General features: G+C 36.3%; 5 protein-coding genes across 9 annotated transcripts in view; 4 read left to right on the forward strand and 1 right to left on the reverse strand.

Annotated features, from left to right (window-relative positions):
* Positions 1-4,069: 4,069 nt before the first annotated feature.
* LOC149831037 (Molybdenum cofactor sulfurase family protein) lies at positions 4,070-26,524 on the forward strand. Its single transcript, XM_090013626.1, has 8 exons — positions 4,070-4,366; positions 9,688-9,837; positions 10,570-10,746; positions 13,906-13,994; positions 14,085-14,149; positions 16,115-16,217; positions 25,936-26,046; positions 26,127-26,524. Exons 1-8 carry the CDS (start codon positions 4,198-4,200, stop codon positions 26,250-26,252), a joined length of 990 nt encoding a protein of 329 aa, XP_089869752.1. The 5' UTR covers positions 4,070-4,197; the 3' UTR covers positions 26,253-26,524.
* Positions 26,525-46,587: 20,063 nt separating this feature from the next.
* LOC149831038 (uncharacterized) lies at positions 46,588-61,398 on the forward strand. The gene is made up of 5 exons (XM_090013632.1): positions 46,588-47,293; positions 51,202-52,324; positions 57,187-57,465; positions 57,792-59,534; positions 60,070-61,398. Exons 1-5 carry the CDS (start codon positions 46,704-46,706, stop codon positions 60,502-60,504), a joined length of 4,170 nt encoding a protein of 1,389 aa, XP_089869758.1. The 5' UTR covers positions 46,588-46,703; the 3' UTR covers positions 60,505-61,398.
* A 4,051-nt stretch (positions 61,399-65,449) lies between these two features.
* Positions 65,450-69,823, forward strand: LOC149831039 (uncharacterized). The gene is made up of 4 exons (XM_090013624.1): positions 65,450-68,807; positions 68,914-69,032; positions 69,118-69,442; positions 69,535-69,823. The coding sequence occupies exons 1-4, from the start codon at positions 67,484-67,486 to the stop codon at positions 69,702-69,704; spliced, it is 1,938 nt and encodes a 645-aa protein (XP_089869750.1). The 5' UTR covers positions 65,450-67,483; the 3' UTR covers positions 69,705-69,823.
* Positions 69,824-74,280: 4,457 nt separating this feature from the next.
* On the reverse strand, positions 74,281-74,676 carry LOC149831040 (uncharacterized). Its single transcript, XM_090012919.1, has one exon. It carries the CDS (start codon positions 74,674-74,676, stop codon positions 74,281-74,283), a length of 396 nt encoding a protein of 131 aa, XP_089869045.1.
* Positions 74,677-137,803: 63,127 nt separating this feature from the next.
* Positions 137,804-144,179, forward strand: part of LOC149831041 (uncharacterized) — a 16,717-nt gene continuing 10,341 nt past the window's right edge. For all 5 annotated transcript variants that reach the window (XM_090013628.1, XM_090013627.1, XM_090013630.1 and 2 more), the window contains exons 1-3: positions 137,804-138,616; positions 140,214-141,339; positions 143,934-144,179. The exon at positions 143,934-144,179 is cut by the window's right edge and continues 24 nt beyond it. In XM_090013628.1, the coding sequence (XP_089869754.1) occupies positions 138,144-138,616; positions 140,214-141,339; positions 143,934-144,179 (1,845 nt within the window). In that variant the 5' untranslated portion in view covers positions 137,804-138,143. The remainder of the gene's footprint in view (positions 138,617-140,213; positions 141,340-143,933) is intronic.

A 144,179-nucleotide genomic window follows, 5' to 3' on the forward strand; every position in this document is an offset into this window, starting at 1 on the left:
GTCAACAATCGGGGTTTGAGGCCGATGATGATGGAGGTGTTGATCAGAGAAGGGGTCTGGCAGAAGGGCTACCATGCAGAGGTGGTCGCCGACGGAAGCAGAGAAAGGGAAAGGAGATCAGGGGTGGTCGATGACAACCAAAATAACCAGAAAAAGGGGCAAGGTGAGCGACAACAATCGCCAAAAAACACAATAGAGAGAGAGAGAGAGACGAGGTGGCTGGCAAGGACGTCGGGGGTTGCTCAGGGAACCGATCGTCAGGTGGCCTCTGGCAACCAGCGGGTGACCGAGACAAGGGGTTTGGCTGAGGCCATCGACGCATGAGGTCGGACGGGAGGTCTCGTCGCCAAGATCGCAACCACGTCGGCATTAGGCGGCCGAAGAAGGGGGTGTTTGTTGAGGACACCGGACTGGGGGTGGTTGTCAGCGAACATCGAGCACGGGCGACGATGACAGGGATGCACCGCAGAGAGGGAGGAGAGCAGTGGTGGTGGCATCGACCAGACACAGGGAGGAAGACAGTGCCGGGGACAGGGGGTCGCCGATGCTCAAAGGCCGTTGGTGACTCCGATCGCTGCCATCTGTAAGGAAAGGGCCAGAAATAGGAGGCAAAGCAGAGGAGAGAGAAGGTGCGAGGGTTTTTGCCCCTCATCTGTCGAGCCTACGTATTTTAAAGATGCAGGCTCTCAAACATTTGAGAGCCCAGGTCTGGGTTGAGCTCGGGTCTGAGTCGGGCCCGACACAATGAACCAAACCTTGACACATGTTCGACATGTGCCCTGCACGTGTCCGACATGAATATTTTTTTTTAACAAGCTTTACAATTTATACCTGCCCAAATCAAAGCCTAGGTCTAGGATGACACTAGTCATTATAACTAGCACTATACTTAGCTAGTGCACCTAGGCTAGCACCAATTGTTTGAACTAACTCCATATTAAGATGGCACCAATCCCAGGGATTGAAAACCTCTTAGGTTGGTGCCAATTCCAAGAACTCTCGCCATCCTTAGAATGACTTATTTGTTTTTTATCTTTTGCAATGTTACCTATTTGAGCAAATGTTTGACACGGGTTTTGGTTTGTCGGAAAGTTTTCATCTTCTACTTTAATTTGTTTTTTAAGTGTCACAATTTTGTCATTTTAGTGGTAAAAATGAAAACTCAAAATGAATCGTACTTTCAAAAAAGGGTTTTCAATGGAACAAATCATGTAGTTTCACTTAGTTTTTGGTAAGATCTTGAGGATGTCAATTTATGAGACAAAATGTGGTTGAAGTTAAATTTTATTTTAAAAAACCCAAAAGCACCTTCGTTTGAAAAGATTTATCTAGAAAATCTTTTAGCCAAAACAAAATCTCAAATAAGATCCTCTCATTTATGAAGATATTTTGTTTCAGCTCCTCCCTCATTTGAAATGAATCAAACATGATCTCAGTGCTAAAAAATGTGCCAAAATGAGAACCTTCCTTCCATCCTAAAATATTTAAAACACACTAATAAGTGCTCGAAATATGTCAAATTCTACACCTGAATTGTCTAGTTTGTGAACAAGCTTCCTAATTTCTGTCAAGTCATGCAAATAACATTATGTCGAGGCCAAAATTTTGTTTTTTTAAGAATAAAAAAAGAACATTTGGGTGTCTATAAGTACAAACAAAGAAGTGTAGGCTCCTTAAGAAATATATGAGAATGAGTGACAGTCAATTGAATTTTAAGATTCATGCTCAGTTTGAAAAGGGATCATGAAAATTGTAGAACTAATGCGATCCCCCTTTAACTGTAATAGTAGAGCTCTGCATGTCTCAAAGTACGGGATTCACAATATTACTATGCCTTTCCTATTCATTGCAGGTTGGTCATTTCAAAACTTTATTCATAAATTGGAAGTCTGGGCATCAATAATGAAGATGGCAAAGTAGCAACTCCAATGGAGAAATGACAAGGAATAGATGGAATCAATCAACAAACTTTTTTTAATCATTGGGGTTCAAAGCTTTCCAAAAGGACTTCCTCTTCTCTATGGTAAAGGATTGGGATTGACGGAAAGTTTTTAGTCTTATATGTTTAAGAGAGAGAAAAAGTAATTAGAAATTGAAGAGTTTGGACCAAACAAAAAGGTAATGTAAAACTAAAGTTCTATTTTCCTAGTAAGAAGTGGACACATCTGGCAAAGTTTGATGTTAGAATAAACTCTTTAGAAAGAACTCTGGCAGAAAACCTACCCACTGCTGCTCTTTAAGCTCTCTTCAATCACACTAGTTCAAGCCTACAAACCACAAGGCCAGCCAGTCAGTTTGACCAAGAATGCATTTCAAATGTATAATCATGAATGCAGTAAGTGCTACTAGTGCATAGATTTATCGATGAGAAAGATATGCAGATGCACTAAGTTTTTCACTAAAATCTTTACTTTTTATTTTTAAATTCTGAGCACATAGATGTGTCCAACATACTTGAATTAGTAGAGTTTGACTTTTGATTCATTTGATTTTGATACATAATTAGGTTTTTAATGTTGAAAAGTCGACTGTCTACATATTTTGAACGCTATCAAATCATTTTTTAACAAACATAGTGAACATATTTGTATGCTTTAAATCATCGAAAAACAATGACTAACACCAGTGAACTTGGGGGCATACACCCACTCATTTTCTCTCTAGCTCTCTCTCTCTCTCTCTCTCTCTCTATATATATATATATTATAAAATTCAAAAATCAATGGTCTACAATTTTTATAAAATTTTGAAACTTCAAATGCCATTTTTTTATCCAAAATGCATGACACAAGTGTCAATTTCTAGTAAATCAATCATGCTGTATGGTCAAAATTTTGAAAAAACACCAAAAAATTCTTAGTGGGTAGGGTTAGTACTATTTTATATGGTAGGTTTTCATTTCTCTCTCTCTATTTAGTGGAAATAAACTCTTGGATCATTTTCTTAGAGGAAAAAACATATTTTTATCAGCAAAAAAAAAACTGGTACCTTCATAGCCATTGATTTTGGATTAGTGAAAAAACCTGTATGCAGGTTAGATTCTGGCAATACAAAAGACGGTTTCCACTAGACATGAGAAGAAAACCCAAAACTATGATTTTTGAAGGGGCCTAATGAGACCTAACGAAAAAGGGGGCCTAGAGAACGAATTCCTCTATATGTATATATAAATAAAAAACTACCCACTGAAAAACATACCAAACTTACTCACCACACGTCTTATTGGGTTTTTCTTGTATTTTTTCAAAATTTTGATCGCACAGATGTGATCTATTGTTTTTATAAGAATCAGCATTTATTTCCGATGCATGAATAGGTTTTTATAAGTTTCAAAAATCAACAGCGTACAATTTTCACATTTTTTTAAGGCTTCAAATACCATTTTTTTCTATCCAAAATTCATGATCCAAGTGTCAAATTCTAGTAAATCATGCTGAATATATATATATATATATATATATATATATATATATATATATATATATATATATATATATATATATATATATATATTTATATATATGGGATATCATTTATTACCTTGTATGTAAGAAACCTTCTAGTTGGGATTTGACCTCATGAGTGTGTTAAAAATGACCAAAATAATATGAATAAATCCTTGGATCAAGGTTCGTTGGTGTAAAATTATGATTTTTGGGGTATTAAAATTTGATACATAGTAGGCGATTGATTTTTCATAAGGATGAAAACGGACAGAATCCGGTATGGATCCAAATTTTCTATGTTTGTAGTTGATTCGGATCTAATTCATTTGCATTCCTAATTTTTTATCCTAATAAAATCTGACATATCCATCAGAAAAACATGATCCAAAAGTAATATGCAATGGTCAGATGTGCAAAAAGTCTGATTTTTTTTTTTTTACAATTTTCACTGAGGGGGTTTCTTACCCACGAGGGTAGCAAACATTATCCCCTTGCAAAATGCTCACTTATAAGCGTTCTCGAAGATTTAGGCACAACTATTGTATGGCAGGCTGAGCCGCGATCAGGTCTTGGTGCCTAGAGCGGTTTGTTCGAGTTATAAATATTAAAAAAAATAATCCGGTGAGAGACTTTTTTTGTTTTTTAAAGACAGGCTGGGATTACGCGAACTCCAACCAGAACAACAGCCGCCCTATGCGAGGGAGGGATTCGATACTGGGCCTTCAGCTTGACACATGACCCCGCTTACGACATGGCAGAGAGAGAGAGAGAGAGAGAGAGAGAGAGGAGTGTGAGTGTGGAGTCTGTTGAGGAGAGGATGGAGTCACAGACGTCTTGTGCAACCGTCTCCTCCATCTTCATCTACCCAATCAAGTCATGCCGTGGCATTTCCGTCCCTTCAGCCACCATCTCTTCCACAGGTAACACCTTCTCCCAATTCCCCTCTTGTGAAGTACCCAATTCGATTCAGATCCTGTATTGAAGTAGTTGAAGCTTGATGTGTTAAAGAACCACAAGTATTGTTTCTTCTGCATCTGGGGTAATAAGATAAGGAACCCAGTTCAATTCAATAGAAACCTGAGCTGTTACTCCAATTTGATTTGGAAGTATAATCATATAAAGAAAATGATTTGGTTCATAGTTCCCAAGGTAGAAGGGATGATGTTGGTGCTATGACTCTTAAGAAAATTTATAAGGAGAAAAGTTTCCAGAACACTGTAGATGCATTTTTCTTACTTACGTGGTGGGAGTGGTTTCTTATCATCTGTACAACGCTTTTTTTTAACATGACTGGAAAAAGGAAAAGATCAAACCAAACTTAGAGCAGAAATGATCATTTTCTTGGTCATTTAGAATGTTGGGAACAGTTAATTGCACAACTTTAAATGTGCTTTTACTTTGTTATACTATTTTAAATTTGGAAAAGGAGACTTTGTATGATCTTCATCAGTTATGGAGTAAAAGCACATAAGCTACTGTGGGTGGGAAATGAGATAAGCCGCTCATGTCTCTGCTCGTGTTTGTCTCATAAAGAATTTGTTTGAACTCGTGAAATATGCTTGGCAAGCCAAATATTAAAACTAGTGTTAGGCTCAGTTTGGTTTGTGTAGGCTCCATAACTGTTGATAATTTATTTTACATATATTTTATGTCATAGAGTGTAGATAGTTGAAGTATTTGTGATGCAGGGGTCGAGTAGAAGAATAAGGTTCATAAGGGTCCATTTGGATCCAATATAGTTTATTTTTATTTTATTTTATTTTATTTGGGTTTATTTAAATTTGAATTTTTGTTATGCAATGGATCCATCTTTGATCTAATTTAGAATTAGGGTTTCTTGTATTCTCTATAAATACTTATTGGGATTTTTTGAGGGAAGCTGATTGATTGAGACTATGATGTTTTTTCTTAATTTTATGCATTAGTTAATTGTCAATTTCCATTATTTTTGTTCTTTGGTAGTGTAATTCGTAGGAGTAGTGTAATTTGTTCCTTCATGATCTCAGGCTCCAGGGTTGCATCAAAGTGCGCTATCAGAGCAAGACCTCGATTTTGCTCACGATACTGTAAAGTTCACAAAATGAATCAAAGGAAGCTCAGAAAGCAAACATGAGTTTTGTTAGAACTACCTTGCATGAAATAAACAAGGACATAGCTTGAGAGATCGATTCAATAACGATGATACTCGTACAAACTGTCCAGCAAAGTAAAGAGTAGCAAAAAGAGGTTGATAATGATGGAGGTCTAAGTCAAGGGTTCGCGTCAACGGTGTTGGCTGTTGGTAGCTCCCAACCGCCACCACCTAGCAACGACACAGGAGTATCCAACCGCCCTCCACCGGCAGAGCATGTTCAAATGGAGATACTTCTGCCACAAACTGCATTGTTGCCGATGATTCAGGCTGGCAATGGCAAACAACACCTCGCCATCCATCCTCCTCCACCCCTTCACAAGACTCAATCATAGTAGGGGTTTCCAACCAACCATGTTTGGACCTGCAACCCCATGCTGCTCAACTTGTGTCAGATGTGTCCACCACTACCTTCTTCTCCTCCTCATTCTCTTCTTCCACCTTCCTTTTTCCCTTCCGATTTACTCCCCAAAAAATACGGCTGCACAAGGCACCGTTGCCGGCCAAGGATGACCAGCAGGATTAGTCATTGACCCTCTCCTCTCCTTCCTTCTCTTCTTCTTCCCCATATGAACCTAACCTCTCTCCCTCTTCCCACTTTTCCCCTCACTCGACCAGCCAATGGGGATCTCACCAGATGGTGTCTGTCACTGCCAGTAGGGATGGCAGTGGACTGGGGCGGGGGACAAGGTCTCTACCCCCGCCCCATCTCAAAATTTTGCCCTACATTTGCCTTCATCCTCGCACGGGTTTTGATTTTAACCTTCATCCCCATTTCATTCCCTGTTTCATGTCCTCCATTCCAGCTCCAAACGGGGCGAGGCAGGGCTGAGTTCGTCAATACTGAAAGACAGTACATCACAGTCGTGTTAAGCACATTGAGATTGACCAACACTTTGTGAGACAGAAAGTTGAAGAAAAAGAGATTGAGCCTGAGTTCGTCAATACTGAAAGACAAGTTGCGAACCTATTTACGAAAGGGTTAACAAAGGATCGTTTTTGGATGCTTAAAGGCAAGTTGTGCATGGTCCATAACCATGATCAACTTGAGGGGGGGTGAAAAAGGTGCACAGTGTTTCGGGTCTGGATCCTGTACCAGACCCGAGTTCATTCATGTATAAACTTGTATTCTTATTTGTATCCGGGTTCGGATATTACACCAGACCTGACCCGACCCACAATGTAAACTTAAGTGTATTAATATATCCATTAGGTCACGATTTCTAAAATAAGAAATCGTGACAGCCGCAGCCCCCCTCTTGTAATCTTTTCTTCATCTCTCTCTCTTGTTTTCTCAATACAGGTACCAAGGTGGAATTCTAACAAAGATATGTAATTCATTGTATCATATGTAGTTGTACAATGTTCATCTATATACTTTCTGATATCTATAGAGGCAGTTTTTAACTTTAGTTTATAGTAGCGTAGCAGTTAAAGTAAGAAGTCAAGATTTGTCCAAAGTGTATTTGGTTGTTAGTGAGTGGGGGTCTACCTCTATTTGTTGTAACCTCTCTCATCCTTTAAGTAATGAAGTTTCCTTTTGCTCTTCTCCTTGTTGCTTTCTCTTCTTGAGCATTCATCCTTCTTTCTTGATATTTTAAACCATAAATTGATCTATTCATGCTTCTTGAGCCATTAGAGGAAGGAGAAAGGAGAGATTCGAGAAAGGGTTTTACGTTAGGGTTATATATATAGGATTTTATAATATGTATAAGGGTATAATAGTAATTTCCTAAACGGGGATCGGGGACAGGGCAACGCAAGGTAGGGCGGCAACAAGAGTAAGTCTGTCTCCGCACGGGTTTTGATTTTAACCTCCATTCCTGATCTATTCCCCGTTTCATGTCCTCCATCCCCAGTCCATTCCTCTTTTTATGTCTTCCATCCCTAGTGCATTCTCCGTTTCATGGCCTCCATCCCCGATCCAAATGGGGTGAGGCAGGGCGGGGCTCCATTTCCCCCTGGTCGATTGCTATCCCTAGCTGCCAGGCACCCCAAAGTGATAGGACACCTGGCCACCAGTTGATGGCCCCGCTAGTGGCTTGGCCAACAATGTGGAGGTGGGAGGATGCTCAAACACTAATCCGTTCCTACCTCTCCTACCTCCTACCTTGGGAATGGGATGGATGGTGCAAACCAGTTTAGTTTTGAACCATGTTCGCCCCATCCCATTGTTGTTTCTACTCAATAAAAACCATATTTAAAACCAGTTCACTGTAAGAAACCCATTTTCAACCCTCACTTAATCCATATGAGCCTATTTACGATCCAACCTTACTCCAATACCCACTTTAACCGATTCGTTTAAACCCTAATGCTTTATTAATTTTGTTTGGATCGAGCCACCTAGACTAATCTTAGAACCAACTCAAATCCAAGTGTTATCCTACCCATTTGACCCAGTACCTACCTGAGTCTACTTTGATCCAATTATGGTGTACTTGAATCCAAATGATTCTAATTGGACCCAAGTGTCTCTTAAGTTGGACCTTCCTAGTTTGGTCCATGTCCCATATGAAGACCCATCTGCCACCTTATTGAGCTACCCACTTAGATTCACATACTCCTGATGTTTAGAGTGTTTATGGATCCAATCACACCTTTATCAAAACTCCATCAATCCTGTCAACATCAACACTTGACAATTACAATGGATCAGTGGTTCATGGTGGTAGAGTGTGATTGGAAGAAATGTATGTGATTCAGCCTTGAGGGCGAGCCTTCTCCAACCCGAGCATGTAGGAGTGGAGCAGAAGAACTGGGTTCATAAAGGCCCAGTTGGATCCAATTTAGTTTAGTATTTCTCTATTTGGGTTTTTTATTAAAATTTGGATCTTTGTTATGCGGTGGATCCATCTTATATCCAATTTAGAATTAGGGTTTCTTGTATTCCCTATAAATACTCATTATAAGGATTTTTCCAAGGAGGCTGATTGATTGAGACTTGTTATTTTTTTCTTAATTTTATGCATTAGTTAATTGCCATTTTTCATTATTCTTGATTTTTGGTAGCGTAATTTGTAGTAGTAGTGTAACTTGGTTGTTCTTTCACTATCTCGGGCTCTGGGTTGCATCAATTTGAATTGCAAGAAGTAAGTTTAGAGTTCAAACATGTTGCTTAGAGCTTTCAAACAATGTATTTATTTGTAAAATGAGCTTGGTCAGCTTGTCACAGTAGGTTTAGAGACCATTTCTGTTATTTTTAACCTTAAATGTATTTTTTTGTTAATGATCCAGCTCGAGCTCGGCTCATCTAACTTAGGCTCACCATGAGTTTGAGCTCATCCTGGATTGACATGAGAATAAGCCGAGCTTGAACACCCTCTATGTTCATTTGGCTCATTTACCAGCCCTATAGACTACAAATGTCTGGTGGCCATAGCGATTTCCTTTTTCATAATTTACTAATGACTTCTATTTGACATATATGTACCTTATTATTTGTTTCAGTGGCTCATGATTGAGATATCCATTTTATGTACTAAAGTTACTTCCTAAATTTAGACATTTTAGGTTTCTAATTTCTTTTTGGATATTTATGGGGGATTTGGTTTGTTTATTATTTATTTTAAAAGTTTTTCAACATAGGATTCATTGATGAACATAGTAAAGGTGCCACACATTCTTGTTAGATGTACAGTACTTTTTGCATAATGTATCAGGGAGGAATCATCAGTGAGCAACCTGTTTTTCTTTTGGTTTGAGTGCCCCACCTCCTCACCAACTCCTCCCCCTCCCAAAACACATGCACACACACATAAACTATGATATTGCGGAAAAGTTTTTCTGCTTTTTGTGTTTAAACAGAAAAACAACTTTTCGTAATGCCTTGTTTGGTACATGAAAGCATGAAATGAATAATTTTTGTTTTGGTGAATTACTTAGAATATCACATGTCCAGAAAAAATGATGAGTAGGTACACTCTGGTATTACTTATGGCATCTTTTCCTCATTTTTCATGAACATGGAAGTTATAGTGATAACAAAAATTCAGTTCCATGGAATTTGCTTTTGATCCAACAGAGAAAACAAACCATCCTTGTCATTCTTGTTAGAGTATCAACGTATTAAGTCCTTTCTTTCCCCTTTGCCTCCCTTTCTTTCTACAGGATTTCGGTGGGACAGGCAGTGGCTGGTTGTCAATTCCAAGGGACGGGCATATACACAAAGAGTTGAACCAAAGCTTGCATTGGTTGAAGTAGAGTTGCCAAGAGAAGCATTTAATGAAGCGTGGGAGCCTTCATCTGGGTCATATTTAGGTAAGTGCTTTATTCTTTAAATTGGAATTTCACATTCTGATGTTTGTGAAATTTTGGTTGCATATCTTTAATTCTGGACATGATTTCCATGTTCAAAATTCAAAGCCTCTGTTATTGTGTCTGAAGATAATGAAGTTAGTAGAGCCTTGACAATAGTACAGTTCCTCATGTAATACGCATCATTCTCTATCTACAACAGTTTTAGAGTCTTAGACCATGACTTTAGATGCTTATTATACATATGAAATGTGAAGAATAAATTAGAAGTGAAAAGGTCATACACTTGTCATGAGTAAGGCTAGGTTGGTTGATATCCTTGCAGTTGTTACCCCTGAATTTTTTTCTTAGTTAGGGGTGCTATTAAGTTTTTATTTACATAGTTTCCATCCATAATGGCATTGCAAATAAAGAACAAACTTCAATGATGACTATGAAACCACTCCATGTTGCCAAGTTTAGTGAAAATTATGATATTTCCCTTAGTGAAGGTGCTTAACAGATATTGATTTCTTTGCCCATCACATTAACTAGCAAGCTGATCTACAAATGTATAGTTATCAAACAATTTGAAAAATGCGACATTCGTGTGATTAGTTGCAATATATAGTAGAGGTAACGATGCAAAACAATAATATGCACAAAGATGGAAGTATCATAGTTCATCTTTAAATTAGTGAGCATATTGTCCATGGAATATCATATATGATGTACTTTTTATAATTATTTTTGCAGTTCTGAAGGCTCCTGGAATGGATACGCTGAAGGTTCCATTAAGTAAAAGACATGACATAATTAATGGTGTGTCTGTGTGGGAGTGGTCTGGTTCTGCATTCGATGAAGGAGATCAAGCATCAAATTGGTTTTCAAATTACCTTGGGAAGCCAAGTCGTTTAGTGCGATTCAACACTGGCAAGATTCTTTCGTTATAAAGTTGGAACATGCTCCTGTTCTGTTTGTTTCCCATAATATTCTCCATTACATGCATCGATAAATCGTCATAGTGTTAGATATCTGAGCATTGAACATAATGTTAGACTTAGAAGTCACTAAATTTGATTCAGCTATGTCATTCAGGTAGAAAGTTCTCCCTTTTCGAACTCGACTTGGCTTAATTCATGCGTGTGCATTTGCTATCATAACATGTTATTTAATACAACAACAACAACTACACTTTCATCCCAAAACAATTGGGGTCAGCGATATGAACCAAAAAAGAAATTCATTTTGGGTCTTCCACATGAATCCTTTTCCTCCAATCATTTCTATCCAATGCCATGTCCTCGGTGAGGTTCAAAGCATTCATATCCTTTCCTATCATCTCCATCCAAGTCTTCCTAGGCCTACCCCGACCTCTTTTAACTAATATATTTAAAATTAATTTAAAATGTTATTTAATATTTAATTTAAAATTAATGTATATTTTTCATATGCATTAATATATTTGATGATGATAACCTATAAATAAACCAACCTATAAATATATCTATCTAACTATTCATAATGAGTAATGCGTTCCTTAGGCCCCCTTTTTCGTTAAGTCTCGTTAGGCCCCTTCAAAAATCGTAGTTTTAGGTATTTTTTCTCACGTCTAACACTGTAGATGTGATCTATAGGTTTTGTTTAGTGGGAACTGGCTTCTGGATTGCTGGAATCTGACCTGTATACATGTTTTTCTGGTGATAAAAAATCAATGGGTATAAAGGTACTAGTTTTTTCAGGCTCAGAAAAATATGTTTTTTCATCAAAAAAACATGATCCAAAAGTCGATTCCCACTAAATCAAGCATGCTAAATACATCTAACAGTTCAGATCTATCATAAAACACTTAAAACCTATGGGACAGAATAAGAAATGGGGCCTAATATGTTATGTTCTCATTCATAATTTATCTAAATAATGAAATCATATATGTAGGTGGAGACTTGAATGGACATGTAGGAAGACTAAAAAATAGATTTGAGAGTGGATAGAAGATATGGATTTGGATATAGAAATGACATGGGACACATGTTTTTTTGACTTTTCAATTACATTCAATCTTGCGGTAGCAAATATTTATTTTCAAAATAGAGATGAACACTTGATAACATAGAAGAGTGGATCTAAATTGGCATAGCGATGAAAGAAACTGAAAATTGGGTAAAAATTGTAAGGTTATACTACGAAAGTATATTTCTACTCAAAATATATTGTTAGTTTTAGATGTATGCACAAAGAGCAAAATGATAAGAAGAGGTGTCCAAAGAAACCTAAGAATTAGGTGGTGGGACCTTAAAGGTGAAGATGTAGAAAAAGTTAAAAAATATGTTCTTCAAACAAAAAGAGTAGTTTGAATGGCACATCCAAATCAATTTTGCAAGCAATTGATGTAAAATTAAGCAAGTCATCAGATAAGCACTTGGAAAATAAAAAATCAAGGTTCATATGCATGGTTCTGGAATAAGAAAGTTCAAAAACCAAACCAGGACAAAAAGGTCTATTTTGAAGAATGACAAAATACAAAAAGCATGACAGAGTTAGACAAAAGCAGTGAAAAAGAAGCAAAATGTTAATAAATAAGGCCAAGCATGAAACATGATGAAATTTATGCCTATAACGCAGAAAAGTTGTAAAAGATATTGGGTGTGGGGGGGGGGGGGGTGTGCATGCATGTGTGACTCCGCGTGTGCCACGTGTGTATGCGTGTGTGCAAAGGGAGAAAAAAACTGGAGATAGGAACTAGGTGAGGTGTATTAAAGATAAAGCTAAAATGGTTTCAGTTAAAAATGTTCAAAATAAAAATAGATGAAGAATATACTTTTGTAATTTGCTAAATGAAAAATGACCATTTAACCTAGAGAAAAGGGGCATAGTGTAATGAGATATGCAGAAATATAAAGAGTGCTATAAGCACTTACAATGTCCACAAATGGACAACAAAAAGAGATAATACCCAAGTCCACAAAGGGACAACACAACACAAAATATAAATATCTCTTTATTGAAAGAGAGGAAGCTTACAAGAATGAAGAATACAAGGGGGGTTCACTCCTATATATACAAAAAGAAAGAGAGAGGGGGGTGGCCTTATGGCCTCAAAAGGAGAGCCACAAAGGGGGCTCCCATGGAGTCGTTGGGGGGCCCCAACGACTCAATGGTGGGGCCCCTTATGTGGGTAAAAAAAGGAAAAATAAAATTAAAAAGAAAATGCAAAAAATAAATACAAAAAAAGAGGAAAATAACAAGTACCCCTGTCGGGTACTTGTGAAATGACTAAAATACCCCTATCGGGTATGATAGACTATATATATATTGATTACATGTATTTTAACACAGATATATAATCAAGATATGATTGATAGAATTATTTATGAGGAAGTAGAAATAGCAATAAAGAAAATGGAGGAAAAATTAGATCTGAATGGTATTCTCATTGAAGTAAGATTGAAATAAATTTGTTAACAAAATTATTTATTAAACTTTTTGTTAAAAAAAGCCTCCTCTATACAAGAATAAAGTTGATCTTCAAATGTTATGGAGATGTGTATATTAAAATGGATGTATGGGTTACATAAAAGTATAAGATTAGAAATAAATTTGTCAAAAAACATTTAGGAATATTACCAATAAATGCAAAAATTAGATAATGCCATTTAAGATGGCTTGGACTTGTTGAGAGTAGGCCTATCACAACACCAATAAAAGAGGTTGATACAGCACAAACAGAAGGAATTAGGAAGAGAAGAAAACTATTGAAGACTTGGAGAAAACTGTTGAAGACTTGGAGAGAGGTAGCCAGAGGTGATATGAGAAGATATAGGATGACTGAGGTTGTAGCTTGTAAATATGGCCCATGTAATTGGGATAAGGCTTCATGATGATGATGATGATTCTTCATCAAAAGATGATAGTTATTAATTCTTCTTTGAATTTAATGCCAAACTTGCATTTAGTTAAACAATTGTTAGTCTTGTAAACATTTTAAACAAGTCTAAAAAAATACAAACTGCTATAATAAAGCTGCTGCGTTATTATTTAAACATGAATATCTTTGGCACTTGACATTTTTGTAGTTGATCACTGCTGCAGTGACTGAAGCCCGACCGGTGGATTCCAATTACGCCAATGGTCACAAAACAATGTTTTCTGATGGTTATCCATTCTTACTAATATCCCAGGTTGATATACTTGTTTTGGTAACATTACTATGTTACTTGGTAGATTCTTAACTTTAAAAATTTAATTTTTAGTTATTTTGTTGCTTGCAGGATTCCTTAGATTCATTAAACAAGCTTCTCAAAGAGCCCCTGCCTATCAACCGCTTCAGGCCAAAGTCTCTCTCTCTCTCTCTCTCTATGGAAAAAGAAGTTATATGCATAGCGAGATCAACACTCTTTTTTTTTTGAATTTTTGAATTGGAATATCGCAGATTGCGTAAATGAAAAATCTATACTATAGATTGGTGTAAGCTTAATACGTTGCAACTCATAAAGGATGAAATTTGTGAGATATTATGGTACTCTGAGATTAATGTCATAATCTGGAAGTTTTTGATTGGCAATTTCTGTTTTGTTTTTGTCATTATAATTATGCAATTTTATAATTCTTTAGTTAAGTGATACAAAATCAGGGGACCATCATTAAGAAATGTGCCTTGCCAAATTTGATAATTTTTTTAAATTTCAGCATATTATTTATCATTTTCTTGAGTTCTTCAATATGTTGGCAATTTGTCAATGTGTGATTTCTTGTTGGGGGACTACTAAAGGTAAATGAACTGTCAAAGTTACTCTATTTGCCTGTTCTTAAATGCTCTTGCTTATCATCAATGTTGGAAAAAGAAGATAATGACATACTGGAGTACTTATATCATTGTCACAAATATGTGTGAAAATTTATTCTTACAATATCATAAAAATGATGTTAAATTATTATTATATTTTTGAAATATCACTATTTTGAAAACACTGATAACATTTACAAAAATATTGAAATGTTATTGGGTTCCTATTAGAATTTTTATTTTTATTTATTTTGTAATTAATATATTTTTTCTTATTTCCTACTTTGTTTGGATCAATGTTAATTTTCTACCTGTTTACATTGTGAAAGAAAACATACTAATATAGTTTCTTCTTTCCTTATTACCTTTTAGAAAATTGCGAGGTACTCGTGTTTATAAAATAACCAGAATGGAATCTTTTTTTGTCAGACATTTTCAAGACTTACATTGGTTATTATGATTTACAGTAGCTGAGAAGGAAATCATGCAAATATTGCATTTAGTTATCATTTGGGAAGTCATATCGGCCAAATTATCTTTTCTGTTTGAGTTTCTAAACAATGATGATAGTGTACCATAGTTACAGGGTTCTCTAGTTTGGTTCACAACTTCACAGTCAGCAAACCATGACTCACGTCCTAGATCATGTTCAATAGATTCCACATGAGACATGCAACCCACATCCATGATTTGGAAAATTGGAACAATGATCCATAGCCCAATGATAGTGGATAATAAGATCGTGGAGGCTGCATTGTCTTATAAGATTCAAATATTTTTATATATTTCATTTCTTTGGTAATTTATTGCCTTGATGAGTCCTTGAACAAAGCAGAAATCAATTTTCTAGCTGATCAAAGATGACAGAGTATTTAATATGAGCATTTAGTATATAATTTAAACCTCTTTGATAAAAACATTCATTAATTTCCTTTCAAACATAATGAAGGCCCTTGTAATTTTCTTTCTGTTTTATTTTAAAACTCGTGAACTAACTAAGTGCCTTTTGTCTACTGTGTTTCATTGCCAAAATCACCAGAATGTTTGTTCAAGTAAAAAATGGATCTAGTTTTAGCAGTTCCCTTAATATTGTAGAATCGATACTTGGTCATTTGCTAGAGCTTAACTGTTACAGATTGACAAAATGTATGACTCTTTCTCTAAACAAGATTAGGATTAATTTCAGCAATTTTCCCATTATACTACCTCTATTGTTTTTCTACTTTTTTGGTAGGCCATGCTTTTTTTATCATCTTTTGCAGTTCATTTGCTCTATGTGATGCAGATTTTTTCCATGGGATCATGCATATTGTATTCATAGAGATATTTATATATGGTTGGATATTTAAGCAGAGACTGCACTGTTATCTTTCATTCATTTGTTTCTTTACCTCTACTGTCTTCAAAATGAACTCAGAATTGTTCTCAACTTAGGCCTCCTCCCCAGTTCTGAAACCGTTGAACTTTGTGGTAGTCACAATCTTGTTTCTGATACTGAATTGATGATTGTTGCAGTATTCTTGTTGAAGGATGTGAGCCGTTTGCAGAGGACCTATGGGCAGAAGTGAAAATAAATGGGGCAAAATTTTGCGGTGTTAAGCTATGCTCTCGATGTAAGGTAAGAAATTTGATTTTTGCTCTAGTTTCAGCATGTTCTAATAGAACAAATTGAAATGCATCGTTGTCAGTGTTTTAACAATTTGATGCTTTGAAAATCAACAAAAGAAGACACTAATATCATTATTTGATCAAAATGACACTTTTTTTACAAAATTCACAGCCACACCCATGGCTAAGTCACAAGGACACGACTATTTTAGTGGAGTACATGGTCCAAAGGGATGCAGTTTGTATATGGGCCCCGATTGGTGGGATACGGTCAAATTCACTTCCAATATGGTTTTGACCATAGCTCACTCATTTTGTCTACCCCAAAAGCCAACTTTGTTAGAATCAAGACATTTGTAGACATCACCTTTTCTGGCCTACAATTTGGACTAGTTTGACCTTCAACTTCTGCTCAAACACATTGCCAGAAAAATGCCATGAATCCGTAATTAAAAGCCTTTTTCTTTAAACTACAAGTCAATCCCATGACTGTAGCATGCTTTATGAATGGGAAGTTTATTGCAAAGTGTCTTTTTTTGTAGGGGAAAGACTCCTTTTTCTCTCATATCATCGATATGGGATTAAAAGGAATTGGCATCCAAACAAAAGAGAATTGTACTTGAATGTTCAAATCTTTAGCATATAATAATAGATTGATAACTTTAGCAATTCATCATTATTATAAACAATAACAACCATCATTAGTTTTCATTCATCAAATGGAATACCAATAGACAGTATAGGTTGGATCCAATTTGGACTGTGGTTGTTGCTGAGTTTCATCCAGTTCAGATCTGGTATATATATATATATAGGATTGAGAGTATGTAAGAAGAACCAGATAATGAGGACTGGGTATGGACCACCCTTAACTGTAGAACAAAAAAAAAAGAGAAAAAAATGTCAAAAGACAGGTGCTTAGCGGCAGTTGCTCATGCTGCTAAAGACCACCCTAAAGGCCATTTTTTTTTCATGTGTCTGCACCTAAGCTGTTTATGCCTACACCCTACTCTCTCTCTCTCTCCACATACACATACACATACACATACACATACACATACACATACACATACACATGTGCCAATATCCTAGAATCTTATTTTCCAGAAATTAGCATTCGTACGGCTTGTACTCTTGCAGTATCTAGTTTTTGTACCTTTATCCATGTTGCTTAGGACCATAGCATCACAATATTCATGCATATATGCATTGTGCAATGTGTGTATGTGCACATGCACATGCACGTGGGAGTGCTCATGCGAGTGGTGTGTGTGACACCACAAATTACTCATTGATGAAAAATTTAGTTTTAAAAGCTATATCACATGGGTGAGGGTGCGGGGGTGCGACACTTTAAAAAAAAACCTGGGTGCGGGGGTGCGACACTTTAAAAAAAAACCTAGGTGCGGGGGTACGACAAATATATATATATATATATGTATATATATATATAATTTTTAAGTTTTAACAGTTAACAACAGTAACACTAATGAAATAAAAAACAATTATGATAATATCATTCGTCATGCATGCAATAAATCAAATTAACAATCTATAATTCTATTATACATCATAAAAACTAACACCATAATTAAATCCACCTAAATATATTATAGAAACAATCAAATAAATGAAGCAAAAAAGCAAGGTTTTAAAACCCGTGACTCGGGACTCGACTTGTTCTTTATTGACTCATGACTCGGCTGGTCAACTCGGTGACTCGAACCGTTTTTTGTTAACTTTTGATTTGACCTAATTACTAGTGACTAGTAAAAATATATAAAGGTTTGTCATTTAAATTGTCATTACTAGTGACAAACAACAAAAAATATGACCTAGATCATCTTAACCACTTAGCATCTATCTAAAAAAATGCCTTCCCAGACATTGGAAATTATAGGAATATGCCCCTAATAAATCGCCTCAACATGTTTCCTATGGAGGATTTCCAAAAGTATAAGTACATTAAAGCATGTAATACAAGTAGGAATATAGATTATTTTGCAATTTGCAAGTCAATTGAATGAATAGCACTAGTTAATACAGAACACGGACCATGAATTGAATTTGGCCTTTTATGGATCATAAATCCTGAATCTGTGGTCTTTATCATCGTCACAAACACCACAAAACAACATCGCCAAGTCTTATTGCATCTATATGAATTAGCCTTTAGAACATTCTCTTAACATAGATACCAGGCTGATGAAATTTGAAATCATGAATATAATTGATAGATTTTAAGAACATAACTTTGGGTAAAAAACTAAAAAAAAAAGAATTTCAATCTTATATGTTTCCAATGAAGTTTTTTATTCATTCTAATGTTGTGTGCTTCTTAGCAAATATAATAAACACATCTGATAATTTTCATATGCACTAAATGTGAGATAATTTTCATATGCACTAATAAACACATCTGAAAAAAGAAAAAAGTGCCCAAAACTCGCCCGAGTCAGGCCGAGTCAAGGCCGAGTTTTTGCCTTGTCGGGTTGACGCGTTGGAGGGCCGAGCCAAGTCATCGAGTTGACTCGGCGAGTTTTAAAACCTTGCAAAAAAGAACTAAATTACATACCAAAAGTATATCCTACAATGTATATGACGATAAAATAATGGATCTTAATAATTTTCTGTTTCATCATCAAATGCATCATAAGAAGGAACATTGAGCTCAGATAAATCCATATTTGCAATGTTGAAATCATGCTCTCCCTCTAAGTTACACTCTTATGGGTTTGCATCTCAAAATTTGGATGTTTCTTGTCTGCATTACAAACCCAATTTGAAAATGTTAAATACAATACAAGTATATTTAAATGAAAAACTAAGAAATAGTGAAATAACTAAGAGAACAAATTAGTACCTGTATTTATAATTGGTTCGCGAAAGTAGTCGAAAATTTGAATGAACATATACTAAATCCTCTGCACGCTTGTTGGTGAGTTTGTTTCTCTTCATGTTGTAAATTTGAGAATATGTGATCCAATTTCTTTCACAACAAGATGAACTAGCAGGCTGAGATAGCAATCTCAATGCATGACGTTGGAGAAGTGGTGTTTCTAATCCAAATGTTGACCACCATGTGACAAGATCTATATTATCCTCCTCTCTCGCGAGTAATTTCTGTCCATATAATCTCGAAGATGCAAATTTTTCAAACTCTTGTGTGACTTGATTTAGAATATGTGCTTCTGGATAAAGTCTTGTTATACACATATTTCTATGTCTTGATAGATCTGGGTCTAAATTTGGAGGGACACGACCAATATCACATTTCCGCCACTTTTTTGTATAATATTTTGGATTAAGAGAATATGCCATGCAATGCAAATGAGTGATGCTCTTATCCCATCTTCTGACTAAAATTGAATGAATTTGGTTAAAAAATTCTGAATCATCCAATGTAGGATTTTTTCCTTCATGATTGAAAACTACAACTTGTATTTTTTCAATCATATTATCCCACATCTCATAAACGTTATGAAGCATTGACTCATCCTTATTAACTTCTCACAACATTTCTCAAATAGGTTGCGTAAATTGAAGGAAGTATACGACTCTGTCTCAAAACTCATCAACAATGAATTTCTTAATTTCTTGAGCCTTGACATCATCATAAACATGATAGAATGTCCAATTCTCATCAGTTACCATACTAACTAAAGCATTCTTTACTTCCTTAATCCTCTTCACTATCTTAATGATGGACGCAAAACATGTTTCAGCAATCTTCTACAATTTCATGTCAGAATGCCTATTAAATATAACATTAGCATGATGGTGGTTAACAACAAAATTCTTAATGCTTTTGGCATTTCTTTTTAAATCTTCAATCTATGAACATAAAACATATGCTGGTGAATTTTCTTTTTCTTTGAGGTTGTAGATGCTCTTGAGGATCAGATTCAAGCTGTGTGCTACACAGGGAGTCCAAAAAATATGAGGGTACTCACTCTCCAAACTCAATGTTGCACTTTTACAAACTGGAGTGTTGTCTGTAATGATTTGTACTGCTTTTTGATCACTCACTTCTTTTATGACTTATATAAATAACCCCTTCAAATACTCTACATTTTTATATTCCCCAGATGTATCAACTGCTTTCAAGAATACTAGGCTACTAAGCGAAGAAACAATGAAATTGATTAGTGGACGCTTTTGAATATCTGTCCGCCTATCAGAAACAATAGAAACTCTATTTTGCTCCCATGAATATTTTTTGATTTCTAGCAACCTCCACATTTTCCCTCTCTTCTGCAAGAAGTGTAGTTCGTAGTTTTTCTGAGCTTAGAGGTATATAACCACTCAAATTACAATTTGCCAAAGAAGTGACTAAATCATTCTAATAAGAATTTCTAGCTGCATTAAATGAGAGTGAACTAGAATAAAAATATCTCTCTACTTTTTTATCTAGCTCCTTTCTTCCATATGTATTGAATAATGCTGCTATCGTTCTTCTTCCTCTACCTCGTACATTCACTTTTCTTTTCTTTTTTAATATCTTCTTGATGACTTCCAAATGACACACTAATTGCACAAGAATCACTCATTGTCTTTCTCTTTTCATATTCTTCTTGTATTATCTTCGCATTGCCTCATCAATTTTTTTGCATCCTGAAATGCCATGTCTTAGTATCTTCAACAAATGATCCTTAACTCTTGTGTAAGACCCAACAAAATCTCTTTCACAGAGCTTGTATCGAAATCTCTTGTTTTCACCACATCCTCCAGTTTTTGCAAGCTTATCTACATGTACCCATAATGGCCCCGCATCATCACTCTCACTACAACTATCAACAACACTAGCAGCAAAACTCACATGTGGGGATGATGATGACACAAGTTCTTTTCCTTTATCTGTCATTTTTGTCCTGAAAACATAAAAAAATTATAACTTATATTAAAATCAATCAATTATGCAGTATACACACAATCAAGATTTATAATATTGAGTGCAAAGTAAGAATCAGAATACGACAACTAAAAACAAAGATATTTGAGAAATAGAAAAGAGTAAAAACCGCATTGAGTGCAAAGCAATAAAAGTCAGCAAATAGAGACCATGCACAATAAAAAAATGATATTTTTTTTTCGAAAAAGTTTGTTGAGAGAGAGAGAGAGAGAGAGAGAGAGAGAGAGAGAGAGAGAGAGAGAGAGAGAGAGAGCAACCACGAAAGATCAATAACAGAAACAAAATCTACAAAAAGGTACAAAATCAGAAAAATCACACCTCTAAATTCCATTATGAAAAAAAATTCTAAGTCTCCATTCATTGAGAAAAAAATTCTAAGTCCATAAAATAGAAAGAATATTAATCCAGCAAAGCCATTCCTCACGAACACAAGACAAGTAGATCACAATAACTCTAGTCACAAAATCAGACAAAAATCCATAGTTGGTCCCATCTAACTTCACTGGAGTGAGTTGAATCGGGTCTCCCTTCTCCATACTACCACAACCCCCAAACTACAATAACAAGGAAGCTGCACAAAACAACTATACCAACAAAGAAAGTACACCAAATATGAAGAGAACACTAACAATTTAATCAACAACACAACAAGTACGATATAAAATAAACCTTCAACAAAAATTAGACCAGCCAAAAATACCACTCAATGCTGAGAAAAACAACCAGCCAATCATACCAATCTCAATGCTGTAAAAAAAAGCACTACCGAAGCACCAAATATACTTGAAAACAACCCAACAACAACACTACCAGTACCCGGAATCAAACTAAGGCAGAAAACTCACAAAATCAGTCTATCCGATAAATAAATACCCAAAAACTTTACCAAAAACAGAGGTCGAGTGAGAGAGACAGAGAGAAGAGGGAGTGAGAGAGACAGAGAGCGAGTGAGAGTGTGAGACAGAGGTCGAGTGAGAGTGAGAGACAAAGAGAAGAGACAGTGAGAGACGGAGAGCGAGCGAGAGCGAGTGAGAGAGACAGAGAGAAGAGAGGAAATGAGAGTGACAGAGAGCGAGTGAGAGAGAAGAGAGAGAGAGAGTGAGTACCTGAGGAGTGAGGAGGAGAGGTCGGAAGGCATCGGCGTCAGCGTCGGGAGAAAAACTCGGGCAGGAGGAAAATTAGGGCAAAAAAAATTTGCCCTAATCCTCCTCCCCTAAGCCCTTTTCATCGGGCTTTTTTTTTTGTTCAAAAATTGGACACATGACTCTTGGTGCATTGACCGCACCGGGTTCTGCACCCGCATCGCGTCGACGTGGGTGCGGCACCCGGTTGGCCGAGTCCATGTGACATAGTTTAAAAGACATATTCTTGTCTAAGATTCATTCATTTACAAAAATATTTCCTATACAAAATGGTAAAATTCAAAAGATGCATGTATTGGAGTTTCATATAACACCACATACCAATTTGATGATTCCAGACCAATTTCCAATTTCTTGTCAAGAGAAGATACAAGTCTAAGTACAATAAGGACACAATGCTCTTGCTATCATGTTTATTGGGTACAACTATGCCATTGTTTAACTGCCTCAAAAGCAAACATGCACAGCTGATCCTACTGTGTAGAATAGCTTGTGATTTCTTGACAAAAGTATGTGTGAAAAAGTCAATTTTGTCTACAGTGTCTCACTGTCTCCCAAGACCAGCTTGGATAAAAGCCCTGATTGTTGAACGCCAAGGTTGTCTCAACCCAATTCTTAAAATGATTTTTCTTCCTACATTGGAAGTCTCATTACAAAGGCATGATAGATACTAGATCATGTGACATTAGCTCACAAAAGTTTGGATGAAACCAGGTTCTCATCAAGCTTTTCTCAGATGAAACCAGAATTAAGGAAAACTTTGAGTGAGACTGGTTGGCTTGTCTGCCCTATTTATCTTAGGGTATCATCATTACCATTAAGAGGGTTTCTTCCATGTTTCTGGTGGGTATCATGCAGCAGCATCAATTTATTAGGTCTTTTACTTTTTATCTAATTATATCAAATATATGTACCTGTATTTATGTGCCTACCTATTTATGAGGTCCTCAAGTATGTTTTCTATAGGTGCATACTGCATAGTATATGATGCCCTATTTAGAAAATATGCAAAGAACAAAATAGAAATATGGATGAAAACTTTTATAACAAAAGTCTTAGTAGTTTTTGGAACAACAGTAGAATATTTGGAGCACACTTGCAAGGGGAAGACAAGCAAAGCAGATGTTATGGTTAAGGTACATAAATCTTTGTACTGCAGAAGTGAAATCAATATCGATAGATTGACTTTATTATGCAATAAAGTTAACAATGCGTTATTATGATAAATGATGTCTTTCCAAATGAAAGGATCTTTAATTAAACCATTTTAATGGTTCTATTCATTGGTTACTCAAGACACACACACAGTAAACAGTGAGTGTGCTTGTAGCAAAGGTTCGTGATTTATTTTAATAATGTGCACAGTGAAACTATGAAGTGCATGAAGATTGGGATGCTACCAATAGAAAGAAGATAACTTAGAATTTATCACTTGGTCACATGTTATGCATGGACATGAATCATCAAGAATACAAAAAGTTGACATGGTAATAGTTGAATGAATCAGTAGGAGAGATAGACCAATATAAACTGGATTAATATAGCAAATAAGGGCATGAAGGTTTTTGGTGCTAATTGTGGGAGTTAGGTTAGCTTTGAATAGGAATGAATGGTGATATATCACTGATGAAGCCAAAGCCAAGTACATGGGACAAGGCATGATCATGAGAATGATGATATAAAACGAGCGTGTGTTTGTATAACCTTGTAACAACACAGATGCATGAATTTAGGGGGTTTGGGGGATATTTAGATTCAAGGATCCATGATCTTTTGTTTGCAAGGACTACTGATCTGGAATAGGCCCTACACCAGATGAGCTTCGAGGTACTCAAACAACCCATACGTAGTGACTTGTATAGGTTGACATAATTAAGGAAATTCAGTATTTTGTAATGCAGTGAGCTTTGAACATCCCTAGATGATTACAAACCAAGCAGTTTTTTATGACCAAGTGGAGCTTCAGTTCACTGCTTTTATTCTTGCCCCCAGAATTGTGGCTGAGAAGAAAAAAAATGTTAGGGAGAGGGAGGTAATCTTATTGATTGTCATTTTAGTAAGTAGGAACATAAAAGCAAGAACATTAATAGTCAATCATTAAATAATGGCAGGAAAAAAATGTCATACATAGACTCATACAATGTCATATGTATATGTATGTATTAGTGAAATCTCATCAATCTAAAAGCAATACGGTCATGCAATTATTTTATTATTTTTGAAAGTTAGTAGCAGGGAAATAAAGACTCAAACATATGCAGAGGCGCACACAAGCATAAACATATACACACTCATCAATGTGCAATGCCGTATTATGTACCAACCTTTTCTGAATGTGATTAAGATGGACTAATTGTCATTTAGCAACTTTAAGATTGAATGAAGTAGCTCCTAGGAGCTACTTTGTAAGCAGGAGCATATAAATGCAATTTAGACTTGATTTTTACACCCTACTAAATTTAAACCCATGACATGTCGGTTTTGAGCAAAGTGCAAACCTACCAAGCAGTAAGTAGTCTATCTTGATCACTTTCCAAAGGCTAGATTTAAAATTTGATGTTAAAATCTACCCAAATTCAAACACAGTGCACAATAAAGTATCATATGCACACGCTCTCACACACACATATACATATATCTAACTATATTTTGTAAATTTATATAATTATCTATATTGTGTTTCTGGTTCCCAAAATGAAGGAATTGATTTTAAAAGGGTAGTTGTACACATTATAAATGTACAGTTGTGTGTGTTATTCACTGCAAAGTATTAGCATGGAACTTTGAAATTTGTTAGGGTAAAAGAAGTTGGTAAATTCATGGGTGCCCACCGTATCCTGTTGCATATATCCAATCAAGAATTCATGGGTGTCCACCGTTCAAAAAAGAGTTTTATGGTCCTAACATGCTAGTGATGTGTTAAATGAAGTTTCATGGATTAATATTATCTATGACCTTAAGTGGATCACTGAGCACAATTGATAATAGCATGTCATTTTTAGAAGAGTTTTTTTTCTTTTCCTTTCTATTTTTTTTTAGTAACTTAAACAACCTTGGGACTATTCTTGATTGGCAAACCCAGCAATAAATAATACTGAGCTACTAAAAAACCTAAGGTCAGTCCAACCATCATTCATGCTCAGGTCAAGAATTCATGCATCATCCTCCATACTTGGATCTGTCTTCTTAGGGATTGAGGATATAGTTTTCCCAACCTATTGGCCACATCCTGTTCACAGAAGATTACAAAATGGAACTGTTTATGCCACAGGCCACGACCACACTTGCCATTCGTGACCAAGTTTTATAAGTTTTTGTAAATTTGGTCAGAATTATAAATTCACTAAAATATGTGCACAATAACAACAAAACACAAAAGTTACCCGGTTCTCGGCAAAGGGCTCCTCGTCATAAAAACACACACACAAATCTCTTGCTCTTTCTCATGCACAAATTGTCTCATCACCAAGATCCTTGACTAGGAAACACCTCGTAAAAAAGGACATGGTCCTTGATTTTGGTATCCAGTTTTCATGTTTTTGTAACCTAATCTTGAGTTTTTTGTAAAAGGTTCTGGGTTCTTTTATTGGATGAACATTTCTTAATTAATTCTTTTTTTTTCTTGTTACCGTAGTATTTTCTGAGTTTTGCTTAGTGCATGTGCACTTTATCAGGTGCCAACAATCAACCAGGAGAATGCGATTGCAGGTGAAGAGCCCACCAAGACACTCGTAGAATTTCGATCTGACAAAGTTTTGTGGCCAACCAAGAAATCACAGGGCAAGGTTGGGAGCTGCATGTTGTATTGTGCAAATATCTAGAGGCAGTTGATTAATCCTGTCTATTAATATTTTTTCTTTCTCAGGTTTACTTTGGGCAGAACCTAGTTTGTGAGGAGTCACTTTCTTCATTGAGGGGAACTTCCATTAAAGTTGGTGATCCTGTTATTGTTCTTGAAAAGTTTGCTTCTCATCTCGATGCAGCTGCTTAGTTGGTTACTTTCTTTCATGCACTAGTTACAGTAAAGTAGCATAAGCATGTACAATTATTGGATGTGTTGGCATTCCTTAAACAGTCTGGCTTCTGCTAATGACAGCCAATATAATAATGCTAATCATCTGCCTGTCATGGTAAAATGGATTCAAATGTGAAACTAGATTACAATTACTTGTATTCACCATTAAAGTTGTAATGTAGCATCGTGCAACATTTGGAATGGTCAACAGAATACCATGTCTTAATTTTCAGCATAAGCTTTTCCAACAAGCATGGCGGATCCTTGTTTCAATTGGGAAGTAGGAGCAAAGTTGTTTTGGTAGGTGGGAGTACCGAGTAGTACAGAGGGGCCAAAGAAAAGTACAAAAACCATATAATTTCTGTAGCTTGAATGTTTGTGGTAGCATCAATTTGGAGATCTTGATTATTTCTCTTCTCCAACATTTACAATCTGGATTTTACTAGCAGATTACTCAGCCTAGTCAGCCCATAACTCGGTGGAGTTTTGTCGATTCCCAGTTCACTAATTTGACCCAGTGAATGGCCAAGTTGAGCCAAGTCAACCGACTCACCAAGTTGACTTGGCGAACACTCCTTTCATATAGTTAGCCCTTTTCTCTTTCCTTTCAGCTTGAATGCCTCTGTACCTCTCTTATGAAGGTTTTCTTCTATAGTGATAATTATCGCGTCATAATTATACTGAAACCTAATACTACTGAAACCAATTTACACTTCCATTTTTTAATATTTCTTGCGAAAACGATGCCATTATCTTCCAAGTCATTTCTATCAAATTTCAAAGAATGCTTCTACTTCTCTTTTGGGGGATCTTTTATTTGGATGAGGATGATTTGGTTCTCCTCAGAGGCATGTCTATTTTCTGTTTGAATTTTATCTTCCAACAGTGTTGAGAAATTTGGTGGGAAGGAAACCCGGTGATTGTGATTAATCTAAAGCTGCAAATATACTGTGTGCGGGGCCCTTATTTAACCGAGGTTCTTATGGAGATAATAGCATCGGATGTTTAAGATGGATTTGATAAAGTTATTTGGTTGATTTGTGGGACATGGGTCTTGGTCTAACATGGCTCAGCTTGTGTGACTTGAATCTGAACCTCTTTCCAACTTACAGTCTGAATGAGCTTTTTATGTGTAAGATTGCTACAACAGCTTGGGAGAATATGATTTGGTGTGACATTGTTGAATCCTTGTCCCAGAAAGGGTCCAGGCTGGTTCAGTGTTGATCTGGATCAACATAGATCCACACTAGTTCTGAGCTGCGTTGGGAGGAGAGACCACATTAAAAGAAGAGCGGATTTCAACAACGTCCTTGCAAGTAAGTTGTTGGCAAATCCACCGATTTGGTCACCCCTGTCATGTCCCCTCCCAACAACGACTCCTTGACAGAGCAAAAAATCAGTCCAAACTGAATCCAATGGGATCGTTTTTTTTTAATCAGTCTTTTTTAAAGTTGATTTTTTTATTTCATTTAATTTTTAATATTTTCAAATATTCAGTGAATTGATTCAGATGGATTCTGTTGATTTGAGTGAAAATCTGATGATCTTTTAAGCAGGCCGAATTGAACCCCATATCATTCTGTTGGCTTGAGTTCAATCTCTGGTGCAAAGAGGGCGACTCTGTTGTGCAGATTCTACTCATAACATATAACATTCAGGTCAATATGTGAAGTTGCATTTGGATTTTGGATCACTAGCTAGAGTGGACACTACGATAAAGTTTGCTGTTTGGATTTTTTCTTTTTTTGTGCACTTTGCCTTGGGTATCGCCTGTCCCATCTGCTTTTAAAGCATGAACATGCAAAGTTTCATGTTTATACGGATATTGGTATGATTCAAAAAGTTTTTTTTTAATAATAAGATCACTCATCCACCATGTGCAACACATTTATGGGGTCGGAACAGCTAAAAAATACCCAGATGTATTACCCTATATATATATATATATAGGGTCTGATATAATGGTAAAGAGGAAGCAAGAGAAACCAAGTGCAAGAAAGACAAAAGAAGCTTCCTTGTGTTTTGATTTTCAAGAATGAAATTGTCCACCCAAAGCTCAAAGCCTTTACATGCCATGCTACCAGTCATACAACTAATTCCAAAGAGTGAATGAGATTAGGGATGTCAACGGGTTGAATTAACCCAATGTCTGACCCGAATTTGAATCCGATAAGTCAAATTTGGTAGACTAATCCAGATCTGATTAAAAATCAGATTTGAGTTTGCATTGAAAGTCAAATCTAAATCCTAGTAAAATCAGAAACCGATTAAGTGTAAATATCGTGTTTTAGGCTAGTCAGATCCAGATTCAGTTTTATCTTTTTTTCATCTGATTCCGAATCCAATTAGGTCAGATTCTGAAATACCTAAATCCAGATCCGATTAAAAATCAGATTTGGATTCAGTATAGATTTTTGCATTGAAATCCAAATCTAAATCCTACTAAAATCTGAATCTGATTAAATGTAAGTATCGTGTTTTAAGCTAGTAGGATCCAGATTCAGTTTTATCTTTTTCCATCTGATTCCGAATCCAATTTGGTCAAATCCAATTAGGTCAGATTCGGTAATGCCTAAATCTGATCCGTTGACATCCCTAAATGAGATTTTTAGATGGGACAGAATATACACATGGCAGCAAGCAACTATGACGACTTGTTTTTTGCAAACTTTTGGTAGCCCATCTAAGTTCGGACCAAGTAAAACCAGACTCAAACCTGATTTGCCATGATGATACTGGTTTCTGATCCGGGTCTAATCTGACCCATCATAAAAAAAACCATACTTGAATCAATGAATCCTATAAGCAGCGGTGGGACCAGGCTCGTTGTCTGTTCATGTCTGCATTAAAAATGGATAAGAACCAAACCGTGTGGGGGTCTGGAAAGACGTTTTCTTCTGCTCTGACGTGACAAAAAAGCCGAGGGAAACTTCCTTGCGCTTTCCTTTCAATAATGAAAGATAAAAAAAAATAAATTTGTATAAGTTGAGGTGGTCCAATAAAAAAAACAGCAGCAAAGAGAAAAAATAAAAGCGTGTAGGTTGGTGAAGATATCATGGTGAGAGGCTTTCTCCTCTCAACTACAAGGAATGGTAGATGTTGGACAGGTTGACAACAAAAAAGACCCATAGAGCAATTGTTACTCCCGTTTATTAGCTTTTCTGTCCTGAAGAAGGAAGACAATCGCTCTGCTTGTGTGAGCAGAAGAAGTAGAAAATGGCGAAGAGGAACCATCAATGATGCCATCAAAGCAAGGTAGATTTGAGTTTGAGAGGTGTTTTGAAGTTTTAGAGGGAAGGACACCCGCAAGAGCTTCACGAGCCACCTCTACAAAGAACTGGATCGGCCTTCATAGACAGTGAGGACTTGCAAAAGGCCCAAACAATCAATGAACTGTTTTTTTATGATATAGGCGATAAAAATATAAATACAGCATTTAAAACACGATATTTATGTTTATAATGGAAAAAATAATGAGAAATTGAAAAAAAATATCGCGAGAAATTTCTGTATTTAACTTTTAGATAATTTTTCGCAATATTTTTGCGAGATTTGTCACACCATCACCACTGGGTTGTGCGGGTCCTTTCAGTGGTGACTGGTGGGTTCCCTAGAGGCTTGAGTATTGGTGACCCCACCTGGAGATTACCCACTTGGACGGGGTACTTCATCATCAAAAATTTAGTGCTCTGTATTCTGCCTAAAATGGGTATCAACAATGCTACAGTGGTTTGACCATCATCAAAAAAATATAATCCAAGAGTCTATTCTGACTAAATTGAGAATGTTAAACACATCCAACGGTTTTGATCGATCATAAAACACCTCAAACTATGGGGCCCAATAGGGGTGGCAATCGGGTCGGGTTGGCGGCTCACTTTGACAAATCTAGTTTAAGAATTAAGATAGAGATGGACAGCTCACATAGGTATTTTTGTATGAAGGAACCAGCTAAATTGATAAGCCAGACTCACCTCCAGTTATAACCATGTCAAATCTGGAATCACCTATCATTGCTATACCAATTGGTCAACTTGAGCTGACCGCTGTAATAAGATCACTCTACTTTCATAAATGAGTCCAACGACTCAATGTCTCCAAAAAAAGAAAGAATCTCAATTCTGATATCAAACGAGATCGTTGAAAGAAAGGCAAAGCACTCACACGTCTTTGGATTTATATCAACATCCTCAAGGAAATAAATTAATTTTGCAGAAAAGTCTTCCCAAAAGTCTTTAACATCACACGTCTTCTTTCAAACAAGAAAAAATCAATAAAAAACTCACTCAAGAGAAATTAACTCAAAGTAAAGGACAAACTCAAGACAATATCGAGTCTCATAAGATTCTTGTCATTCAAAACAACCACAGACATATCTGTCTCAGAAAGCAAGAATCATTCATTCAAGAAAATTAAAGAGACTATTAATGTTGCCAATGCATGGACATCAAGGAAATGAAAAACACGCTCAAGGCAATCATGCGAGTTTCTCTTCTCCCCTTGTAAATCTTTTGCAATAAAAAGTAGTTAACTGTTTGCTTGAATACAAAGTATTTTTTCTTTCCCTCAGATCGACCAGACTCCACCACTTGTGCGAGCTAGTTTTTATATATTTTGGTGTTTGACTTTTACATTTGTTTCTACTTAAAATATCTTTTAAAAAAAATTAATTTCCAAAACTCACAACAATAGCCGCATTTTTTAGTGCGGATCAACCGCTCACCTCTCTTTCCTCTTGCATTTTTTTTGGCATGACCTCTTCTTTATCTATCACATGTGACCATCTAAATGTGTCAAACTTTGTGACACTCAAGCTAAACCACAACTTATTGTGAAAAACTCAGATTCTTGCACTTGTCAAAAGCCAAGATCATCATGGTTTTCTTAAGGGAGACCTACCCCTACTAGAGGTCGTCATCAAGCATGTCATTCAGGAAGGTGCTAAAGTTTCTAAAGTGGCAAATCGAGCCTATCTTGTATAGCACAAATCTGATCGCCTCTTTAAAAGTTGGATCACAGGAGACCTTATCTGAGAGTGTTGTAGGTCTCAAAACTTCAAGAGAGATCTGGATCGCTCTCGTTGATGCTTTTGAGTAAGGCTCCCACGAACATGAGTTTCACTTGATGCAACAAATAACCTCTCTAAAAAAAGGTAACGATTCTCTCACTGAATACATAAGCAACTTCAAAGGTTTGTGTGATGATCTTGCTATCATTGAAAAGCTTTTCAAAGACAACTTCAAAGTTTTTTTGCTTCTTCAAATGCTCAAGAAAGTATATGAATCCTTCATCATATCCATGCTTAAGCCTCCTGTACCTTCATATACAAAAGTAATACCCCGGCTTCAAAGTCATGAGGCTAAAAATAAAATTCGAGAGTCATTTAGCTCCTAGCAAGTTGTTTTTTATGCCTAGCTAAATGTCCCTAAAAAAGGGAGAAATCAAAAATACAATGCGAACAAGGGACGTGAAAATTGTCCTAAAGAAAATGATAAGAAGGGTCATGATACTCAAGACCAAGGAAGCGCGAGTGGTTTCAAAGGAGAAAAACATGAGAATGTGATTTGTCAAATATGCAATAAATGGAATCATTCAGTAAAAACTGTTACAATCACTTCAACCATGCTTTTTAATTTGAGTAAGATACCTTACTCAGAGTGGTTTCTCGACATCAGTGTCAGCGCGCATATGACCGGCAACATTAGTAAGTTGTTTAATCTTAAAGGATATAATGGACATAAATGTGTTACGGTGGAAAACGGAGAAAATCTTAACATTTCTCATATTGGTGACACCCAAATCAATTCAAATCCGTCACCTATTATTTTGAGAAATGTTTTATATATCCCCAAAATTAAAAAAACATCTTATATTTGTCAGCTAGCTTACTATAAAATTAATATATATATTGGAGTTCTCTACTTTTGGTTGTGTTAAAAGGAAATGACAATGAACTGAGTAGTTGCAATAGGGAATAGAAAAGGTCTCTACACATTGGTGCAAGGACATTCAGCCTGTTTTGCAAATCGGTTTAAGAAAACCATAAAGGAGAGGTGGCACAAACATCCTGGGCATCTTAACATTGGAAATGTTTATCTTTTGAAGAAAAATAAATTCATCGAATTGTCTAAAAATAGTAATAAAGAAATTTTTTTCTAGTTGCCAACTTGAAAAATCATCTTAACTTCCTTTCAAAAAATTTAAAAGTCATAGTTTTGAACCTGTATGGGGACTTACACCTATTTTATCCCTCCAAAATTATAGATATTACATTTTTCTTATTGATGATTTTTCTCGATTTACCTGGTTCTATCCCGTGAAAAGAAAATCTAATTTCTTTGATTGTTTCAAACATTTTCATAAACTTGTTGAGACATAGTTTGAGAAAAAGACAAAAGTTTTTTAATCCAATGGAGGTAGAGAATATATCAAGAGTGTCTTTATCAAATATCTAGATGTTTGGGATTAAGAAACAATTTACTATCGTAAGATTTTCAAACAAAATGGGGTCTCCGAATGAAATCATAGAAATGTCATCGAATTAGGTCTAACTATGTTTTTTTATGCTAATGTTCCTAAAAGGTTTTGGGTGAAAACTTTGTCTGGCATCATTTTCTTGATAAATCGTCTGTCTACGTCATCTTTGAAAAACGATTCTCCTTATTTTAAACTTCATGGAATTCCACCTAACTATTTTTTTCTTCGTATTTTTGAAAGTTGGTGTTTTCCCTAGTTACGAGACTATTGTGAAAACAAATTTGATATGAAGTTTTTACCATGTATTTTTCTGGGGTATAATGTTCACTATAAAGGATACAAGCTAGTGTTTATATCCACCTACCAAAAAGATTTACATAGCTCGACACGTTATTTTTGATAAGCCTAATTTACCTTTTCAAAAACTTGAGTTTTTATTCAAAAGTGATAGTGTTGAGGGAGAGCTCAGCTCTTATCCTGCAACTTGGGGCATTGATGATGTTGCTGAGAAGCACGGGTTGAAAAAATTGATAAGTCCTCATACATAGAAAATAAAGACTGATAATAGATCCCACACTATTTATGACGATGTTTTTCATGAAAACCAGTCCATGATTAGCCCACTGCTCATAACAGATCCCATGTTGTGTATGATATACATCAATCTCAAATTTTGTTGAGAACCTGTAAATCACCATCAGAATAAGGATCAATCTATTCCTCAAGAATCAGGTGAGACGTTGCAGTCTCCATAGGAGGGTGAGATGTTGCAGTCACCACATGAATTTGGTTTCAGCACCAACAATAACGAACTCTTGGCCTCTCAAGAAGATGTTGATGCTCAATCTGGATTCAGCACCAACAATAATGAAACGATGGTCTTCTCAAGAAGAGTATGATTGGGAGCACAACACTAGCAATGAAAGCGGTGTTCACACTAAGTCTATGCATGGCATTTTTAAACCTAACTCCAAGTTTCTTGGCTTACATGATATTGTTGAAAATGTTTATAAGGAACCTCACACAATTAATGTTGCTCTCTCTCATCCAAGATGGAAGACAACCCTGGATGAGGAGATGCATGCTCTTCTTACCAATGTCACTTAGGATCTTGTGCCAAAAAGATTCAATTATAATGTTGTTAGCTTCAAATAGATATACAAAGTCAAGCTAAAACCTGATGGGACTCTTGATCGGATTAAAGCGTGACTTGTTGCTTTTGGTTTTACTCAAATTAAGGGCATAGATTTTTATGAGACTTTCTCACTTGTTATAAGACCAAAAGTATTATAACTATCCTTACTGTTGCTACCATCAAAGGGTGGGACATTCGTCAACTCGACGTTAAAAATATTTTTCTTTACGATATTTTAAAAGAAGAAGTTTGCATGAAAGAACCTCTTGGATATGAAGATGTTAAGAATCTTGAGTATGTTTGCAAGTTAAAAAGGCCCTCTACGGACTTAAACAAGCCTGAAGGACATGGTTTCATAGACTAAGTATTTTTTTTGCAAATTTAGGATTTCTTTGCAGCACGGTTGATCCTTCTATATTTAAGACCCTATTAGACTTGACATGGTTTGGTTTGATTGATCTAGTCAAGTTCAAGACTCGTTGACCAAACTTGGTTTGGACTGACCAAGATAGAGTCGGTCTGGTTCGCTCGGCCAAGACCTTTTTTGTTTTCTTCTCGATTAGTCTGGGTCTCACCCAGACCGACTCCTCTGAGTCTTGCCAGTCTCAACTCAGATTGGTTTACCTCCAAGCTAAGTCGACTCTACCGACTTCCTGTCGAGGATCGAGGTTACAAGCAACCTCTATTGTCGTCTTCCTCCCTTTCCCTGTCACTTTCTTTCTGTCTTCTTTGAAATATCTCTTTCTTCAAGAAATCTCTTTCTCTCCTCTTTGTTATGATGTCGGCAGCCATGGTTGTTGACTACCTCTCCTCAAACTCGCTAACAGCTGCCGGCCTCTCAAGGAAAACAGAAAAAAGAAAAAAAAGAAAAAAAAATTAAAGGAGAGGTGGAGAGACCGTTGTTACTGAAGGGCTCTGCTATCCCCAAAGGCAAGCAAATCAAACAAACTCACATGAGCCTATGCACAACAGAAAACTCATTTTCACAGTGGTCAAACTCCAAGTTTGGTAAGCAACCTCTGTCCACTGCATTATCTAAAGGCTTGATATTAGGGGTGGCAATCGTGTTGGGTTGACGGGTCGACCCGACGGGTCAGCATACCTCAACCTGAACCCGACCTGTTTATTAAACGGGTGGGCTGTGGCAAACATGAACCCGACCCGCTTATTAAACGGGTAACCCGACACGACCCATCAACCCGTTTAATAAACTGGTTGGGTTGGGTAAACGGGTTAGCAGGTTAGCAGGTTAGCGGGTCAGATTGGCAGGTTGGTGGGTCCGATTGACGGGTTGGCGGGCAGGTTGGCGGGTTGGCATACCCCTAACACAAACCCGACCGGTTTAATAAACGGCATAGGCGGGTCGACTCGTTTATTAAACGTGTTCGTTTTGCCAAACCCAAACCCACCTAAGAGGCGGGTTGGCGGGTCGTGTCAGGTTTTGCCACCCCCGACATGATATCCTCCTCTTTTTTGCACAAGTGATTTTTTTTTACTCTGAACCAACACATTTGGAACGAGTTCCTAAAGAATGGTCCCCCCCGACAAGGGACCATCCAAGATTCTTGGACAGGGACGGCCTTTACTTGATTGGATCTTACACTACCACTACTCTTTTAGACAAGCCCTATTATTACAACAACAAAGCAGCGGTGGGACCCGGCTCGTTGTCTTTTCATGTCTGCATTAAAAATGGATAAGAACGAAACCGTGTGGGGGGTGGGGGGGTTGGAAAGACATTTTCTTGTGGTCTGACGTGACAAAAAAGCAAAGAAAAAGAAAACAAGTCGAAAGGGAAACCGAGGGAAGCTTCCTCGCGCTTTCCCTTCAATAATGAAAGATTAAAAAAATTTGAATAAGTTGAGGTGGTCCAATAAAAAAAACTGCAGCAAGCAGATAAAATTAATTGTAAACTACAAGGTGAGAGGCTTTGTCCTTGTGTTTCCTCTCAACTACAAGGAATGGTAGATTTTGGAGTAAGCTTGGCAGGTTGAGAACAAAAAAGACCCATAGATTCTGTTGAAAGGGTTTTTTATTTCATTTATATTTTAATATTTTCAAATATTCAGTGAATTGATTCAGATGGATTCTGTTGATTTGAGTGAAAATCTGATGATCTTTTAAGCAGGCCGAATTGAACCCCACATCATTCTGTTGGCTTGAGTTCAATCTCTGGTGCAAAGATGGTGACTCGGTTGTGCAGATTCTACTCATAATATTCAGGTCAATATGTGAAGTTTCCTTTGGATTTTGGATCACTAGTTAGAGTGGACACTACCATAAAGTTTGCTGTTGTCACTTTTTTTTCTCTTTTGTTGTGCACTTTGCCTCGGGTATCGCCTGTCCCATCTGCTTTTAAAGCATGAAAATGCAAAGTTTCGTGTTTATACAGATATTGGCATGATTCAAAAAGTTTTTTTTTTTAAATAATAAGATCACTCATCCACCATGTGCAACACATTTATGGGGTCGGAACAGCTAAAAAATACCCAGATGTATTTCCACGTATATAAAATCTGTCATCATGGTAAAGAGGAAGCAAGAGAAACCAAGTGCAAGAAAGACAAAAGAAGCTTCCTTGTGTTTTGATTTTCAAGAATGAAATTGTCCACCCAAAGCTCAAAGCCTTTACATGCCATGCTGCCAGTCATACAACTAATTCCAAAAGAGTGAATGAGTTTAGGGATGTCAACGGGTTGGATTAACCCAATGTCTGACCCGAATTTGAATCCGATAAGTCAGATTTGGTAGACAAATCCAGATCTGATTAAAATTCAGATTTGAGTTTGCATTGAAATCCAAATCTAAATCCTAGTAAAATCAGAAACCGATTAAGTGTAAATATCGTGTTTTAGGCTAGTCAGATCCAGATTCAATTTTATATTTTTTTCATCTGATTTCCGAATTTCGGATAAAGGTGGAGGGTTGCTGGTCCCAATTTTAACTCCGCCTGTGTATAATTGTTTAGTTATACGCTGTCAGTCCCAAGCCCGGATAAAGAAGGAGGATGGCGGTAGGCCTGTGACAGCCAACATAAAAACTTAGTCATACCCTATGAATATGAACCAATATGAGAATTTCGTTGGGGCGTTTCCTTCTGAGCAACGCGTTGTAATCTATAGGCCCGGAGGCAGTGATAAATGGGCAAGGGTTGCTAGGTCGTCGCCCGGAAGCGACGCATCACACCAGCGCCCGGATGTGGTGTCAAATAGACAAAGGTTCCCTCACTTTGTTGGACGGGTGGGGGTAAAGAAGTTAGTCCAAGACCATAAAATTAGGTTAGCCACTTGAAACATAGGATTTTTAACTGGTAAATTGGTAGAGTTAGTAGATGTTATGTGTAAGAGAAAGATTGATATTTTATGTCTACAAGAGACCAAATGGGTAGGTGAGAAAGCAAAAGTGATAGAACCTTGGGGATATAAGATTTGGTATACAGGAATAAATAGGAATAGGAATGGAGTAGTGATTGTTATGAGTCGTGAGTTTATAGATAATGTAGTTGAGGTCCGTAGGAAGTGTGATAGGATTTTACTTATTAAATTAGTATTATGTACGAATATTATTAATATTATTAGTGTTTATGCACCTCAAGTAGGTTTAGATGATTCCATTAAGCGTCAATTTTGGAAAGACTTAGATAAAGTAGTACAAGGAATATCTTATGGAGAAAGGCTTTTCATCGGCGGTGACCTTAATGGGCATGTAGGCATTAGTAGGGATGGATTTGAGAGTATCCATGGAGGCTATGGTACAGGAGAAAGAAACGAAAGTGGAGAAAGGATTTTAGATTTTGGTTTGTCCTATGATATAATCTTAACAAACACTTGGTTTAGGAAGAAGGAGTCTCACCTAGTAATATTTAAAAGTGGGGTTAATACGAGTCAGATAGATTTTTTCCTACTTAGAAAGAGAGATAGGGGTTGTTGCATCGATTGTAAGGTTATACCGGGAGAAAGTGTAGCTAGACAACATAGAGTCTTAATTTTAGATCTTATAATTAGACAATACCGCAAAAGGGATAGACATATGATAGATCCTAGAATTAAGTGGTGGGCACTGAAAGAAGCTAAACAAGGAATGTTTGTAGAGCGGGTAGTTAAGAAAGTTGATTGGTGTCTCGAAGAGGATTTATAATCTATGTGGAATAAGATAGCGGGTGGCATAAGAAAGGCGGATAAAGAGGTATTGGGTGAGTCTAAAGGCGGTGCACCGCTAGGTAAGGATACATCGTGGTGGAACGGGGATGTCAAATTAGCTTTTAAGGTTAAAAGAGAGTGTTATAAAAATCTAAGTAAAAATCGTGATAATGAGAATTTGGAGAAGTATATGATAGCAAAGAAGGAAGCTAAAAAAGTAGTTCAGAACGTGAGGGATAAGGTATATAAGGAGGTTTATGACAAGTTGGATACCAAAGAGGGTGAGAAAAATATTTATAGGCTTGCAAAGATGAGAGATAGGAAATCGAGGAATCTGGGTATGGTTAGATGTATCAAAGATGAAACGCAAAGGGTTTTAGTCAAAGATGAAGAGATTAAGGAGAGATAGAAAGATTATTTTTATAAGCTATTTGATGAAAGTCATGCTCAGGATCTTGTAGACTTTTCAATTCATTTTCATGAGATGAATCGTGACTTCATGCGCAAGATTCAAAAGAAAGAAATTGCAGAGGCTTTGAAGAAAATGAAATCAAGAAGGGCAGTTGGCCCAAATGGTATACCTATCGAGACTTGGAAATGCTTGGGAGAGAAAGGTTTAGAATGGTTGACAAATCTTTTTAACAAGATTTGGCGGACAAATAAGATGCCTAATGAGTGGAGGAAGAGTACTTTGGTGCCTCTATATAAGAATAAGGGTAATATACAAGATTGCACAAACTATCGTGGTATAAAACTCATGAGTTATACTATGAAACTTTGGGAGAGGGTGATTGAGTCTAGGTTGAGGAAGATTGTCATGATATCGGAGAATCAATTTGGTTTTATGCCTAGAAGATCAACTATGAAAGCTATACATCTTCTTAGACAACTTATTGAGAGAAATAGAGAGAGGAACAAAGATTTGCATATGGTTTTTATTGATTTGGAGAAGCCTTACGATAGAGTACCTAGGGACGTTCTCTGGTGGACAATGATGAAGAAAGGTGTTTCTCTCAAGTACATTTGTATAATTAAAGATATGTATGAAGGAGTAGTAACCAATGTCCGCACTTGTGGAGGGGTGACAACCAATTTTCCTATAACAGTTGGGTTACATCAAGGATCTGCTTTAAGCCCTTTCCTATTTGCTATAGTGATGGATGAGCTTACGAGATCAATTCAAGAAAATGTGCCGTGGTGTATGTTGTTTGCTGATGATATTGTTTTGATTGATGAGTCTAGAGCTGGGGTTAATGCTAAGTTAGAATTATGAAGACAAACATTGGAAGTAAGAGGTTTTAAGTTGAGTAAGAGTAATACAGAATACATGGAATGTCGATTTAATAAGCAACGAAGTAGTGATGGGAGTGTAGTGAAGCTTGGTGAGCAAGAAATACCGGTGGATGACTGTTTCAAATATTTGGGATCTATCATTCAAAAGTATGGAGAAATTGATAGAGATGTAAATCATAGGATAAAGGTTGGGTGGATGAAATGGAAGAGTGCAACTGGAGTGTTGTGGGATCGTAGAATGCCATTGTGGTTAAAGGGAAAGTTTTATAGGACGACTATTAGGCCCGCTTTACTATATAGCACGAAATGTTGGGCTGCCAAGAGACATCATATTCAAAAAATGGGTATAGCTGAGATGCGTATGCTGAGATGGATGTGTGGAAATACAATAAAAGATAAGATTCAGAACGAGGAGATACGTAAGAAGGTAGGCGTTGCACCCATTGAAAATAAGATGAGAAAGAATCGTTTACGGTGGTTTGGACATATTCGACGAAGGCCTAATGATGCTCCAGTTAGAAGGATGGAGAAATGATAAAATATATTAGTTAAAAGAGGTCGGGGTAGGCCTAGGAAGACATGGATGAAGGTGATAAGAAAGGATATGAATGCTTTGAACCTCACCGAGGACATGGCATTGGATAGAAATGAATGGAGAAGAAGGATTCATGTGGAAGACCCATAATGATTTTCTTTGTTGGTTCATATCGCCGACCCCAATTGTTTTAAGATGAAGGCGTAGTTGTTGTGTTCATCTGATTTATGAATCCAATTAGGTTAGATTCTGTAATACCTAAATCCAGATGAATCTGATTAAATGTAAGTATAGTGTTTTAAGCTAGTAGGATCCAGATTCAGTTTTATCTTTTTCCATCTGATTCCGAATCCAATTTGGTGAGATTCGTAGCCCATCTAAGTTCGGACCAAGTAAAACCAGACAAACCTGATTTGCCATGATGATACTGGTTTCTGACCCGGGTCTAATCTGACCCATCATAAAAAAAAACCATACCTGAATCCTATAAGCAGCGGTGGGACCAGCCTCGTTGTCTTTTCATGGGTGCATTAAAAATTGGATAAGAAGGAAACCGTGTGGGGGTCTGGAAAGACGTTTTCTTCTGCTGACGTGACAAAAAAGCCGAGGGAAACTTCCTTGCGCTTTCCTTTCAATAATGAAAGATAAAAAAAAATAAATTTGTATAAGTTGAGGTGGTCCAATAAAAAAAACAGCAGCAAAGAGAAAAAATAAAAGCGTGTAGGTTGGTGAAGATTCGGTAATGCCTAAATCTGATCCGTTGACATCCCTAAATGAGATTTTTAGATGGGACAGAATATACACGTGGCAGCAAGCAACTATGACGACTTGTTTTTTGCAAACTTTTGGTAGCCCATCTAAGTTCGGACCAAGTAAAACCAGACTCAAACCTGATTTGCCATGATGATACTGGTTTCTGATCCGGGTCTAATCTGACCCATCATAAAAAAAACCATACTTGAATCAATGAATCCTATAAGCAGCGGTGGGACCAGGCTCGTTGTCTGTTCATGTCTGCATTAAAAATGGATAAGAACCAAACCGTGTGGGGGGTCTGGAAAGACGTTTTCTTCTGCTCTGACGTGACAAAAAAGCCGAGGGAAACTTCCTTGCGCTTTCCTTTCAATAATGAAAGATAAAAAAAAAAAATTTGTATAAGTTGAGGTGGTCCAATAAAAAAAACAGCAGCAAAGAGAAAAAATAAAAGCGTGTAGGTTGGTGAAGATATCATGGTGAGAGGCTTTCTCCTCTCAACTACAAGGAATGGTAGATGTTGGACAGGTTGACAACAAAAAAGACCCATAGAGCAATTGTTACTCCCGTTTATTAGCTTTTCTATCCGGAAGGAAGACAATCGCTCTGCTTGTGTGAGCAGAAGAAGTAGAAAATGGCGAAGAGGAGCCATCAATGATGCCATCAAAGCAGGGTAGGTTTGAGTTTAAGGTGTTTTTAAGTTTTAGAGGGAAGGACACCCGCAAGGGATTCACGAGCCACCTCTACAAAGAACTGGATCGGCCTTCATAGACAGTGAGGTCTTGCAAAAGGCCCAAACAATCAGTGAACTGTTTTTTTTATGATAAATATGCGATAAAAACATAAATACATGTAAAATACGAGTCATTTTCCTTTTTCTTTTGGGTGATTTCTCTTCACCCACCTTCTTCCTAGCTATCAATAAAATCCTTTTATACTCTCTGCCTCAAAAAATAAAAAATAAAAAACACTGAATTTGGGATGGGTGTTTATGCCTCAGCTAGCACAATCAGGCTCATTATTCTGCATTTATTGTAGCGGCCCTAGATGTATACAAGAAAAGGACTCAACTTTAAGTTGGTTGGCAAATACCTCTTCATATTTACCAAGAAATTGAGAACAATGTATTGCAAACTGCGGAATTGGAATAGGTAAATTTGAAGTTGCAGAACTTCTTTTGAAGTGTTAGATTTAAGCATGCGGGTATAACCCCAGAGGTTGGTGTATGTGACAAATATCTTCAGTTTTTGTTCAAAAAATTACAAAAAAGCGATCTTTACCTTATCCCAACAGAAAGGCAAAAATTGGCAGAAACTATTTTCAAGAAATTTATTTTATTGAAAAAATATTTTTAATTAATTTTATTGGTGAATGAAACATGAGAAAAATATTGGCGTTATTATCCCATTCTAATCATTTGTCACCGTGGATGCTACCGACTTCCACTTCAATCTGGTAGGTTGTGGTGGGCCCTTGCTCATCGACTTTTGGTAGCAGCATTGGCTTTTAGAAAAACCTGTACAGGCAAAAGACTGATGGGCCAAAGTAACGTGCAAGATGCAAACGCGTAGCCAAATCCAGATCCGCTTAAAAATCAGATTCTATTTTGCATTGGAATCCAAACCTAAATCCTAGTAAAATTAGAAACCCATTAAGCGTAAATATCATTTTTTAGGCTAATCAGATCCAGATTTAGTTATCTTTTTGTCATCAGATTCCTAATCCAATTATGTCAGATCCAACTAAGTCCGATTCTGTAATGCCTAAATCTGACCTGTTGACATCCCTAAATGAGATTTTTAAATGGGACAGAATATATACATGTGGTAGCAAGCAACTATGACAACCTTTTTTTGTTTTTTGTGCAAACTATTGGTAGCCCATCTAAATTAAGACCCAAGTAGAACCATACTCAAACCTGATTTGACATGATGATACTGGGTTCGAAACCGGGTTTAATCGGACCCATCATAAAAAAAAAAACCATACCTGAATCCTACAAGCAGCGGTGGGACCAGGCTTGTTGTCTTTTCATGGCTGCATTAAAAAATGGACAAGAACGAAACGGTGTGGGGGTCCGAAAAGACGTTTTCTTCCCATTTGACGTGACAAAAAAGGGAAGCAAAAGAAAACAAGTCAAAAAGGAAACCGAGGGAAGCTTCCTTGCACTTTCCTTACAATAATGAAAGATAAAAAAAAAATGAATAAGTTGAAAAAATAAGTCTCTAGGTTGGTGAAGATATCATGGTGTGATGTGATAGGTATTTCCTCTCAAACTACAAGGAATGGTAGCTTGAGAAAAAAAAGGACCCAAAGAGCAATTGTTACTCCCGTTTATTAGTTTTTCTGTCCGTAAGAAGGAAGACAAACGCTTCTCATTGTGTGAGCAGAAGGAAAAAATGGTTAAGAGGAAGTGCATGATGAAGGTGTTAGGAAAATCGTAAACAAGAAACAATCAAAAGAAACAATAAAACAAGAACGATCAATCTATAAAAAACCGAGTCTCAAACGTAAGCCCAAAAAGTTTTTTTTTCTTTTACGACATTTTGAAGAATTTGAAGGCCATCATTCATAGCGTATTTGTATTGATTAGTGAGATGTAAAGTATAAAAATTGTCAGCTACAATAATAGAAAGGCTGTTAATTCCATAGGGTCGTTCATCAATGTCTCTCTCTCTATATCCTTTTCTGGTTTTTAAAAGCATAGTATTTTAAGCTTTTTTTACATCTAACACCATACATGTGTACTATAGGTTTTGTTTAGTGGGAACAAGCGTTTGGATCACCAGAATCTGATCTGTATGCACAGGTTTTCGGGTGATCCAAAGTCAATGGCTACAAAGGCATTATTTTTTTTCAGTTCATAAAAATATATTTTTTTATCAAAAAAATATAATCCAAGAGTCCATTTCCACTAAATCGAGAATGCTAAACACATATCTGATCTATCATAAAACACCTCCAAATTCGCAAAAATTGGCAGAAACTATTTTCAAGAAATTTATTTTGTTGAAAAAAATATTTTTAATTAATTTTATTGGTGAATAGAACATGAGAAAAATAAAAAGTTTAATTTCTCATCAAAAAAAGTCTTGGCGTTATTATCCCATTCTAAGCTTTTTGTGACCGTGGATACAACACACTTGGTATGTCGTGGTGGGGCCATGCTCATTGACTCGGGTCTGACATAATGGTAAAGTGAAGCAAGAGAAAACAAGTGCAAGAAAGACAAGGAAAGCTTCCTTGTGCTTTGCTTTTAAACAATGAAATTATCCAGCCAAAGCTCAAAGCCTCAAAGCTCAAAGCCTCAAAATGCCATGCTGCCCGCAATACAAAATCTGCATGTTTGCAACTAATTTCAAAGAGTGGATGAGATTAGGGATGTCAATGGGTCGGATTAACCCAATGTCTGACCTGAATTCAAATCCGATTAAAAATCAGATTCTGATTTGGTATCGATTTTGCATTGAAATCTAAATCCTAGTAAAATCGGAAACCGATTAAGTGTAAATATTCTGTTTTAGGCTACTAGGATCCAGATTCAGTTTTATCTTTTTTTTCATCCGATTCCGAATCCAATAAGGTCAGATTCGGTAAACCTAAATCCAGATATGATAAAAAGCAGATTTGGATTCGGTATAGATTTTGCATTGAAATCCAAATCTAAATCTTATTAAAATCTGAAACCGATTAACTGGTAGGATCCAGATTCAGTTTTATCTTTTTTTCATCCGATTTTGAATCCAATTAGATCAGATCCAATTGAGTGTAATGCCTAAATCCGACCCGTTGACATCCCAAATGAGATTTTTAGATGGGACAGAATAAATACGTGGCAGCATGAACTATGCCACCTTTTTTTTTTTTGCAAACTTTTGGTAGCCCATCTAGGTTCAGACTCAAGTAGAACCAGACTCAAACCTGTTTTGACATGATGATACTGGGTTCGGACCCGGGTCTAATCGGACCCATCATAAAAAAAACCATACCTGAATCCTATAAGCAGCGGTGGGACCAGGCTCGTTGTCTGTTCATGTCTGCATTAAAAATGGATAAGAACAAAACCGTGTGGGGGTCTTGAAAGACGTTTTCTTGTGGTCTGACGTGACAAAAAAGCAAAGCAAAAGAAAACAGGTCAAATGGGTAACCGAGAGAAGCTTCCTCTCGCATTCCTTTTAATAATGAAAAATAAAAAAAATTGTATAAGTTGAGGTGGTCCAATAAAAAAAAACAGCAGCAAGCAAGGTAAAAAATTAAAAGTCTCCGGGTTGGTGAAGATATAATGGTGAGAGGCTTTCTCCACGTGTTTCCTCTTAACTACAAGGAATGGTAGATGTTGGAGTAGATGTTGGACAGGTTGACAACTAAAAAGACACATAGAGCAATTGTTACTTCCGTTTATTAGCTTTTTTATCCGGAAGAAGGAAGACAATCGCTCTGATTGTGTGAGTAGAAGAAGGGAGAAAGAAAGGTAAGCGCTCACACGTCTTTGAATTTATATCAACATCCTCAATAAAAGAAATCAATTCCGCAGAAAGGTTTTCAGGAAAGTCTTCAACAGGAAAGTACCCCCCACGTCTTCTTTCAAACAAGAAAAAATCAAGACTGGAAAAAATCTCACTCGAGAAATGAACTCAAAGTAAGGCAAGAACCAACAATATCAAAGAGCACAGTAAAAGGAAAGCCTCAAACTGAAGACAAGTTCGAGTTAAGATTTTTGCCAATCAAAGCAACCAAGACAGATGTATCTCATAAAGCAAGAATCATTCATTCAAGGAAATCGAAGAGACTGTTATTGCTAATGTTGCCAACGTATGACCATCAAATAAGGAAATGAAAAACAGGCCCAAGGCAATCCTGGGTGTTGTTCATGCTGACAGAAACGAAAAGAAAGACCTGCATATTTTGGAAAAAAGACTAATCAAGGATTATCATTCTCCTCCCCTTATAAATCTTTGGATTCTCATCTTGCTAAATTCAACTTATTATAAAAAATATGTGAGAGAACAAATTAAAAAACCAATGTACACCGTGAATGTGTTAACAACAGAGATAATATCGGAAACGAGACTCTCATAAGAGGCGCCGATATAAACAAATGTGGTTACAAGCAAGATCATATGATAATGGAACTCTCACAAGATTTCTATATGATCAAATGTGGTTACAAGTAAGACCACGATAATAGGACTCTCACACGTGATTCTGGTAGAGACAAATGTGCAACCGACCAGTACACTGGGACTCCAACCGATGGTTACGGTAAAATCAAATGGAACACTCAAGAAAAGAAAAGAACATGTCTGAGGCAAATGTGAAGGAGATCATAACTAGCTATAATTTACAGATTGTCGATAATACTCTAAACACGAGGATAATTCTGTTAAGAGTACCAAATGTAATACCAAATGTAAACAAACGAAAAAACTAGATTGTGGACTATGTGTAGTCAACAATCCTGGAATATCCTTCAAGAGTGGAAAACTCCACATGTATAGCATTGAGTGAACTATGGTGGATGTAGGTGATTTTACACCGAACTACGTTAAATTAGTTTTTATTGTTAGTTGATTTTGTTTGGGGATGAAAGGTGAGAAAAATAAATAACTCAATTTCTCATGAGAAAAGAACAAATTGGTGTTGCTTTCCTGCTCAAATCTTTTGTCACCGTCGTGGACACAACCCACTTCACTTCTAACTAGCACCAGTGGTAGGGGACAGGCTCATTGACTTTTCATGGCTGCATTAGTTTATAAAAGAAAAATGGGTAAGGGAAAAGACCGTGTGGGGTTCTGGAAAGACGTTTTCTTCTAGTCTGACGTCATAAGAAAGCGAAGCAAAGAGAAGACGTTTCCTCGCGCTTTCCTTTCCATAATAAAAAAAACAAATGAATTAAAGGAAGATGGTGAGAGGCTTTATGGTTGTGTTCCCTCTCTCGGCTTATAAATGGATGGTAGAGGTTGGACTAAGACTGGGCAGATTTTAAACTCCCGTTTAATAGCTTCTCTGTATCGAAGAAGAAAGACCATCGCGTAGCTTGTGTGAGCAGAAGAAGAAAGACCATCGCCATCAAAAGAGTTCAAGTATCAAACTCCATGGCTCTAGTGTTATTCTTGCTACCTTTGCTTTTGTTGGTTCCATTTCTATATCTTCAGTTCTGGAAAAAATCAAAAAGCTGCCCGAAAGTAAATGATGAAGAGGAAAAGGCAGCAGACCCATCAAAGCATGGTGGGTTTGAGTTTGATGTGTTCTTAAGTTTTTCAGGGAAGGATACACGCATGGGCTTCACGGGCCATCTCCACCAACGACTGCAACAGCATGGCATAAAAGCATTCATAGACAGTGAGGACTTGCAAAAGGGCGAAAGAATCGGTAAACTGTTGAAGTATATCGAGGGATCAAAGATTTTTGTGCCCATCTTCTCCCAAAACTATGCAAAGTCTAAGTGGTGTTTGATGGAGATAGCCAAGATGGTGGAGATTAACGAAAAGGCTGAGAAAGAGAGGCCAATCATTCCCGTGTTCTTTCATGTTTCTCCTTCTGATGTCAAGCATCCGATAGAGTCATTTCCAGAAGCTTTTGAAAACCACCAAAGCAACGAGGGTGAGATAAAGGTGAACGAGTGGAGTCGCGCCTTGACAAGAGCAGGGAGGATTTCTGGGTACTGTCTCCCTGACACAAATGGGTCAGTAACCACCTCTCTCTCCATATATATATATATATGAGATAGCATTTGCTACACTCCTAGAATCACAGTTTTTGGAATAAAGACGTCTTTTTGAGGTTTGAAAATTTGATACAATGTTGGCTGTTGATCTTTCAACCTTCATAAAATCCTATATATGTCAAAAAAACATGATCCAAAGGCCAATTTTTGCTAAACTTGATATGTATTCACATATGGAGGGTCAGATGTGCAACAAAACTAAAAAAATAAATAAAAAATTACATTTTTTCACTTAGTTTCCACCTATGAGGGTAGCAAACATTATCCCTATATCCCAGTATATACATATATAGAGCGCATCTATGGAGGTATTGTAGCTGCTTATGGTGGTACATCCTTGATTTAGAGAGATCTACATGTTTAATATATTCTATTTATTATTTTCATGTATTAAAGTTACTAAAATATGATGTTTTATATTATTTAGAAACCACTCTTATTTTCATGCATTATGAGCCACTGATTTTCATGGTCTAAAAAATTGAATCTTATGATGTATTAAACATGAAAAAACCTTCTAATATACTAAATAAATCATGTTAAACAGATCTGGATCATTAGATTTACTGTTTGGTGGTTATATCTATGCTAGCAAGAGTGTGTACCACCCTATGGTACCATGTGGCAGAACAACTATATATCACCCACCACACTTCTCTCTCTCTCTCTCTCTCTCTCTCTCTCTCTCTCTCTATATATATATATATATATATATATATATATATTGGTTTCTAATAAAGGTAAAAATTTAATAAGCTAAAAATCATCAAGTTGTTTGGACTCAAACTGACCACACAGTTTCCTCCAACATGGTTTGTTTGCTAAGGATCTGATGTAAAAATGCTATCTTTGAGTTATGAAATTTTGGCACAATGTTGGACCCCTTTAAAAACCTAATTATTTGTTGTAATCACATGGTTCAAAACAAGTTTCCTACTCAACAAACCATAAAGATCACATCCCTAACATTTGATTTATAAAAAGGTTAATTTTTTTTTAAAAAAAAAAGTGATTTCTGCTCATTAATTTATTAGTTTCTCACCTTTATTAGTACCAATATATATATAGAGGGACCCTGTTTTTCTGCCTCGATAGGCCCATTCAAAATTCACAGTTTTTTGTGTTTTTTTTCACACTAACACCATAGATGTGTTCTATAGGTTTTGTTTAGTGGGACCCTGTTTTTGGATCAGCGGAATTCGACACTTATACATGTTTTTCCTGTTATCCAAAATCAATGGCTATAAGGCATGAATTTTCTCGGCTGCTAAAGATACATTTTTTCATTAAAAAATATGATCCAAGAGAGATTCCCTTCAGATCTATTATGAAAACGCTTCAAATTTCGCTGGACAGAATGAGAAAAAAGGGCCTATATATATGTGTGTGCGCGCTTGTGTGAAAATGAAAAACTGCAAAATCAGAACAGTGCTAATTGGAACATGCAATTAGTTTTTCTGTGTTTTTTCAAAATGTTAAGCACAGATGTGATTTATATGCTTGTTTTTATAGAAATCACTTCTTGGAGCATTTGATTCCAATACATGGATAGGTTTTTATAATGTTTGAAAAAATCAATGGCTTATAATTTACATAAATTTTTGAGACACTAAATACTTTTTTTTTTATCTAAAATGCATGATCAAAGTGTATTTTTAGTAAAATTTTGAGACTATATCCCAAAGGGGTTTACCGTAGTGGGATGGGGCCAAGGCTACTAGGTTAGCGTTTTGGGCTCAAATCTCATCGGTGTCTCCCCTTGTGCAAGCGAAAGTGTGGCTACTCCCTGGGAGCAGGGCTAGGTCTTTGTTCCTAAGGGTGGTTTCTTTGTGTAAATATAAAAAAAAATCATACTGAACACATCAGTGAGATCAGAATTGGAAACAAACCCCGAAACCCTAATAACATGTTTCCTTTAGCACCGTGCCCATTTGTTAGGTTTTCATTATATTTTAAAGCTCACAACTCAAAAGCCTTATTTTTTGATCGAAATAATATGATCTAAGTTTTGATCCTTTGCAGGTAAACTTGATGAACACATCTTTATACACAAATTGAGTCAATAAAGTTCAAATCTATGATTTCTAGCTCTATGCATTTAATAACTGTTTTGAGTTACTAAACTTTGGCACATTGTGGGCCATTGACTTTTGGACCTCTTTAAAAAAACTAATTACTTTTCATAATCACATGATTAAAAATAAGTTTCCTACTAAAAAAAACTATGTCGATTACATCCATAAAATTTGATTTACAAAAGATTAGAATTCTTTTAAGAAAAAAAAAGTAATTTCTACTCGTTAGTTTCTTACCTTCATTAGTAGCCAATATTTACCCTGGATGGATGGATGGATGGATGGATGGATGGATGGATGGATGGATGGATGGATGGATGGAATGGATGGATGGATGGATGGATTGGATTGCATTAATACTCATGAAGATTAACAAAATGTTGAACTCATGAACCGAACACAGAAGAAACAAAACTAAAATATAGAAAAAACAAAGCTAAAGAAAAAGAAACTACAGACAACAAAGCCTACTCAACCAGGATCTGCACAACCAGGATCCGCAGGATTAGAAGAAACCACCGCGGAGTGAACGTCATTCAGATGAGAGGAGAGGTAATATTGCATATACATCAACAAGGATTTTATGGACAAGATGATTAAAGATGATCGGAATTTGACGAAAAGTAGCATCATTGCGTGCCATCCAAACAAACCACCAAGTAGTAAGCAACCATGGAATCAGTCTCCACCGCTTGCATCGTCTAATTTCAATAGGGCCCAGAAGAAGATCAAACGCTAAAGACTCTTCTTTGACAATTACGTTCGGAGATCTCCACGTCCTATTAAATAGGGTCACAAAGATTGGGGAGGACCAAAATAAATGAAAGGTAGTTTCTTCAGCAGCTTGCCACAACACACACCAACTTGGAAACTGAAAGCCCAACTTCTTTAAATAACTGTGAGTCTGAACCCTATCATGCAAAATTAACCTAGCCAAGAACCGAGATCTTGGAGAAGGGCCCTTACCCCATAACGCATAGTCAGGGAACCAATCTGCCCTTCGGGGGAGCAACGATCTATACACTTTGTGGGTGTGGAACGCTCCATTTGGAGTAATCGCCCATTGCAACCATTGATCATAATTTCTAGCATCCCCAGTTTGATCTCTGAAGGACGATAAGGCTCTCAGCCACATGCTTTGCAAGTGCGAGATCGCCAGACCCCGAGTTCTATGGCGAAAAAGAGATAAATCAGGAGCACCATATTTAGCATAGAGCAAGCGAGCACATGGAGAGCCTGGTTGATGAGCCATCCAACATTGCTTGGCTACGAGAGCAATACTCCTTTGTCTTGGAGCAAAAACACCTAAGCCAGCTATACGCCTCTGTAACACCACCGTTCGCCAACCAACTAAATGGCGCTTACTCTTAAGTTGACACCCAGACCAAAGAAAATCTGACATTAAATGACAAATTTGCTTCTCCACAGGCATCACGAACATTGACATGAAGAATTCAGGGATAGAAGAAAAAACATGTTTGATTAAAGTCAGACGGCCAGCGATTGAGAGATAAGAAGCCTGTCAAGAAAAAAGCTTGCTTTTCACTTTTTGAATAGTTGGAGCCCAAGCAGTGGAAGAGAGGCGTTTCACTTGTAACGGCAGACCCAAATATGTCATCGGCAACTCAGAAATTACTCTTAAGTTGACACCCAGACCCAAAAAATAGTTGGAGCCCAAGGAGAGAGAGAGAGAGAGAGAGAGAGAGAGAGAGAGAGAGAGAGAGAGAGAGAGGATAATGTTCTTCAAGCTTAATTTGGAATTACTTATTTGTTGTTGTCGTCAATTTGCAGGGACGAGACAAAACTGATCACAGATATATGCAAGAAGGTATCTAATTTATTAAGCAAGGTCCCAATTCACATAGATCTTCTAATTGGGAACGATTCTCAATTAAAAGAAGTGTTGGTGATGTTGGGCAGGGAAACAAATGTTGTTTGTGTTGTTGGAATTTGTGGGCAAGGAGGCATCGGAAAGACTACAATTGCGACGGCCATCTATAATAAGCTATTTACTAAATATGATGGTGGTTGCTTCATCACAGATGTTCGTGAAAATGCCAAGCCTCATAAGGGACTTCCCAAACTACAAAAAAAGCTAATTTCTGACATTTTAAAAGAAAAAATTGATATCCATGATGTTAAACAAGGAATTAGCTTGATCAAGGATAGAATGAGTAGTAAGAAAGTTCTCCTAATTCTTGATGATGTGGATGACACGGAGCAACTTGATGCTTTTATAGCCAAACGAAATCCTTCAAAACAAGAGGAATGGTTTGGTGCGGGAAGTAAGATTATTGTTACAACAAGGGATAAAAACGTACTTCTAAAGCATGGACTGGAGGAAGAAGAAATTTATGCCCTTAAAGAACTGGACGATGTGCATTCACTTGAGCTATTCAGTCTCCATGCATTTAAGAATGACCAACAAAAGGCAGAGTTTGAAGAACTATCTAAGGAAGTTGTGAAAATAACGGGGGGGCTACCACTCGCTCTTAAAGTACTTGGTTCAGAGCTTTATGGTAAAAGTGATAGGGAAAAATGGCTAGAATTGTTGAAAAAACTGAAACGAGTTCAACATAAAGGCATTCTTGAAAAGTTAAAAATAAGTTATGACTCACTAGAAGATCCAGGGGAGAAGTGCATATTTTTAGACATAGCATGTTTTTTTATTGGAAAGGGGAAACAATTTCCAGTTTACATGTGGGAGGATTGCGGTTATTGCCCAAGCTGGTCACTCGAAGTTCTCGAACACAAGTCTCTCATTAGTATTGATGATGATGGTAGATTTAGAATGCATGACCAAATTCGAGATATGGGAAGGACTATAGTTCGGAAAAAAGGCAAATGGAAACCTCAAAAGTACAGCAGGCTATGGGATGCGGATGACATAGAAAGGGTGTTGGAGGAAGCAAAGGTATGATCTAAACTGATTTCTATCTTTATTTTCATAGTATTAGAACTTTGAATATTGGCATAAGAATGATTATGGCGTATTCTATATATCTTTTATTTTTCATAATATTAAAAAGCTGGTCACCAACACAAGATAAATTAGACAACATTGTTTCTTGGTCAAAAGTTCAGAAACTTGGCCTAGATTGGCATTGGTAAATTCACAGTCAAACAATGGAATCTAAATAACGCATTACTTCTAGCCATCTTAGAGCACTTGTCTATATATATACAGATAGTAACAAATAATGGCAATATTTTGAAAAATGGCGCAATATTTTTTAGACCTATTTCTTTAGCGTAAAAATCCCGTTAATATCGTGAGGCTTTCAAAATCTCTCATAATCTTTAATATTTTGTGAAATTATGGCAAAAAGCATTGCGATATTAACATAACTTAAAATGATAAAACCTCGTCAACAACAAACAAATTAGTGGAAAAAAATGTTCGAAAAAGTATTGCTGACGTGGGAAACTCCATGTGAGCAAGCAGATTTATTAGCCCACATGAATGGTCCAACCATTTCAAATTTCAAGTATGTTGCCAAGCAAACAGAGTTCCTTTTTAGCTATAGTTGGAAAAGGTAAGGACCCTTTTTCCTCGTCGATATTGGAGAGGGTTGTGTATGTTCGCCCCCGATGATTCACTGAATCCCACGCCTGTGTTCGGGGCTTTGAATGAGCACCACGTATACAAGCACATGGGGCTCGTATTCCTGTGTATGTTGACATAACTTTGCATCGGACTCTGGTGTTGTTGCAAAGACTTAAGTACCCTTTATTGCTATTCTTCTCATAAAGTGATGGTTTTGAGAAAATGACAAAAATGCCCTTCATTCAAAAAAGAAAAAACAAATAGTTCAAAAAAAGGACAAACATGTCCTCCATCCAGAAAGTCGAGGATGATGTTGACTCTTCAAAGTCTTCTTCTTTTTCTGTTCAAAAAAAGGACAAACATGTCTTCTTCTTCTTTCTCCGTAAAACACTGTAAAACCCTTTCTCTCTCTAGAGAAGAAATCAAGGGAAACAAAGAGTTCTTCCTGGAGAAGGCCATGAACATCAACCCCTTCACTCTCTCTCCCTTCTCTCTCTACTTCTGTGCACATCCAACAGACGATCCTACATTGCTCCATCGTCATCTTCTTCTTCTTCATTCTTCGTAAAACACTGTAAAACTCTCTCTCTCTTTAGAGAAGAAATCAAGGGAGGTAAAGGGTTCCTCCTGGAGAAGGCCATGAACACCAACCCTCTCACTCTCTCTCCCTTCTCTCTCTACTTATGTGCCTGATTTAGAGTTTTTGCCTTTACAGGAGGGGGGTCCGGGGGCTCCCCCCGGCGCGGAAGACACTACAAATACTACAAATTTTTTTTGGGCCTTCCAACAATGATTTGTAGTATTATCGGGCTTTCCTACAACAATTTGTAGTATTTGTAGTGTCTTCCGTAAATCGCGAAACGCTATAGCGATTTGTAGTGTCTTCCGTAAATCGCTATAGCGATTTATAGTGTCTTCCGCAAAGCGATTTGTAGTGTCTTCAGCAAATCGCTATAGCGATTTGTAGTGTCTTCCGCAAATTAGGACCAACTTGTCAGAGCCACCGTTCTCGCCCTCCTCCTCGACAGCAACCCAGTCGGTGCAGTCACGCTGAGGATGGCCAGCAGAAGCTCCACCACGTCGTCTTCCTCTCCCTAGCGAGGAGGTCTCAGCGGAGCCGTCGTTCCGGTGATGGGTGTTCATCTCGTTCCGGTGATGGGTGTTCTACGAAATGTAAATCCCCTCTTCTGTAAGGGCAAAAGGCCATGAACACGCTGGGAGGAGCCCTCAGACCCCCCTTCTGTAAGGGTAAAAGCTCTGAATCAGACTCCATAACTCTTCAAGTTGAATGATGCTACCCACACTGGGAGGAGCTCTCAGACCCCCCTTTCTGTAAGGGTAAAAACTCTAAATCAGACTCCACAACTCTTCAAGTTGAATGATGCTACCCACGCTGGGAGGAGCCCCCAAACCCTCCTCCTATAAGGGTAAAAACTTTGAATCAGGCTCCACAACAGTAAATGTGCAGGTCAGTCGGTGCTTGATGAAGCAATGTATGATCTTCTAATGGATGTGCACAGAAGCAGAAATAGAAGGGAGAGAGAGAGAGTGTGAGAGTTAAATGATGCTACCCACGCTGGGATGAGCCCCCAAACCCTCCTCCTGTAAGGGTAAAAACTTTGAATCAGGCTCCGCAACAGTCAATGTGCAGGTCAGTCGGTGCTTGATGGAGCAATGTATGATCTTCTAATGGATGTGCACAGAAGCAGAAATAGAAGGAAGAGAGAGAGAGAGTAAGAGGGTTGATGTTCATGGCCTCCTCCAGGGGAGATATCTTTCTCGGATAATCCTGCAGTGCAGAGACTGGGTCTTAAATAATCATCTTCGGGGCACTTAAGTCTTTACAACCACTCATTTTCAAGAGCCGTCATTTTTTTTTGCACCAATGGAGGAGAGGGTACTTAAGTCTTTGCAATCGCATCAAACTCCAACGCTAATTAATGCTGACAAACATGAGGATACGAGACGCACATGTTTACATATGTGGTGCTCTTTGGGACCCCCGATCATGAGATGTAGCTAACATATAACCTGCATCGTCGATATTGGGCTACTTTTTGCATCCTTGTTCTCGTATCCAATCAATATCTTGTTCACATTAAGAGATCATCTCTCCCACCCATTAAGTATCTATTATAAACTTTTGCGGGTAGTTTTTTACTTATGTATAATAAATTTTGACAAATCTATATTTTTATAAGAATTTCTCATGTAAACAAAGTTTTTTCAAAATCTCCACGTGCAAAGAAATTCTTTAGAACGATATTTGTGACTTATATATAGGGTAATTATGCATCCATGCTATCTTCAATAATAAATATGTTCTCACCTCATATTTAGAAATCTTTTATAAAGATGGATATCGTATCCAAACGGATAGGTTTACGAAAAAATGCATTTTATATTGATTTTTGAGGGTGTCAACGGACGAAATGACCACTGTACGCCCAAGCCCACACGTACGCACGGAATGAGTCAGACAGGTGCCTCTCGGCTAGAAAATGACTAGTTTATTTATTTTTTTTCCTTTTGGCCAGCCACCTGCTGGAAAAGAAGGTGCCAGCTTGTGGCTAGAAAATTACTAGTTTATTTTTTTTTTATTTTGTTTAGCCCTTCGGAACCCAAATGTTAGTTCTTTAGGTTTTGGGCCATTCAAAAACCAACAAAACCTAATTTTTGGCAAACCAGCGGTGCAAACACTTCAGACTTGGGCTGGGATCCTGCCAGATCTGATCTGAATCTGAAATGTACATATCAGATCCAAATCTGAGTCAAAATCCATATCCTAATTAGATCCAGAAAGGTAAAATTGAATCTAAATCCGAAATACATGTGGTAATACTTGATCTGAAAAAAATAGAACAAAAACAAGACATTTACATGTAAACACATGTAATTAGTTCAGATTTTGAATCGGATCAATTCTAGATCTAGTTTAAACTGCTGATTCGAGTCTGAAAGTGATGTGATTGAACAGATTCGAATCCATCTGACTATACATTCAGATCTTACTTAAATGATCTATATTTGAAAAAAAAATGTCAGATTTGGATCGGATATCCAACCATATCCAATCCATTTGCAGACCTATTTGAAAGCTAATCTTGGTTTCTAAGAAACTTAGTTTTGCCTCATGTTATCCAAACGGGGACTATGAATACTATTTTTTAGTTTGGAATAGATGCAGCATCTTATATGCATCTTTAATAGGCCTTGACAAGGGGACCGGCCAGCCCATGTGCCTGACTCATTGCCTACCCGTGAGGCCCAAGGGTACTAAACTAGGCTTAACTGGTCCTCAAGCTAATATATATATATATATATATATATATATATATATATATATACCAAATCTAGGTTGGGCTTGGCCTACACCTTGTTCCTGGGAGCTGGTCCAGAAACTAGGCCCAGGCCAAAACCAAACATGCCCGGCCATGGGCTGCCCGTTGCAGCCTGCCTATTGTCCACTTCTAATATTTAATGGCTCAAACGCCCATGTGTCCCAAATCTCATTCTCGGGAAAATATTGGACAGAGAAAATTAAACCGATATTTTGATTTATTTATTTATTTTAGGCTCATATAAAAAAAACATGACATGTTTACAAAATATATGTAAGATATAAACAATATCGAAACATTGCAAAATTTGTTTTCCAAAATAAGTGATATTTTGTGAATATTGAATTTTTCGGTATTACATGGGCGTGTTTGGAAATATTGTGGTTTTTTGATGTTGATACAGATTCTTCCAAATATTGAATAATTTATTTTTTCATATCAATATGTGAAGTTAACGGATACATATGATCCGGATTGTAAGATGTAAATGGTTTATGAAGAGAAATGTTATTATTGCCAGATATTCATACTCATGTGGCAGTCATTGGAGACGGCCATGGCTGCGGTTGTTAAAAAAGTAATGGTGACGGTAAAAAACATCTGTCTACTGCTGGATTGTAAGATGTAAATGGTTTATGAAGCAAAATGGCAGTCATTGGAGACGGCCGTGGCTGCAGTTGTTAAAAAAGTAATGGTGACGGTAAAAAACATTATTGTAACTAGTAGAGACCAGCAATTGGACAATGACGTGAGTCTGTTGTATACTAAGGTCTTGATATAAAATACATGGGTTTAGAGGATCAATAAACGTCCAAGATGAGTCGAAACATGCATGTTCTCGGATTCTTGGTAACCTGATTCGGTCTGTTTCCTTTCTTATTTGTGCAGGTATCCAAGCTCCCTCTCATCCAAGGCATCACTTTTGAGAATATGGACTATCAACATAAGCATTTGAGCAAGGAGGCATCTGAAGCAATGAGCAGTCTCAAGATGCTTGATGAAAGCTACTCTGGGCATCAAGATGATGGGTGCATACACCTCCCAAGGAATCTAAAATATCTGAAGTTGGATTATGATGTTTTTACGGTTCCGTTTCATAACGTTCGCCTTAAGGGACTCGTTGTCCTCCGCATAAGTGGTAGTTGGTTTAAAGACATGGGTAACTTGGTCAGTAGTCACAAAAATAGTAAGAATAAAAACACATGCATTTCCATCTTCAGTGTGCAAAATCAAATATGTTAAAGCACCAATCATCCCATGATTCAAATGCCTATTTTAGGCAGAGCCAACACGTTTGTGCCTTTGATTAAGGTACCAAGAATGAGTGATGGCCATTTGGTCATGGGAATTTGAGTCACATGCATGTGTTCATCCTAGTGATGAACAACATTGAACAAGGTCACCTTTTCTTTTTACTCCCAGTTTCTCATATTTTTTTGATGCATATAATGTTTTTGTTAATATAAAAAATAAATAATAATAATGATCTGCAGGTGCTTCCAAAGCTAAAGGTCCTCGATCTCTCTCACTGTCTAACACTCGTCCGCACTCCTGATTTCACTAGTCTCAAGAGCCTGGAAAAGCTGGTGCTCGACTACTGTGCGTCACTGAAAGAAATTGATGAATCAATCGAGCATCTTAAGAAGCTGGTTTTCTTGAGTATGAAAGAGTGTTCTAATCTAGAATGGCTGCCAGAAAGGGTAGGGGACTTGAAATCCCTAGAACAACTTAACCTTGAGGGATGCTCTTGCCTAAGAAGAATACCTGAATCATTACGAGGCTTAAAGAACCTGTCTGAATTGACTCTTGAGGACTGCACATCATTGGAGAATATACCATTCTTCAGGGGAAAGGTCGCGTCTTTACTGGTGCTGATTCTCGATGATTATAGTTCGTTAAAGCTGCTACCTGATTCATTAGGAGAATTAAAAAACCTTCATGAGTTGTCTCTACGAGGCTGTGAATCATTGGAGGAAATACCAAACTCTATTGGAATGTTGGAATCTTTAGAGAGACTCTCCCTTATTGGTTGTAGATCATTAAAAGGATTGCCTGATTCCATAGGAGACCTAAAGAAGCTTTGTTCTTTATGTCTAAATGATTGCGTGTCAATTGAAGGAATTCCTGATTCCATTGGAAGGTTGGAGTCTTTGGAAGCGCTCAACCTGAAGGGCTGCAGTTCAATGAAAGAGATACCTGATTCGTTAGGGGACTTGAAGAAGCTTCGTATTTTATCTCTAGAATATTGTTCCGTTCTGGTAGAAATTTCAGATTCCATTGGAAGGTTGGAGTCTTTGGAAGAGCTCAACCTGAAGGGCTGCACTTCAATGAAAGGGATACCTGATTCGTTAGGGGACTTGAAGAAGCTTCGTATTTTATCTCTAGCATATTGTTCCGTGGTAGAAATTCCAGATTCCATTGGAAGGTTGGAGTCTTTGGAAGAGCTCAACCTGAACGGCTGCACTTCAATGAAAGGGATACCTGATTCGTTAGGGGACTTGAAGAAGCTTCGTATTTTATCTGTAGAATATTGTTCCGTTCTTGTAAAAATTCCAGATACCATTGGAAGGTTGGAGTCTTTGGAAAAGCTCAACCTGGAGAGCTGCAGTTCAATGAAAGAGATACCTGATTCGTTAGGATACTTGAAGAAGCTTCTTATTTTATCTCTAAAAGATTGTCACTCTCTGCAATGTATTCCCGATTCCATCGGTGGGTTGGAGTCTTTGGACGAGCTCAACCTGAAGGGCTGCTATTCAATGAAAGGGATACCTTATTCCTTTAGGTACTTAAAGAGCCTAACTCATCTATACCTAGTGGTTTGCAATTCGCTTGAACAATTTCTAGATTCCATTGGATGTTTGAAATTTTTGATGAAGCTAGAGGTTGATTTCCTTCCTGAGCCATCTTCAAGAGCCTTTGGGGAACTCCATCTGGATGTGGATTTTATTGGTGATTTTTTTCAATTACGACATCTTACCTTGCGTGGCCTCTCGAGGCTCGGGTCTCTTCCTCCGCTTCCCTCTTCTCTTGCTACCATCGATCTCTCATATTGTACTGCTTTGAGTAAAGTATCAGACATCTCAAACCTGAAGGGTTTAAAGAAATTGAGACTCACAGGATGCAAGGATCTCACTGACGTTCCAGGCATTGAAAGCCTCCAGTCTTTACAAGAGTTGGACATGAGTGAGTGTGGAAGCCTGGGTTTTGACCTTATGAACAGATTGTCACTGGTAGAGGTACCTTCTTGCTTCATGGTCTTTTTTTTTTTTTTTTTTTTGAGGGGAACATATTACTTATTGAGTTATCACATCTAGTGTCAGATATTTGTTAAGAGTGATTTAGGGATGGCAGTGGACAGGGGAAAAACGGGCCTCGCCTCATTTGCACAAGGATAGAGAGGTTAAAATCAAAACCCGTGCAGGGATGGAGACGGGGATGGATTTATGCTTTCTCGTTGGGCTTCATCCTCGATCTCTGTTACTAAAATATCTAAAATACCTTTAAGGATCGGAGAGAAACGCCGCTTCACCCCCATTTGGTCTCGGAATGGAAGACATGAAATGGGAATAAATGAAGGAGATGGAGGTTAAAATCAAAACACATGCAGAGATGAAGGCGGAGATGGAAGGCAGAATTTTTAGAAGGGGTAGGGGGTGGAGACTTTGTCCCCCACCTCCACCCCGATCCACTGCCATCCCTAGTGATTGGTGTATGTAGCACATTTCCTGATATGTATTTGGACTGATTGACGCCCAACTCTTTGACTTGCAGGCGTCATTTGATTATTTGCGGAGTTTCTCCATTACTGGAAGCCGTGTGGTTCCCCACTTGCTATTTGGGATTCCAGCCAAAACCGTGGGGTTTATCAGATATGGCGGATATATGGTATGCTATTTTTATTTGACAGAGGCGTCGCGCTCCAGTCCAAACTTTGATGAGATATCACCCATTGATGTGCGTTTCGAACTCATGGGGAACGGAAAGATCACCTTACTTGAAAGGCTACAAAGAGAAGTATCTGGAAGCTACTTCCTAGATCCAAAAAGTAAATTGAAGGATGCCATAAATGAGCACTTAGGTGAAGGACCTTTGATGATACGGGTTTCAACAACTTCTCGTGGTTACGAGTTGAGGACGGGTAACATCACAATTGGAGAGTCGCCGCCCCTATTTTCATTGGTGAGGCGGAAACATTTTACTGATTGAGTTATCACATCTAGTGATGACAGTGGACAGGGAAAAAGGGGCCTCGCCTCATTTGAATAAGGATAGAGGTTAAAATCAAAATCCGTGCAGGGATTGAGACGGGGATGGATTTATGCTTTCTCTAGTTGGGCCTCATTTCCGATCTCTATTAGTAAAATAACTAACATACCTTTAATGATGTTAGTGGATCGGGGAGAAACGCCGCTTCAGCCTCATTTGGACTGGTAACGGAAGACATGAAATGGGAATAGAGGAAGGAGATGGAGGTTAAAATCAAAACCCAATGCAGAGATGAAGGCGGAGATGGAAGGCAGAATTTTGAGATTGGATGCCATCCCTAGTGATTGGTATATGTAGCACATTTCGTGATATGTATTTGGACTGATTAACGCCTAACTCTTTGACTTGCAGGCGTCATTTAAACATTTGGAGAGTTTCAGAATTATTGGAAGCCGTGTGGTTCCCCATTTGCTATTTGAGATTCCAGCCAAAGCCGTGAGGTTTATCAGAGATGGCCGATTTATGCGATGCAATTTTTATTTGGCAGACCTCGCGCTCCAGACCAAATTTTGATGAGACATCACCCATTGATGTGCGTTTCTAACTCATGGTGAACGGAACGATCGTCTTCCTTAAAAAGCTACAAGGAGAGAGAGCAGCACTGGAGTGTGCCATAAAGTGAATTGGAGTGTGCCATAAATGATTTCTTAGGTGAAGGACATTTGATGATACTGGTTTCAACTTCTTATGGTTACGAGTTGAGTACAGGCAACATCGAAATTAATTATAAGTGGCTGGGAATGCCAATGCAATGCTGTGAAATTGTCTCACCTCGTACTGAATTAGTTGCCTTGTTTCTTGTTTGGGAATTTTCTATTGAAAACATTTTTCTTAGTGGCTTCCTATGTTGAATCCATATATTGACAAAAGTTAAAAACCACAAAATATTGACAGCCAAAAACTCGTGAATTATAGAATTTTTTTGGAAATTTTGCATTTTTAGGCAAAATCATAGTAATAAAAAATTTAATTAAAAATATAAAAAATAAATTTTATAGAAATATAAATAAAAACACTTAAAAGCAAAAAACACAACTTTTTATGATAAATTGCCAATAAAAACATAAATATAGTGTGTAATACAAGGTATGGTATTTTCTAGAGATTTTCATAAATCAGGCAAGCTTTGTCACAATGGTTAAGTCAGATGGCTTCCAAAGAGCTTTTTAAAATCCTTTCACGATCACTAACGGGGCTCCTGTTGCTTGGTGCGAGCTGTGCTGGGACCATCCTTTCACGGTCACCCATGTGTTGAAGTTCAAAACCCAATGGTATGCTGTGTAACTGATGGGTCTGCCTAATCCAGCTTCCCTTTCATATATATATATATATATATATATATATATATATATATATATATATATATATATATATATATATATATATATATATATATATATATATATATATATATATATATATGTTGTATAAAGGTCTTCAAGCTTTGGAATTACTTATTTATTGTTGTCATCAATTAACATGAACCTGTTGTTGAAAGTCCTATTCACTCGAGTAACAGTAGAGAACCTTCGAGCCATCCTTAAATGAATGTTTAGAAACTGGTATAGTTTTATATTCAGGGTAACCTTGTTGATCTGTCAAGCCAATATCCTCTCCGTACCCATCCTTTTTAAGTTGAAGTTGCACCAATTACATTTAACCCCTAAGTTGGATACATGTGACAAATATCTTTATTTTTCGTTCAAACAATTACAAAAAAAAGCAAATTTTACCTTACCCCAGTAGAAAGGCAAAAATTGGCAGAAACTATCTTCAAGAAATTTATTTTAATTAATTTTATTGGTGAATGAAAAATGAGAAAAATAAAAAGTTTAATTTCTCACAAAGAAAAAGTCTTGGCGTTATTATCCCATTCTATGCTTCTGTCACCGTGGATGCAACCCACTTCCACTTACACCAGGTAGGCCATACTCATTGAGTTGGGTCTGACATAATGGTAAAGCAAAGCAAGAGAAAACAAGTAAAAGAATGACAAGGAAAGCTTCCTTGTGCTGCCAGTCATACAAAATCTTTGCAACTAATTCAAAAGAGTGGATGAGATCGGCAGGGATGTCAACAGGTCGGATTAACCAGATGTCTGACCCGAGTTCGGATCCGATGTCAGATTTGGTAGCCAAATCCAGATCCCATTAAAAATCAGATTCGAGTTTGCATTGAAATCCAAATCTAAATCCTAGTAAAATCAGAAAACGATTAAGTGTAACTATGGTGATTTAGGCTAGTCGGATCTGGTTTCAGTTTCATCTTTTTTCATCCGATTCTGAATCCAATAAGGTCAGATCCAATTAAGTCAGATTCAGTGATACCTAAATCCAAATCGATTAAAAATCATATTCGGATTCTGTATACATTTTGCATTGAAATTCAAATCTAAAATCCTACTAAAAATCTGAATCCGATTAAATGTAAATATCATGTTTTAGGCTAGTAGGATCCGGATTCAGTTTTATTTTATTTTTTTCATCAGATTCGGTAATGCCTAAATCGGACCAACTGACATCCCTAAATGAGATTTTTAGATGGGCAGCAAGCAACTATTAAAAACTTTTTGTAGCCCATCAAATATGTGAAGTTGCATTTGGATTTTTGATCACGAGGTAGAGTGGATACTACCATAAAGTTTGCTCTTGTCACTTTTTTTTTTCTTTTTTTGTGCACTTTGCCTCGGGTATCGCCAGTCCCATCTGCTTTTAAATCATGAAAATGCAATGTTTAATGTTTATACGGATATTGGTATGATTCAGAAAGTTTTTTTTTAATAATAAGATCACTCATCGAGTATGTGCAACACATTTAAGGTGTCGGAATAGCTAAAAAATACTCATATATATATATATATATATATATATATATATATATATATATATATATATATATATATATATATATATATATATATATATATATATATATATATAAGGTCTGACCTCGTGCTTTCCTTTCAATAATGAAAGATAATAAAATAAAATAAAAAATTTGCAAACTTTTGGTAGCCCATCTACGTTCGGACCAAGTAGAATCAGACGCAAACCTGATTTGCCATGATAATACTGGTTTCTGACCCGGGTTCACTGGGACCTCATAAAAAAAATCCATACTTGAATCCTATAAAGAGCAGTGGGACCAGGCTCGTTGTCTTTTCATGAACCCATTAAAATGGGTAAGAACAAAACCGTGTGGGGTCTGAAAAGATGTTTTTTTTTATGGTCAAAAGGAAAACCGAGGAAGCTTCCTCACGCTTTCCTTTCAACAATGAAAGATGAAAAAAATGGTATAAGTAGAGGTGATCCAATAAAAAAAAGAACTCACTTTCACAGTGGTCAAACTATTATCCACAACAACAAAGCTAGGCGGTGCATATAATCGGACCAGGCACGTTGTCTATTCATTGCTGCATTAAATATGGATAACAACCAAACAGTGTGGGGGTCTGGAAAGACGTTTTCTTCTGAACTGAGGTGACAAAAAAGCAAAGTAAAAGAAAACAACCGAGGGAAGCTTCCTCGCGCTTTTCTTTCAATAATGAAAGATAAAAAAAAAAATTGTATAAGTTGAGGTGATCCAATAAAAAAAGAGCAGCTAGCAAGGATCAAAAATAAAAGTCTCTTTGGAATGGTCAAGATATGATGGTGGGTGAGAGGTTTTTTCCTTGTTTCTTCTCAACTACAGGGAATGGTGAGAGGCTTGGCAGGTTGAGAACAAAAAAAGACCCACAGGGCAATTGTTACTTCCGTTTATTAGCTTTTCTATTCGGAAGAAGGAAGACAATCGCTCTGCTTGTGTGAGCAGAAGAAGGGGAAAATGGCGAAAAGGAAGAGCATGGAGGACGAGGCAGCAGATTCATCAATGATGCCATCAAAGCAGGGTCGGTTTGAGTTTGAAGTGTTCTTAAGTTTTAAAGGTGACTGGTGGGCTGTGCGGGTCCTTTCAGTGGTGACTGGTGGGCTCCCTAGAGGCTTAAGTATCGGTGACCCCACCTGGAGATTACACACTTGGACGGGGAACTTCATCATCAAAAATTTAGTGCTTTGTTTTCTGTCTAAAACGACAAGCAAAAATGCTACAGCCTCTAGTGGTTGCCACGCTACTGTCCCACTGCAGCGGCTGACCAGATACTCTCAAGCTTTGAGACTTATCGTTGCAATGGTCTTAGTTTCATGTATGTATTGCCACCCCTTGGTTTCGCCACTTACTATATATATGTAGTAGAAATCAGCTCATTCTGATTCTGAACTGAACTGAATCGGTCAATTTGTAACCAGACCCACCTCGAATTATAACTGGAACCACCTATCATTGCTATACCCAGTGTTGTTAAAAACGCGCCTCAAGGCGCAAAAAGCGCGCCTCGCCTCGAGGCGAGGCCCTTTTCGCCTTGAGGCGCACTTAAAAAGCGCAACAGCCTCAAGGCGTACGCCTCATGCGCCTTGAGGCGTACGCCTTGAGTACGCCTTGAGGCGAGGCGCGCCTCAAACTGAGGCGCGCATTAAGAAATCGGATGGCCCGGACCCGAGATCGACCCGGATCCGGGCCCGTGTTCTCGAAACTTCGAGAACCTGTCTTTATAAAAGACAGATGCTTCGGGGCGAGGGCTTTCCCTCGCCCCTTCTCTCTCCACTCCGTCCCCTCTCGTCCCCCGCCACTGCTCGCCGCCGGCCACCGCTCGCCGCCGGCCACCGCTCGCCGCCGGCCACCGCTCGCCGCCGGCCACCGCTCGCCGCCGGCCACGCTCGCCGCCTTCTTCTTTCCTCTGCTGAGAAGCCATCGGTGACCCGCCGGCCACCACTCGCCGCCGGCCACCACTCGCCGCCGGCCACCACTCTTCCACCTTCTTCTTTCCTCTGCTGAGAAGCCATCGGCGACCCGCCGACCACCACTCCCCATCCGCCAGCGACTCACCGCCACCGCCGTCCATTCCGGCGACCTCTGCGCATTCCGGTGACAGGTAAGAGCTGTGTGTTTTTTCCCAGCTTCTTCTTTTGTCATTTGTTCTTTGTGAAACCGTGTAACCTACGTTTATGGGGAACCCGACTCCACTCATCCCTATATCATCCTCTGTGGTCATAACTCCCTCTGGGATCTCATTGGTATTAAGTTATTTTGATCAATCTGGCCCTATCGATGGGTTCAGCACGGTTGATTTAATAGAAATCAATCTTTTGATAGTGTTCTTTAACAAAAAAAACATGATTTTCAATTTATTTTGACAGTGTTCTTTAACAAAAAAACCATGTTTTTATTAATGGTTATTGATTTTTGAATCAGCAAAAAGTCTTGCACATAAGTCGGATTCTGTCTATTCAAATGCCGATCTTCACTAAATGGATGATGTAGATCACATACACAGGGTCCAATTTGATGAAAACAACTTGCATCAGTGAGGTCCTGATGACAGGAATGGCGATATGGATGACTGGAACCTAAATGTGGTTATGGGTGCCATGCAAAACACTATGCTTGCTTCACTAAATGGAGGAAAATAGGGATTGAAAGTGTGTTGTTATAGCCTGGCCACGAGCAGGCTGATGCCATGAAGGCCCTCAGAATGATGAAACCACGAGCAGGCCGATGCCATCGGCTTTTTGGATGTTAAAGAAAAAAAGAATCTGTGTATGTTTTTGTCTGTGAATTAGTATAAGTCTGAATTCTCTCTTCATGATATGAATTTTCAGTTTGTAGCTAAAAATTTAGAAGTTTGTTTCTTTGATTATTGTATGACAAGCAATATACTTCTGCCATACTTCTTGTTATGAATTGGATGTCTCTGAACTTCCAGGTGACAGATAATATTAGGGCCTTAGGGGATTTGAAGTTAAGTCGATTTTTCATCTGCTTAGCTTTTTGCTTTGTTTTACTGTTCCCATCTTCTTTTTTTTTCTTTTTTTCTTGAGAGATTATTTTACTCTTCCCATCACTCTTTGGTTCTCTACTATGAAAGGTTATCATGTCAACTATTTAGACCACTATTTTGCCATGCTGTCACTTGTGTTTTTCTTGTCACCTTTTAGCCTTGTTTGTATTTATGTATTAGTTTAGTAACTACGGATTCAAAATATTTTGGATGTTATTCCTTGCCTCTTCAAATATAGAAATACTCTAGTCTCTGGACATGCACAAGTAGCCATCTTTTCGCTTTCTTTCAACTAAAAGAACTAAAGAGATCACAATCATGGGTTTGGTTTACAAAACCTGCAACGGACCAAACCTGGTTAAGATGGACAAAATACTTAAAGAACCTTTCAACTCACATTATATTTTGATAGATTTGCAACTTCCTGACTACTATTCCTTCAGTTAGCATGTTGTATATTAGTCTATTACATTACAGAAGAGTTATGTATGCCGTCATTGTTTTGTTTCTATTACTTTGGCACATATGAGCAATGTAGCTCTTGTTGCTCAATTATGTTTTTTTCTAGGATTCGTATATAGCTTATACACCAAGATTGTCTATTTTGCATTTGTTTTCATGTAATGTGGTCAGCAGAATGCATGATGTTAATATATATTTTGTGTTATGTATTTTTGCAGTTGAACAATGGCAAAAGATGTAGGATGGGATCATGGAGTTAAAGTTCCAAATCCTACTAAAGATCCCAAACTCGTAGGACATGTAATTTGCAATTACTGTCATAAACAGACTACAGGAGGCATCTATAGGCTAAAACATCACTTAGCTGGCACAAAGCATGGTGTAAGCATGTGCGAAGCAGTTCCACCTGACGTGAAAAGATTTTTTCAGAATCATCTAAAGGATTAGAGGCTAAAGAAAGAAGAGTTAGAGCAAACCAAGTTGGATATCGGGAGAAGTGTTTATTTTGGATCATCAACCGGCGATAATGTGAATAAAGAAGCTAGTGGATCAGGTAGTGAGGCAAAAACAAGTGCAGCTGGTCCTATGGACCTTTTTGTGAACAAAGAAGCACGACAAACCACAATAAACACTGCTTTCAAAAGGGATGAAAGAAAAAATGCATGTCGTGCCATTGGTAGATTTTTTTATGCAAATGCCTTATCATTTAATCTTTGCAATAGTCCATATTTTGGTGCAATGGTAGAAGCTATTGCAAATTATGGGCGAGGGTTCAAACCACCTTCTTATCATGAGATCAGAACGTGGATTTTGAAGGACGAGGTAGATTGTACTCATGAAATTTTGAAAGAGTTCAAAAAAGAGTGGCCAAAGGTTGGTTGCAGTATTATGGCAGATGGTTGGACAGATGGGAAAGGAAGAAACTTAATTAATTTTCTTGTGAACAGCTCATCTGGGACAGTATTTTTGAAGTCCGTTGACATCAGCGACATGGAAAAAACTGGTGCAAATTTGTGTCAGTTGTTTGAAGAAGTTGTTAAAGAAGTTGGTGAAAGTAATGTGGTGCAATTCATTACAGATAATGCACCAAATTATGTGGCAGCTGGAAATATGTTAACAGCAGGAAAAACATGTTTTTGGACACCATGTGCAGCTCACTGCTTGGATCTTATGTTAGAAGATATTGGAAAGATATCAATTTTTAAAGATACAGTGGAAAAGGCAAAAAAAATTACAAGATACATTTATAGTCATGCATGGGTATTAAATTTAATGAGAAAATTCACAAAGAAGAAAGAACTTCTGCGTCCAGCCGTCACTCGTTTTGCCACAACATATCTTACACTTCATAGTATTGGATGTTATAAGAAAGAGTTAAAGTCAATGTTCTTATCTTCAAATTTTAGAACATCTAATTACTATAAGAAATCTGATGCTAAGAACATTTCTTGTATTGTTCTTAATGATCATAAGTTTTGGGCTGCCATATCATATGCAATTAAAGCTACACTACCTCTCGTCAAAGTGTTGCGACTCGTTGATGCAGACGAACCTGCTATGGGATTTTTGTATGAGGCAATGGATAGAGCGAAGGAGGAAATTGCTTCAAACCTTGATAATGTCCAAAGAAAATATAAACCTATTTGGGATATCATTGATAGACGATGGGACTTGCAACTTCATAAGCCTTTGCATGCAGCTGCTTATTATTTAAATCCACATTTTCATTATGCTGACAACTTCAACCCTGATGGAGAAGTTATGGGTGGCTTTTATGATTGTGTTGAAAAATTAGTTTCTGATGCAAATATTCGGTTGAAAATTACAACACAAATCGATGCATTTAAAAAGGCAAAGGGCTTGTTTGGCAGAGAGGCAGCTGTTACAACAAGAAAATTAAAAAGTCCTGGTAAGTTTGCAATTATGTTGTTATTTGTCAATATTTTTTTTTGTTTTTGTTAATTATGACATTCTTAATGTTTTTATCAATTTTTTATTATTTTATTTGAATGCAGCTGATTGGTGGAGTTCATTTGGGCACGAAAATCCCGAGTTGATGAATTTTGCAATTCGAATTTTAAGTTTGACATGCAGTGCATCGGGCTGTGAGAGGAATTGGAGTACTTTCTCATTGGTTTGTGACTTTGTATTTTATTTTTGAAATACATTTTTATATTTTAATTATCTTATATTTGATTATCAATGATTTGAAATTATAGGTGCATACAAAACGAAGGAATAGACTTGAACAAGAGAAGATGAATGCATTGGTTTTTGTAATGTACAATATGAAATTAAGAGAGAGAAATATGAAAAGGAGGGCTACCAAAGACCCTATATGTCTAGATCATATAGACTCAGACGATGAGTGGATTGTGGAGAAGGAAGATCCAGTGTTGCCAAGTGATCCCAATTGGTTGGAGGATTCATGGTTGGATCCGAACTTCGACATAAATGCCATTGAGCATGTGCCTATTGAAAAAGTCACTTCACCTCATGTTTCACAAAGTGGCTCTAGGCAAGACATGTCTTCAAGAAATCGAGGTAAAGTTATATTCCTTTTACCTAGCTATGAATATAAATGTATTTTTTTAATTACATAACATAAATATTTAATACATGTTTTTTTATTGAAGGAAAAAGAAAAGCAAAAGAAGTAATTGAGGACGTGGATGAAGAAAGTGTAGATGATGAAGAGTCAGAGAATGAAGATGAAGAAGAACCTATTTATATGGATTCTTCAGATGATGATATTGAAGACTTAAATATTGATGATGACGAGACACAACAAGAGCCTAGGCCCTAATTCATATCATAGAGCTATTGGCCATTTATATGTTTTTTGGGACTTTCAGTTGTAATTGTGAATGTTAACACTCTCATTTTGAAGAATTCTGGACAAATACATTAACATTTGGTTGTTAATGTTAATATGCATTTTGTTGTTAATGTTAGTTTTTTATTGAATGAATGCTCATATTTATGCAATTAGATACTTATATAGATCAAGTTGTTGCATTAATGCTACTTTTACATGTTAATCTCATATTTTTTCGTATTTATTTGAGATTTTTTATTTCGTGTTGGTTGGCGCTTCATCAATAAAGCATTTCTTATTTATTTATAATTTTAGATCATTTTTATAGTTTTTTTTAAGTTAAAAAAAAAAATTTTTTTTGAGGCTTACGCTTTGCGCCTCGAGGCTTACGCCTCGCCTCGGATTTTGGTGGAGCGCCTCGCTACGCCTCAACGCTTTTAACAACACTGGCTATACCAATTGGTCAACTTGAGCTGACAGCTGTAATAAGATCACTACACTTTCATAAATGAGTCCAACTACTCAATGTCTCGAGAAGGAAAGAATCTCAATCCTAATCTCAAACCAGATGGGACAAATCAGCAGCTTGAAAGAAATTGCAATTTTGCGAAAAAGTCTTTGAAAGAAAGAAAAATTCACTGCAAAACAAGCAAAGCACACAAGCAATTACATGATTTGGCAATGTGCCTATATCCACGAGAGAGGAGAAGCATCTTTCATTTCTGTTACTCAATACAAAGAGTTACACGATGAATAAGATATAAGATCGATATACAACTTCTCAACAAATATGGAAGGATATCTTTTTAAGAATATACCAATAAACCCAAAAAGAAAGGGATAAAGATAAGACAGCTCCTCAAAATATCGACTTTTCTAACACTCTCCCTCAAGTTGAGAGGAGTAAAAGTTCACTACTTTCAACTTGTTCATAAATTTAGATAATTTTTTTCCAGTAATTGCTTTAGTGAATATATCGACACATTGATCTTCACTCTTCACATAAGGAGTCTCGATTTTTTTTATTCTGAACCTTGTCACGAACAAAGTGACAGTTTATTTCTATGTGTTTAGGACGTTCATGAAAGACTGAGTTTGTTGCTATATGGATAGCAGCTTGATTATCGCAGTGAAGCTTCATTGGATTAGTCTAATCAAACTCGATTTCATTCAATAATGCTTTTAGCCAAGTCAACTCAGTCGCTGCATTAGCCATCGCTCTGTATTCGGCCTCAACGTTGGACCTTGATATAACCTTTTGTTTCTTACTCTTTCAAGAAACAAGATTTTCCCCAACAGTAACACAAAATCCAGTGGTCGCCCTTCTGTGAAAAGCACTGCCTGCTTAGTCTACATCGACAAATCCTTCTATACTCGTGTGGCCATTCCTTTTCATTAATAATCCATATCCTGGAGTTCCTTTTAAGTACTTCAAAATTTGATGAACGACATTGAGATGCTCTTGTTGAGGAGCATGCATGTACTTACTAACCTCACTAACAACGTAGGTGATATATGGCCGAGTGACAATGAGATAGATCAGTTTCCCAACGAGTCTTTGATACTGTTGAGTATCTTGTATTTTGTCTCCTTCAACGGTGTCCAGTTTGAGATTGCCTTCAATAGGGTTAGCTATCGGGTTGGCTCCAATTTTTCCTATGCTCTTTAAAAGGTCACGGACATACTTTCTCTGTTATAAGTATAGGCCTTTCCTTGAGTGGCTAATTTCAATCCCCAAAAAGTATTTTAGCCTGCCAAGATCTTTGATGTCAAACTTCTCATTTAAGTATTGTTTTGTCTTCGCTATCATTGTTTTATTATCCCCTGTCACAACAATGTCATCAACAAACACCAACATTAGGTATGTATCCATTTTCAATCGATGAATGAATAGAGAGTTATCAGAAATACATCTCTTATAATCGAACTCCATTAGGGCGCTGCTCAATTTTGAGTACCACGCACGCAAAGACTGCTTAAGGCCATATATAGTCTTCTTTAATTAGACGACACACCATGTTTTCCTGATTGATATGAATGAGACCTTGAGGAATTTTCATGTACACTTCTTCTTGTAGATCTCCTTGAAGGAAAGCATTCTTTACATCTAGTTGACATAGTTCTTAATTAAAATTGCAGGCTATGGATAAAACCACTCAAAGCATTGTCATCTTGGCTACAGGAGCAAAGGTCTACATGTAATCAACTCCTTCTGTCTGAGAGAATCCACAGGCTACAAGCCGAGCTTTATATCTGTCTAATGTACCATCACCTCTAAATTTCAGTTTAAACACCCATTTTGCAGGAAACATGATTTTTATCAGTAGGAAGTTGAGTGAGTTCCCAAGTATTATTTCTCACTAAGGCGTTTAACTCTTCATTAATAGCCTTTTGCCAATGAGGATCCTTGTATGCCTTTTCGAATGTCTCTGACTCAGAGTAATCTGAAAGTCTCATATGGAAGGTTGCATGATTATGAGAGAAACAATCATATGTAACAAATGATTCAATGGGATATTTAACATTGCTCATCATTACATAATTCATGTATCTTACAGGGTGTTGCCGAGTTCTTTCTGATTGTCTCAAGGGAACATCTGCAACATTGTCATGAGTGCCAGTAGTAGCTTCATTGACTTCTTCGGTCTCTATGTTTTTCTTTTGAGTCATTACATCATCACTGGGAGAAATGTTTGGAAAAGGAAAAACACTTGAATCTTCTCTAGGATACTCCCCCTGAAGTTGATTTTTATAATACGCATGTGACTCATCAAATCACACATCAAGAGAAACAAACATTTGTATAGAAACCGGATCATAACACAGATAGCCTTTCTTGGTAGGAGAATAACCCAAGAATATACTTTTAACTACATGTGTCTCAAGCATATTTCGGTGCCTAGGAGACTTCCACACATAGGCAACACACCCAAATTTTCTGAGATAAGTGATTGAGTGTTTCTTGCCTTTAAGGACTTCTATTGGAGACCTTCCATCAAACACCTTTTTTGGAAGACGATTAGTAATGTAATTAGTTGTAGAGATGGCTTCGTTCCAGAACCGATTGGGAACTTGATTTTGAAAAAGTAAGGCTCTAGCGACATCCAGCAAATATTGATTTCCTCATTCAGAGATGCCATTTTGTTGAGGTATTTCTCTGCATGTAGTTTGATGATCAATTCTCATCTTATTAGTGAAGTTGGCAAACTGTTGACTTAAATATTCAGTGCCATTATCAGTGTGAAGCACTTTCATATTTTTTTCCAAATTGAGTAACGATCATGTTATGAAAATTTTCAAACTTTGAAAACACTTCATCCTTGCTACGTAGAAAATATATCCATTCGACTTTAGAAGAATCATCAATAAATTTCAGGTAATATTTAAATCCATTATAGGCATCAACGGGTGTTGGTCCCCAGACATCAGAGTAAATCAGGTCAAACGGTTTCTCAGATATATTTTCAGATAAAGGGAATGAAGGTCTAGTAAATTTTGCATAGTGACAAATCTCACAAGAACTATATTCAAAGTACATTTCGGATTTTAAAGTTCTCAAAACATAACTCGATGGATGATTGAGTCTTGAGTGCCACAAATCATCTTCATCCTTATTCAAGTTGGTGACTAATGCCTTATTCTTGTTATTCAAGTAATAAAGTCACTTGAACTCCAATCCTTCACCAATCGTCACCCCTGTGCTCCGATCCTGAAAAACCACCTTAGATGGTGAAAATATAACATTGCAATTGCAATCTCTAGTCACACGGCTAACAGACATGAGATTAGAAGTTAGACCAGGCATTTATAAAACTTCAAGAGGCTTTAAGTTTTCAAGTAAACAGTTTTTTCCTTTCCCTTCAACATGAATTTTTTTACCATTAGCAATAGTGACCGGTCTGATTTCAGGACTAGTTTCAATGTTGGATATGATGCATTTATCGCTAGTCATGTTGCCTGACGCTCTCAAGTCGGCTATCCAGCATTTGTCATCAAATTGAGAAAGAAAACCAAAGTTACATGTGTTATCGTCCTTATCACGTGATGCCACGGTAGCAAGATGTTGTTTGGTGAAATTTTTGAACATCTAAACCAACTTTTCCATGGTAGCCGAAGTCTCCTTTTGATCTTCTTGATATGCTTGAGCAGACTTAGGTCTGCTGCCACCACTGTTATTGGGTCTTTTGTTCAATTTCCAACAGCTATCTCTTGTATGATTCTCTTTATTGCAATAAGTGCAAAACAATTTCCGTTTTTCGCGAGGATCAGTCGAAGCTACAACTTCTTTGTGCTTGGAAAATAGAGCAACTTGAGACTCATTTGAATCATCATTTTTTAATATAGAATTCATTACTTGCCTTATGCATTCTTCATGCATAATGATGGAGCAGACTTCAATTATCTTGGGTAAATCTGAAGACATGATAATCTGACTGCAAAGATTTTCATACTCGGGTCTCAGCCCAGCCAGCAGTTGAAAGATTTTGTCATGCTCACGATTCTTTTGGCGAGTCACAACATCCGTGGTTGTCGGAGTGAAAGACTCCCAATTGTTTTATAAAGCCTACAACTCCCCAATATATTCAGTGAGTGGTTTCTCACCTTGTTTGAGATTGTTAATCTCCTGCATAACTTGATAATGTCTCGCCACATTGTATTGATGTCCGAATATCTCCTTCGTCGCATCCCAAACTTCTTTTGCAGTTTCTAAAGAGTAGAACGTTCGAGTGATTTTCTTGTCCATGGAGTTTAGTAACCATGACATCACAATGAGATCATTAAACTCCCATTCTTCAAGTTTTGGGTCTCCATCAGGCGGTCTGACCTTGCTGCCAGTCACATGACCGAGCTTGGTCATTCCGCTCAAGAATAATTTTGCAGATTTAGACCACGTAAGATAGTTGTAGCCATTCAAAGGCTCTATAGTGATTTTCAGGGTTGGATTCACGCTCTCCACCATGTTAGTATGTTGCTGATTGAAATCAACTGAACTGCCTCCCTATTCGTTTGCCATGAAAGAATTCCAAGAATGGGCCAAGTACAAATCATAACAGGGCAAGCAACCACACCGTGTAAATTGCTACACGATATACAATATTGCCTGCAAATCATGAACCGAGAAAATCGCTACACGATTTGTTGTAAATCGATACACGAACAGGGAGATGTGTTGAGAAACTATGTTTTGATGATACATGATAAATATGATATGCTTTCATGATGCATATATATGATACATGATAAATACATGATATGCTTTCATGAGATATGATAAATATGATATGCTTTCATATGTGAAACTGAATATGTTATATTATGACTGGATATGATGTGCTATGTATTTAACGAGTATTTGATGCAAGGTTATTTCACTTAAGAAGAGTGAAGACAACTTGATCAAGTGCAACTATTTGATGCAATCATACTACTTTGAAGAAAAAGCTTGATGGGCCATACATTCATAAAGATTATCCAAGAAGATCGGCTTCCTCAAGATGAAGACTTTTTTCTTCTTTAGAGTCATATGTAACAGAACCTTCAGAAGCATGCATATTTCATATTAGACTATATGCTTTGAAATCATACAAGCCATTTATTTACAAAAAGTTAAGCTTTCATAAAAGGATACGTTATGTATATTGTAGCATTTCAAAAACACCTTTTTGAAACAAATCATTGTACTTCCTACAAGCATTTATGAAAAAGACATTTTGACAAGATATAATAGCTCATGATTTTAAAAGCATTAATTGTACTTTCTTACAAGCATTTATGAAAAAGACATTTTGACAAGATATAATATCTCATGATTTCAAAAGCATTAATTGTACCTTCTAACATGCATTAATGAAAAAGACAACTTGAAAAGATATAAAAGCTAATGATTTCAAATATGAAAGAAAAAGACAAAATGAATTAATTCATAATACACAAACATTTACGTAAGAAATTTTGGTTCATAATACATAAGCATTTATGTAAGAAAAGACAAAATGTGAAAAGATGTATTGGTTCATAATACATAAGCATTTATGTAAGAAAAGACAAAATGTGAAAAGATGTATTGGTTCATAAAACATAAGCATTTATGTAAGAAAAGACAAAATGCATTAGTTCATAATACACAAATTTTTACGTAAGAAATTTTTGTTCATAATACATAAATATTTATATAAGAAAAGACAAATTATGAAAAGATAATACACAAGCATTTATTTGAGAAATGACTATTTGTAATATAAGTATTACTCAAGCATTTAGTGTACTTCACAACCATTCATTTTAGAATTGACGATTTGAGAAAATAAATATGATTTTATTAAAATAAGAAATGACCATTTCTTTCTGTAAGCATTAAATGCCACCTCAAAAAGCATTTGAGAAATGACTATTTATTTATAAATAAAACCCATACTCAAGAATGTCGACTTACTTAAAGTCATCATTCCTTCTGTAAACATTAAATGCTATTCCAAAAAGCTTTTAAGAAATGACCATTTATAAATAAAGTACTCAACAAACATTTATCACACTTACATACATTTATTATAAGTGACGACTTGTAAGAAAAATATTAATATACTAATATTCATTAAATTGAGTAAAGACAAAACTACATGATAAACTACACTTCAACGTTCAAAAATACTACAGAACATTTATTATGAGAAAAGACCTAATACAAAGAATAACTCATTTAAAATACACCAACGAATAATGTACTCCAAAAATGCTTCGTATGGAAAGAAGACTTTTTGAAAAAGCAATATAGTACACTTATCTTTTTTACACTAAGTTGTTTTTGAAATGACCTGACTTCTCATATCCCAAAAGGACAATCATTTCAAAAAGACAACGACTAGTTTTCTAAAGACTATATATATACAAACACAACAGTGTGAAAAGACAAGCAAGCTTTCAACGAGAAAAATTCTTGCTCGACACTCTGAGAAAAGAGCTTAGAAAAAGAAAGAGAAAAAGAAAAAGAAAAAGAAAAAGTCAAGAAAAGCTCTCAGAAAAATACAACAGTGTGTAAGAAAAGAAAAAGATCATTCTGAGAATCTTCATACGTGCATTCATACTCTGCATATCATTCTGAAGGTTCTATAGGAAAGTGTTGTAACTTTCTGATCTCTGTTGTATCCCTTCTCTATTGAGAGAAGTAGACCTCTGTGAAAGAGGGTGTTCTTCCTTCTCTGTTGAGAGAAGTAGACCTCTGAGAAAGAGGGTGTTTTTCCTTCTCTGTTGAGAGAAGTAGACCTCTGAGGAAGAGGGTGTTTTCCCTTCTCTGTTGAGAGAAGTAGACCTCTGAGGAAGAGGGTGTTTTCCCTTCTCTGTTGAGAGAAGTAGACCTCTGAGGAAGAGGGTGTTGTACTATTTATCCGGTGACTCGGATGTTATAGTGGAAGGCTCAAGTGTTTTACTTGGGGACTGGATGTAGGTCAGTAATTCGGCCGAACCAGTATAAATCCTGTGTTTATTGTGTTGTGCCTTATTGCCTTATTTTTTATTTTATCGATCTGCATCGTATTTCACTATTCACCTCCCCTCTAGTGGAATTTCATTTGGTATCAGAGCAGGTTCTGCTGGTTTCGACATAACAAGTATTCCGGCACAAAAATGACATCAACTTCTTATGCTCGTGATATTGAAGGTCAACACTCATCTCGCCCTCCTTTTTTTAATGGCACTAACTATGGCTACTGGAAATGTAGAATGACCATATTTCTCAAGTCTGTAGATTTTGATGTATGAAAAATTGTAGAATGTTCATATTCTTCTCCTACAACAGACTATTCTTCATGGACTGATGAAGAAAGAAAAATGGCAAACCTAAATGCAAAAGCAATGAATGCATTATACTGTGCCATAGATCAAAATGAATTTAACATGATATCTATTTGTGATTCGGCTTATGATATTTGGCACTCTCTGAAAGTTATTTATGAAGGAACAAACAGAGTAAAAGAAGCCAAGATCTCATCTTTGGTTCGTAAATATGAACTATTCAGAATGATCAAAGATGAAACCATTACTGAAATGTTCACAAGATTCACCAACATCACAAATGATCTTAAATCACTGGGAGAAATTTATTCCCGGACTGACAAGGTAAAAAAGGTGTTGAGATCTCTTACTTCAGATTGGGAGAAAAAGACTACGGCCATTGAAGAAGCCCAAGACCTATCCAAACTCACCTTGGATGACTTAATAGGAAATCTTATGGCCTATGAAGTCTATATGAAAGAAAGAAGGGAAGAAGAAGAACCTACACAGAAAAATCTTGCCTTCCCAACTCTCTCAGAGGATGATGATTCAGAAAAAGATTCTGAAAATGCTCTTCTTACCCGAAGATTCCAACGCTTCATGAGAAAGGACAGGTTTTCCAAAAAGCTCAAAGAAAAGCAAGATAAAAAAGAAGAGACTATGTGCTATCAATGCAACAAGCCAGCTCACGTAAGACGTGACTGTCCTCTCCTAAAAAGAAAATCCAAAATCGAGGAACCAAAGAAGAGGTTCTTCAAGAAAAAGGCTCTACATGCTCAATGGGATGATTCAAAACCATCCACCAGTGAAGAGTCAAGTGATGATGAAGCTGAAACTGTAAACATGTGCTTCATGGTAGAAAAAAGCTCTGTAAGTGAAACTTCTGACTTTTCTTTTAAAGAACTTCAAAATTCTTTTCAAGAACTTTTTGAAGAATCCAGAAAAATGAGTCTCAAAAATAAAGTTTTAAAATCTGAGGCATGCATCATGCTTACTTCTGAAATCTCTTCTACTAGTTCCAAGACTAAAAATCTTTAAGTAGAAATTTCAGAATTAAAAAGTAAAACTGAAAACCTTATGAAAACGGTTTTCAAGTTTACCAAGGGAAAAGAGAACTTGGATAAACTCCTATCCTCTCAAAAATTCTCTTTTTACAAGAATGGTATTGGTTACTCTCATTTCAGCAAACCTTCTTGTATGAATCAAAAGAGCACTTTTGTCAAAGGTTCTTCTGAACCTGAAAAGGAGTATTATAATCTTAATTTTAATTCCTTGTACTCCTCTAAGATTATAGATAAACCCAAATCAAAATGGATATGGGTTCCAAAATCTAACAAAAAGGAACCCGATCGGGTACCAAAAAGAGTTTCTACTTGATCTATTGCAGGCATTGAAAAAGAAGAACAAATGGATATCAGACGGTGGATGTTCAAAACATATGACAGGACATCCAGATCTTTTTGTTGTTCTTCATCATAAAGAAGGAGGAACCGTCACCTTTGAAGATAACAACAAAGGTTTAATAATTGGTATTGGCAATATTGGTAATATCAATAAACTTCTTATCAAAGACGTTCTCCTTGTTAAAGGTTTAAAACACAATCTCTTAAGCATCAGTCAAATGTGTGACATAGGATATAAATGTCAGTTTTAAACATGATGCATGCCTCATAGTGGACACAAACGAAAATATTGTTTTAAAAGGTATAAAGAAAAATAATGTATATGAATTATACTTAGATAATATAACTGAGCATTGTCTCATAAGCAAATAATGGCTCTCAAAATTTATGGCATATGAGAATGGGACATGTTAACTTTAAATATATCTCTAAAATGGCTAAAAACAACTTGGTTCGTGGGTTACCTAAAATACCATTTAAAAGAGACTATTTTTTATGATGCTTGTCAATTAGGAAAATTGTCAAAATCATCCTTCAAATCAAAGAATGTTGTGTCAAGTAAAAGACCTTTAGAGCTTTTCCACCTGGATCCTTTTTGTCCTTCTAGGGTAGCTTGTCTTAATCATAATAAATATGCTTTTGTCATTATTGATGATTACTCAAGATTCACTTGGGTAATATTTTTGAAAAACAAAAGTAATACGTTTTGTGAAATTGAAATTTTATGAAAAAATTACAATATGAAAAATCCTCTTCAATTGTTAAAATTCGTAGTGACCATGGAAGAGAATTTGATAATGGTTTTTTTTTGTAACTTGCATGGTATTTCACATAACTTTGCCTTTCCTAGAGCTGCACCTCAAAATGGTGTAGTAGAAAGAAAGAATAGAACCCTTCAAGAATCTGCTAGAACTATACTTCAACATAACAATCTTGCTAAATATTTTTGGATGAAGTTGTTAATACTGCATGCTATATTTCAAATAGAGTACTTATTAGACCTTTGTTGAATAAAGCTCCCTATGAATTATTCTATGACAGAACTCCAAGAATAGACTACTTTAAAGTCTTTGGGTGCAAATGCTTTATCCTGAACACAAAAAATAGCCTTGATAAATTTGATAATAAATCTGTTGAAGGCATATTTCTAGGATATTCAAGTCATAGTAAAACATACAGAGTTTTCAATAAGAGTACTAATACTATTGAAGAATCTATGCATGTCAGTTTTAATGAATCTATTGGTCAATCTGTTCATAATAAGACTAATGATGATGATCTTGAAAGTGTAGATTTTCTTTTAGATAACACAGCTGAATCTAATGAAGATGATCATCAAAGAACATTTGCTGAAATCAGAGATCATCCTCAAAAGCAGATTTTAGGAGACCTGACCAAGGGGGTTCAAACAAGAGCTCAGTTGGAACATATTGCAAATATGACCTTCATTTCTCAACTTGAACCTAAAAAGATTGATGAAGCCATCATAGACGAGTTCTGGATGCTAGCAATAACTGAAGAACTTAACCAGTTCCAAAGAAATGATGTGTGGGATCTTGTACCAAAACCAAAAGATCCTCAAATCATTGGGACAAGATGGATCTTCAGAAATAAGCTGGATGAATCAGGTAATGTTGTAAGAAACAAGGCAAGGCTAGTGGCTCAAGGATACAATCAGGAGGAAGGTATTGACTTTGATAAAACATTTGCTCCTGTTGCTAGACTTGAATCTATAAGAATATTTTTAGCATATGCAAGCTATATGGATTTTAAACTATATCAAATGAATGCTAAAAGTGCTTTTCTAAATGGTTTTATAAATGAACAAGTTTATGTAAAACAACCTCCAGGTTCTGAAAATGAACAATTTCCTGATCATGTTTTTAAACTAAAACGTGCTTTATATGGATTAAAACAAGCACCTCGTGCGTGGTACGAGACTTAAAACTTTTCTATTTTACACTCTCAAACTAAACACATTCAAATTAGACACAACTTTTTAAGAGAACAAGTCTTAAACAACATAATTAAACTCGAATTCATACCCACTAATCAACAATTAGCAGACATCTTCACTAAACCTTTGAAACATGAAGACTTTACACGAATTAGAAAAGAATTAGGAATATGCAAACTAAGTGACTTATAATTAATCACATTTATTAAGACTAAAACTTCTTATGAGTTCTATTAAAATCTTATTTTTTTCTTATCGATGTTTTTTTATATATGTATTTTTTTTTAACTATTCAAAGTCAAACTATATTCACGTATACTCTAAACACTCATAAAAACACATTCATCATGACACATTCTTTATGTCTTTCAACTTGTCATCTTTCAAGTACACATCAATAATAACTCCTTGTCCTATTTTCTTTTCACTCATATCCATAAGAAAAATTAATATTAAGTAAAGCTATCATGACTCTGTTCACATCACTCATCTCATAACACCTTTTATCACTTTTGTCTTCTTGTGAAAACCTCTCTTACGATAAGCTATCCGAGATTCAACATGATATTGTGTTCCTCACTTATGTTATTTTTTCAAGTGATATATCCATTTTCATGACTTCCTTTCCTCCTATTAAGACACTTCACTAAACTTTATGTTAAATAAATCGAGTGTTTATCCTTCTTATTTTCTTCACCACCTTTTTTAAAATCAAGTTGTCATATTTCACGTAAAATCTTACTACATCATCTGTTATATCATATCCTAAGTACAATCTATTATCGTCCTTTCATCCTTCACACCTTTTATTAAAAATTATTCGAAAAACTTGTCCTTCATTTTTTTATTCTCATAAGTACTATTAGTACCATTTTTTTTCTCTCTCTATCTCATACAAAGTGAGACTCCATCCGTGATCTTTGACCTCTTACAATTTATCTTTTTTAAAAACTATGTTCTTCAAGCAAAACATCAATTCCTATCAATCATAACTTTACTTTATATCATACATCAAGTGTTTGTTGTCCTTTATGACCACTCTTATCTCTCTACAAATTCGTATCACCCTTCTTTATGTCTACTTTTACTCCTTCCACGCATATCCATAAAAATACTTCTTATATAAGCAATTATTACTCCTCACTCATACATATTTTTTGTCTCCTCATTTCATCTCTCGAATACATTTTTTATTATATATTTTAGATTTTTGAATCCGACTCCTCCATGTCTATTCTTATTTTTTAATCTATCATTTATCAATTCTTATTTTTTTTTTTTCAAATATACTTTTGACTCTTTCTCTTTTTGTCTCATTATCTGTCTTACCACTAGTCAAAGTCAAAGTGTGTCCTTCTCATATCTACGTATACTCATAAAAATTACAAATATGAAAACACATTAATCATGAAACATTTTTTAAGTCATTCTTTTCTTTCAAAAATGTCATATCTTTCAAAGAACACATCACTTGATCACCCTATGACCTATTTCCTTTCATGTCTATCCATAAAAACTATTTATATATTAAATAAGCAATCATGACATTTCTTTATCTCTATTCATCTCTCTCACATGAATTGAGCTCACTTCCTTCTTTACTCTGTCTCAAAACAATGGATCGCCCCATGTATTATTTGAAATCCATTTCTTGACTTGTTGTCTTCAACTTGCTTCAACCTGGTCTATAATATTAACTCTTCGACTCTGATCCCTCCTTTTTGTCAATGACAAAGGGGGAGAGAAAACCTACCTCTCCTATGTAGGAGAAAAACGTTTAACTCTTTATCTCATACACATGAAGTATATACAAACTTTTTTTATGTTAATTCTGGTGTTTTTTTTATGATTACTATTTCTATGCATTTTTTATTTATGATATCATATTTAAATCATCATAATATATATGGCTTAGTGACAGGGGGAGCATATATTGTCATCATCAAAAAGGGGGAGAATGTTGAGAAACTATGTTTTGATGATACATGATAAATATGATATGCTTTCATGATGCATATATATGATACATGATAAATACATGATATGCTTTCATGAGATATGATAAATATGATATGCTTTCATATGTGAAACTGAATATGTTATATTATGACTGGATATGATGTGCTATGTATTTAACGAGTATTTGATGCAAGGTTATTTCACTTAAGAAGAGTGAAGACAACTTGATCAAGTGGAACTATTTGATGCAATCATACTACTTTGAAGAAAAAGCTTGATGGGCCATACATTCATAAAGATTATCCAAGAAGATCGGCTCCCTCAAGATGAAGACTTTTTTCTTCTTTAGAGTCATATGTAACAGAACCTTCAGAAGCATGCATATTTCATATTAGACTATATGCTTTGAAATCATACAAGCCATTTATTTACAAAAAGTTAAGCTTTCATAAAAGGATACGTTATGTATATTGTAGCATTTCAAAAACACCTTTTTGAAACAAATCATTGTACTTCCTACAAGCATTTATGAAAAAGACATTTTGACAAGATATAATAGCTCATGATTTTAAAAGCATTAATTGTACTTTCTTACAAGCATTTATGAAAAAGACATTTTGACAAGATATAATATCTCATGATTTCAAAAGCATTAATTGTACCTTCTAACATGCATTAATGAAAAAGACAACTTGAAAAGATATAAAAGCTAATGATTTCAAATATGAAAGAAAAAGACAAAATGAATTAATTCATAATACACAAACATTTACGTAAGAAATTTTGGTTCATAATACATAAGCATTTATGTAAGAAAAGACAAAATGTGAAAAGATGTATTGGTTCATAATACATAAGCATTTATGTAAGAAAAGACAAAATGTGAAAAGATGTATTGGTTCATAAAACATAAGCATTTATGTAAGAAAAGACAAAATGCATTAGTTCATAATACACAAATTTTTACGTAAGAAATTTTTGTTCATAATACATAAATATTTATGTAAGAAAAGACAAATTATGAAAAGATAATACACAAACATTTATTTGAGAAATGACTATTTGTAATATAAGTATTACTCAAGCATTTAGTGTACTTCACAACCATTCATTTTAGACTTGACGATTTGAGAAAATAAATATTATTTTATTAAAATAAGAAATGACCATTTCTTTCTGTAAGCATTAAATGCCACCTCAAAAAGCATTTGAGAAATGACTATTTATTTATAAATAAAACCCATACTCAAGAATGTCGACTTACTTAAAGTCATCATTCCTTCTGTAAACATTAAATGCTATTCCAAAAAGCTTTTAAGAAATGACCATTTATAAATAAAGTACTCAACAAACATTTATCACACTTACATACATTTATTATAAGTGACGACTTGTAAGAAAAATATTAATATACTAATATTCATTAAATTGAGTAAAGACAAAACTACATGATAAACTACACTTCAACGTTCAAAAATACTACAGAACATTTATTATGAGAAAAGACCTAATACAAAGAATAACTCATTTAAAATACACCAACGAATAATGTACTCCAAAAATGCTTCGTATGGAAAGAAGACTTTTTGAAAAAGCAATATAGTACACTTATCTTTTTTACACTAAGTTGTTTTTGAAATGACCTGACTTCTCATATCCCAAAAGGACAATCATTTCAAAAAGACAACGACTAGTTTTCTAAAGACTATATATATACAAACACAACAGTGTGAAAAGACAAGCAAGCTTTCAACGAGAAAAATTCTTGCTCGACACTCTGAGAAAAGAGCTTAGAAAAAGAAAGAGAAAAAGAAAAAGAAAAAGAAAAAGTCAAGAAAAGCTCTCAGAAAAATACAACAGTGTGTAAGAAAAGAAAAAGATCATTCTGAGAATCTTCATACGTGCATTCATACTCTGCATATCATTCTGAAGGTTCTATAGGAAAGTGTTGTAACTTTCTTATCTCTGTTGTATCCCTTCTCTATTGAGAGAAGTAGACCTCTGTGAAAGAGGGTGTTCTTCCTTCTCTGTTGAGAGAAGTAGACCTCTGAGGAAGAGGGTGTTTTCCCTTCTCTGTTGAGAGAAGTAGACCTCTGAGGAAGAGGGTGTTTTCCCTTCTCTGTTGAGAGAAGTAGACCTCTGAGGAAGAGGGTGTTGTACTATTTATCCGGTGACTCGGATGTTATAGTGGAAGGCTCAAGTGTTTTACTTGGGGACTGGATGTAGGTCAGTAATTCGGCCGAACCAGTATAAATCCTGTGTTTATTGTGTTGTGCCTTATTGCCTTATTTTTTATTTTATCGATCTGCATCGTATTTCACTATTCACCTCCCCTCTAGTGGAATTTCATTTGGTATCAGAGCAGGTTCTGCTGGTTTCGACATAACAAGTATTCCGGCACAAAAATGACATCAACTTCTTATGCTCGTGATATTGAAGGTCAACACTCATCTCGCCCTCCTTTTTTTAATGGCACTAACTATGGCTACTGGAAATGTAGAATGACCATATTTCTCAAGTCTGTAGATTTTGATGTATGAAAAATTGTAGAATGTTCATATTCTTCTCCTACAACAGACTATTCTTCATGGACTGATGAAGAAAGAAAAATGGCAAACCTAAATGCAAAAGCAATGAATGCATTATACTGTGCTATAGATCAAAATGAATTTAACATGATATCTATTTGTGATTCGGCTTATGATATTTGGCACTCTCTGAAAGTTATTTATGAAGGAACAAACAGAGTAAAAGAAGCCAAGATCTCATCTTTGGTTCGTAAATATGAACTATTCAGAATGATCAAAGATGAAACCATTACTGAAATGTTCACAAGATTCACCAACATCACAAATGATCTTAAATCACTGGGAGAAATTTATTCCCGGACTGACAAGGTAAAAAAGGTGTTGAGATCTCTTACTTCAGATTGGGAGAAAAAGACTACGGCCATTGAAGAAGCCCAAGACCTATCCAAACTCACCTTGGATGACTTAATAGGAAATCTTATGGCCTATGAAGTCTATATGAAAGAAAGAAGGGAAGAAGAAGAACCTACACAGAAAAATCTTGCCTTCCCAACTCTCTCAGAGGATGATGATTCAGAAAAAGATTCTGAAAATGCTCTTCTTACCCGAAGATTCCAACGCTTCATGAGAAAGGACAGGTTTTCCAAAAAGCTCAAAGAAAAGCAAGATAAAAAAGAAGAGACTATGTGCTATCAATGCAACAAGCCAGCTCACGTAAGACGTGACTGTCCTCTCCTAAAAAGAAAATCCAAAATCGAGGAACCAAAGAAGAGGTTCTTCAAGAAAAAGGCTCTACATGCTCAATGGGATGATTCAAAACCATCCACCAGTGAAGAGTCAAGTGATGATGAAGCTGAAACTGTAAACATGTGCTTCATGGTAGAAAAAAGCTCTGTAAGTGAAACTTCTGACTTTTCTTTTAAAGAACTTCAAAATTCTTTTCAAGAACTTTTTGAAGAATCCAGAAAAATGAGTCTCAAAAATAAAGTTTTAAAATCTGAGGCATGCATCATGCTTACTTCTGAAATCTCTTCTACTAGTTCCAAGACTAAAAATCTTTAAGTAGAAATTTCAGAATTAAAAAGTAAAACTGAAAACCTTATGAAAACGGTTTTCAAGTTTACCAAGGGAAAAGAGAACTTGGATAAACTCCTATCCTCTCAAAAATTCTCTTTTTACAAGAATGGTATTGGTTACTCTCATTTCAGCAAACCTTCTTGTATGAATCAAAAGAGCACTTTTGTCAAAGGTTCTTCTGAACCTGAAAAGGAGTATTATAATCTTAATTTTAATTCCTTGTACTCCTCTAAGATTATAGATAAACCCAAATCAAAATGGATATGGGTTCCAAAATCTAACAAAAAGGAACCCGATCGGGTACCAAAAAGAGTTTCTACTTGATCTATTGCAGGCATTGAAAAAGAAGAACAAATGGATATCAGACGGTGGATGTTCAAAACATATGACAGGACATCCAGATCTTTTTGTTGTTCTTCATCATAAAGAAGGAGGAACCGTCACCTTTGAAGATAACAACAAAGGTTTAATAATTGGTATTGGCAATATTGGTAATATCAATAAACTTCTTATCAAAGACGTTCTCCTTGTTAAAGGTTTAAAACACAATCTCTTAAGCATCAGTCAAATGTGTGACATAGGATATAAATGTCAGTTTTAAACATGATGCATGCCTCATAGTGGACACAAACGAAAATATTGTTTTAAAAGGTATAAAGAAAAATAATGTATATGAATTATACTTAGATAATATAACTGAGCATTGTCTCATAAGCAAATAATGGCTCTCAAAATTTATGGCATATGAGAATGGGACATGTTAACTTTAAATATATCTCTAAAATGGCTAAAAACAACTTGGTTCGTGGGTTACCTAAAATACCATTTAAAAGAGACTATTTTTTATGATGCTTGTCAATTAGGAAAATTGTCAAAATCATCCTTCAAATCAAAGAATGTTGTGTCAAGTAAAAGACCTTTAGAGCTTTTCCACCTGGATCCTTTTTGTCCTTCTAGGGTAGCTTGTCTTAATCATAATAAATATGCTTTTGTCATTATTGATGATTACTCAAGATTCACTTGGGTAATATTTTTGAAAAACAAAAGTAATACGTTTTGTGAAATTGAAATTTTATGAAAAAATTACAATATGAAAAATCCTCTTCAATTGTTAAAATTCGTAGTGACCATGGAAGAGAATTTGATAATGGTTTTTTTTTGTAACTTGCATGGTATTTCACATAACTTTGCCTTTCCTAGAGCTGCACCTCAAAATGGTGTAGTAGAAAGAAAGAATAGAACCCTTCAAGAATCTGCTAGAACTATACTTCAACATAACAATCTTGCTAAATATTTTTGGATGAAGTTGTTAATACTGCATGCTATATTTCAAATAGAGTACTTATTAGACCTTTGTTGAATAAAGCTCCCTATGAATTATTCTATGACAGAACTCCAAGAATAGACTACTTTAAAGTCTTTGGGTGCAAATGCTTTATCCTGAACACAAAAAATAGCCTTGATAAATTTGATAATAAATCTGTTGAAGGCATATTTCTAGGATATTCAAGTCATAGTAAAACATACAGAGTTTTCAATAAGAGTACTAATACTATTGAAGAATCTATGCATGTCAGTTTTAATGAATCTATTGGTCAATCTGTTCATAATAAGACTAATGATGATGATCTTGAAAGTGTAGATTTTCTTTTAGATAACACAGCTGAATCTAATGAAGATGATCATCAAAGAACATTTGCTGAAATCAGAGATCATCCTCAAAAGCAGATTTTAGGAGACCTGACCAAGGGGGTTCAAACAAGAGCTCAGTTGGAACATATTGCAAATATGACCTTCATTTCTCAACTTGAACCTAAAAAGATTGATGAAGCCATCATAGACGAGTTCTGGATGCTAGCAATAACTGAAGAACTTAACCAGTTCCAAAGAAATGATGTGTGGGATCTTGTACCAAAACCAAAAGATCCTCAAATCATTGGGACAAGATGGATCTTCAGAAATAAGCTGGATGAATCAGGTAATGTTGTAAGAAACAAGGCAAGGCTAGTGGCTCAAGGATACAATCAGGAGGAAGGTATTGACTTTGATAAAACATTTGCTCCTGTTGCTAGACTTGAATCTATAAGAATATTTTTAGCATATGCAAGCTATATGGATTTTAAACTATATCAAATGAATGCTAAAAGTGCTTTTCTAAATGGTTTTATAAATGAACAAGTTTATGTAAAACAACCTCCAGGTTCTGAAAATGAACAATTTCCTGATCATGTTTTTAAACTAAAACGTGCTTTATATGGATTAAAACAAGCACCTCGTGCGTGGTACGAGACTTAAAACTTTTCTATTTTACACTCTCAAACTAAACACATTCAAATTAGACACAACTTTTTAAGAGAACAAGTCTTAAACAACATAATTAAACTCGAATTCATACCCACTAATCAACAATTAGCAGACATCTTCACTAAACCTTTGAAACATGAAGACTTTACACGAATTAGAAAAGAATTAGGAATATGCAAACTAAGTGACTTATAATTAATCACATTTATTAAGACTAAAACTTCTTATGAGTTCTATTAAAATCTTATTTTTTTCTTATCGATGTTTTTTTATATATGTATTTTTTTTTAACTATTCAAAGTCAAACTATATTCACGTATACTCTAAACACTCATAAAAACACATTCATCATGACACATTCTTTATGTCTTTCAACTTGTCATCTTTCAAGTACACATCAATAATAACTCCTTGTCCTATTTTCTTTTCACTCATATCCATAAGAAAAATTAATATTAAGTAAAGCTATCATGACTCTGTTCACATCACTCATCTCATAACACCTTTTATCACTTTTGTCTTCTTGTGAAAACCTCTCTTACGATAAGCTATCCGAGATTCAACATGATATTGTGTTCCTCACTTATGTTATTTTTTCAAGTGATATATCCATTTTCATGACTTCCTTTCCTCCTATTAAGACACTTCACTAAACTTTATGTTAAATAAATCGAGTGTTTATCCTTCTTATTTTCTTCACCACCTTTTTTAAAATCAAGTTGTCATATTTCACGTAAAATCTTACTACATCATCTGTTATATCATATCCTAAGTACAATCTATTATCGTCCTTTCATCCTTCACACCTTTTATTAAAAATTATTCGAAAAACTTGTCCTTCATTTTTTTATTCTCATAAGTACTATTAGTACCATTTTTTTTCTCTCTCTATCTCATACAAAGTGAGACTCCATCCGTGATCTTTGACCTCTTACAATTTATCTTTTTTAAAAACTATGTTCTTCAAGCAAAACATCAATTCCTATCAATCATAACTTTACTTTATATCATACATCAAGTGTTTGTTGTCCTTTATGACCACTCTTATCTCTCTACAAATTCGTATCACCCTTCTTTATGTCTACTTTTACTCCTTCCACGCATATCCATAAAAATACTTCTTATATAAGCAATTATTACTCCTCACTCATACATATTTTTTGTCTCCTCATTTCATCTCTCGAATACATTTTTTATTATATATTTTAGATTTTTGAATCCGACTCCTCCATGTCTATTCTTATTTTTTAATCTATCATTTATCAATTCTTATTTTTTTTTTTTCAAATATACTTTTGACTCTTTCTCTTTTTGTCTCATTATCTGTCTTACCACTAGTCAAAGTCAAAGTGTGTCCTTCTCATATCTACGTATACTCATAAAAATTACAAATATGAAAACACATTAATCATGAAACATTTTTTAAGTCATTCTTTTCTTTCAAAAATGTCATATCTTTCAAAGAACACATCACTTGATCACCCTATGACCTATTTCCTTTCATGTCTATCCATAAAAACTATTTATATATTAAATAAGCAATCATGACATTTCTTTATCTCTATTCATCTCTCTCACATGAATTGAGCTCACTTCCTTCTTTACTCTGTCTCAAAACAATGGATCGCCCCATGTATTATTTGAAATCCATTTCTTGACTTGTTGTCTTCAACTTGCTTCAACCTGGTCTATAATATTAACTCTTCGACTCTGATCCCTCCTTTTTGTCAATGACAAAGGGGGAGAGAAAACCTACCTCTCCTATGTAGGAGAAAAACGTTTAACTCTTTATCTCATACACATGAAGTATATACAAACTTTTTTTATGTTAATTCTGGTGTTTTTTTTATGATTACTATTTCTATGCATTTTTTATTTATGATATCATATTTAAATCATCATAATATATATGGCTTAGTGACAGGGGGAGCATATATTGTCATCATCAAAAAGGGGGAGAATGTTGAGAAACTATGTTTTGATGATACATGATAAATATGATATGCTTTCATGATGCATATATATGATACATGATAAATACATGATATGCTTTCATGAGATATGATAAATATGATATGCTTTCATATGTGAAACTGAATATGTTATATTATGACTGGATATGATGTGCTATGTATTTAACGAGTATTTGATGCAAGGTTATTTCACTTAAGAAGAGTGAAGACAACTTGATCAAGTGGAACTATTTGATGCAATCATACTACTTTGAAGAAAAAGCTTGATGGGCCATACATTCATAAAGATTATCCAAGAAGATCGGCTCCCTCAAGATGAAGACTTTTTTCTTCTTTAGAGTCATATGTAACAGAACCTTCAGAAGCATGCATATTTCATATTAGACTATATGCTTTGAAATCATACAAGCCATTTATTTACAAAAAGTTAAGCTTTCATAAAAGGATACGTTATGTATATTGTAGCATTTCAAAAACACCTTTTTGAAACAAATCATTGTACTTCCTACAAGCATTTATGAAAAAGACATTTTGACAAGATATAATAGCTCATGATTTTAAAAGCATTAATTGTACTTTCTTACAAGCATTTATGAAAAAGACATTTTGACAAGATATAATATCTCATGATTTCAAAAGCATTAATTGTACCTTCTAACATGCATTAATGAAAAAGACAACTTGAAAAGATATAAAAGCTAATGATTTCAAATATGAAAGAAAAAGACAAAATGAATTAATTCATAATACACAAACATTTACGTAAGAAATTTTGGTTCATAATACATAAGCATTTATGTAAGAAAAGACAAAATGTGAAAAGATGTATTGGTTCATAATACATAAGCATTTATGTAAGAAAAGACAAAATGTGAAAAGATGTATTGGTTCATAAAACATAAGCATTTATGTAAGAAAAGACAAAATGCATTAGTTCATAATACACAAATTTTTACGTAAGAAATTTTTGTTCATAATACATAAATATTTATGTAAGAAAAGACAAATTATGAAAAGATAATACACAAACATTTATTTGAGAAATGACTATTTGTAATATAAGTATTACTCAAGCATTTAGTGTACTTCACAACCATTCATTTTAGACTTGACGATTTGAGAAAATAAATATTATTTTATTAAAATAAGAAATGACCATTTCTTTCTGTAAGCATTAAATGCCACCTCAAAAAGCATTTGAGAAATGACTATTTATTTATAAATAAAACCCATACTCAAGAATGTCGACTTACTTAAAGTCATCATTCCTTCTGTAAACATTAAATGCTATTCCAAAAAGCTTTTAAGAAATGACCATTTATAAATAAAGTACTCAACAAACATTTATCACACTTACATACATTTATTATAAGTGACGACTTGTAAGAAAAATATTAATATACTAATATTCATTAAATTGAGTAAAGACAAAACTACATGATAAACTACACTTCAACGTTCAAAAATACTACAGAACATTTATTATGAGAAAAGACCTAATACAAAGAATAACTCATTTAAAATACACCAACGAATAATGTACTCCAAAAATGCTTCGTATGGAAAGAAGACTTTTTGAAAAAGCAATATAGTACACTTATCTTTTTCACACTAAGTTGTTTTTTAAATGACCTGACTTCTCATATCCCAAAAGGACAATCATTTCAAAAAGACAACGACTAGTTTTCTAAAGACTATATATATACAAACACAACAGTGTGAAAAGACAAGCAAGCTTTCAACGAGAAAAATTCTTGCTCGACACTCTGAGAAAAGAGCTTAGAAAAAGAAAGAGAAAAAGAAAAAGAAAAAGTCAAGAAAAGCTTTCAGAAAAATACAAGAGTGTGTAAGAAAAGAAAAAGATCATTCTGAGAATCTTCATACGTGCATTCATACTCTGCATATCATTCTGAAGGTTCTATAGGAAAGTGTTGTTACTTTCTGATCTCTGCTGTATCCCTTCTTTCTTGAGAGAAGTAGACCTCAGTAAAAGAGGGTGTTTTTCCTTCTCTGTTGAGAGAAGTAGACCTCTGAGGAAGAGGGTGTTTTTCCTTCTCTGTTGAGAGAAGTAGACCTCTGAGGAATAGGGTGTTTTCCCTTCTCTGTTGAGAGAAGTAGACCTCTGAGGAAGAAGGTGTTTCCCTTCTCTGTTGAGAGAAGTAGACCTCTGAGGAAGGGGGTGTTGTACTATTTATCCGGTGACTCGGATGTTATAGTGGAAGGCTCAAGTGTTTTACTTGGGGACTGGATGTAGGTCAGTAACTCGGCCGAACCAGTATAAATCCTGTGTTTATTGTGTTGTGCCTTATTGCCTTATTTTTTATTTTATCGATCTGCATCGTATTTCACTATTCACCCCCCTCTAGTGGAATTTCAAGATGGACTAAATGACTGCAAAGTGGATGTTGCATAAGAGACATTAGATTGATTGCATAATGATCAGCTAACATGAGAGTCTGACATTGCAGCGATCAATCATATGCTTGTAGGGGATCGAAGAACCTGGCTTTGATACCATGAAAGAAAGAAAAACTCACTGCAAATCAAGCAAAGCACACAAGCAATTACGTGGTTCGGCAATGTGCCTACATCCATGAGAGAGGAGGAGCGCCTTTCATTACTGTTACCTGATACAAAGAGTTATATGATGGGTAAGATGAAAAAAATGGTATACGTAGAGATGGTCCAATAAAAAAACTTACTTTCACAGTGGTCAAACTATTATCACAACAACAAAGCTAGGCAGTGCATCTAATCGGACCAGGCTCGTTGTCTATGCATGGCTGCATTAAAAATGGATAAGAACGAAACCGTGTGGGGTCTGGAAAATCGCTTTCTTCTTGGACTAACGTGATGAAAAAGCAACACCAAAGCAAACAAGTCAAAAGGATAACTAATGGAAGTTTCCTCGCACTTTCCTTTCAATAATGAAAGATAAAAATATATATATATATATAAGTTGAGGTGGTCCAATAAATGAAACACATTTTCATATTGGCCAAACTCCAAGTTTGATAGGCAACTTCTGTCCACCGCATTATCTAAAGGCTGGATATCCTCCTTGTTCCTCCTCTTTTTGGGCAAGTGATTTTTTTTTACTCTGAACCAATAGATTTGGAACGTGTTCTTAAAGAGTTGTCCTCCTTGTCAAGTGACCATCCCAGATTCTTGAACATGTATGCTCTTTACTTGATCGAATCTTACACTAAAGCCCTTTGGGACCCTGCCTCACTATTAGCACAAAAACAAAGCTAGGTGATGTGTAGCGATTTATGAGATATCACCATGTAGCAATTTATGAGATACCACCATGTAGCGATTTATGCGTTAACCCATACCACCATATAATGATTTACAAGTTGACCCATATAGAGATTTATAGATAGAAAGTGATTTATAGGTATCACTGTGTAACAATTTATACAGTGTACCAGACGGATCACGAACACGATTTGCCACAAGAAAGAATTAACGTGGTTCGGTCATGTTAGACCTACGTCCATGACAAACACTCTTGCTCTCTTTTTTCTTGTTATTGAATCATCCAGGGGTACAATATTTATAATACACAGCATATAACTAACCTGAAAAGAATCATAGAGGTACGATATTCAGTTTTCATAACCAACTTGATACACAGAGATATTTCCTATAACCGTTTGGATGAGACGAGATCGGATCTCATAAATCAAGGAGAGAGAGAGGTGAGAAGGGATATCGTCAACACTCCCCCTCAAGTGGGGTGTAGATGTTTGCACAACCCCACTTGTCAAGAAGGTCACGATGATGATCTTGACTTAGTCCTTTGGTGAATTCGTCAGCAAGTTATTCTGCACTTTTAGTATATGGAGTAGAGATCTCTCCTCTTTGAACCTTTTCACGAACATAATGACAATCAATTTCTATATGCTTAGTCCATTCATGAAAGACTGAATTTGTTGCAATATGTATTGTTGCTTGATTGTCACAGAACATGGAAATAGGTAGATCGACTGACATCTTCATTTCTGTTAGAAGAGTTTTGGCCAGGTTATTTCACTGGTAGTAGTTGCCATGGCCCTATACTCGGCTTCTGCACTAGATCTAGCAACCACCCCTTGCTTTTTGCTTTTCCAGGTAACTATATTGCCACCAAAAAATACACAATACCCTGTGGTAGACCATCTGTCTGAACTTTCTGCCCAGTCTGCATCTGTGAAACCTTGAATTTGATGACAATTGTTCTGCATGTACCATAATCCTTGGCCTGGCGTTCCTTTCAAATACTGCAATATTCGATTTATGATTTTCCAATGTAGTTCCTGAGGAGTATGCATACATTGGCTTGCAAGGTTGACTGCATATGTAATGTCTGGTCGAGTAATAGTCAAGTAGATTAGTTTTCCAACTAATCTCTGGTATCCTTTCTTATTAACTGTTACATCATCCGGAGAGAATAGATTTTTGTCCGCTTTCCACCAGAGTTTCAATGGGCTTACACTCATTTTTTTCTGCACTTTTAAGAAGATTTAACATATATTTCCTTTGAGATAAAAACAGACCCTTTCTTGAGTGAGCTATTTCAATGCCTAAGAAGTAGTGAAGTTTATCCAAATCTTTTATGTCAAAGGTGTTATGCAGAAGCCTCTTTGTTTCTTGAATGCCTTTATCATCTGTACCTATCAAAATGATATCATCCACATATACCAAGATAATAACCAGATGATTTCCTTCTCCTTTGACAAACATTGAATTGTCAGCATTGCTTCTGACAGATTTATGTTGTTCCAAACAACTGCTCAATCGATGGTACCACGCCCTGGGAGATTGTTTTAGGCCATACATGACTTTGTGTAGTTTGCATACTCTATCAATATTTTCTTCTTCAGGATGTCCAGGTGAAAGTTTTATATACACTTCTTCTTTTAAGGCTCCCTACAATAAAGCATTTTTAACATCTAATTGATAGAGAGGCCAATTATAATTGCAAGCAACAGATAAGAGAATTCTGACGGTATTCACTTTGGCAACGAGAGCAAATGTTTCATCGTAATCGAGACCTTGAGTTTGAGTATACCCTTTAGCCACCAACTTAGCTTTATATCTCTCTATAGTCATGTCACTATTATGTTTTATCTTATATACCCAGCAACATCTGACTGCCTTTTTTTCCAAGAGGTAAAGGAACAACTTTCCAAGTTTTATTGTCATAAAGAGCTTGCAACTCTTCATTCATAGCTCGAACCCATATTAGATCAATTATAGCCTCCTCATACCTGGATGGCTCCTTAATCTAAGAAATGCGACTGATGTAGGCTTTGTGAGTCCTGCTAACTTTGTGATACCCAATATAAGTTTCAATAGGGTACATGACTGAGAATGTAACATAATCATTTAAATAAGTAGGAGCTCTAGATTGACGCTCTGACCTTCTTAGCAAAGGTTGATTTTTTCTTTCAGAGTTTGCCTCTTGCGGTGAGTCCAAAGTTCTTCCTATGTTGGCTGTAATTTTCTCATATGAGTCGGTCGCAGGCAGAACTACTTCTTCAATCCTTATTATAGCATGTTTAGAGTATTTTTTTTGCATGCTTAGAGTTTAGGGGGTTTTGTATTTTAATTCTTATTATAGCAATTTATTGAGTGAATGCATGCTAAGTTGTAATGTTAAATTTTAGGGGTTCTTAATTTTTCAATTTATTGGATGAATGTTTGATTATTTTTTTCAGCATAGATTTTAGACGGTTTGGTATTTTAATTTTTATTATTGTAATTTATTGAGTGAATGCATGCTAAGTTCATTTTTTTGTTAGATTTTAGGATTTTATATTTTAGTCCTTATTTTTTCTATTTATTGGATGAATGTTTTATTTCTTTATGTTCTTCACTTTACTTACATTTGAGATGAGTGAGACCAAGAGATCCTACTCCTTCTAACCTCAATTATATTGAGCTAATTATAGAATTGGATGAGCACATGATGTTTTTCTCATAATACAAAGCTGGTGTAATTGTTGATCTAACCTAATAATAACTCTTTGATGTATGATCCTCCGCTACAATGGTTTTTTGGAACTGGAAACACTAGGGCATTTTTTTTGTTGAACGACAAGCTGACCTATTTAGATTTGAAACTGGTGACCCCTCGATTAATTTGATGATATAATAGACAATATTGTTTCTTGGTCAAAAGTTCAGAAACTTTAGATTGGCATTGGTAAATTCCCAATCAAACAATGGAATCTAGATATTGGATTACTTGTAGCCATCTTAGAGCACGTGTCTAAAATATTGCACCATTTTCAAAATGTTGGCATTATTTGTTAATATATATAGTAACACTACAAGGAAAATGTTAATTGGCGACAGAAATTTACGACAGATTAGCTAGAGAAAACTATTCGTTCTTAAAATTGAAATAAGCTACGAAAAAATTTTGTCTCAAAATCCATCAATAATTCGCGATGAAAAAACTCTGTCTCAAAATTCATCGCTAATTAGCGATGAATTTTGAGACAAAATTGTTCCGTCGCTAATTAGTGATGGATTTTGAGACAGAATTGTTTTGTCGCTATTTTTCGATAAAAAAAATGGGTGTGAAATTCTCCCTCCCTCTCTCTCTTTCTATGATTACCCCCAAATCCTCCCCTTCCCCATCCGTAGCCGGTCGAAGCCAGGTGCTATTGCCGTAACCACCACTGCCTTCTCTCTCTCTCTCTCTCTCTCTCTCTCTCTCTCTCTCTCTCTCTCTCCCCCCTTCGCCCCTCCTGCCCACATCACCTGTGCTTCTTCACCCCCTCTCCCTCTCCCTCGCTACAACACCCTGCAATCTCCCTCTTTCCCCCATTTCACTCTCCCCTCTCCTCTGCAACCATCGAAGGACTCACCCGTTGCCTGTAGAAACCCCAACAGATCGTCACCAGAGCGGCGACAAACCCTCAACCGTCAGAGGTCAAGTGTGCCTTTTTCCTTCTCTCTCCCCCCCCTCTCTCTCAACAGATCTCTCCCTCTCTCTTGAGCATTAGGCGAGGTGATCCTCTCTTGAGCCCTCTTTCTCTCAATCGATCTCTCCCTTCACCTGATTCTCTAATGTTAGGGCTTCGTATATTTTTCTTGCCTCAACCATCTTTTTAAATTTTTTTCGTTGGTATTCTTTTCTTCTTGTTTGCTGGGTTTTGTTTCATGTTTCTCTTGTTTTATTTATAAGATATTGATGTAGCAAGCCAATGTTATTGATTGGCTTTCTTCGTTCACCACCATTCTCTTTGTCAAGCATGTCTTATTGTTGGTTGGTTTATCTACTTGAGTGTCGTTGTTGCTTGAAAAAGATATAACTAGCCTTCTTGTTTCATCATAAACTATGGCATTTGGTGTAGTTCGTGCCTTTGTTTTCTGCATATATGGAATTCCTGTCCATTTTGCTTTTGATGTTGGAACTATTTCATGACCCAAACAATTTCTTATGGTTAATGTCTGTTCAAGTTATTGGGATAGGTTTTGTGCTTGTTCAAGAAACATAATATCATGTTTTCTTATGTTTGATATGTTGCCAATGCAAAGTAATTATGTAGTAATAGTTTGGTTTCTCTAAACTAGACAAACATGGGTCATGACCCTGTTGTCAAAGAAGCAGCAGATCATGTTGTCAAGACTATTCAACAGAGGTCTAATTCGCTGGCTCCATATGAGCTGTTGGAGATCCTTACTGTTGCTACTATCAAAGGGTGAGACAATAGTCAACTCGACGTTAAAAATGTTTTTTTCCACTATATTTTGAAAGTGGAAGTTCTCATGAAAGAGCCTCTTCGATGCAAAGATGTTAGGAATCCTGAGTATGTTTCAAGTTAAGAAGGCCCACTATAGACTTAAACAAGCCTCAACGACCTAGTTTCATAGACTAAGTGTTTTTCTTGCAAATTTAGGATTTCTTTGTAGCACTACTGATCCTTCTGTATTTATTAGTCACAAGACCTGCGAAACTCTTATTTTACTCATATACCTTGATGATATGATTTTGACGAAGAACAATACCGAACTCATGAAAAGGTTTATTGAAAAAATCGTACAGGAGTTCCCTATTAAGTATTTGGGTCCTCTTCATTTTTTGGGGGTATTGAGGTTGACTACGATAACCAAGGAATGTTATTGTGTCAAGAAAAATATACCAAGGATCTATTGGAACGGGAAAGAATGCAAGATTGTAAGGTCATTGCTAATCCTATGGCTCAAAAATGCCAATCTAATCTCTATGAACGATTTCATGATCCCACTATGTGCAAAAGCTTGGTAGATGCCTTGCAATACTTGATCATTACTCGACCCAAAATATCTTTTAGTGTTAACTATGTTAGTTAGTTCATGCATGATCCCACATTTGCTCATTTGCAAGTTGTTAAACGAATTCTTTGATAAGTCAAAGAAATGGTACACTTTGATAAGTCAAGGAAAAAAAAAACATGCCCAAGGCAATCCTAGGTGGTCTTCATACTGAGAGAAACTTAAAGACCTGCATATTTTGGAAAAAAGACGAATCAAGGACTATCATCCTCCTCCCCTTGTAAATCTTTTGATTCTCATCTTGCTAAATTGAACTTATTCAGCCTGTATGTGAGATAACAAAAGAAAAAAACCAACGTACACCATGAATGTTGGTCACATTGACCGAACCATGTTACATATACTTCTGTTTTTTTTTTTATCTTTGTCTACTATTTTTTTTTTTTACTTTAACCTGAACGGTTGTGTAACAGTAGAGAGCCTTCACTTGTCCATGAGCCATCCTTAAATGAATGTTTAAAAACTGGTATAGTTTTTATTCAGGGTAACCTTGTTGATCTGTCAAGCCAATATCCTCTCCGTACCCATCCTATGATCACAAGCTCTCAAGATGGTACACCAAAACCGAAAGTTCATCGGGAACCAAAGTCGGTTCTAACTATGCAGAGGAGATGAATGCTCTACGTAGAGATCAGACGTGGACCTTGGTACTCTTAATGAGTCTGGTAATTTGGTTGGGTGAATGAAAAGTAGAGTTGCCCATACAAGAGATTTTTAAACTTTTTTCATGGTTGATTTTCACTGAATCCCTTCCCTGATAGCCCGAGTGAATCAGTAAAGCATTCAAGTACGGTGAAATGTGAATGGGGTACCATATGAATCATCTCCCATCATCACCAAAGATGCATGATAAGCATAAGGAGGACCAGATTGGAACTCCGAATTGATTTGCCGACATGTTTTGGCCGTATGACCGACCTTATCACAAAACAGACATGATCTAAGAACTGACTGCACTCGAGTCATTTGATGACTTGCCTGAGGAACTAGGGAGAGGAGCACGGCCATTGAAATGGCCACACCCTCATCCCCTAGACAGGCCACCACAACAGGATTATTATTTTGGGCATAAAAGTTCTAATTTTTCTAAGAAAAGTTGATCTTCTCATTTCAAATTTTAATTTGATTTGAAATATCTAAGTTAAACTATAATTTAAATTTGATTTTTGAAGTTAAATTTAAACTTAAGTATGCAAATTCAAATTTGTTTTTTGAACTCAACTATATAATTTTCAATTATTGATGTTGGGTGCTTGGGATTCTAATATATTAATTGTGAAGTTGAGTCATTTTTCTTTTTCTTTTGGGTGATTTCTCCTCACCCACCTTTTTCAGTGTGCTTAATTCTTCTTAGCTATTAATAAAATCTTTTTATACTCTGCCTCAAAAACAAAAAAAATAAAAAACACTGAATTTGAGATTGGCGTTTAAGCACCATCGGACCAACCCGCTAGTACAATCAGGCCCATTGAACATTTATAGTAAAGGGCCTAGATGCTTACAAGAAAAGGACTGAACTTTAAGTTGAAGTTGCAGCAATTACATTTAAGCATGCGGGTCTAACCCCTGAGGTGGATACATGTGACAAATATCTTTATTTTTCGTTCAAACAATTACAAAAAAAGCTTTCTTTACCTTATCCCAATAGAAAGGCAAAAATTAGCAGAAACTATTTTCAAGAAATTTATTTTAATTAATTTTATTGGTGAATAAAAAATGAGAAAAATAAAAAGTTTAATTTCCCATAATTTCAAAGTCTTGTCTTCCCGCCCAATTCACGGCCAAGATGGTCGCTAGATGAGTGCACTGGCGCTGATCAGGATTGGTGCTACTTACACAAACTGGCACCAATGTAGATCAATGTCAATCAGTGATGCTAACACTGATCAACCGGCCCCAGTTTTACAGACTAGCGCTGATATGCTTTGGTCGAGTTGGATCTAGGTTGTGTTTAGATCTAGATCCGGATAAGATCCAAGAGATCGGTGCCAATCTCCATGACTAGTGTTATCTTGGCAAATGGATCATATTTGGACCTAGGCCTAGATCTAGAACGGGTCTAGACCCACATAAATTGGTGTCAGTCGTTGAGACTGGATATGATCTACAAGATCTAGATTTGGATCGGGTGGAATCCAAGTCTGGCTCAAGTCCAAACCCACTTAAATTGGTGCCAGTTTTTGGGATTGTCTCAGACTTTCTCGATCGTGTCAAATCCAATTTAGATCAGGTGCAGACCCACTTAGATCAGGAAAAAAAGTAAAAGTCTCTAGGTTGGTCAACATATCATCGTGAGAGTCTTTCTCCTTGGTAGATGTTTCCTCTCAACTACAAGGAATGGTAGATGCTGGATTACTATTTTACATAAGGGACTAAAGCCCCTTGGCCCCCCCCTCATCACTAGGCGATGGGACCAGGCTTTCATGGCTGCATTAAAATTGGATAAGAACGAAACCGTGTGGGATCTGGAAAGACGTTTTCTTCTGAACTGACGTGACAAAAAAACAAAGCAAAAGAAAACAAGTCAAAAGGGAAACCGAGGGAAGCTTCCTCGCGCTTTCCTTTCAATAATGAAAGATAAAAAAAAAAAATGTATAAAGGTTGAGGTGGTCATAAAAAAACAGCAGAAAAAATAAAAGTCTCTAGGTTAGTTAAGATATGATGGTGAGAGGCTTTCTCCTTGTATTTCATCTCAACTACAAGGAATGGTAGATTTTGGAGTAAGCTTGGCAGGTTGAGAACAAAAAAGACCCATAGAGTAATTGTTACTTCCGTTTATTAGCTTTTCTGTCCATAAGTTATATCTGTAAAACCTCCAAAATAAGTGTAAACTTTTCCATTAAAAGTAACAGAAATGTATGCACTCAATTTGATGAAATTTTAATCAATCTTTTCTGCCACCAATTTTTGTTGTATCGTGTTACCCCATTGTGGATTAAAGCACTAAAGTTGAGTCATTTTCCTTTTTCTTTTGGGTGATTTCTCTTCACCCACCTTTTTCAGTGTGCTTAATTCTTCCTAGCTATCAATAAAATCCTTTTATACTCTCTGCCTCAAAAAATAAAAAATAAAAAATAAAAAACACTGAATTTGGGATGGGTGTTTATGCACCAGCTAGCACAATCAGGCTCATTATGCTGCATTTATAGTAGCGGGCCTAGATGCTTACAAGAAAAGGAGTGAACTTTAAGTTGGTTCGCAAATACCTCTCAAGAAATTGAGAACAACGTCATGCAAACTGCGGAAGTGGAATAGGTAAATTTAAAGTTGCAGCACTTCTTTTGAAGTGTTAGAATTAAGCAATAGGGTCTAACCCTAGAGTTGGTGTATGTGACAAATATCTTCATTTTTCGTTCAAAAAATGACAAAAACAAAGCAATCTTTACCTTATCCCAATAGAAAGGCAAAAATTGGCAGAAACTGTTTTCAAGAAATTTATTTTATCAAAAAATATTTTTAATTAATTTTATTGGTGAATGAAACATGAGAAAAATAAAAGGTTGAAAAAATATTGGCGTTATTATCCCATTCTAAGCTGTTGTCACCGTGGATGCAACCCACTTCCACTTCAATTTGGTAGGTCGTGGTGGGGCTCATGCTTATTGACTTTTGGTACCAGCATTGGCTTTTAGAAGAAGTTGTACAGGCAAAAGAGCGATGGGCCAAAGTAAAGTGAAAGCTGCAAACGCGTATTCCACGGGTCTGACATAATGGTAAAGCGGAAGCAACAGAAAACAAGTGCAAGAAAGAGAAAAGAGAAGGAAAGCTTCCTTGTGCTTTGCTTTTCAACAATGAAATTGTCCACCCAAAGCTCAAAGCCTCTACATGCCATTACAACCAATTCCAAAGAGTGAATGACATTAGGGATGTCAACGGGTTGGATTAACCCGATGTCTGACCCGAATTTGAATCTGATAAGTTAGATTTGGTAGCCAAATCCAGATCCTATCAAAAATCAGATTTGATTTTGCATTAAGTGTAAATATGCTAGTCAGATCCAAATTTAGATCCATCTAAAAAGAGGATATTACTAGAACCATCGATAAAGAAAGAACCTGATAAAACAAAGAACAAAAAGAGAAAGACATCACTATTATTGCTCCGACTAGACTCGTGTTGAAAAGGTAAAAGTGAGACCCTTTATTTTCACCTTTTCTGAGACAAGCATAGTTGTGCCATTATCGTTTCACTTTGGTGAAAAGGGTAATACTCATAGTTGCTCTGTCTCTTCAATTCTCAAGAAATTGACTTCAGTTGGTAAAACTAGCATATCATATATCATGAGGCAATTCAGCATTGTACATTTGGGTACGAACATGCTTCATGGGCTGGAATACACATCTACTATCACACCCTGTATAAATTTGAAACACAATGACCTACCTTTGAGTAGAATCGATGCTTCATAAATTCACACACAATTATAATAACGAATCTTAATACGGTCCAAAGAATGCTTAATCAACACGACTCAGATCACTTTGGTGATTACATGAATTGGTCATCCGATTCCAAATCCAATCAGGTCAGATCCAATTAAGACAGATTTGGTAATACCAAAATCCATATCTGATTAAAAATCAGATTCGGATTCGGTATAGATTTTGCATTGAAATCCAACTCTAAATCTAACTAAAATCTGAAACCGATTAAATGTAAATATCATGTTTTAGGCAGGTAGGATCCAGATTCAGTTTTATCTTTTTTTCATCAGATTCTGAATCCAATTAGATCAGATCTAATTAAGTCAGATCTGACCGTTGACATCTTCTAGACTGAAATTCATCGTAATCGGTTCACGATATCACTCGTGAGAGAACGAGTGAATTATGAGTTTGAGAATGTAGTTCAATTTGTTGAGATTAGTTATAACTTAACATTACACTCACAAAGTATTTGGGACTCTGAAGATCCATGAATGGTTGATAAAGATCATGGTTAGGATGTAACATGAACCATGGTTAAGAGAACCTAACCTCCTAGCTAGCTATCGATGGGATCCCTTTTTTTGTTTCACTGTAGTGCCTGGTGGTCCAGAGACTACTGAAAGTGTATGGTTCATTGTCTAACCAACATATAAAATTTGAGTATTTTATGAGGTTGCTGACAATACGATTGACACTCATTTCATACTAAGCACGCAACGATATAGTGTCTCTATATCATTAAATTACCGGTGTCCAACTCTTTATGGTGGTTGCACTCTGGTTACGAACTAGGTAGCCATTGCCACAGGTCACCACTTTCTGGATTTAAGGAGTTATATTGCATGTTAATCTCAATATAATCATTCATATAACATGAATAGAATAAATGAGACTTTAATCTAAACATAATCTCATCACAATGCATGTTATTAGTAATCACAAAGGCATGTTATCACAAACATAATTTCTTTTTAATATGTATGACATACCACAACTAACATATATATCACAATTAACATGTATATGAAATCAACTCATAATGTCAAGCATAGTAATTTTATGCATATCATGTTCTCATTTGAAAGTTATTATGCTAATTAATTTACAATATTACAATAACATGCAACATAAAAATATTTATTTACAATTAAAATTACTTATAATATCCCTTACCTCAAATATAAATCATGTGCTTTAATTGCAATCAAGTCTCAAGATGCACCGACAGTAGGACCTGGTTATTGCATAAACATTTCCATATTAATTCACATAACCTCTTATATTATAATAGAAATTATCGTAATACCCCTCCCACTACAAGAAAATTGTAAATTAGCGACGGAAATTTATGGATTTTTTCCGTCGCTAATTAGCAACAGATTAGCTAGAGAAACAATCTGTCGCTAATTCGCAACAGATTAGCGAGGAAACAACTTTTATCGCTAATCTGTCGCTACTTAGCGACGGATTAGCGACTGCAATTTTTTGTCGCTAATTTTTATTACAAGAACACCATTTTAGCGATGGATTTAGAGAGGGAACTCTGTCGTCGCTAATCCGTCGCTAATTAGCGACAGCGTAGTGACAGAATATATTCCGTCGCTTTTTTGGTATTTTGATTTACGACGGCTTAGCGACAGAATTATTCTGTCGCTAAGCCGTCGCTAAATGTCGCGTAAATCCCTAATCTCATCCCTCTTTCTCTTTTTCCTGTTTCGCTGTCTTGCTCCCGCCCGCCGCCCTCTCCCTCCCGCCGCCCGTCGGCTCTCACCACCGCCCGGCCGCCGCCGCTCCCCATCCTCTGCTCGCTAGCCACCGCTCGCCAGCCGTCCACCGCTCGCCAGCCGCCGCTCCCCGTCAGCCTCCCGCCACCACCCGGCGACGCGCAGGTAATCATTTTCGGTACGGTAAGTCATCTTCATTCTTCTTCTTATTCTTCTTCTTCTTCTTCCTCATCTGCATTTTCTTCTTCTTCCATTAATTCTGTATAAAACAGAATAAATAAAAAACAAAAACAAGATTAGGTATAGTTGTTGAATTTCATACACTAGGCCTGGGTGAACAACATGCCTTGGATCAAATACACCCGAACTGTAGGCAAATTCTGCGTCCTCATTCAGCCTTGGGTCCATCATCTTTGCTGGAAATGAGAAAGAAAAACGGTTAAAGATATGGTATAGGCACCTTTGAATCTTCAGACATAATGGGCTATCTGGGTTAGCAACTTCCAAGGTTAGGCACATCTAGAGCAGTTACGGTCATGGGTTGTATTCAATCCATCTTGTACATCTCACTTGGAAACCATGAGAATGTTAAAGCAGGGGGTCATACATAGATAGCTCCATCAAGTGAGATGTGCAGTTGCGATGGAATATAACATCATATAAAATAGCATGACAACTGCCCTCGTTGCAACTATTTGTAAGCACCTGCCATGGTTTTTTTTTTTCCATATATTGGCAAAAATAGGCACCTACCATGTTGAGAATTGAGTATTCATTTCAATGGAGAGAGCAGAGACATTTTGCAGATTATTTTTATGAATTGCAATATAGAACTATTGGCATGTTATTTGGCTAATCTCTAATTATATTTTTGTTTGCAAAAGGCAAATCAATGGATTTCCAAATTCACACTTTTACAAACTGATGCAAATTAAAAAAAAAACAGAGAACAACACTACTATTTTGATGCAATCTACCAACTATAGAATTCTTTGAGTGAAGTAAAGGATCAAACTTACGAAACCACAAAGACAGATCTATACATCTACAATCAGATACTAGTGTGTATTTTATTTGTTTTAAGGCATCATTGTCAATGCAAAGTCTTCTTCTTCAGCATTGCATTACCTGCTTTTCAATTAATTGTTGATTAGGTTCTTCTTCTTCTTCTTCTTCTTCTTCTTCTTCTTCCATTAATTCCATTAATTGTTGAATTTTCTGCTTTTCAATTGAGTCGGTTTCTGTTTGCTTTCTTTTTCAGCATTGCATTACCTGTTTTTCTTTTCTGAATTTTCAATAATTTTCTGTTTGCTTTACTGTTTACATTAGGTATAGTTTTTAGTTTTTTTTTTCTGTTGCTAATTGTTCCTGTTTTTAATTTCTGGTTCTAATTTCCTGTTTTTAATTTTTACCTGTTTTCTTTTCTTTCATTCAAAATTCTGTTTGTCCAGTTTTATGTTTCATGCTTTTATCTGATTTTTTTATGTCTATTTCATTCAAATTTTATTTTCCTGAATTTTTTTATAAGTTCATTTTTCTGTTTTCCTGTATTTCAATTTTCAATTGTGTTTTTCTCGTTATTTTCTTGTTTCATTTTTCTGTGTTTGCTTTTCATCATTGCATTTCATGTTTAGATAATTCCTTGTCTGCATTTCTTGTTCTGCTAATTTTTGTTAATCTTTTAGTTTTTCATTCTTGTAAAAGTTCTATTTAGTCTTTTTGCTTCCTTTGCATAAGTGTTTGGGTTTCCCTAATTAGCTTCAATATTCATTGCAGTACATTACTTGCACACTTTATTTCATCGCATTTCATCATTAGATATATCATCATCAGTTTAGTTGTTTTTTGCATTGCATAAGTGTTTGTGTTTCCCTAATTAGCTTCAATATTCATTTTAACACAGTGTTTTTTGCAGATTTCTCAACGGAACTCGCTTGTGCCCCGCCACCCGTGGTAAGTAAGTGACAAAAATAATGCAAATCGGGTAAATACCCGTGGTGAGTAAGTGATGCAAGTGCATCACATGTTATTTAATTTATTGAATGTAACACTTTATTGTTCACACACTCACTTAGTTGTTGATATCTAGGACTGTTTTGTTGGAGTTCGGAGATCATGCTGAGCATGATTTTAATGTATGAATATGGAAGTATTCTTATTTTTGGAGTACGGAGTCCATGCTAGGCATGGTAGTAGTTAGTAGGATATTGAAGTGTGTTTGCTGCAGGTACATGTTTGACATTTGTTTGATATGAATTATTTCGATGTATTACAATGTTTGATGTGATTGTATCCATGCTTACATGTAGTTACTTTCAATTTGATTATGTCTTCCATGTGAAATTGTATATTGAAAGCATGCTTCAAATGAATGTATCATGTCATGAATAGTTTGCACATGAAAATATTAAGTTATCAATGCATGCACCATAATTCTTGTGATTGTATGCCATCATATATTGCATGATAAATTTGATATTTTCTTCATCATAGCATTCTGATAGTTCTCTTTTAACTGGTTAGGATACTATTTGTAACATCATACAACAAAATGACTGCAAACCGTGAATTGATGTACCGTAGGATAGTGGACAATGAGTTATCGCATGAATATATGAATGGTGTTGACAGTTTTATTGAATTTGCAACGGCAAGTGTCAGTACAGTAGATCCCACAGGTCGGATTAGGTGTCCCTGCAAGATTTGTAAGAATAATCGATTTGTAGAACCTCATAGCGTTAGATATCACCTATACAAGAAGGGTTTTGTGAGTGATTATCAGAACTAGACGCTTCATGGAGAAGAATTTAGAAACGATTTTGATGCACGGGTGAATGTGGTGCATGATAATCCATATATGAATTTGATATTTGATGCCGCAGGAACAGAACTGGGTTCTGCTATGAGTTCTAGTGATGTAAGAACTGCCGTAGATGAAGAATCACCAAACGATGCAGCTAGTAGATTTTATGATTTACTTAGAGATGCTGATGAGCCACTTTGGAACGATTGTGATAGTCACACTATCTTGTCTACAGTTCTTCAACTAATGAATTTGAAGCCCAAGTATAATTTGAGTCAATCATGTTTTGACCGTTTGTGCATGATTGTGAAGAGTATGTTGCCCAAAGATGAGAAATTGCCACAAAATTTCTATCGTGCGAAAGTTATAGTCAACGCTCTAGGTATGGGTTACAAAAAGATTGATGCTTGTCCAAATCACTGCATGTATTTCAAGGAGCAGGAAAACAACATATCATGCTCGTCATGTGGGCATCCTCGGTTCAAGCCAAAGACAAGAGGCAATGGTAGCACGAGATCAAAGGAAGTTTCATACAAGTCGCTCCGCTACTTTCCTATCACTCCTAGATTGCAGCGATTGTATATGTCTTCAAGGACAGCTAAACACATGAGATGGCATGCAAATAAAGTTTGACACGATGAAAACAAGATCACGCATCCTGTTGACGCTGAAGCTTGGAAGCACTTTGATCGTACTCATCAGAACTTCGCAATGGAAGTGCGAAATGTTAGACTCGGTCTATGTACAGATGGATTTAATCTATTTGGGGGTAGATCAACTCCATACTCATGCTGGCCAGTATTTGTAACTCCATACAACCTTCCACCAAGCTTGTGTATGAAACGTCCAAATCTTTTCTTGTCTCTGTTGATCCCTGGTCCGACCTCACCTGGCCAAAATCTTGATGTATATCTAAGGCCATTGATTGATAAACTAAAAGTACTGTGGGATGACGGTGTTACCATGTATGATGCCCACAAAAAACAAAATTTCAACATGAAGGTCGTTGTTCTATGGACAATCAGTGACTTCCCTGCATATGGTATGTTATCTGGTTGGAGCACACATGGGAGGTTGACTTGTCCGTACTGCATGGAGGATTCCAAAGCTTTTAGATTGAGGCATGGAAGGAAGCCTTGCTTGTTTGAGTGCCATCGTCGATTTCTACCCAGCGATCATCCGTTTCGACGTCACAAGAATGCATTTAAAGCAGGCACAACTGAAACGGAAGGTCCATCCTCAAGATTGTCCGGCATAGAGATTCTAAGAAGATTGCGATACTTTCCAAATGTATTAACATATGCCCGCAGTCCTACACCCTTCCGTGGATTTGGAAAGGATTACAATTGGACGAAAAAATCTATTTTTTGGGAACTACCGTATTGGTCGACCCTATTGATATGACATAATTTGGATGTGATGCATGTAGAGAAAAATGTGTTTGATAATGTGTTCAATACAGTAATGAATATTAAAAGAAAAATGAAGGATAATCCGAAGGCCCGTATGGATTTAAAATTAATATGTAAAAGACCAGAATTGGAACTCAAAGAGTATAATGGCAAAGTACTGAAACCAAAGGCGAAGTACGTGCTCGGACTTGATCAAATAAAACATGTATGTCAATTGTTGAGACAACTGAGATTTCCAGATGGATATGTCTCTAACATTGCTCGAGTTGTGAAGATTGACGATGGACAGTTATATGGGTTGAAGAGCCATGATTGTCACATCTTTATGCAACGATTGATACCCCTAGCATTCCATGATATGTTAGACAAACCTATATGGGGGGTATTGTCTGAGTTGGGCGGATTTTTTAGAACATTGTGCGCATCGGAGGTTGTTGTATCAGATGTAAAGAATCTCGAGGACTCTGTCATCACCACTGTTTGTCTGCTAGAAAAGATATTTTCGTCAGTATTTTTCGATGTTATGGAACATTTGATCATACATCTGCCATATGAACTAAGGGTTGGTGGCCCTGTGCAATATCGATGGATGTACCCATTTGAAAGGTATATGTTTTTTTATATTTGTCTCTTTAATGACAGATATTTAAAATTTGAAATGTATATTCTTGTCAGATGTATGTTCGACCTAAAAAAAAAGGTTCGTAATAAAGCAAGAGTTGAAGGCTCTATTTGCGAGGCGTACACTTTAGAAGAGATTTCAAATTTCTCATCTATGTACTTCGAACCTCATATTCCAACACGTTACACATGTCTGCCCCGTAACGATGATGGAGAACAAGTAACTGTAGCTGACAAGCTGTCGATATTTCAACCACTTGGGCATGCATTTGGTAGTTGTCGATTAAGGCTATTGACAGATCTAGAGCAAGATGCAGCACACATCTATATTCTTTTTAATTGCTCAGCGATCGACCCATACATCGAGTAAGTATATGTATATGCAACTCAATTATAAATCTTTTTATGTTCTATATGTGGATACATGGCTCGGTAATATAAGTATTTGTGGTTTGCAGACGATTTGATCTGGAGTTGCAAAGCAAAGTTTCACATCTCACTGATGCAGAAGTACAAAAAGAACGTGAAACTAAGTTTGTGGAGTGGTTGAAACAGTTGGTAAAGAAGCTAACATAAATTTTGTACTTATAAACAACACTAAGTTACTTAATTGATCGTGATCACAATCATTGTTTATGTCAGGTATAATCACATATTCAGTTTTTTGTCTACCTTAGAACACATATGAGCATAATCGAATCACATATATAACTTTTTGTCTGCCTTAGAGCACATATGAGCATGATAGAATCACATAGAGTTTTTTGCCTGCCTTAGAGCACATATGAGTATGCTATAATAACATATAGAGTTTTTTTATTGCCTTAGAGCACATATGAGCATGCTATAATCACATATAGAGTTTTTTTGACTGCCTTACAGCACATATGAGCATGCTATAATCACATATTCAGTTTTTTGACTGCCTAAGAACACATATGAGCATGATAGAATCACATATAAAGTTTTTTTGACTGCCTTAGAACACATATGAGTATAATAGAATCACATATAAAATTTTTTTGACTGCCTAAGAACACATATGAGCATGCTATAATCACATATTCAGTTTTTTGACTGCCTAAGAACACATATGAGCATGTTATAATCACATATTCAGTTTTTTGACTGCCTTAGCACACATATGAGCATCATAGAATCACATATAGAGTTTTTTTATTGCCTTAGAGCACATATGAGCATGTTATAATCACATATAAAGTTTTTTTGCCTGCCTTAGAGCACATATGAGCATGTTATAATCACATATTCAGTTTTTTGACTGCCTAAGAACACATATGAGCATGTTATAATCACATATTCAGTTTTTTGACTACCTTAAAACACATATGAGCATGCACAAATCACATATAGAGTTTTTTTACTGCCTTAGAACATATATCATTTATGATAGAATCACATATAAATTTTTTTGCTTTGCCTGCCTTAGAGCACATATGAGCATGCTATAATCACATATTCAATTTTTTGACTGCCTTAGCACACATACGAGCATGATCGAATCACATATATAGTTTTTTGCCTGCCTTAAAGCACATCTGATCATGGTAGAATCACATATAGAGTTTTTCTAGCTGCCTTAGAACACATATGAACATGCTATAATCACATATTCAATTTTTTGACTGCCTTAGCACACATATGAGCATGATAGAATCATATATATATATAACTTTTTTTGTGCCTTAGAGCACATATGAGCATGATAGAATCACATATAGAGTTTTTTTATTGCCTTAGATCACACATGAGCACATGATAGAATCACATATAGTGTGTGATTTATTTCATTATATTTTGTTTATCAATACTAACTGTTCTTTTCTTGTGTAGGCTGCTAGCGATAATCAGCGTAGTAGAGCTGAAGGGACAGATAAAGACAATGAACAAGAAGACGCACAAAATCTTGGCGATGATTAGAGAACTGTGTTGAAGAAGTTCTATTTTTTTATGTTTTCTAATTGTACTTGTTGAATTATAAATAATTAAACTTGTTAATTTTAAGGTGGAACGATTAATTATTGTAGATTATTGTTATGTGGAATTTTTTGTGTGGTTTGTTTTTTATTTACAGGAAATATAAATTGTACAGGAAATATAAATTGTACCGTTCTCGGTATTTAATTTTCAAATAAATTTTTTTAATTTTTTTTTCGTGTTTGCGATGGATTAGCGACGGAACCATCTGTCGCTATTCATATAAATCTAGCGACGGAAGTAAATCTGTCGCCAAGCCGTGGTCGCCGTTTAGTACAGACGGATTGGCGACGGAATATAGCGCTCGTTAGTCCGTCGCAATTAGCGACGGACCTGGTGACGGAATAAATCCGTCGCCAGTTAGCGTCGAAATATTCGCGACGTAAGCATATCGTCGCTAACATGCGTAGCGACGGATTAGCGATGGAATGTGGTCATCGCTAATCTACTGCTTTGTTGTAGTGTCCTGAATTGACTCGTGAAACCATAATTTTTATATCACTGATTTGACTAAAACTAATGGATCAGTAGATTCTTCTCTACGATACGAGTCAAACATACTAGACCTCACTCAATTCCCAGTTTGGAGTGCAAAGATATGTTTATTTTACCAAAATGGATCCCAGGTCACTACAAGAAAAATGCTAATTAGCGACAAAAATTTACGATGAATTTTTTTTGTCGCTAATTAGTGATGGATTAGCGAGAGAAAACTATTCGTCGCTAAAATGCGAAATATTTATGGATTTAGCATTGAAAAATATTCTGTCGCAACTTAGTGACGGATCCACGACAAAAAATTTTCCGTCGCAACTTAGCGACGGAATTTTTCTGTTGCTAAGTCCGTCGCTATTTTTCGATAAAAACTACCCAGGGCACAAAATTCTCTCTCCCTGTCTCTTTCTCTCTCGAATTACACCCAAATGACGCTTCCTCTCCTCCCCCATCCGCAGTCGGTCGAAGCCGTGATGCCTCCGGCGCTTTAACCCCTCCCTCCTCTATTCCCTTCATCCGGATCTGGTTATTGCATAAACATTTTCATATTAATTCACATAACCTCTTATATTATAATAGAAATTATCATAATACCCTTCCAGAATTGACTCGTGAAACCATAATTTTGATATCACTGATTTGACTAAAACTAATGGATCAGTAGATTCTTCTCTACGATACGAGTCAAACATACAAGACCTCACTCAATTCCCAGTTTGGAGTGCAAAGATATGTTTATTTTACCAAAATAGATCTCAGGTCACTACAGGAAAAATGCTGACTAGCGACGAAAATTTACGATGATTTTTTTCCGTCGCTAATTAGTGATGGATTAGCAAGAGAAAATTGTTCGTCACTAAAATGCGAAATATTTATGGATTTAGCATCGAAAAATATTCCGTCGCAACTTAGTGACGGATCCACGACGAAAAATTTTCCGTCGCAACTTAGCGACGAAATTTTTCTGTCGCTAAGTTCGTCGCTATTTTTCAATAAAAACTACCCAGGGCACGAAATTCTCCCTCCCTGTCTCTTTCTCTCTCGAATTATACCCAAATGACGCTTCCTCTCCTCCCCCATCTGCAGTCGGTCGAAGTCGTGATGCCTCCGGCGCTTTAACCCCTCCCTCCTCTATTCCCTTCATCAGAGACGCTCACCCTCCCACCACCACCCCCACCCCCTCGCTCTCTCAGACGCTCGTCATCGATAGCCTCCTCATTGAGAGAGCTCTTTTGCTTTTTCTTCTACCGGTAAGGAAAAATCTCACCTATTTTTTTACGAATTTTGTGAGTTTTTGTGTTGTTTTTTGCTGAAGTGTTAGTTTCTTCCTTTCCGTCTCCAGAAGATGGAGATCGTCGAAGAAATCGTGAGGTTAGATCCAAAAACTCCTACTATTTTCGTTTTCTCTTCGTTCATTTTCAGTCAAAAGTAAAGAGGAGTAAATTATTAAAAAACTCGTTCTGCTTAAGTTTTCTTTTTGTTCGTTCTCTCTGTATCATCGTTGTTTATGGAATGTGTGACAGCGGGGGAGAAAACGGTGATTTTTTTAAATCAACACGTAAAACAAGGCCTGTCTCGCAGGTAATCTACTAAGCATTTTTAAGGATAAAATTACATAGATCAACTTACATGTTTATCATTCACTTGAGGCTCTTCATAATTCAGGCTAGACAACAATTTCATAAAAGATTTAAATCAAATGCTTAGTATGTCCACTGTTCAGAAACCCACTTGCTTAGGAAGATCTTTATAACTTTGTTGACTGCAAGTGTTTTGACCTTTGGACTTGCAGGTATTTGATGGCAAGTTGTCTGGAGAAAACCTTTTTCCTATACAAGTTCATGCTATTTTCTGAATATCTGAAAAATTACTTGTCTGAACTGTTTCACTTGTAAAGTTATTTGATATTTTTCATAGTGATGAACGCTTCTTTTATAATTTTCTGTTTTCGGAATCTTACTTTCTCCATAATAAAAAAATGATAATTATGTCCTGGATTCATTAAAAGCTTAAGTTGTTTATTAGTTGTAGCTAAACTATTTATAGCATGTACAGAGCGAGAGGGATGGTCACAGTGCAATTCCTAGACATTTTAGTTCACTTGTTTTTGTAAGGGACCTTGGAGTTGTAGCCAATGATGTGAAACTTCATTCACATCACAATCAGAATGCCAAGAGTTCTATAATTTTTATATTGATTTAAAAATAGAAGGTAATTTTTATATTGATCTAAAAATATAAAGCAAATTGATTTTTTTTTGAAAATTTAGTAATGATAAGAGAGATCCGGGAAGAGAGGAATATATGTGAAGTGGACCAGTTGCTTCCTTAGGTAAGTGCCTTTGCCACGTTGCAATGGATGACCCTTGTTTTCTTCATTGCCGTTTTGCTTTTGTCAAAAATATGGTTAAATCTATATTCCTTAATCATTATTTTGTGAAATATTAAAGTAATTTATTGTACACTTAAGCTTGTGAAGGAATATGTTGTTTGAAATATTATAGAACAATCATTTCATAAAATATAACTAGTTAAAAGTAATGGGCATAAACTGCCTGAATGGTATTCAATTTTTTTTTTTTACTTTTTTACTAGCTTCTGTTTGTTCTTCTTGCATCTGGTCATTGGGATGTTCCCTTGGGTTCTCGTTTGCCTCGCCTTTACCCCAATATGCATATATTGACCCCCATCTCATTGCAAATTTATTCTCAAACATCAATTTTCATGCTCAGAGGGATCAATGGAAAAAGGAAAAAGCTTCATGTACCTATATTTCAATTCTCTGTCTCAACTTCAAAGTTTGTTCGATGTTGTTTGAAGTAATGTAGTACACTGGGAAGGAAATTTGCCACTCAAACAATGGAGTGGATATGATGACCTAATGCACAGTGAGAGATAGTTTCGAGAGTGTTTTTGGTTCTTTTGATTTTTATTTCTCTTATTATTTTTGTCTTATAGGATGCGCCAGCTATTGTGCAATCTTACTACAACAAATGAATAGTTGGATGTCCAGGAGGAGAACGCGGTAATCTCATATTAGATTGAACCTCAAACTTATTTGCTTGAAGTTTCTTTGGGCCATCCACACTATATTTCTCTCTGTTTATTTTCCTGAATGGCGTGCACTTGTTCTTTTGCAGAGGATGACCATGAAGTCATCTGGTTTTTGCTTCAAAGAGACAAGCCTGTTAAATGCCCTGTGTGTTCTCAATATTTCAAGGTAAAGCTGGCTTGCAATTGATTATTTATTGATCTGCACTGTCATGTGGTGATTATGAACTAGAGGAGTAAATGAAAAGACTTTTGGTTTTTGAGAAAACTGGACAATAAAATTCATTTTTTGTGGAATTTATATTTTCAGTATCACTAGAAATCTGTCTTAACTATTTTTTGAAGAAGCATATATTCTAATCTATGAAAAATTAAATTGTATTTTTTATTTGAACCATTTTAGTAGGTGAGACTAGTTTGTACCTCGATTAAAATAAAAAAAATATACATATAATATGTTTAGTTCAATTGGCAGAATGTTAGAATTGCTAGAATTTCCTCGTCACAAGGTGTTTGTTTGTTGGTCACTAACTGGAGATTGGAATGTAGTCTTCATGTGGGACCTAAAGGATGGAGAATTTGATGAGTAGTTATCATTGATGAATTGGATTTTGGGAAAAGGACTAAGGAGATGAATGATAGAATAATTAGGAAGCAACTAGAGATGGAATTTTCACAGTACCATCTTTTCATAGGGCCAGTTTAGAGTTTGGAATAAAAATTCTGCATAGATATTTGGGTCCTTTGCTTGTAGCTAATTTTTTTGCTTCTTTAGTATGATAATGTCCTTTGATAAAATTAGTGCCCAAGCTAATTTGAAAAGGAATAAATTGTTTTCTGCTAGCTAACCCATGTGTACAAGAAAGAATCTACATCACATATTTTCTGGTATTGTGAATCCTTTCGGAGACTCTTTGAGGAAGGATGGTCAGATGTATCAATGGTGTTAAACATGGTTGATTTAAGAAAATTTCTTGTACTTCAAGAGACCTCACAACTGTATGATGTAGAGTTCAGTGCATCTACCTTTACATGCACTGTTATGTAGCATATTTTTTGTTTACTTTTTTGGTCACCTTTCCAGGTGTGTCCCATGCTCTTCTCCAAAGTTGTTACTTTTGGAGTGTTCTCTTGCATTATAGAGGGATTGAATAAGCAACAACCTGCACTAGCAATGCCATGAAAAGGCAGGTGAATTTTTCCATGTCAGAATGTTAGAATTGCTACCCCAATGACAGGAAATGGAGAGCTTATCCAAGAGAGAAAAGTTGCTGCTCTCGGCTATCCAAGGCAGAAGTCGTAGACATGGATAAATTGTTTCTTGATCCTAACAGGTACTGTGTGGCATGATACTTTAAAGTTTTGTTTGTTGAAACCATTTTTTATTTTATTGAATCTAGAGCAAAAGTCAGAGATATGGTTCAACTGTTTCTTTAACCTAATAGGTATTGTTCAGTTGCTATGATAGGTTTAAATTTTTGTTTAACAAAATTGTTTTGTATTATTTATTTATTGAATTAATTTGATATATGCAGTGCAATTTTGATGGATTGCGACGGTTATTTTTCTCGAGTTTCATATTTATTTATTTATTTTAAATTATCGACGGATATTTTCGTCGCCAATTAAAATCAGTTGATGGGTTGTGACGGACTTTAATCCATCACTAATCCGTCGCTAAATTGCCGACCAAAAGTTAGCGACAGATTATATCCGGATATAATCCATCGCTAATTAGCGGTGAATTAGCGACAAAACAATTTTGTCTCTAAGTCGTCGCTAATTAGCCACAGATTGGCGACAGATAAATGCCATCGCAATTTAGCGACTAGGATTATGTGACAGACGCTATCCGTCGCTAAACACGTCGGTGACGGATTCACAATGGATAGCGTCCGTCACTAATCCGCATTTTTCTTGTAGTGGTACCTATAAGGATATTTTGGTCATTTTAAATTTTTGTATAATTTTAGAATAACTCACCACCCAATCCAGATCTATTTATGATCTAGATCCAATAATGTCTAACTAAATCCAGATCCATTACTCATCTAGATCTAGAACTATCTGACTCAATCTAGACCCAGTTTTGATATGGATCCAAGACTGATCCAATCAGATCCACAATAGTTAGTTCAGATCTATATCTAATTGGATCCAAACTAAGAACCAAGACCCAGTCAGACCGAACCCGTTTAGTCTGACCCAAGTTGATCTAAACTGGTTCGGTTTGAACCAACTCCACCTAAACCGATTCAACCGAAAACCCTTGTTTTGTCTCAGTCTGGGTGTCCTCCCGGTTCAGTCTGGGTCACACCCAAACCGACTGGATCTTGAATTGCAACCATTTTTCTTTTCTTTTTTGGGTCTATCTCGGTCTGGGTGTGAGCTAGATCGACTCGATCTTGAATCACAATAAATTTTTTTTAAAGCGGGCTTAGTCTAGGTTACACCCAGACAGACTGGGTCTTAAAAAACCCAAAAGCAAAAACGAAAAGGGAAAAAGCCCTTTTTGTCTGGAGAGGGGATCGACCTCTGAGCCGACTCTCTCTCTTGTTTCTCTGCAGTAGAGGGGTCAGCCATCAGCGTGAGCCGGCTGAACCTCTCTCTCTCTCTCTCTCTCTCTCTCTCTCTCTACATAATGAAGAGGAAGAAGATGAAGAAGGAGGAGGGTTTTACCTCATCGTCAACAGCCAGATTTCGGTAAGTTTCTTTTTTTTTCTCCTCAATCTCTTTGCCGTTCTCTCTTTCTTTCCCTCTACTGCTCGTTTGATATGTGATGGAGGGGGTTGCATGAGGGTTTTTATAGCCCTCATGTAGGGTAAGGATAAGCTTTACCCCTCCCGCGGATTTTGGAGGATGAGATTTATCCTCACATCTTCAATTTATCACAGAGGCGGTTCCCAAATGGGGATCCACCTTTTTTTAAGTTTATCCCCTTTGACGTTTTAGTCGAAGGGTTTTTTTTATAATTTTATCCCCTTTAAAGGAAGATTCGTCCCGAATCTTACTTTAAAATACTTGCAGAAATTATTCACGGATGTCTGATTCACACTCTCATAAGTCCTCTTATGTAGAAAATAAAAACTGTGATAATAGATCTCATACTATGTATGAAGTTGTTTTTCATGAAAACCCTATCCATGATAAGCCCACTTCTCATAACAGATTCCATGCTTTGTATGATATACATCAATCTCAGTTTTTTTAACCTGTAAATCACCATCAGAATGAAGATCAATCTATTCCTCAAGAATCGAATGAGACATTGCAGTCTCCACAAGAGGGTGAGATGTTGCAATCTCCACATGAATTTGGTTTCAGCACCAACAATAATGAACTATTGGTCTCTTAAGAAGAGGTTGATGTTCAATCTAGATTCAGCACCAACATCAATAAAACACTGGGGTGGGCATGGGTGGGCGGTCGCCCACCCCAGAATTAGAAACTGATTTATTTTTTGGACATGTCAGTATAATATCAGTAATAGATTTTTGCACATTATCCAATAATTTTGTTACTTTACCTTATATTTTTACATACATTAGCTTAAAAGAGTCTTTAATTAGCCCGTAAATGAATTGATTCCCTCTAGTTTGGATTCAGACTTAAATTCACACGGGTCTGGACTGTATTCCGACCTGTATGCAGCCTTAGACTCTCGCTTTCGCTCTCTCTATATGTCTCTCTCCCTCTGCCGCCAAGGCCAAAATATAACAGGAGAAGACGACCATCTCTCTCTCTTTGAAACCGATGGCCTGCACCATCGATTTTCGACGTCTAGATGAAGGGATGGGAGGCCAGAACAGCAACAAACGAAAGAGATTGACTGTCGACGATGGTGGTCAGCCCCTCGCCATGGAGATCGACAACCACCCGTCTTCGAAGAGGGCGGCCCTCCCTTTCGCCGAGGACCTGGACAGACCCACCTTCGGCAAGCCCACCTATGATGGAGTCATCTTCGGGAACTTCTGGCATTGTCCCTGAGACCCGAAGTCTGCCCACCCAACGAAAAACTTCTGGCTCTCCACCACTGCAATGAAATGTTGGTCTCTCAAAGAAGAATATGACCAGGAGCACACCCCTAGCAATGAAAGTTGTGTTCTTATTAAGTCTATGCATGACATTTTTAAACTTAACCCCAAGTTTCTTGGCTTACATGATTTTTTTGAAAACGATCATAAGAAACCTCATATTATTAATGTTGTTTTCTCTCTTCTAAGATGGAAGAAAACCATGAATGAGGAGATGCACGTTTTTCTTATCAATGAAATTTGGGATCTTGTGCCAAAAAGAGTCAATGACAATGTTGTCAGCTCGAAATAGATATTTAAAGTCAAGCTAAAACCTAATGAGACTCTTGATCAGATTAAAAAGGCAGTGGTTGCTCGTGGTTTTACTCAAATTAAGGTCATTGATTTTTACGAGACTTTCTCACCTGGTATAAGACCCAAAAATATTATAACTATCCTTACTGTTGCTACTATCAAAGGGTGGGACATTCGTCAACTCGACGTTAAAAATGTTTTTCTTCACTATATTTTGAAAGTGAAAGTTCTTCTGAAAGAGCCTCTTCAATACAAAGATGTTAAGAATCCTGAGTATGTTTCAAGTTAAAAAGGCCCACTATAGACTTAAACAAGCCTCAACGACCTAGTTTCATGGACTAAGTATTTTTCTTGTAAATTTAGGATTTCTTTGCAGCACTGTTGATCCTTCTATATTTATTAGTCACAAGACTTACGAAACTCTTGTTTTTACTCATATACGTTGATATGATTTTGACAAAGAACAATACCGAACTCACAAAAAGGTTTATTGAAAAAATCGGACAAGAGTTTCCAATTAAGGATTTGGGTCGTCTTCATTTTTTTTTTGGGTATTGAGATTGACTACAATAACCAAGGAATGTTCTTGTGCCAAGAAAAATATACCAAGAATCTATTGGAACGGGGACAATTGCAAGATAGTAATGTCATCGCTAATCCTATGGCCTAAAAATGCCAATCTAATCTCTATGAATGATTTCATGATCCCACTATGCAGTGGTGTAGCTAGGATTCATGTGAGGGGGGGGGGGGGCAGTGCCCCTGATTTTTTTTTTGAGTTAAAATAAAAAATGGCTGCAATTATTAATAAAAATCTATTTCATATGGACAAATCAAACTATTTGCTGCCGTCAGGGCTGGGCTACAAAAATGGATAAAAATCTATTTCATATGGAATCAGGGCTGGGCTAGGACTGGGTTTTTTAAAAAAAAAAAAAACTTTTCCGGGAGGCAGCCCAGTCCTGCCCCCCCCCCCCCCCCCAGCTCCGCCTCTGCCACTATGTGCAAAAGCTTGGTAGGTGCTCAGCAATGCTTATCATTACTCGACCCAAAATATATTTTAGTGTTAACTATGTTAGCTAGTTCATGATCCCACATTTGCTCATTTCCAAGTTGTTAAATGAATTCTTTGATAAGTCAAAACAATACATTTTGGTTTACAGTTTGATAAGTCAAGGAACCTACGTGTTCTTAGCGCTGACAGAAACTTAAAGACCTGCATATTTCGGAAAAAAGACGAATCAAGGACTATCATCCTCTTCCCCTTGTAAATCTTTTGATTCTCATCTTGCTAAATTGAACTTATTCAGCCTGTATAAAATAGGCGAGAGAGCGAAAAAAAATCCAACGTGCACCATGAACACATTGATCGATCCATGTTAGATACTTTTTGTTTTTTTCTCTTTCTGTACTTTTATTTTTGAAATTTAACATGAACTGGTTGTTGAAAGTCCTATTCACTCGAGTAACAGTAGAGAACCTTCACTTGTACATGAGCCATCCTTAAATGAATGTTTAAAAACTGGTATAGTTTTATATTCAGGGTAACCTTGTTGATCTGTCAAGCCAATATCCTCTCCGTACCCATCCTATTTAAGTTGAAGTTGCAGCAATTACATTTAACCCCTGAGTCGGATATCTTTATTTTTCGTTCAAACAATTACAAAAAAAGCAATCTTTACCTTATCCCAATAGAAAGGCAAAAATTGGCAGAAACTATTTTCAAGAAATTTAATTTAATTAATTTTATTGGTGAATGAAAATGAGAAAAATAAAAAGTTTAATTTCTCACAAAGAAAAAGTCTTGGCGTTATTATTCCATTCTATGATTTTGTCACAGTGGATGCAACCCACTTCCACTTCCACCAGGTAGGTCATGGTGGGGGGCCATACTCATAGGTCATGGTGGGGGGCATACTCATTGAGTTGGGTCTGACAAAATGGTAAAGCAAAGCAAGAGAAAACAAGTAAAAGAATGACAAGGAAAGCTTCCTTGTGCTGCCAGTCATACAAAATCTTTGCAACTAATTCAAAAGAGTGGATGAGATGAGATCGGCAGCGATGTCAACAGGTCGGATTAACCCCATGTCTGACCCGAATTCGAATCCATTAAGTCAGATTTGGTAGCCAAATCCAGTTCCTATTAAAAATCATATTTGAGTTTGCATTGAAATCCAAATCTATAGTAAAATCAGAAAACGATTAAGTGTAACTATGGTGATTTAGGCTACTCGGATCCGGATTCAGTTCCAACTTTTTCATCCGATTCTGAATCCAATAAGGTCAGATCCAATTAAGTCAGATTCATTGATACCTAAATCCGAATCCAATTAAAAATCATATTCGGATTCCGTATAGATTTTGAATTGAAAATCAAATCTAAAATCTTACTAAAAACTGAATCCGATTAAATGTAAATATCATGTTTTAGGCTAGTAGGATCCGGATTCAGTTTTATCTTTTTTTCATCAGATTCGGTAATGCCTAAATCCGACCAACTGACATCCCTAAATGAGATTTTTAGATGGGCAGCAAGCAACTATTAAAAACTTTTGTTAGCCCATCAAATATGTGAAGTTGCATTTGGATTTTTTATCACGAGGTAGGGTGGATACTACCATAAAGTTTGCTGTTGTCACTTTTTTTACTTTTTTTGTGCACTTTGCCTCGGGTGTCGCCTGTCCCATCTGCTTTTAAAGCATGAAAATGCAAAGTTTTATGTTTATACGGAATTTTGTATGATTCAAAAAAAAAAAATTATAATAAGATCACTCATCGACCATGTGCAACACATTTACGGTGTCGGAATAGCTAAAAAATACTCTCACACGCACACACACACACACATACACATATATATATATATAGAAAGACAGATAAAAGGTCTGACCTCGTGCTTTCCTTTCAATAATGAAAGATAATTTTTGCAAACTTTTGGTAGCCCATCTAAGTTCGGACCAAGTAGAATCAGACGCAAACCTGATTTGCCATGATAATACTGGTTTCTGACCCGAGTTCATTCGGACCATCATAAAAAAAATCCATACTTGAATCCTATAAGGAGCGGTGGGACAAGGCTCGTTGTCTTTTCATTCATAAACCCATTAAAATGGGTAAGAACAAAACCGTGTGGGGGGTCTGGAAATATGTTTTTTTCTGGTCAAAAGGAAAACCGAGGGAAGCTTCCTCACGCTTTCCTTTCAACAGTGAAAGATGAAAAAAATGGTATAAGTAAAGGTGGTCCAATAAAAAAAGAACTCATTTTCACAGTGGTCAAACTATTATCACAACAACAAAGCTAGGCAGTGCATCTAATCGGACCAAGCTCGTTGTCTATTCCTTGCTGCAGTAAATATGGATGAGAACGGAACTGTGTGTGGTCTGGAAAATCGTTTTCTTCTGGACTGACGTGACGAAAATACAACACCAAAGCAAACAGGCCAAAAGGAAAACCGATGGAAGTTTCCTCGCACCTTCCTTTCAATAATGAAAGATAACGAAAAAAAAATTGTATAATTTGAGGTGGTCCAATAAAAAAACAACAGCAAGCAAGGAGAAAAAATAAAAGTCTATTCGGAATGGTCAAGATACGATGGTGAGAGGTTTTTTTCTTGTGTTTCTTCTCAACTACAAGGAATGGTGAGAAGCTTTTGGCAGGTTGAGAACAAAAAAAGACCCACAGGGTAATTGTTACTTCCGACCACCACGACCTTGTGGACCTCATGATTTCAGCCATCTGTATCTGCTTTCCTTTTTTCCTTCTTCTCAACTATAAGGAATGGTAGATATATGTTACTTCTGTTTATTAGCTTTTCTATTCGGAAGAAGGAAGACAATCGCTCTGCTTGTGTGAGCAGAAGAACATGGAGGACGAGGCCGCAGACTCATTTGTGGGCTGTGCGGGTCCTTTCAGTGGTGACTGATGGGCTCCCTAGAGGCTTGAGTATCGGTGACCCCACCTGGAGATTGTCTACTTGGACGGGGAACTTCATCATAAAAAATTTAGTGCTCTGTTTTCTGTCTAAAATGGGAAGCAAAAATGCTACAACTGCTAGTGGCTGACCAAGCTACTGTCCCACTGCAGCGGCTGACCAGATACTCTCAAGCTTTGAGACTCATCGTTGCAATGGTCTTAGTTTCATCTATATATTGCCCCCAACCCCTTCCCCTTGGTTTCGCCCCCTTACTATATATATTACAAGTCGGCCCATTTTGATTCTGAATCGGCCGATTTGTAACCAGACTCACCTCCAATTATAACTGGAACTACCTATCAACTTGAGCTGACAGCTGTAATAAGATCTTGACCAAGGTTGTTAAATGGGTTGAGGCTAGCGAGGCGTTGAGCTTGTTATTAAGCGAGCCTCCAGGAGTATGAAGCGTCAAAATTAAAATATATATAATATTAATAAAATAATAAAAAATTTAAATAAAAACCAATAATAAATGATAATATAAAATAAATAGTATTTATGATTTAAAAATACATTTATGATTTAAAAAAATAATAATATATCCAAAAAGAATGTACTAGATTCAGATTAGAAGATACATTTACACCGCTAGATGATGGAGAGAGGGATTGTGGTTGTTTGGCACAAAGGATGAGAATCATGAAGGATGTTGAGTTACAACGTTGCTCTAATGCCAATTAAGGGCAATAACTGATCAAATATGAAAACGCATGGTGCAGTAAGAGAATTATAGCACAATATGCTTTAAAAATAAAACAAAGGTCTATGGTTAACACCACGTCCCTAATCCATAATCTATGTCTTACGAACACACCATTTTGGCTGACATGATCAAATGCTAACATATTATTTTAATATAATTTAACAACTTAATTATTTTAAATTTTTTTAACAATAATTAAATAAAATATCTTTCTAAAGATACCATCAGAATGCCTCTCGAAAGTTGGTTAGAGATAAAGAGGTCATATCAGAGAGCTATCCGGCCATGCCCCCTCCTCCGGTTGGAGCGCTGACCTCACCACGGATTTGAGCAACCAAGACGACTCGAGGGTAACCTCCTCTAGCAGGCAGTCGGTTGCGAGCCTTTGCGAGTCCTTCCCAAAGAACCCCCAAATATAGTCCTTCCTTGAGATCTGCCACACCACCAGCAACTTCCTTGCCAAGACCATCGGTGGATCCCTTGCCTGGCATTACTCCCCGTAGTGATGTTGAGCTCCTCGACCTTCGGTAGGAGCCGCTTGCACGAGCTTAGGGTCTTGACAATGTCTAGCTCAAGAACGCCTCCATCTTGACGATGAAATTGTCGTGGTTGTGCTCCTCCATCATCTCGAGGTACTCCATCGCACACCGAAGAGAGAAGAGTAACATGATGCGTACGTCTTAGATGCAAAGCGTGTTTCAATGCAAGGCGTACGCTTCACCCAAGTGAAGCATGCGCTTCAAGACTCAAACGCCTCACTACAACACCTCGATACTTTTTGCTTTCGCTTCACCTTAGGTACTGAAGCGTACGCCTCTCACAACACCGATCTTAACACTCAAGCTAAACCACCACAAAAACTCAAATTCTTGCACTTGTCAAAATCCAAGATCTTTATGGTTTTCTTAAGGGTGACCTACCCTTACCTGAGGTTGTCATCAAGCAGGTCACTCAGAAATCGGCTCATTCTTATCACTAACCGCCCCTACCAAACAAGGGAAGCTCCCATTGAAAAATCTTGTTTAAGAAATAAGATAAAAGGGAAGAAGCAAGAAAGAAAGAAAAAAGCTTCTTTGTACCTTAACTTTCAACAATGAAATAAAACCATACCTAAATCCATACCTAAATAAAACCAAAGCTAGGCGATGCTTCTAATCGGACCTGATGCATAAAGCTAGGCGGTGACTAAATTTGAAACGAATCAGGTATTTCTCTCTCTCTCTCTCTGACCCCGCTATCAGTCAAAATCTACATGGGTGGGACCTACATTATTGTGTAGTGTTTACCACTACAACAACAACAACAACAACTACGCCTTCATCCCAAAACAATTGGGGTCAGCGATATGAACCAAAAAAGAAATTCATTTTGGGTCTACCACATGAATCCTTTTCCTCCAATCATTTCTATCCAATGCCATGTCCTCGGTGAGGTTCAAAGCATTCATATCCTTTCCGATCATCTCCATCCAAGTCTTCCTAGGCCTACCCCGACCTCTTTTAACTAATCTATTTTCCCATTTCTCCAACCTTCTAACTGGAGCATCATTAGGCCTTCGCCGAATATGTCCAAACCACCGTAAACGATTCTCTCGCATCTTATTTTCAATGGGTGCAACACCTACCTTCTTACGTATCTCCTCGTTCCGAATCTTATCTTTTATTGTATTTCCACACATCCATCTAAGCATCCGCATCTCAGCTACACTCATTTTTTGAATATGATGTCTCTTGGCAGCCCAACATTCCGTACCATATAGTAAAGCGGGTCTAATAGTCATCCTATAAAACTTTCCCTTCAACCGCAATGGCATTCTACGATCGCACAGCACTCCAGTTGCACTTTTCCATTTCATCCACCCAACCTTTATCCTATGATTTACATCTCCATCAATTTCTCCAAACTTTTGAATGATGGATCCCAAATATTTGAAATAATCATTCACCGGTATTTCTTGCTCACCAAGCTTCACTACACTCCCATCACTACTTCGTTGCTTACTAAACCGACATTCCACATATTCAGTCTTACTCATACTCAACTTAAAACCTCTAGCTTCCAATGTCTGTCTCCATAATTCTAGCTTAGCATTAACCCCAGCTCTAGACTCATCAATCAAAACAATATCATCAGCAAACAACATACACCACGGTACATTTTCTTGAATTGATCTCGTAAGCTCATCCATCACTATCGCAAATAGGAAAGGGCTTAAAGCAGATCCTTGATGTAACCCAACCGTTATCGGAAAATTGGTTGTCACCCCTCCACAAGTGCGGACATTGGTTACTACTCCTTCATACATATCTTTAATTACACTAATGTACTTGAGAGAAACACTTTTCTTCATCATTGTCCACCAGAGAACATCCCTAGGTACTCTATCGTATGTCTTCTCTAAATCAATAAAAACCATATGCAAATCTTTGTTCCTCTCTCTATATCTTTCAATAAGTTGTCTAAGAAGATGTATAGCTTCCATAGTTGATCTTCCAGGCATAAAACCAAATTGATTCTCCGATATCGTGACAACCTTCCTCAACCTAGACTCAATCACCCTCTCCCAAAGTTTCATAGTATGACTCATGAGTTTTATACCACGATAGTTTGTGCAATCTTGTATATCACCCTTATTCTTATATAAAGGCACCAAAGTACTCTTCCTCCATTCATTAGGCATCTTATTTGTTCGCCAAATCAAGTTAAAAAGATTTGTCAACCATTCTAAACCTTTCTCTCCCAAGCATTTCCAAGCCTCGATAGGTATACCATCTGGGCCAACTGCCCTTCTTGATTTCATTTTCTTCAAAGCCTCTGCAATTTCTTTCTTTTGAATCTTGCGCATGAAGTCACGATTTATCTCATGAAAAGGAATGGAGAAGTCTCCAAGATCTTGAGCATGACTATCATTAAATAGCTTATCAAAATAATCTTTCCATCTCTCCTTAATCTCCGCATCTTTGACTAAGACCCTTTGCGTTTCATCTTTGATACATCTAACCATACCCAAATCCTTCGATTTCCTATCTCTCATCTTTGCAAGCCTATAAATATCCTTCTCGCCTTCTTTGGTATCCAACTTGTCATAAACCTCCTTATATACCTTAGCCCTCGTGTTTCGAACAACTTTTTTAGCTTCCTTCTTTGCTATCATATACTTCTCCAAATTCTCATTATCACGACTCTTACTTAGATTTCTATAACACTCTCTTTTAACCTTAATAGCTAATTTGACATCCTCGTTCCACCATGATGTATCCTTACCTAGTGGTGCACCGCCTTTAGACTCACCCAATACCTCCTTAGCCACTTTTCTTATGCCACCCGCTATCTTATTCCACATTGATTCTGAATCCTCCTCGAGACACCAATCAGCTTCCTTAACTACCTGCTCTACAAACATTCCTTGTTTAGCTCCTTTCAGTGACCACCACTTAATTCTAGGATCTATCCTATGTCTATCCCTTTTGCGGCATTGTCTAATTCTAAGATCTAAAATTAAGACTCTATGTTGTGTAGCTACACTTTCTCCCGGTATAACCTTACAATCGATGCAACAACCCCTATCTCTCTTTCTAAGTAGGAAAAAATCTATCTGACTCGTATTAACCCCACTTTTAAATGTTACTAGGTGAGACTCCCTCTTCCTAAACCAAGTGTTTGCTAAGATCATATCATAGGACAAACAAAAATCTAAAATCCTTTCTCCACTTGCATTTCTTTCTCATATACCATAGCCTCCATGGATACTCTCAAATCCATCCCTACTAATGCCTACATGTCCATTAAGGTCACCGCCGATGAAAAGTTTTTCTCCATAAGATATCCCTTGTACTACTCCATCTAAATCTTCCCAAAATTGATGCTTAATGGAATCATCTAAACCTACTTGAGGTGCATAAACACTAATAATATTAATAATATATGTACCTAATACTAATTTAATAAGTAAAATTTTATCACCCTTCCTACGGACCTCAACTACATTATCTATAAATTGACGACTCATAACAATCCCTACTCCATTCCTATTCCTATTTATTCCTGTATACCAAATCTTATATCCCCAAGGTTCTATCACTTTAGCTTTCTCACCTACCCATTTGGTCTCTTGAAGACATAAAATATCAATCTTTCTCCTACACATAACATCTACTAACTCTACCAACTTACCAGTTAAAGACCCTATGTTCCAAGTGGCTAACCTAATTTTATGGTCTTGGACTAACTTCTTTACCCCCACCCGTCCAACAAAGTGAGGGAACCCTTGCCTATTTGACACCACACTCGGGCGCTGTGACGCGTCGCTTCTGGGCGACGACCTAGCAACCCTTGCTCATTTATCACTGCCTCCAGGCCTAGAGAGTACAGCGCGTCGCTCAGTAGGGAACGCCCCAACGAAATTCTCATATTGGTTCATTTTCATAGGATATGACAAAGTTTTTATGCTGGCTGTCACAGGCCTACCGCAACCCTCCTCCTTTATCCGGGCTTGGGACCGGCAGTGTATAACTAAACAGTTATACACAGGCGGAGTTAAATTGAAATGTTGAACCGAATTGGAAACAAATCTATTTAGGGGGGGGGGGGCGGGCTCACATCAGCAATCCCAATTTCAGAATTGATGTATTAAAATCTATGGGAGGACCCCCGTTAAAAAGAAGCGTTTAACCCCAACACCACCCCTCTCTAAAATTTGTGTTGAACCCAAAGTAAATGCAAATGGATGCGAGTATGGGCCCTTACTATGACCACAACCCTAATTTATGGATTTTGATGTATGAATGAAACCTGTTCAAGGAATTCCAGAGGAACCAATCCGTAGAAGCACAATTTTTTTATCACAACAAAGCTAGGTGGTGCTTCTAATCGGACCCATAAAAAATAAAACCATACCTAAATCCTATAAGTAGCGGTGGGACCAGTCTCGTTGTCTATTCATTGGCTGCATTAAAAATGGATAAGAACGAAACCGTGTCAGGTCTGGAAAGACGTTCTCTTCTGGACTGACGTGACAGAAAAACAAAGCAAAAGAAAATGGAAAACCGAGGTTCAATAATGAAAGATAAAAAAATTTGTATAAGATCTCCTATCTGTCTCAAAAATTAAAAAAAATATCTTTTATGTGTCAACCAACCTACTACAAAACTAACATATATTTTTTAATTCTCCTCTACTTCTCGTTGTGTTAAAAAGACAGGACAACAAACTGAGTAGTTGCAATAGGTAATACAAAAGGAGGTCTCTACACATTGGAGCAAGGACATTCGGCATGTTTTGCAAATTGGTTCAAGAAGACCAGAGATGAGAGATTGCACAAATGTCTTGGGTATCTCAACATTAAAAATGTTTATCTTTTGCAAAAAAAAAAATCATCGAGTTTTTTAAAAATAACAGTAAAGAATTTTTTGTTCTGGTTGCCAACTTAGAAAATCATCTAAACTTTCTTTCAAAAAATTTGGAAGTCAAAGTTTTGAACCTGTACAGGGAACTTGCACCTATTTTATCCTGGGAAAATTATAATTATTATATTTTTTATTGATGATTTTTCTCAATTTACACTGTTCTATCGCATGAAAAAAAATCTAATTTCTTTGATTGTTTTAAACATTTTCATAAACTTGTTGAGACATAGTTTGAGAAAAAGATAAAAGTTTTTTAATCCAATAAAAGTGGAGAATATATCAACAGTGTCTTTATCAAATATCTAGATGTTTGGGATTAAGAAACAAATTTCATGTCGTAAGATTTCCGAACAAATTTGCATCTTCTAATGAAATCATAGAGCGAATTAAGTCTAACTATGCTTTTTCATGCCAATGTTCCTAAAAGACTTTGGGTGAAAACTTTTTCTATCATCGTTTTCATTATAAATCATCTACCTACGTCATCTTTGAAAAATGATTCTCCTTATTTTAAACTTCATGAAATTTTGCCTAATTATTCTTTTCTTCATGTCTTTGGAAGTCGGTGGTTTCCTTATTTACGAGAATACTGTAAAAACAAATTTGATTTGAAGTCCTTAGTCTGTGTTTTTCTAGGTATGACGCCCACTATAAAGGATACAAGTATTTATATCCACCTACCAAGAAGATTTACATAGCTCGACATGTTTTTATTAAGTCTAATTTGCCTTTTCAAAAACCTGGGTTTTCATTCAAAAGTGATAGTGTTGAGGGATAGCTCAGCTCTTATCCTGCAACTTGGGACGTTGATGTTGCTGAGAAGCACAATTTTGGAAAAATCGACAAGTCCTCATACATAGAAAGTAAAGGTTGTGATGAAAACCCAATCCATGATGAGTCCACTGCTTATATTAGATCCCACTTTGTGTATGATATACATCAGTCTCAATTTGTTTAAGAACCTTTAAATCAATTTATTCCTTAAGAACTAGGTGAGATGTTGTAGTCTCCATGATTCAATACCAACAATAATGAAATTGTAATGCCTCGAATTTTCAAAACAAGGCTAAGTTAAAATTTTCATAAATTTCTTTTTTTTTCAGTGAAACTTAAAAACTGTTTATAGCAGCAGAAATGAATGATAATGAGTCATCGGTTTTGAAAAGGTCCGGGCAAGTAATAGGTATGTGACCAAGCAACTCATTGACCATCGAAGTGTTTCATTTATCAAAATCACTTGTTTATTACAAACAACACTGCTTGGAAAAGCAGTATTGGTTCAATAAAAAAAATGATGCAACACTATCTAGAGAAATTTTGGAACTCGATGCCACCTTGTTCCGCATATCGCAATGCAGGTTCATAACCTATAAGCCCCATTAAACGGGGGCAGTACCATTATTGGTCTGGTAAGAAAGCATTCAATTACATAAGTATTTTTATAAAATACACAGACTACTCAGGGTCACAGTTCGCAATAACGATGCTCAAGTCTCCACGACTTAGCGTATATCGCGAGAGCCTCCTCAGAACTATGTTTAAATCTTTCGCTAAAGTCTTCATGACTTAGCATAAATATCACGTATGTCTCTTCATAACAATGAAAAGAACATCAAGCTCAAGTCTTCACGATTTAGCCTAAACATTGTGTAAGCTTCTTGAGGGTTACAATTGGATTATCAAGCTCAAGTCTTCATGACTTAACTGATCCGTATCCCATGAAATACAAATGCAAGCTCATCAAGTTTCACTTAGTCATGCAGGTATAATGTGGGTCTTTGCCCAATGTATCCAATTGTATACCGATCATGATACCTTCCTTAAGGTTATGCAGAACTTGACACAACAACGTCCATTCACTCATACATTTAAGTATCGTTGAACCTAAGCTAATATATTATTTCGATATTTAACTTCTTTCCTTGGTACTTAAGGGAGGTACTGTTTGGGCATCAACACAACGTTCTGGGGGTTGATTATTTCGTGTAATTTAGATACCTTAGAGGCCTGCTGACTCTACCTCCTATTAGGACGATATATTTCATACCAGAAGAAGTCCCTACTAGGTATTCAGATGCATCTTGTTATTGCAGTAGTTGGGTCTAGCCCTTAAATGTTTAATGACGACCATGACCTCCTTGCCTCTGAGTGTCAGAGGTCATCTAGAACTCTATCAGGTTCGAAGGTAATACATATCACTCAAGGTCACACCATCACCGTCTTCTTCGATGAGAAATCCTGAAGGGGTCTGGCGGTCTAAACGATTACTTGTTGGAAGGCATGTCAATAGGGAAACTGTTGAGGAGATGTACCTGACCCCAAATCAGTATGCCCCTAACACGGTTAACAACTATGGAGTCTTTTTCCATAAGTTTTATTCATATGCATGCTTAACTCTGCTCTCGGCACTGCAGTCATCACGAGCATTTCACATCTTTCGAGTGGACAACGTACTCTGGCTCTACGGCCCTTACGAGTGTAGCTATGCATCAGTTTCTCAATGAACATGCATATGACATAATCTAAATGTATTGGCTACTCGGCGTATATCATCGCAACGAGCGCTTAGCCTAGTGAAGGCGCAACTGCTACTCTGCCGCAGTGTCCCTTACGAGTAAGGTGCCCTTACAGGCAATAGAGAGACAAACCATTCTGGCATCATTACAACAATAGACATCATTGTGTCATTCAACCGATTCAGGCAACTCTTTTGTCAACCATTTCGACAACACTTTTCCTGCTTCGACGGCAGGAGTGCGATGATCCTTTCTACTTTTTAGAAAGCAAATCAACGAATTGGGTATCACCTTCTTTGTATAACAGAGTGATATGCTATGTTCTTTCTGAACTTATTTCAAAAATTTCAGCTGCACTTCCTCTCTTTAACAGATTAAACATGCATTTCTCTTAACAATTTTTGCAGCATCTCCTCTCTTTGATAGAGAAATCGCTACGCTTAACTCGGTGATGGATGCATACCGTTGTGCCTAATCTATATCCATCAAGGTTCGTTGGAAGCTTCAGGCCAAAGCTAGGTCATACATAAATGACTTAAGTCTTTACGAAAAAATGAATTTGCATAAAGCGAAGCCTTTTCTATAGGAGCTTCTTTCATGAAGCAAAATTTTGAACGGGGAGCGACAAAGGAATCACATTGATGATTTGGAGTTGATCTTCATTTGAACGCTCATTTACGTACCATATATGTAATATAAGCAGGAGCATGTGCTTTATACATCGACTACGTAAATGAGTACATCATATACGGTTTGATGGAGGAAACCGAATTAAATATCTTGCCAAAGAAAGTATATATATATATATATATATATATATATATATATATATATATATATATATATATATATATATATATATATATATATATATATATATATGCAGAAAGCAGGAGTCTTGGCATCGTTCGATGCGACGACAATCTTAAATGCATAATTTAAATTGCAGAAAGTAGGAAAACCTTGACATCATACGATGTGATGACAATCTTAAATGCATAATTTAAATTACAGAAAGTAAGAGCCTTGGCATTATATAACGTGACGACAATCTCAATACAATATACATAAGCCATAAGCAGAAGTTGTATCCAACGATAATCTCAAGGAACGCAGGTGAACACCGAAGTATCGTAGAAGGCGTATTCAAGGACTAGGGTCAGATACTATCTTTGAAATATATATAATATATACCACAACTCAATAGCAAGCAAATACTTGAAAGAGAGTGATAGGAGAATCATTCTCACCGTTCGATTGGTACAGAATGACTCTGGAATGCTCTGAAAACTTTGAACTAGGTTTGAACCTTCTTTCGAAAGGTCAAACTAGGTCAGATGAGGTCGACCTAGTTGAGAAAGAGGTAGAGCAGGTCAAGTTGCTCAATCCTAGTGGTTTGAACCAAACTGGGTTTAGTCAAAGTTAACTGGATTCAACAGGTTCAGACTTAGCCCAAGCAAGCTGGGTCTAGGTCAAGTAAATCAAACCTGGGTTTGGGACCAAAAGGGACTTTGACTTTGACTTAAAATCCAACTAGGTTCAAGTTAAGTCAACTGGGTTTGGACCAGGTCAAGTGGGTTCAGACCAGGTCAGGTAAGCTAGGACCCAGTTAGTCTGGCTCAGACCAGGTCGGGTAGCCTCAAACCCACTTAGGCTCAGTGGGGGAGGTTCTAGAGAGGGAAGGAGGCTAGAGAGAGGGTTGAATGATTTTTCTAAAAGGGGGCTCCTCTATTTATAAGCCATGAAACTTGAGCCCCAAGTTTCTCATTTACATTAATGTCCCTGTCTTCTCAAAAATTTCAAGAGGTTCCTTTTCAGGTGGGTTCCACATGGGATATTTCATGCGTCCTACAAGATATTTTCTGAGAAATATTTTTGTGGGTTCCACCAATATTTCTGTAGGTCTTACAAAAATTTTGGGTTCTCGATAATTTTTTTTTGAAAAATTCTCAATACGACATTTTTTTCGTATTGATATAACTAAGAAAGTTGACTCGTACAAATCTCTTGATTTTATTTAGGGAGAAAGTTATGACTCTCTGATGGTTTGAGCATATATTCGTGAAGATACGAATATCCTAAGTATATATGGTTCGCAGGAATCAATTTGATTCGCATTTCGGGTTCATAATCAATATGAAAATGCCTCATGAATTTTATTCAGAGTTGAATTGAAAAATTACGAGTTTTACAGAAACGTTGGTCTTTCAAGAAGAGTATGATCGGCAGCACAACACTCGCAATAAAAGTTGTGGTAGTCCGAGTGAATCACTAAAGCTTTCAAGTCTGGTGAGAAGCGGTGTGAGGCACCTGAATAGAGTACCATGAATCATCTCCCATCACCACCAAAGATGCATGATAAGCACAAGGAGTACCATATTGGAACTCCAAATTGATTTGTTGACATGTTTTGCCCATATGGCCGACCTTATCACAAAACTAACATGATCTAGGAACTGACTGCACTTGAGTCATTTGAAGCCCTGCTTGAGGAACTTGGGAGAGGTGTATGTCCATTGACCCGACCTCGCCCTTATCCTCTAGACAAGCCACCACAATGCGATTATTATTTGGGGCATAAAAAATTTTATTTTTCTGGGAAAAGTTGATCTCCTCATTTTAAATTTTAATTTGATTTCAAATATCTAAGTTACATTTTAATTTTAATTTAATCTTTGAAGTGAAATTTAAATTTAAATTTGTTTTTTGAACTCAACTATATAATTTTCAATCAATGCTGTTGGTGCTTGAGATTCTAATATATTAATTGCAAAGTCGAGTCATTTTTCTTTTTCTTTTGGGTGATTTCGCTTTACCCACCTTTTCCAATGTGCTTAATTCTTCCTAGTTATTAATAAAATATTTATATACACTCTACCAAAAAAACAAAAAAATTAAAAAGCACTGAATTTGGGATGGGTGTTTATGCACCAGCTAGCACAATTAGGCCCATTATGCTGCATTTATAGTGGAGGATCTAGATGCTTACAAGAAAAGGAGTGAACTTTAAGCATGCGAACAATGTCTTGAAAAACTGGGGGATGGGAATAGGTAAATTTGAAGTTGCAACATTTCTTTTTAAAGTGTAAGATTTAAGCATGTGAGTCTAACCCTAGAGTTGGATACATGTGACAAATATCTTTATTTTTTCTTGAAAAATTTACAAAAAGGCGATCTTTACCTTATCCCAATAGAAAGGCAAAAAATTGGCATAAACTATTTTCAAGAAATTTATTTTATAGAAAAAAATTGTTTCTAATAAAAATTATTTTTTAATGAAACTTGAGAAAAATAAAAAGTTCAATTTCTCACAAGAAAAAATATTGGTGTTATTTTTCTATTCTAAGCTTTTGTCATCGTGGATGCAACCCACTTTCACTTATACGTGGTAGGTGGTGGTGGGTCCCTGTACAAGTAAACGAGTGATGGAACAAAGTAAGGTACAAGCTGCAAACGCTTCTTCCATGGGTCTGACATAATGGTATATCAGGAGCATGAGAAAACAAGTGCAAGAAAGGCAAGTAAAATGAGACCACGATTAAGTGTAAATATCATGTTTTAGGGTAGTCGGATCCAGATTCAATTTTATCTTTTTTTCATTCGATTCTAAATCCAATTAGGTTAGATCCAGTTAAATCATATTTGGTAATACCTAAATCCAGATTCGATTAAAAATCATATTCGGATTCGGTATAGATTTTTGCATTGAAATTAAATTCTAAATCTTACTAAAATCTGAATCCGATTAAATGCAAATATTGCTACTAGGATCCTGATTCAGTTTTATCTTTTTTTTTTATTCGATTCCGAATCCAATTAGATCAGATCGGTAATGCCTAAGACCTGTTGAAATCCTTTGATGAGATTTTTAGATGGGACAGAACATACACGTTGTAGCAAGCAACTATGACACCTTTTTCTTTTTCTAAAACTTTTGGTAACCCATCTAGATTTAGACAGAAGTAGAACCAGACTTGATTTGACATGATGATACTGGGTTCGGACCCGGGTCTAATCGGACCCATCATAAAAATGGCGTTTGTTACTCCCGTTTGACATGTTAACCATAAAAATGACCTGATTTGACATGATCAGGCTTGGCAGGTTGAGAACAAAAAAGACCCATAGAGCAATTGTTACTCCCGTTTATTAGCTTTTCTGTCCTGAAGAAGAAGAAAGACAATCGCTGCGACTGTGTGAGCAGAAGAAGGAAAAAATGGCGAAGAGGAATTAGTGCATGGAGGGCGAGGCAGTACACCCATCAATGATGCCATCAAAGCAGTGAAGGTTTGAGTTTGACTAAAATCTGAATATGATTAAAACACGAATTTGACTAAGATCTGAATCAGAATAACTGTAAACATTGGATTTTAGTCTTGCCGGATATTGATTCAGTTTTCTCTTTTTTCATCCGACTCCAAATCCGATTAAGTTGGATTGGGCGATGCCCAGATCCAACTTGTCGACATCAGTAGATGAGATTTTCAAATGGGGGTAGAATAGAATATAGACGTGGCAACAAGCAACTACCACGACTTCTTTTCCCAAACTGGTGGCCCCGCTGCAAATGTGACAAATATCTTTATTTTTCTTTAAATAAATTACTAGAAAAAGTGATCTTCGCCCTACCCCGATAGAAAAGCAAGAATGCCTGCGGAAACTGTTTTCATGAAACTTACTTTTTTTTTTAAAATAATTTTTTATTTTTAATTAATTTTGTTGGTGAATGAGCATAAAAAGTTCAATTTCTCAAAAAAATAAAAAATGAAGCTTGGCTCTCAGCTTATGTTACCGAGGCACTTCTACCTAGCAAGGCGTGGTGAAGCCGAGGCTGATTGACAGCAGTGGGTTTTAGAAAAATCTGTACAGGCAAAGAGTGTGGGGTCCACGTAACGTGCAAGCTTTAAACGCCTTTTCTATCAGTCTTTTTTTTTAAAGGCAAGTTGGTGACAGTAAGACCCTACCAGTTACACAACTGTAACAATGGGTTTTTTGAACCTGCAACAAACACAAGGTGACGCGTTTTCCACCACCAGTCTTGGCATAATGGTGATAGGAAGCAGGACAAAACATGTCCAATAAACAATCAATGCCCTGCCGTCGGTCATACAAAAATCCAGCATTCCTGCAACTAATTCCAAAGAATAGATGAGATTTTACACGTTGGACAGGACATTGCTCATGATATCATTTTCCTAGAAGAGAACCTTTTCATTTATTGACGCCATTTTCCAACCAAAGCATCGTGAGAGGTTTTCTGGTTGTGCTTCCACTCACACCTATAAAGGGATGGTAGAGCCATTGTAACTAGCAGCATGTGTTGGACACAACCCACTCTCAGGCAGTTGGTGGGGGCCAGGCTCCATGGCTGCATTAAAAATGTTAACAACAAAACCGTGTGGGGTCTGGAAAGACGTTTCATAAGAAAGCGAAGCAAGAGAAAACAAGACCTAAGGAAGCTTCCTCGCGCATTCCTTTCAATAATGAACGAAACAAATGAATTAAAGGAAGATGGTGAGAGGATTTCTGGTTGTGTTTCCTCTCTGCTATAAAAGGATGGTAGAACCATTGTAACTCCCATTTAGTCTTTCTGTCCGTAAGAAGGAAGACAATCGCTCTGCTTGTGTGAACAGAAGAGGGGGGAAATAGAGAAAAGGAAGAAAACGGAGGGCGAGGCAGCACACCCATCAATGATGTCATCAGAAAAAGGTCCATATGATTATGACGTGTTTTTAAGTTTTAGAGGGGAGGACACCCGCAAGGGCTTCACCAGCCACCTCCACAAAGAACTGGTTCAGCGTGGCATATCAGCCTTCATAGACAGTGAGAAGTTGGAAAAGGGCAAAAATATCAGTGAACTGTTCGAGTACATCGAGCGATCAAAGATTTTTGTGCCCATCTTCTCCAAAAAGTACGCAGACTCCAAGTGGTGTTTAAAGGAGATAGCCAAGATGGTGGAGATTAACAAAAAGGCTGAGAAAGAGAGGCCAATCATTCCTGTGTTCTTTGATGTTGATCCTTCTGATGTCCGAAATCAAAGGGGATCATTTGGAGACGGTTTTAAAAACCACGAGAGCAATGAAGAATTGAATGTTAATGACTGTAGAAAAGCCCTGGAAAGAGCTGGGAAGATTTCTGGGTATTGTCTCCTTGACACAAAAGGGTCAGTAAACAGCCTCTCTATATCTATCTCTTTGTTTGTGTGTGTGATTTTCTCATGAGAAAGGGAACAAGCTTATTAGGGTGGTTGGGTATAGATTCTTGGCCAAGACCATCCCTTTGCCACAAGGTCGCCCAATTAGGGCTAGTAAATGTGTCTAATGAACCGAACAGAGCCTGTTCAGGCTCAACTCGTCTGCCAGTCGACTAAGCTCATAACTCGGCCCATGCCTCAGTTTATCCCTGAATTGGACAAGCCGAACAAGAGTTGGCTTGTGTAAAAATTTTCCATAATCGAACGAGTCTTTTGGCTGCATGCCGTGCGTAAAAAAAAAAATCAAAAAATAACTCTTTAGCCGAGCCAAGTTGAACACATTGACTTCAGGCTCGACTCAATTAAGCTAAATGAGCTGTTCATGGATCGACTCACCACCTATGTGAGCTGATCACGAACCAATTAGTAACGAGCCGAATAGATCTAAGTCACAAGTTGTGGGGTTTATTTACCAGCCTTACCTCCAGTACTATATATATATATATATATATATATATATATATATATATATATATATATATATATATATATATATTTGAAAAGCCTTGAGGCGTAGCAAGGCGCTCCACTAAAAACCCTTAAGCCTAAGCCTCAATTTTTTTTTTAAACTTTTAAAAAATTATGAATATATATATATATATATAAATACAAATAAATAAAGAAATGCTTTATTATTCAAATAGCAACCAATAAGAAATATAAAATCTCAAATAAGTACTAAAAATTATGAGATTAACATATAAAAGTAACTAAAAAACTGATTACATAACTGAAAAATATACGAGATTAACCTAAAAAAAGTTAAAATATACTAAGAAACTGATTACATAAAACTGAAAAATATATGAGATTAACCTACAAAAGTTAAAATATATGAGATTAACATATAAAAGTATTTTAAAAAATGATTACATACCTGGAAAATATACGAGATTAACCACATGGTTGTATTTTGCAAGTACATCCACATGGTTGTATTTTGCAAAAAAAGTGTTGAAAATGCTCATATTTCTAGTTCTCATATTATATATATATATATATATATATATATATATATATATATATATATATAATATGTATATATATATATAAAAGAACTAATGTGCCAACTACAATTTTCATGAATTTTTTTTTTTTCTCTTGAATCTGATCCAACCGATATGAGGTTTAATGAGCACCTCCTGAATCAATTGATTTTGATGCATAAGTGAGATTTTTTTAAGGCTTTATATTTAACTGCTCATGTTCTTATTAAATATTGAAGAATTAAAAAAAACATATTTTTGCATTGAAAATACATTATCCAATGATTCATTACTAGGAAATTCATCGTGCATGCCCAGCACATCGACATGGTTGGATTTATAAAATAAAGTGTTGAAAATGACCATATTTCTAGTTCTCATATTTTGGTTCTCATATTTCAGTTTTCATATTCTAATGATTATATATATATATATATATAGTTTGTTTGTACATGTGCGTGTTTTGGCGTAACTTATTTTTGTTGTCAATTTAAGTAGACACCCTCTTATCGGGCATGCAGGACTGAGGCAGAACTGATCACGGAAATATGCCAAAATGTCTCTGATTTATTAAGCAAGGTTCGCTTTCCTATAAAGCCAATCGGAATCGATTCTCGCACAAACCAAGTGATGGAAATGTTGGAGAGGGAAACTGGTGGTGTTTGTGTGGTTGGAATGTATGGACCGGGTGGTATTGGGAAAACCACAATTGCAAAGGACGTCTGTAACAAGTTATCTCTTAGCTATGATGGTAGTATTTGCTTCATCTCAGATGTTCGCGAGAGTGCCAAGCACCACCATAAGGGACTTCCCAAACTACAAACCCAGCTCATTAATGACGTTTTAAGAGAAAATAAACGTCTAATTGACGTTGACGAAGGAATTAGCTTTATCCAGCGAAGAATGAGTACTAAGAAAGTTCTCCTAATTCTTGATGACGTGGATAACAAGGAGCAACTTGATGCATTTATAGGCGACGGAATATCTTCAAAGCAAGAGGAATGGTTTGGTGCGGGAAGTAAGATTATTGTTACAACAAGGGACAAAGGCGTACTCCTAAAGCATGGACTGAAGGAAAACCAAATTTATGCCGTTGAAGAACTGAACAGTGGGTATTCACTTCAGCTATTCAGTCACCATGCATTTGGGAATGACGAACCAAAGGCAGAGTTTAAAGATCTGTCTAACGAAGTTGTGAAAGTAACCGGGGGGCTACCACTAGCTCTTAAAGTACTTGGTTCAGAGCTTTATCGTAAAAGTGAGAGAGAAAAATGGCTAGAATTGTTGACAAAACTGAAAGGAGTTCAACATAAAGGAATTCATGAAAAGTTAAAAATAAGTTATGACTCACTAGAAAAAGGTGAGAAGTGCATATTTTTAGACATTGCATGTTTTTTTATTGGACAGGAAAAACAATTTCCAGTTCGCATGTGGGAGGATTGCGGCTATTTCCCAAAGTCGTCACTCGAAGTTCTCGAACAGAAGTCTCTCATTAGTATTGATGATGCTGATGATACTTTTAGAATGCATGACCAAATTCGAGATATGGGAAGGACTATAGTTCGGAAAAAAGGCAAATGGAACCCTTTAAAGTACAGCAGGCTATGGGATGAGGATGACATAGAAAGGGTGTTGGAGGAAGCTGAGGTATGATCTAAACTGATTTCTATCTTTATTTTGATAGTATTAGAACTTTGAATATTGGCATAAGAATGATTATGGCATATTCTATATATCTTTTATTTTTCATAATATTAAAAAGCTCGTCACCAACACAAGATAAATTAGACAACATTGTTTCTTGGTCAAAAGTTCAGAAACTTGGCCTAGATTGGCATTGCTAAATTCACAGTCAAACAATGGAATCTAAATAACGGATTACTTCTAGCCATCTTAGAGCACTTGTCTATATATATATATATATATATATATATATATATATATATATATATATATATATATATAGTAACAAATAAAGGCAATATTTTGAAATTTGCGCAATATTTTTTAGACCTATTTCTTTAGAGTAAAAATCCCGTTAATATCGTGAGGCTTTCAAAATCTCTCATAATCTTAATATTTTGTGAAATCATGGCAAAAAGCATTGCGATATTAACATAACTTAAAATGATAAAACCTCGTCAACAACAAACAAATTAGTGGAAAAAAATGTTCGAAAAAGTATTGCTGACGTGGGAAACTCCATGTGAGCAAGCAGATTTATTAGCCCACATGAATGGTCCAGCCATTTCAAATTTCAAGTATGTTGCCAAACAAAGAAGAGTTCCTTTTTAGCTAGAGTTGGAAAAGGTAAGGACTCTTTTTCCTCATCGATATTGGGCTACTTTTTGGATCCTTGTACTCATATCCAATCAATATCTTATTCACATTGAGATATATAAGTATCTATCATAAACTTTTGCTGGTAGTTTTTATTTATGTAAAATAAATTTTGACAAAATCTATATTTTTACAAATCTCCACGTGTCAAGAAAATCTCCACGTTTTTACAAATCTGTATTTTGCCGACCTATTTGAAATCAATCTTGGTTTCTAAGAAACTTAGTTTTGCCTCATGTTGTCCAAACGGGGACTAAGAATACGAATTTTTAGTTTGGAATAGATGCAACATCTTATATGCATCTTTAATAGGTCTTGACAAGGGGCCCGGCCCCAGCCCATATGCCTGACTCATTGCCTGCCCGTAAGGCCCAAGGGTACTAAACTAGTCTTAAATGGTCCACAAGCTAATATATATATTTTTTTGAAAGAAAAAAGAAAGAGATTAAAAAGAATTAGTAGAAGTAGGGGTAGTTGGTGACGAGGGGTGACCCCACCACAATAGGAACACAAGTAAACAACATAAAAGAAACGGTAAAAACCTAAGATACGTCGTAAAACCCAACACAGCTTTGCAAAATCCATTCATTTTTGGCAAAAAAACCAAAACCCCCCTTCAATATAAGTTTCCTATACTCTGCGGGCAAAAATTCAATACCCCCATCCATTTTGAAACCACGTATTTGCAACATGTAAGCATGAGAGGTTTTCAAAATGCATGTATATATAAAACAATGATAAGAGCAGAGCAGAGCACCTAGTAGAAAGTACAAGTGCAGGTTGCATCTTCTCAATCAGACTTGATAGATGCATCCACAGTGTGTCTTTCCAAATTATACTCAGAAATCGTTTTCAACGGTGGGGATTAATTACATCTATATGGTCAGATTTGTCTAAAACACCTCTACATTTGAATTCTGAAGGTAAAACAACAGATGGGAGAGAGACTTGAAAGGGCCCGACTTTTCTACCCTACCAATTAATGTTCATACGCCTGTGGCAGTCATTCGAGGCGGCCATGACTGCGGTTGTTAAAAAAAGTAATGGTGACGGTGCACAATGACGCGTGTTACCAATGTGACATTTAAAAAGGCAATTTCTGGCTAGATATTCAAAATATCACAAGATTTATGAAAAAAAAGCATAAAATACAGCAATTTAAACATGATATTTACGTTTTAAATGGCTATTTATTGTAAAAAATGCATATTTTTATTTTTAAATATTTTTTTATTAATATTTTCTTATAAAAATATTTTGTATACTTTTAATTAATTTTTTTATTGCCAAGTTTTTGCCGAAAAAATGTGAGATTTATGAAAAAAATTCAATTTCTTGCAACTTTTTTAAAAACGACATTTTGCCGATAAAGACTTTTGTCACTATGTCTGTTTCAATAAGGTCTTGATATAAAACACATGGGTTGGAACTTTCTAGAGGATCAAGATAAGTCGAAGATAGGATCAATGTCTAAGTCTTAGAGTTTTGGTTCAAGTATGAGGGTACAATGAGTCTTTAAGGTAGGTGAGTGTCAATAACATTTTAGTTTCAAGATCAGAAGTATGGCTTAGAAATCCTTAAATAATTTAAGTTTTAAGAGAAAGGATTCTTCGGTCTATAAAAGGGACGTCATTTGCTTTGTATTTAGATTTTTTCGTGTTTGTTTCTTCAAATATGTTAGCATGACAAAGAAATGAATTGAAAACATAAGACCCTTAAGAAGAGTCTCCCTTGCAAACATTGTTTCTATTTGAATCGGTTGAAGGTCAGAAATTTGAGTCAGACAACTTTGTGGATGAGTTGGTGCATGCGATCCTCAAGTCTGCTTGATGAGTCCAAACATGCACGTTCTCGGATTCTTGGTAACCTGATTCCGTCTCTTTCCTTTCTTATTTCTGCAGCCATCCGACCTCCGTCTCATCCAAGGCATCACTTTTCGAAATATGGATAAGCATTTGAGCAAGGAGGCATCTGAAGCAATGAGCAGTCTCAAGATGCTTCATGCAAGCTACTATGGGGATGAAGATGATGGGCCCATACACCTCCCAAGGAATCTAAATTATCTGACATTGTATTATGGTGGTTCGGATAGGGTTTCGTTTTGTGAAGATCGCCTTAAGGGACTCGTTGTCCTCGACCTAAGTGGT

Source organism: Nuphar pumila, chromosome 7 (genome assembly GCF_984573655.1).
Source record: "Nuphar pumila chromosome 7, dmNupPumi1.hap1.1, whole genome shotgun sequence".
NCBI lineage: Eukaryota > Viridiplantae > Streptophyta > Magnoliopsida > Nymphaeales > Nymphaeaceae > Nuphar > Nuphar pumila.

What these genes read in the sequence shown, in the direction of transcription:
- LOC149831039 (XM_090013624.1), top strand. Translation starts at nt 67,484, where the DNA reads ATGGACCTTTTTGTGAACAAAGAAGCACGACAAACCACAATAAACACT. An exon ending in ATTGGAGTACTTTCTCATTG is followed by an intron (nt 69,033 to 69,117) that starts GTTTGTGACTTT and finishes TTGAAATTATAG; the next exon opens with GTGCATACAAAACGAAGGAA. An exon ending in CATGTCTTCAAGAAATCGAG is followed by an intron (nt 69,443 to 69,534) that starts GTAAAGTTATAT and finishes TTTTTATTGAAG; the next exon opens with GAAAAAGAAAAGCAAAAGAA.
- LOC149831038 (XM_090013632.1), top strand. Translation starts at nt 46,704, where the DNA reads ATGGCTCTAGTGTTATTCTTGCTACCTTTGCTTTTGTTGGTTCCATTT. An exon ending in TGTCTCCCTGACACAAATGG is followed by an intron (nt 47,294 to 51,201) that starts GTCAGTAACCAC and finishes GTCAATTTGCAG; the next exon opens with GGACGAGACAAAACTGATCA. An exon ending in ACAGATTGTCACTGGTAGAG is followed by an intron (nt 59,535 to 60,069) that starts GTACCTTCTTGC and finishes TTTGACTTGCAG; the next exon opens with GCGTCATTTGATTATTTGCG.
- LOC149831040 (XM_090012919.1), bottom strand. Translation starts at nt 74,676, where the DNA reads ATGGTGGAGAGCGTGAATCCAACCCTGAAAATCACTATAGAGCCTTTG.
- LOC149831037 (XM_090013626.1), top strand. Translation starts at nt 4,198, where the DNA reads ATGGCAGAGAGAGAGAGAGAGAGAGAGAGAGAGAGGAGTGTGAGTGTG. An exon ending in AGCTATGCTCTCGATGTAAG is followed by an intron (nt 16,218 to 25,935) that starts GTAAGAAATTTG and finishes GCACTTTATCAG; the next exon opens with GTGCCAACAATCAACCAGGA. An exon ending in CCAAGAAATCACAGGGCAAG is followed by an intron (nt 26,047 to 26,126) that starts GTTGGGAGCTGC and finishes TTTCTTTCTCAG; the next exon opens with GTTTACTTTGGGCAGAACCT.